The 138128-nt window shown below is 44.4% G+C and overlaps 1 protein-coding gene and 1 long non-coding RNA gene across 4 annotated transcripts; one reads left to right on the top strand and one right to left on the bottom strand.

The window, feature by feature from the left end:
• Positions 1-17857: 17857 nt before the first annotated feature.
• FER1L6 (fer-1 like family member 6) lies at positions 17858-123766 on the top strand. Of its 3 annotated transcripts, none has more exons than XM_048508619.1 (41): positions 17858-17964; positions 42516-42598; positions 43777-43906; positions 45417-45471; positions 46656-46787; positions 47203-47265; positions 48561-48639; positions 50951-51107; positions 53258-53444; positions 57107-57299; positions 58520-58872; positions 59646-59754; positions 67291-67477; positions 68976-69096; positions 72075-72175; positions 74605-74695; positions 75966-76085; positions 78080-78232; positions 80243-80429; positions 81440-81564; positions 82829-82963; positions 84072-84221; positions 86970-87080; positions 89269-89430; positions 90430-90613; positions 93325-93533; positions 98640-98762; positions 100124-100163; positions 103717-103841; positions 104026-104157; positions 106583-106708; positions 107835-107962; positions 108842-109012; positions 110412-110572; positions 111724-111866; positions 112588-112676; positions 115680-115778; positions 117325-117566; positions 118647-118810; positions 120899-120999; positions 122430-123766. In XM_048508619.1, the coding sequence occupies exons 1-41, from the start codon at positions 17948-17950 to the stop codon at positions 122614-122616; spliced, it is 5625 nt and encodes a 1874-aa protein (XP_048364576.1). In that variant the 5' UTR covers positions 17858-17947; the 3' UTR covers positions 122617-123766. The 3 variants fall into 3 exon arrangements, with proteins under 3 accessions (XP_048364576.1, XP_048364575.1, XP_048364574.1); XM_048508618.1 differs by lacking the exon at positions 17858-17964 and adding an exon at positions 37210-37324 and having other exon boundaries at positions 103720-103841; XM_048508617.1 differs by lacking the exon at positions 17858-17964 and adding an exon at positions 37210-37324.
• Positions 123767-124008: 242 nt separating this feature from the next.
• On the bottom strand, positions 124009-131854 carry LOC125439209. The gene is made up of 4 exons (XR_007245498.1): positions 131690-131854; positions 126963-127041; positions 125670-125805; positions 124009-124515 (listed from the first exon to the last, which is right to left on the bottom strand). It is a non-coding gene; the product is annotated as an uncharacterized LOC125439209 (long non-coding RNA).
• Between the last annotated feature and the right edge of the window lie 6274 nt (positions 131855-138128).

Raw genomic sequence — 138128 nt, 5'->3', positions numbered from 1 at the left:
CACCCCCATACACACATCTAGGCTGGCCTGGGCCGCTGGGTTCAATTATTAGCATTAAACCTAAGACCTAGTTTTGGGGAAGCAGTGTAAGTAAGCACTGTTAAACCTCACTGATTTTCATGCGAAAAACTAAAGCATGATCCTTTACCTGGGAGTAAGCTCGGTTGCTGGGAATGGGGCTTGCTTCTGAGTAAACCCTCCTAGGGTTGTGATTCACCTGTTGGAAGAGTTGCACGGTTGCTTCAAAGCAAAGCCACCAACTACCACCAAGCTTACTCCCGAGTAACGCACGCCTTGGAGCCAACCATTTTTTTCTAAACTAAAACCTCAGTATTCAGGTTAAATTGCTGTGTTGGCACTTTGCGATAAATAAGTGGGTTTTGGGTTGCAGTTTGGGCACTCAGTCTCAAAAAGGTTCGCCATCACTGTCCTAGTGTGAAGGGAAGCACTTGAGGGGGGGGGGGGGAGTTGCGGCAAGTGGCTGCTGTCCTTGCGGCAGGTCCTACCCCCTGGGCCAGCTCTAATGTCCTTGCTGGCACCGGCAGAAGACACCACAAAAGTGAGGGGGGCTGGTAGCATTGCCACGGTACCCCTGAGACATGATCACGGCACCCCAGGGTACCACGGAACCCTGGTTGGGAATCACTAATCTAGGTGGTACCTTTCTCCCGGTAATTTATATCCACCATTGCCCATTGTTCTTACCATTTGCAGGGTGGCATCTTCAGACGTGCAAAACTGTTCATGGGCAGAGCCTAGCAGGAGGGGCAGTCCCACAGATGTGATAGTCCAAGGCTAAGTATGCCCTGAGCTCTTTGGGAGAAACGCAGCATCAAAATGCATAGATAAATCACTGGGAGAATGCAGGAATACAGCAGCCAGGCAGAACTTTCAGGTATTAACTCCAGCTCCGGATCTGCAGAACACACAGTTCACGTCCAGTTATGGATAGTGAGAAAGGGGAGTTCAAAATGTTTCCATAAATACAGTTATATATATTGTATAATTATATATAATATATACCATATTTATTATGGTACCGATGACAATGCAGGCTTGCCCTAAGATGGCTCTGCAGACAGCCATTTCCTTAATCACCTTCAGCAGGTGATTTTTTTAAATTGTCTGACGTAGGGCTGGTTCTGTAGACTGCTTAGAAGCATTAGCATAATTAGCCAATTGTGCTGTGTACTGAACTGTGCAGCTCATGAAGAGTTCCACAGGAAACATCTATAGCAAATAGGTTTCGAGTAGACTGCCAGCAGCATGGCATTTCAGACCGAAAAGTATTAAATTATTAAGATTCATAGCCTTTTCAGCTCCCCCAAGAACTCTGAGCAAAGAACAATAAGCTACTTTCCGAAATGCCTGTACGAAATAATCCATAACAATTGTATGCAAATAAAACGTTAAAATTCATGACTTGGAACCAGAGCACTGCAAACGAAATTCCACTCGTGTAGCGGACCTTTCAAAAGCTGCTCAGGAGACCCTATGAAACAGCGACAATTATGGTAAGGTGGTCGTGGGCAGTTTTGTATTTAGGGCTGCCAAGTTTCCTGCTGTAACAGACTCTTATCTTACTTTCTTCAGTGCTATGTTAATACCACAAATATAGCACCTGCTGCTGAGCTCCAGCTGACCCAGTGAACATAAAAGATAAAGAGACACTTGGGGAAAACTTAACTCTCCTGCATAAACCTTCTGCTCACTCAGGAAGAGGTATTGATCCATATCAAAACAGTTCCTCAAACTGATCATAAAGCTTATTCTGTCGGATAAGTTATAATATAATGCTTACCGGTAACCATCTTGGGTCTATCTCCTAAATCAGTGGTTCTCAACCTACATGATGGCAAGGGCTGATGGGAATTGTAGTCCATGAACATCTGGAGAGCCGCAGGTTGCAGACTCCTGCTTCTAATCACTCACCATAAGTCCATTCCTCACCTTCCTAAACTGAACCCCTGGTAAATGATGATTTAAAAAAAAATAGAACCTGTGTTTCCTCTGAACATCCATTTATTCATCTCCATGTGTGCTTTAATTAAAAATAGAACTGTAGTGATAGTTTGGGACCTTACAGTAATCTAATCCATCCTATTGTACCATGAACGATTCTTATACATTTAAATATCCCTGCCTAATCTATCTATAAAAAGATTTTTTTTTTGTCACAGGTAGAGAGCACAGTTTAATTCGACCATGGCTCTGACTGGAAGCATCTTAGCCCCGAGAGTTTTGTGAATGCCATCAGCAAGGCAGTGCTGGAACAATTGAACATGTGCTAGAGACTTGCTGGCATTGGGCAATCAGTGCACAAAAGGAAACACAGTGGTGTAGTGTGCATATTTGCTGAAGTTTTAATTGCTTTTCTCCTCCCAGGTGTGCTTGTAACAAAAAAAGATGAATGTTAAACTGAGACATGCATTCAGATGCTTCCTAAATGGTATAATAGTGATGGCGAACCTTTTCGAGACCGAGTGCCCAAATTGCAACCCCAAACCCATTTATTTATCGCGGCAATTTAACCTGAATACTGAGGTTTTAGTTCAGAAAAAACAGTTGGCTCCGAGGCGTGCGTTACTCGAGAGTAAGCTTGGTGGCTTTGCTTTGAAGCAACCATGCAACTCTTCCAACCAGTGAATCATGACCCTAGGAGGGTTTACTCAGAAGCAAGCCCCATTCCCAGCAACCGAGCTTACTCCCAGGTAAAGGATTGCGCTTTAGTTCTTCGCATGAAAATCAGTGGGGTTTAACAGCGCTTAACAGGGTTACCTCCACTGCATCCTCAAAATTAGGTCTTAGGTTTAATGCTAATCGAGCCCAGCTCAGGCTTGCTGAGCCCAGCGGCCCAGGCCAGCCTAGGTGTGTGTGTGTATGGGGGGGGGGCTCTGTGCGTGCCCACAGAGAGGGCTCTGAGTGCCATCTCTGGCACCTGTGCCATAGGTTCGCCACCACTGTGGTATAAGGAAGGGGGAAAAACCATTGAGGTTTGTTCTACCAGAATACATTAGCATTTCCATCCGAAACTGTCAGAAACTCCAGGACTACAGCCTGAAACTTCATGCGTTATGGCCCCTTCTGCACATGCAGAATAATGCACTTTCAGTACACTTTCACAATTGTTTGAAAGTGGATTTTGCTATTCTGCACAAAAAAAATTCAGCTTCAAAGTGCATTGAAAGTGGGTTGAAAGTGCATTATTCTGGATGTGTAAAGGCTCTATGTGTGCTCAGAATTCAGGGTCTTCGTCAGGCACCGAAAGGAACAGCAGCGTTTAACAATGACCTCTGAGACTAATAAATAATACGAAGCTTCTGCATTTCCTGCGTCTGCTGGGAATGTGTGCCAGGTTTACCAGGAATGTAGACTTCTTGCCTATGAATAGTCATCAAGATAATGTCTTCTGGCTGTGTCAGCTGAAATTCTCTGCTGCAATCCCAGTCCAGCAACAAACAGTAGAGAGGAGTCAGAATGTGCAAGAAAATCCTATGCAGAGATCCAGGTAAAGTCCCAGCAAATGGCATCTGTCATTCAGGGCAGGACTGAACACAGGGAGGAAGCTGAGACTCAGGGTAGGAACATCAGAGCCAAATGTCTGCTGCCTATTCTCCTGCTCAGCATGGCTCCTTGTGTCTGCCAATGCTCCCCCCAGAGTAATTCTCAGATGACCTTGAGTTTCACTGCATTGGTAGGCTGGTTATGGCAGTAGTGAAGAAGTGCCAATTCAGGTAGTAAAAATATTTACTAGAAAATATTTGTAACTGAAAACATGTGAGCATCAACACAACTCTTGCATTTATACTTAACCATGGAGGCACGTGTTGTGACCAGTCTATTTTGATGACCCCATGTTATTATTCCCTTCCCTTATCTGTAAGGTCTTGTTATGATGGCTTACCCCTAGGAATTTTCTTTGCTTCTTAGTCCAGTCTCAGGATCCAGTTGCTGAACAAAAATTGGAAGATGATTCTGTCCTCAGATACAATGGAACAGGAACAATAGAAACCCGACATTTTACTTTCCCATGTATGACAGCAGGAGAGACAAACCCAGGAAAATAAAATGCTTTATTCCCTATTGTTCCTCTTCTGCTATGTCTGGAGATGCAATTGTCTACCAATGTTTGAAGCAAGCTGGTGGCAGCAATTCCCTTCCTGTGGGAAGAAGAAAGGAAGGCTATAGAGAGTGTCTTAACCTACTGCATCTGTGTATGGTTCTCCAGTTGCACAGTGGCAGGTAGGAAGGCGCTCCAAAGGGTGATCACTACTGCACAGAGGATTATCGACTGCCCTCTCCCCTCCTTGGAAGAACTCTATAATTCCCAAAGCCTAAAGAAAGCCCAAAATATTCTGAGAGACCCGTCTCATCCAGAACTCTCTCTTTTTGAACTGTTACCATCCAGCAGACGATACAGGTCTATCAAAACTAGGACAAAGAGGCTTAGAGAGAGCTTCTACTCTAGAGCTGTGGCTATGCTAAACTCCACGGCTTCGTGTTGATGTGTTTGGGGCTGTGTAGGGATGGGTGGAGGAAGGGGAAAGTGAAGATGGGGTATGAGTCTGAAATTGTGTGCATCGAGGAATGCTGCTGTAAATTTCATTGTGCGTGCACAATGACAATAAATGCTTATGCTTTATTAGGAAGTATTTTGCAGAGGACCTTAGTAATGTCACTGGTGTGTGTGGGATCTCTTGTGAGGGAGAAAACCTAGTTAGTGGCTGAGGTCACTGTGATATCCTTTGTAAGACAAGATTGTGCCAAGGAGAAGAAAGGCATTATGTCAAGGAAATTGCAACTGAGAAACTTTGAACAATGATTTAAAAGTGTGCACTGTGCCTGAACAGCTCAAGTTCTCCCCGAATTTCATTATGCCAGTTAACATATTTCAGAGGACATCATGCTGCTAATGAATCTGTCTTGCTATCGGAGTATAGAGCAGTCAGGCTGAGTGTCTCTGCTCCAGCACGCTCTATTATCTTGTCTCCTTTTATTCTGTAAATGGAATGGAATCACGTTTGCCACGTGAGCGGCAGGTGCAGCCTAGTCATAGACTGAAGGCAGAGTGGAGTAGAGAAAGATGCCAACAAAACAGAGGCGGAATGATCATAGCAAAATCTGGAAGTTTTGTAAATGAAATTTCCAGAAACTGTTTTCTTGAAAGATCAGGCATGCCTGAATGGCATTTGGAGTGGGAACTGTAGTGTATACGAAGAGGATGTTTAAGCCTCCTCCCTTGCTGTTTTCCTGACTGGAAACATCCTCAAACAGTCGCCATTTAATCTCCCTCACTTTCTATGGTGGTGCTGATCCAAAGTGGTGTCACATGTAGTAGAGCCCTCAAACTGCTGCTTATTACTTTCCTGTAACATTATGATAGTTTTGGACTGGAGTGTTTAAAGGATGGACTTCCTTCTCTTGTGTGAACTTGGCCACCAGTCAAGATCTGCTTCAGAATCTTGCTGTATGCTCAATTACTGTCTGATCTAAGGTGAGTGAGTACCAGAGACGGAGTCTTTTTGTTATGGCCCCTCGAGTATAAAATTCTCTGCCAGGTGCCAGAAGAAAATATTTTCATTCACCAAGGCAGGCTGTTAATTACCCCCCCCCCTCCTTTTCTCTGTATTTGCTTTTGCAATGTACCATTTGTCCATTTCTATTGCTGATATTTTTGCTGATGTTTTTACTGCTTTCTTGTTGTAGTATTTCTTGTTGGTTTTATGGCTGGTTATGTTATTAATTGTTCTTATTTATCTGTTTTATTAATTCTTGTTTGGAAGATTTTTCATGGAAGCTCCCATGGCTGAGAGTGAGCTATAAACATCTGAAATAAAATCAAATCGTTAAGAAAGAGCAAGAAGGCCAGATTGGCTGATCACAGTACAAATATGTATTATTATGTAAAAAATGAAGAAAATTTAAAAAATAGAGGAAACAAAACTTTGCAATAGATCTGTATCTGTTAGCTGACATTCTCAGCTTTTTCATGGAAATGTTTGAACATTTTAAGGCAATGTAGAATGGTGAACTGGAAGAAATAATATGTAAGGAATTATGTGGTTTGCCAGTCTTCCCTCCTGTGAATTGGATTTTTTCACAATGCTTGGTGCCTTTGAGCAGATGGCTTATGATGTTATTTTCACCCACTGGAATTAAGCTGGGACTTCACAAAAGAGAACATTTTCTTGTTTTGTCTCTGGCTTAGCAATGAGAGCTACCCCCCACCCCCCCGCCAAAAAAGAATATAAAGAAAAAGAGATGTGCCATTTTCCCAGTGGTTGCATAAAGCTCTCCCTTCAAGCAGCAGCATAATGCTGATCTTTTTTCTTTACCTACAAGATCTCACCAGAGCAGGACAAATGTAAGAAATGTGTTGTAAAGCCCCATCAAGTCACATGATACAGTTGGCTGCATGTTGCTGTTTTCAGATTCGATGTCCTTATCTTATGAACAGCTTGGTAACCTTTAAGTACATTTTTCAACCTTCAGGATGCTTGTGAGCCGGCAACTGCAAAGTTTCTAATTTTAGGTCGATGTTTCTTATTTCATTATTATTTCAAATGTTTTCCTGCTGAAGCTTAGTACTTTCAGAGTAATGCCGGGGGGGGGGGGGGCACCTTTCTTGGCTAGTTTTGGAAAGGATCCAGGTGGTGGTGCTGATATCCAGGTTCAAATTTAATTGGGTCATCTTATTTGAAATACAGCGAGAAAGAGAAATTCAGCAAAGGTTCAACCTGTGACTGAGCTTTATCGAATTGATCTGGGTTCAGAATGAGGCTGGGGACTGTTCACCCAGCAGCTATTTCCCCCAGGGAACTTGCTCCTTAATGTCAGTTCCATTAATCTTGTTGATGTCTTTCTCGATCTTGCCGGGGGAAAAAAATGTACATGGAACTGAAACGAAGCCTAGTTATATTGTGAGGGGTTTTTTTTGTGTGCTTCTATTCATCTCTTTTTCCTACCCTGTCTCCTCTCTCTCTTCTTTTTTTGTCATTTGCTCTGTCAAAATTTGTGTTGCAATCTGTTGGAGCAGGGAACCAATCTAGGATTTCCAACTGCATGGAGAAAAGAAAATGTCCTGGCCACTTAACAGACGTTCATTAGGATTTTATGTACCAGGTGATGTTATTGACTTTCAAGCCACTAAAAGCCTCAGCCGCCCGTTTCCATAAACTATTCGTCTATTAAAAGGACAGAAGGTATGTATCAAAGCCAATGGGCAACCCCAGAGCCAGAGGTGAGATCCAACCAACTCTCACCACTTCTCTAGAAGTTGTTACTAATTTTTTCTGAGTGCCGAGAAGGGGTTACTAAAGCAACCTCCCTGCCCAATAGGGACTGGAGGTGCATGTGTGCTGCGGCCCCACTGTTTGAATCCCACCACCATCGGAACCTGTTATTAAAATTTTTGGATCCCACCACTGCCCAGAGCCATGTTTTTACACCATTCTGTACCTTAAAGAAGAAGATGATGACAACAAAAGAAAGAACTCTGACAAAGGGAGCTTTCAAATGCTTAAGCCCTAGAAATCTCATTGTTGTTTCAGGTACTACTGGAGTTGAATTTTGTTCTACCACACTCAGATAATCCTTTCTTCGTCCTTGGTATGCACTTTCTGAAACTTGTTCTTTTTAAGGAAAAGCATGGGCCAAGTACTTTATTACTTGATCCAGCTGGGAGGATGCACATTTCTTTACTTATTTTATAGTTTTGTCACCTGAGAATCAAGGTGGATTATACCATTAGAAACAGGGCAATCAGTACGATATAATATAAACAAAAATTACTCCATAGAAAATTAAAACAAAATTAGAGAAAGTTGCACTGAAAACACTGTGTAATACAGATGGTAAAGAATTCCAATTCAGCGAACCATCACATATCTTTATATTATTGAGCCAGGAGTTTAGCAACCGTATCCAGGCACCTCAGTCTCTATGGAAATATGGTGGCTTTCTGGAGGAGAGGCAGCAACCGGCTTGCTTCTTACTTTGTTGCAGCACCACCTCATCAGATAGCCAAGGGTGGTATTGCAGCTATCAACTCAGTAAGAATTAGGTGATATACCGGACCAATAAAGTTCTACTGGTTGTATAAAGTGCTGATTTTGGTCTTTCTCTTCATCCTGAGCAACTGCTTGTGGATGGTCATGTTGCACCATGTATGTTTGGCAGGAAGGAAGGAAGGAAGGAAGGAAGGAAGGAAGGAAGGAAGGAAGGAAGGAAGGAAGGAAGGAAGGAAGGAACGAACGAACGAACGAACGAACAACGAACGAACGAACGAACGAACGAGTAAACAAACAAACAAACAAACAAACAAACAAACAAACAAACAAACAAACAAACAAACAAACAATGGTGCTGTCAACTTATGACAACCCTGTTGGGTTTTCCAAGCAAGGGATGAACAGAGGTTGTTTGCCATTGCCTGCCTCTGTGTAGCAACTATGGAGTCCCCTGGTGGTCTCCCATCCAAGTACTAACCAGAGTCAGAGCATTGGAAATCTGGTGAGATTGGGTGATCTGGGCCATCCAATTCACAACAACCCTATTTTTACTCCCACTTTACTCACACCCCCAACATTAGTGATCCTGGCTTCTGAGTGCTATCAACCAGAATTACTCAACTGTGATGGGGACTGTTCTCTTCCCCTGCCCCCCAACCTTGATCTTGTCAGGGGACTGAAGTGTGAAAACTGTTTGTATTCACAGTGCTATTTGAGTCTTTCCAGTTTCATACAGAGGCGGCACAATGTATTTTTTTCCCCTTTTCTGTGTATGATCTTTGGTGGAACTGTAACTGAGCATGTGTTTAGTGTGGGAAGATGCTGTAATAAGGGGACAGTTCCTTTCGCAAGCAAGTCGAAATCTTTGAGACGCTGCTTCAGGAAAATATCTGCAGACATGGAAAAGGGCAAGAGGAGGGGCTGAAATTAATGTTGTAAGACTGCTTCATTTAGCCCCCAACTGCCCCCCCCCCCGGTTTTAAGCTCTGCTGCTCTCCAAGTAAGCAGAAAAAGATGCCGAATGGACAACCAACTATGTGTTAGATTTAGTTTAGAGCAGCCATTCTCAACCAGGGTTCCGTGGTACCCTGGGGTGCCATGAGCATGTCCCAAGGGTACCGCGGCAACACTACCACCACCCCTCATTTTTGTGGTGTCTCCCACCGGCGCCAGCAAGGACATGGAGCTGGCCCATGGGGCAGGGCCTGCCACAAGGTCAGCAGCCACTACCACCCCCAGTGCTACCCTTCACCCTGGGAGGGGAAGGTGGGGTGTGTGGCAAGCAGGGGCAATGGGAGGGGGAGGGTGGTGGCAGGGGTACCGTGAGATATGAAGAGTGAGGTCAAGGGTACCCTGGCCTCGAAAAGGTTGGGAAACACTGGTTTAGAGTCATGGATCTGCCCAATAGTGTGTGTGAGTGCAGTTTATAGAAACTTCCCAAGAGATAAAGGTAAAAGGTAAAATTTACATTTATTCAAGCATCTCCAGTTCACAGCTTTGTTCCAGGAAAAAGGTAGACAGAAAGAAACCCTAGTCTAAACAGATTACTTTCCCTACGACAAGTGGGCACAACTAACGCGCCATCACGTGTGTGCGGGTAAGGAGAATGCTACAGTGGGAAAGCCCCACTGTGGCAGGCTGCCATTGACCATGCGCTCAGGTCAAAGGCTAGGACAGAAGTGAAACCAGCATGGGGAAGAAAGGAAGTTAGTGGGTGGTCTCCTGGCCCAGACAAGGAGGGCAAACAAGAGAGGCAACATCACAGTTAGAGTGAGATACACAACACCCCACAGTGTCCAGGCATGCAGAAGTCGCTTATTCCAACACTATGGTGTTCAGACAGGAGGCTACCCTGATTTCATTCTTTGTATTGCTTCAGCAGTGACCTTTATACAGGCAGCTGTGAAGTAATGAAATGGTTTTTTTTTCTGAAAGGGTGAGTTTTGTGCTTAATTCATAGGAAAATATATCAAGCTTTGAGCATAAAGCCATCTCTGGAATGCCTTGTTTTCCATGTACGCTGCTGAGATTACTAGTCCATCTGTTTAAATATTGCTTAATGTAATTCTTAATTTTTTTTCTAAAAAAATTGGCCATGCTGGAAGGGGCTGATGGGAATTGCAGTCCATAACATCTGGAGTGCCAAAGGTTCGCCACCATGGAATTAGGTTATCAAGGACAAGGGGAGAGAGCAAGGGGTGGGCCTGCGGTTCAGTGATGGAGCCTGTGCGGGACATGCAGGAGCTCACAGGTTCAATCTGTACTCTGTCATTAAGCTGGGACTAGTCATTCTTTCTTCGCCTAACCTACATCATAGACTCATTGTGAAGACTAAAAGGAGCACAGGAGAGTCATGTAAGCCTCCATAGAGGAAGTGTTACCCAAAGTCACTTTATTTCAGTACTCTAAATTCTTGTCAATGTCCAAGGTCTAATTTTTCTCTTGCAGATCCGGTTGAATGCTGCTCAGGGCATGCCATAGAATCATCACACAGGTTCAGGAGAACATTGAAATCTACCCTTGCTGGCCTATCATGATTCCACCCTTCATCAGCTCCATGAGTTCAACCACCTTATACAGTCCAGTGGTTTCTCATGGGCAGCCTGGGACAAAACGGGACCAGATACAATTGGAACGAGCTATGGAATTCAGCAAAATCCACTGGCTCCCCTATTCTCCAATAGGTTCTGCCTAGCCCCCATCTCCTGTTAGCTCAATGGAAACAATGGGGGATAGGGTGCCCCCTTTGGGGGTCCATAATTTTGGCCCCTTGAACCTAACTTCACCAAACTTGGGTGGTATCATCAGAACAGTCTCTGGATGATACCCTAAAATTTTGGTGTCACTAGCTTTAAAAATGCACCCCTGACAGGCACCCCAGGACATTGCTCAAGATTCTCTGCTCTGCAGTGCCTTGGCTCCATTGTAGCCAATGGGGAATGTCTGAGTGTGTAAGCAGGCTGCACATTTTTGAAGATAGAGGCACCAGACTTTCAAGGTGGCTCCAGGAGGCCCTCCTGGTAATAGCATTCAGGCTTGGTGAACTTTGCTTCTGGGGGTTCAATTTTATGGGCCCCCAAAAGGCTTATTTCATTTTCCTGTTCCTGCATGTGAAGTCTGCTGGCTGAGTTCTCTCAGAACTCTCTCAACCTGCCCCGCCTCCATCGCCCCCAGAAACAAAGTTCACCAAGCATTTTGATTCGTACTAGGATTTCACATTGCTGCAAACATATATTTGTTGCATCTACATTTTACATTTTTTTGGCGCAGTTCTAAAAACATTTTTATGATATAATGAGTGAAGAGACAGTTGTGGAAAAATGGAGCCCCATTTTTGTTTCCTTTTTTCTGCTGGAAGCAGATCGTTGAGATAATCATATGAGGTACTCAGCTTGGAAGAAAATGGGCATTCCAAAGTAGGTAAGTTGGAATTTTGACCACTTTATTAGTCAATATTACTTTTTGATTTGCATTAATTTATACCCTACTTTTCTGCCCCCGTTGGTAGCGGATTGAAAATATAGGTCATAAAATCGCAACTTAAAATCATTAAAACCATACGAAACACATAAAACCATACGAAACAAGAGACAAAACCACATGCGGAAACATAAAAATGGCAGTTAAAATATAGAGCAGGAAGGAGAGATCAATGCGGGGATATTGGACAGAACAAATATGTCAAATAATCCCAGTTCGGAATGTCTAGCTGAGAGAATAACCTGGCACCAACATGTAAAGTCTTCCTGACCTTCTGACAAAACTTCTTGGCAGCCATGTGAGTATATCCATCCTTGCTAAGTTAGCTACTCTAAATATTATTGGATGTATTTACAGTGAATTTTTCACAGGAACAAGGTTTTCTTCATAGTAATTACATTACGTGCCTTATCTGCTACTTCCTGTTAAGTTCTTTCTCCATGCTTACTGTGTAATATATATCGGCCATCTAATTTTCCATTGTGATTATTGGCAATCATTATTCCTTCAGTAAACATTTGCTTTAGTTGTGGCAGCTGAGTCACTAAAAGAAAGAACAGAAAAATGACAAAATCCTCTCTGATAATCTTTCTCACATTTCATATACAGATCCTTGTAATCAAAGGAAAATATCGTCACACTGAGCATTACTGGGAGCAAATGTTTGTAGAATGAGTCTTAGTGATTAAACTAGGATTTCTTATGTGGGGTTGATGGTCTTTTTTATTATTCGTACGGAATATTTATACTCAGTATTGAGAATCAAGAGAGCTAGCATGATGTAGTAGTTAAAAGCAGTGGACTCTAGTCTGGAGGACCAGGTTCAAATCCCCCCTCCTCTGCACGGAGCCTGCTAGGTGACTTTGGCCAGGTTATTTCAAGAATTCTCTCAGCCCACGAGGAGGCAGGCAATGGTAAACCACCTCAGCTGTCACTTAATGGCTTTCCCACCAATATTAAGAATGAACTTATGGTTGAGTGACATGCCTTCACTCAAAGAGTCCTGGAAATTATAGTTCAAGACATGGGCAGGTAGTTGTCAGAACATGTGTTTAGATGAGCAAAATCTAAATGACAGCTGGACCCTCCTTCTAGCAGGTGCCGTGTGCAGATTAGGACTGAGTGCACAGCTTGTATCGTGTGCAAAACCTGATAAGGTAAGGGCACCTGATTGGTACCACTTTTGTATATAGTTAGCACACACAGCAGTGTGATGTGTGCCTGAAAACACCTGTGGTCTGGCGAAGCACTTTGTCAGTAGATAGCAATAAATAGAACTGCACTGGTGACTGTGTGTCTGTCAGTTCTCGTCTACATTGCGTCCTGCAAGGTGGTCTACTCCAAGTAAATCCGCTGCTTCAACAGTAGTACCTCAGTTGCTGAACTTTGGAGACATTGGGATGGGACTTCTGTCATGAGCTATCTACTCAGAAGGCAAAACAAATATGTTCAATAGCTCATGTTTATTGATTAACCTGGTCAATGCTGCATTATTTTTTAAAAAATGTACAGCACCAGGGTCAATATATTTATATCCCGACTTAAAGGGGACCAAAGGTTCTCCTGCCTCAATTTTATTCTCATACCCTATGAGGCAAGTTAGCCAGGCAGAGAGCAACTGGCCAAAGTCATCCAACCAATTTCAACAGTGGGGTGGGGATTCAAACCTGGGTCTTTCAGATTGCAGTCTGAACTAGTGCCTATTCAACTCATTAGTGCCTATTCAACAAATAGTGTGCCTTTGAGTGTCTGTATCATCATCTGGTCACTGAAAGCATGTAAAGACTACCTTAATGAGTCATTGATGTTGATCATAAATAATCACTGTTTCATGGTGCCATCCCTTGGCCACTCAAAGAAGAAGAAGAAGAGTTTAGATTTATATCCCCCCCTTTCTCTCCTGCAGGAGACTCAAAGGGGCTTACAATCTCCTTGCCCTTCCCCCCTCACAACAAACACCCTGTGAGATAGGTGGGGCTGAGAGAGCTCCGAGAAGCTGTGACTAGCCCAAGGTCACCCAGCTGGCGTGTGTGGGAGCGCACAGGCTAATCTGAATTCCCCAGATAAGCCTCCACAACTCAGGCAGCAGAGCTGGGAATCAAACCCGGTTCCTCCAGATTAGATACACGAGCTCTTAACCTCCTACGCCACTGCTGCTTTTCTCCTTAGTTCATCTGTTTAAGACTCAGTTCATCTGTTTAAGAAAACATCCCTTCAGAAAAATGATGTGGCCAGTTATCCCCAGGTTCTGATCTACCATTTTTGAGCAAAGTACTTGAGGGCTTCACTCATCTGGGCAGAGGATTGTACATGTCAGCGGCTGGCTGCTACCTTGTGGAACGTCCTGGGTGAGGAGTTTGTGAAGGCTACCACATTTCTGGCATTCCACAAATGATGTAAAACAGAATTGGCCATGAGAGCATTATTATAAAGATGATATGGCTGTATCACAACAGAATGGTTCAGGAGAAGTTACAATGAAGAGAATGTTTCTGTGGACTTTACTACTGTGTATGGAATGTGTTATCTGTTGCCAATGCATTATCTTGTTCTCAGTGCATTGTAGTTTTACCTATATAATACCACTTACTGCTTGTTGTGTTTAATACTTATGATTTGTTCAGATTTCTGCAATCCCAGTCCTATTATGATGTCTCCTCTTATTGATCGCATAATCCATCTTGAGTGTCAGTGACAAAAATGGACTATAAATGATGTAAATAAAATAAATAATAGATAGAAAAAAGAAGCATTTTACGAGAGTAATGCATTGATCTAAATCAGTGGTTCTCAACCTTCCTAATGCCGCGACCCTTTAATACAGTTCCTTGTGTTGTGGTGACCCCCAACCCTAACATTTATCCATTTTACGGATGGAGAACACTGATGCAGAGAGTCTTAGGCGACCCCTGTGAAAGGGTCGTTTGACCCCCAAAGGGGTCCGGACCCCCAGGTTGAGAACCACTGATCTAAATGCATCTTTCTTCCCTTCCCCCTCTCTTACATCCTCAGAGTAGGTTGCTATCTCCAGATTGGGAAATACCTAGATATTTGGGGGGTGGAGCCTGAGGAGGGTGGGGTTTGGGTGGGGAGGGACTTCAACGGGGTATAATGCCATCGAGTCCACCTTCCAGAGCGACCTCTTGTGCTAGCAGAAGATTGTGGCACACTTGCTCCATTACACACAAGGCTACTTCTACTTTGCAGCTTCACCAAGGTTACCATCGAATCCTTTGGCTGAATATCTGAGACTGTGATTATTTGATTAAGGTTCTCGATTCTCCCAGCCACTTAGCCCCAATCCTAGCTTTGTTTGTTGTATTTTGGGCTTCGCGTAGAGCCTGTTTTCCTGGAGCTTCACGTCACATGAGATTGCTGGATCTTGGCTCGGAGTTCTGTGCTTTTGTCCGGCTCTAATTCCACGGCTGTTCTGCTTGACTTGTCATTTTACTCCTGTTAGGTCACTTGCCAAGAACTCTTCATTTAGTTTGCTCTGCCGGCTCTGAGGGATTCCGTAACGATCTTGTGATGCCTCCTGGGTCAGGTATAGAGTTCTGGGTTTGCTTAGGTCTTCTTGAGCCCAACCGTGGCACTCGGTTCCAAGAATCCCAGAGTTCATTTTGTCTCTCTCTGCCATTTAAAACACAATGCACTTTCTAACAGGAGGAAGTGAGTCTGCTGTTGGCCATGCGTGCATCTGGGCTCCTTCCAAGTCACCCAGAAGTGCAATAGAATCTGTGTACATATTTCCACTGAAGGAGCGGGGGCTAATTGACATGCTTGTCACCTGTCATCTTAGTATCTCCTGCTGTGTTTGAGTTACAGTTGTTACCCACTGGCATGGTTAGAGTAAACATGGCAAACTCCCTTTTCTCAAAATAAATATCTACTTATGCAGGAAGAATTTTTTTAAAAATTTCTGGTTTAAAGATGAACAATACAAAAAACATGTTTATAATTTCCCCCCATCTGGCATGTATCAGTTGCGTCATTGCTCAGCTTAAGGCCAAGTTTACAGATGAAACTGTATTGTATGGATGAAACTGTGCTGTATGAATGAAACTGTATTTCAGGTAGGTTGTGATTTCCAAAGGAAGTGGGCTTTTTAACCCTTCCCCAATCCCATGTGTTAGAAATATGATAACACCACGGGGTTATCAAGACAAGGGATTATCAGAGATAGTTTGCCATTGCCTGCCTCTGTGAAGTAACCCCGGTGACCTCTGGGACTGCCATCCTCTAGGTCATAGGTGTCAAACTCGCGACCCTCCAGATGTTATGGACTACAGTTCCCATCATCATGCTGGCAGGGGATGATGGGAACTGTAGTCCATAACATCTGGAGGGCTGCGAGTTTGACACCTGTGCTCTAGATGGTGGCTGGAGAACTTCTGGGAATATAACTGATCTTTAAGTGACAGAGATCAAGTCACCTGGAGAAAATGGCCACTTTGGAAGGTGGACTCTTCGGCCATTTGTGCACTGTTTTTTGCTCCACAGTAAGCATACATTACCTTCAGGTCAGATTCTTGGTTGCTCGCATGGTTTCCCCATTCCTGAACTCAAAGCATTGCAAATAAGAGAATCCCTATTTTTTCCATAAGGGAAGAAAGCTGTGGGGAAACCCCATGTGAAGCACACAGCTGTGCAGCAAACAGTGTGTGCACAAAGGGCCAATGGCATCATGCCCTACTGAAGTCAGTCTCCTCCCCAAAACCATGACTTCCTCAAGCTCCTCCCCCAAAACCTCCAGGTATCTCCCAACCCGGAGCTGGCAACCCTAGTAGTCTTCCATGCGAGTACTAACCAGGGCTGATCTTGCGTAGCTGCTAACATCTGATGAGATTGGGCTAGCCTGGGCCACCCTGGTCAGGACCACCACCACCACCCCACCCTGTAGTCATGGTAAAGAATGGATCTTGGCTTATTGTTAGAGCAATTGCTTTGCATGGAGAAGACCGCAGTACTTTCTGTTGCAAGAACTGGGTTGGAGGTGATTTGAAAGATTTTTAACCAAGAAGCTAAAGGCTCCTTCCGCACATGCAGAATAATGTAGTTTCAAACTGCTTTCAATGCTCTTTGAAGCTGTGCGGAATAGCAAAATTCACTTTCAAACAGTTGTGAAAGTGGTTTGAAAACACATTATTCTGCGTGTGCGGAAGGGACCTAAGAGTCGCCACCAGCCAGAATACACAGGAGTGTCATGACAGTCAGTACCCCTGGTCACAAGTTACAACGAACATATATACAACTGCATGTTCTTACATTGCTAACATTCCCTTTCTTAAAGTTTTGCAACTGAAACTAGGAACCAAGTACCTGGAGAATTGTGTATTACTCATTTAGTATAAGAATTACTCAATGCATGTATTTTATATATAAAAAACTGTACATGGACTGTACAAGTGTTCACTGTAACTTGTGAACAAGGCTACATTAAGGCAGCTTCATGCATTCATGAACATGCAGGGATAAAAGAAGCTTAGAAGTATAGTCATTCTGGGGAAATGGTTAAAATCCTCTGCCTAGAAATTGCAGCCCAACTATAAAAGGAAAAAAAGTCTTTTAAAAATGAGCCCATAAAAATAATTAGCATGTTATTTGCCACACAGAAATTATTGTTGTAATAATCAGTCTCGTCTCCCAGGAAACTCTGAAAAATGGGTCTCTCAGAACAGTCTTGTGCTAAAGGTCTCAGAACTCTGCATTAGATTATGATTCTCAGCCATGGGAAACAACGGGGGGTGGGGGGTGGGTCCAAATACTTACCATAAAGCCTTGCACTTCTGGGAGCTGCTCCAGGCCTCGGGAGAACTGGGCCCTCATTGGGGATGTCCCCCCTCCAAAGGATCCATTTTCTCCAGGAGACCCCCCAGGTACCATCTGGAGCAGGGGTCTTCAAACTATGGCCCTCCAGATGTTCATGGACTACAATTCCCATCAGCCCTGCCAGCATGGCCAAGTGATAGGGCTCATGGGAATTGTAGTCTCTGAACATCTGGAGGGCCATAGTTTGAAGACCCCTGATCTGGAGACTGGTGTCCCTGGAGGGGATGTTCTCCTGTGTATACTGACCCACAATTTGTTCTGGAGTAAAACAGGAAGTGGCCCATGGCAAAGACACTGCTTGGGCCAACCCCACGGAATGCTGCTGAGCATCAAAACAGCAAGAAATCTGTCATATGACTCCACCGGAAGAAAATGCCCAACCTGCCGTGTGGTGTTGAATTGCTTTATTGAACTGCATGGTCTGAGGTATTCTTGGACCAAATGAGGAAAGCAATGAATACAATTATGTTTAAACAGTCCCGCCCTGCAGCAGTGGCAGATATCTTGGTAGGTGTACAATAACAGCAGGCAGATCCCATGGCTGAGGGCAGAAGGATGTACTTCTGGATTAGTTGCAGAACATACAACTATTGGACTATCGGCATTTAAGTGCGGCAGAGAAGGATACGATGGAGAAACAGCCTAAGTAAGTTTCCTTTTTCTGGTTTGTGCTGGGAGCTGTGAGAATGCAACAGAGGCCACAAAGAAAGAGAGATATGTGCTTGGAATATGCTTGCCCTTAGCTCTTGAAAGATTCCAATGGTGAAATAAAACTCTACAGTAATATTGAAGATCAAGCTTGTCCATATCCCCTTTCTCCAACTGAGAATTTGTAAGGATCTCCTGGCTACAATAACTGTGCAGATTTACAAGTACTAATTTAAGCCCATTCAGTTGAAGTGGGTTCAGATGTGCTGTAGAAGGGTACTTTGTTGTTGTCTCATTGTGATTAATATCCGGGGTTACAATAATGAATTCTGGGTGGACACTGGAAAGCTGGTAATGCCCTAAATGATGTGGAGCCCTGGAATATTTGAAAGACCACCTGTTCCAATTGAATCCTCTTGGTTCTTTGAGTTTGTCAGAGGCTATCCTCTGGGTATCCTACCACCTAAGGGCCAAACCAGATGAGAAACCTAATTGTTTAGGGTTGCCAACTCCAGTCTGGAAATACCTAGAGGTTTTGGGGGTTGAGGAAGGCAGGGTTTGGGGAGGGGAGGTACTTCTCTGAGTTATAATACCACAGAGTCCACCTTCTAAAGTGGCCATTGAGGCAATCGGTTCTGTTACACAAATGTATTGATCAGTTGTTCAATAGGGTCTCTATGGCTTTTCTTAAGGAAATCCTTCAGCTTATAGATGTGTGTGTGTGTGGTGGGGAACTATATTTCCCCTGCAATCAGACCGTGATGTATATTTTTGTGAGGAGAAAGTAACACAGTAAGCTCCATGAAAAACAGGGGGGGTTGCACCTGGAACTCCCAGATCTTAGCCCAACGCCGTAGCCATTACACCATGCTGACTTTGCTTAAGTCACAGCACAAATGTTCAAATTTTTGTCTTAAAGTCCCAATGAAATGGAGGCCTTCCTAGAGTTTGATTTTAGGCTGGTCAGTATCTCCTCTCATGTGTGCCCCCTGTTGGCAAGTTGGACACCTGCTCTCTCTTCATCACCAGCCTCCAAGTTCACATAACCCAGGCTTCCTATAAAAGCTATCATGAAACCATCTGGCATTTATTATACTGTACTAGCGGGCCCGGCCACGCATTGCTGTGGCTCAGTCTGGTGAAGTGGAAAAGAAAGAAAAGGGGAAGCGAATGGTTCGAAAATGTGTCATTGCACAATGCTTGCAAGGGAGGGAAGGGGCAAGGGGCCCCTTGCTCCCCTCCCTCTCTCCCGTTCCTTTGCATGGCACCCATCCCCGTCCTTCCCTAACATTCCCCTTCCTCTGCTAGGGTGGGTGGGTCATGTCCAGGTGGCGGACCCTGTCTCTTTCACTTCCTTCCCTTGCAGGCGAATTACGTAGCTTAAAACACGCTGGGAGGCATGAGCTACGTTGTGTTCAAATTTCAGAGCGTTTGGTCCAGCAAACCCTCAGACCGTCCCTCCCCTTCCCCTTCCTCCGCTAGGGTGGGTGGGCCATGTCCAGATGGCGGACCCCATCTTTTTCACTCCAGATGACAGTGGTTTTCAAGGAAGGCATGGTTGTTTCCCTTGTATCAGAGGGTGTTGCTTTGACAGCCAGCAGATGGCGCTGTTGCGGAACAGAACTGTGGTTCCAACTGTCACAGGTGTGGCATGTACACAATAACTGGCACAGTTGTGACATGTACACAACAGGAGGTGTGGAAACAGTATGGAAACCTGGCTGCATGAGAATGCGACATTGTGTGAAAATTTCTAGGCAATCGGTCCAGTAGTTTGGGAGATTACTTGTCAGCAGAAAAACGCACTGATAGATTTTTATATATAGAGATGGGGCTGACCTCTGAATTGGAGCTTTCAGAGTTGCACAATTCTGGGTATGCTGTCAAGCTTTTTTGCCTCAGTACTGATGTAAGAACCTTTTCCTAAGGTGGTAGACATTCTTCCCTTCTTCTAAGGCTACAAAACTATATACGAGGTGGGATAAAGTGATGCTAAAGAGCTTAGGTTAGATTGCAAGTTACCTTATTTTGTTCTCCGGTGGAATATATTCTGGAGCCGTGATGCAGATCCAGGAAAATGAATTACAGCCAACTTGAAACAAGTAAAACTAGGTTGCTATGTGCTTCCTGGTTTCTGAGATATATCGGCTTTCTTTCAAGAAAATCCCCTCTTCCTCTCGTTTCAACTAATACTGTTCAGAGAAGTAGGCTTTTCAATCCCACAGGATATAAGATTAAGCTTTAGTGTTCAGAAAAGACTGAACTAAAAGTGTATTACTTATTTTAAAAAAAGAGAATTGTGGTGAAATGTGAATGATATTGCTGAAATTATGTATATAAATTATCAATAACCTTTATGATGTAATACATAATAGGGAAAATATATGGGGAAAGAGGGTAAAAGGGGAACAAATGATTCTGGAGTGTTGTGGGTTTTCTGGGCTGTATGGCCGTGTTCCAGTAGCATTTTCTCCTGACGTTTTGCCTGCATCTGTGGCTGGTGACTTCAGAGGATCCTCTGAAAACGCCAGCCTCAGATGCAGGCAAAAAGTCAGGAGAAAATGCTACTGGAACACGGCCATACAGCCCAGAAAACCCACAACATTCCAGTGATTCTGGCCGTGAAAGCCTTTGGCAAGACAAATGATTAATTATATCATGAAAGATGATAATAATATGCCAGTAAAACTTTTATTTTGTATCATCTGACCTTGGCTGCATTGGATTCAGTGGTGGGATTCAGCCGGTTCGCACCACTTCGACAGAGCCGGTTGTTAAAATGGTGCTTATAAACAACCAGTTGTTAAATTATTTGAATCCCACCACCGGAATCAGTTGTTAAATTATTTGAATCCCGCCACTGATTGGATTCCTTTGTAATCCCACTTTCTGTACTATGCAGGCTATACCTTACAGTTCTAATCTGGAGGAACTGTGTTTGATTCCCCGCTCTGCTGCTTGAGCTGTGGAGGCTTATCTGGGGAATTCACCTGTGCACTCCCACACATGCCAGCTGGGTGACCTCGGGCTAGTCACAGCTTTTCGGAGCTCTCTCAGCCCCACCCAGCTCACACAGGGTGTTTGTTGTTAGGGGGGGAAGGGCAAGGAGATTGTAAGCCCCTTTGAGTCTCCTACGGGAGAGAAAGGGGGGAATATAAATCCAAACTCTTCTTCTTCATGGGGGGCTTACATTGCCATGGAATTTAGTTATCCCAGTCCTGCAGCGTTGTTCATTGGCTGTCTCACAATGTCAGGCTGGATTTCCCCCCTTTGCTCTTTAATCTGCCTTGAGTATCAGTGACTGATGTTCCCTGTTGAATATATACTTTATGGCAGACTCAGGTTCGGCTCTCATTCATGCACATCGTGGTCCTCGTTCTAAAGGTGTATCTCGCAGTCCCACCCTAGATAATTTAGCATAGTACTAATTGACTCACAGCTAGCTTACCTAACCTGGGTAATGAATGGGACATTTGTCCCAGACAGATGCCTGCGCCGCGTAGATCACTGAATAGCCAGCTGCCAGGAATTCTCCCTGTAGGTCTCCAAAAACCCTTATCTGACATTAAGCATCTTATCTGCACAGACTGCCTTTCAAGAGAAATTGTGAATAGCAATGGTTTACCTAAACATAACTACAAGTCTCTTCTGGACTTTTCCAGTTTCTATAATGCTCCACATTCCTTTTCTTTCTACCGGGCTTTTCAGTGGAATCCTGAACAGAGTTACACTCGTGTAAGTCCTTTTAAAGCCAATAGGCTTAGAAGAGCGTATAACTGTGTCTAGGACTATGCTGTCAGCTTTACCTAACAGAGTGCCCAACACGGTTTAATTCTTTGTGCGCTGGGTCTTTTACGTTGTCACAGAAATTAGGTTTCTACAGGAGCTGCGTATCTGAGAAAGAGTGTAAGGATAAATCCACTTCTGCTGTTAGTGGATGAGTATAATTGGCTTGAGAAGGTAAAATAACAGGAATGTAAATCCTCCCACTGGGTTTGTATGCTTCTCAAAGCCACTAGGTGACGATGCAGAGTAATTTTGCAGGCGAACAGAAGAAAAAGGGATTTGTTGTACACTCCTTGTGTGTGACAGAGAGGAAGAGAGAGAGAGAGTCAGAACCATAGATTTTAGTGCCCTTTTTGTACCTATTTATGTACCTGACACAGCAAAATTTCTTGTAAATACAAGCTGTGTACCATTTTAATTCTCCAAGTATAGTTTAGTGGGGTTTGGCATGAAGCCTGAGTCAAATGACTACCCTGCTCACGGTGCAAACCTTTCACCCCCTGTGTTTCCTCCCTACTAGTCTTGAGCAAGTTCTTTGACATCTTTGGGAACCCACCAGTGGTGGGATCCAAAAATTTTAGTAACAGGTTCCCATGGTGGTGGGATTCAAACTGTGGCGTAGCACCAATGGGGCTGGGCAGGCACGACGGGGCGTGGCCGGGCATTCCTGGGCGGGGCTGTGGCAAGGACGCAGCCGCTGCGCCGGTCCTTGAGCGGGAAACGAATGCACGCAGGCGCAGGCTGCCACGCACGCCGGTGCACCTCCTGCTAGACTGCTTCAAGTTCTGTGCGCTACTGCTGAGAGGAGGGGCGTAACTAAGGCAAAAATCACCTGGCAAAATCACCAATTAGTAACCCCCTCTTGGCACACTCAAATAATTAGTAACCTACTCTCGGGAACCGGTGAGAACCTGCTGGATCCCACCTCTGGAACCCACAGTTTCTGCACAGCAATATTCAGCAGCTACGCTTGCCAGCTCCATGTTGGGAAACTCCTGGAGATTGAGCGGACTGAGGAGGGTAGAGTTTGCGGAGGAGAGAGCCCATTAGGTCTATGACACCCTACAGTTCATCTCCCAAAGCTGCCATTTCCCTCAGGGCAACCGAAATCTGTAGCCTAGAAAGCACTGAAATTCTGAGAGATCTCCAGGCTTCACCTGGAGGTTGGCAACCCTATTTTAGCATCCATTAAGGGAGGTTTGCACTGTTGTGTAAAACGGCAGATTTGATTCAGCTGGGGGTGGATGAGTCTGATGTAGGTTTGCCAGTTTCCTGGTCAGGGAAGGAAATTCCCTGCCCACAAGCCCCACTGCCTTGCTGCTGTTCCAGGCAGAAGCAAAAGAATAAAAAAAAAAACCCCACACACAATTTTACCATAGAGTTTTCAACGATTCCTAGAAACTTTCCTAAGCCTCCCTATGTCCTGTCTCCTAAGCATTTTGCCGGTACCTAACTCACGTAGGCAAAACCGCAGCACTTAACACAGTGAATGAATTATAAGTGGTTCGTTGATGGATGAATATTCAATAAACCTATGAAATAATTCAAGCTCCCTTCCCGCCTGAATCCCGTCTCTCTGAAATGGCCTAAGTTCTTGTTTTGTAAATGGACTCTCTCTGTCTCACGTTCAACAGAGATGGTTTTAACCTACTCCCTTTTGCCTGATTCTGAACAGGAGAACCATTTAAAGACCATGGGGCCATTACGTTTTGGACCATATGTAATTCTTCTTCTCAGAGGCAGCCGTATCTCTGTACATTTATGAGGCTTGAGAAAGTAATAAAAATGAATGTTCTGCAGAGTCCTGTGGGTTGGTTTTGTATGACAATTTGATCTTGATGTTATCCAGCAGCTGTAGTCAGCCTGTCTAGTTCAGTATTGTCTACTCTGACTAGAAATGTGTAATATGTAATGAGACCCCTAGGTGGAGCTCTTGCACATCACTTACTACCTGATCCCTTAGGCTGGTGTGCCAGCAGAAGCAATTTCACTGTCACTCAGTCATGGCTTCTCTTGGCTTGGACATACTCATAAAAATTATCCCCTATACTGTTGTTAAGCCAGGTGATGGAAACTGCTATCAAGTCACAGTTGACTTATTGCAGTGGTGGCGAACCTTTGGCACTCCAGATGTTATGGACTACAATTCCCATCAGCCCCTCCCAGCATGGCCAATTGGCCATGCTGGCAGGGGCTGATGGGAATTGTAGTCCATAACATCTGGAGTGCCAAAGGTTTGCCACCATGGAATGGCAATCCTGGATGGCTTTCAGGTTCAAAAGACAAACAACCTTAAATTTCCCTGGTGGTCTCTCATCCAAGCACTAACCAGGGAATGCAGAGCCTCCAAGTGTGGTGGAGTTTCCTTCTTTGGAGGTTTTTTAAAGAGAGGCTGCATGGCCATCTGTCAGGAGTGCTTTGATTGTGTGTTCCTGCATGGCAGGGGGTTGGACTTGATGGCCTTTGAGGTCTCTTCCACCTGTATGAGGTGGCCTTTGAGGTCTCTTCCATCTAGACGAAATCGGGACTCCTGAAGCATGTCTGGACAGGGAGTTAGTAAAGACTAGTATCGACTCAGTGCGGGACAAATTGAAATGTAACAAAATTAGAAGGGGAAAGCTGACGCAACCATACTTCATGTTGGTCCCATAGGTCACTTAAGGTTTATTGCTTTGAGTCTACTGGAAGACTGAAAAGCAGAGGTGGGATCCAACCAGTTCTCATCACTTCTCTAGAAGTGGTTACTAATTTTTTCTGAGTGCCGAGAAGGGGTTACTCAAGCAACCTCCCTGCCCAATAGGGACTGGAGGTGCGTGTGTGGGCGGAGCCACTGTTTGAATCCCACCACTATCAGAACCTGTTATTAAAATCTTTGGATCCCACCACTGCTGAAAAGGTTTTATTTTTCTATAGAAAGATAAAGAATAGGTATGCTCTGAGCTCTGTAGAATGATTTAAACCAGGGGTGTCAAACTCGCGGCCCTCCAGATGTTCATGAACTACAATTCCCATCAGTCCCTCCCAACATGAGCATTGGTTAGACTGGCAAGGGCTGATGGGAATTGTAGTTCATGAACATCTGGAGGGCCGCGAGTTTGGCACCTGTGATTTAAACAATTACATAGTTTTATATAGCTTTACTCAAAGGGGCAGTTGCTTTCACCTGTTCATTCACATTGATTTGTTCTTCTAGCTGGACCTTCTCCTTGTTCCCCAAAGTTCCCAGCCTCATCCACAAAGCTCCACAAAGCTCTGGCATAATGTATTTATCCCCCTCATTTTACAGGTGATCTTCCCAGAAGTGTGCATTTTGTCATGCTGAGTCCAAAAGCTCAACCTACTTTTCAGCTGTCTGGCAACTGACGCTCGACCTTACACAGATTAGTCTCATTTTAGGAATGTGCAAACAGTAAAGCAGCTTGTCTTATCAGTTATTGATTAATTGTCCAGGCTATTGTTGATCATTCTGGATTCTCCTACAGACCACAGTCAAAGTTCATGGATATATTAGAGATGCGCATAAAACTGAGCAGGGGGAAAATAATGTAATGCCTGTTCCGCTCTTCAATACCTCTGAACTGTGCCATCGCAACCTCTTCTTCCTTTTCCTTCATGAAAGCTTCCTAGGAAAACTTGTTTTGTGAAGTCGGATGGATAGAAATGTCACATCTTGAAGCCAAATGTTCTCTACGTTGGGTCATAAGACCGAGTAGGTAAAAGAGATGGCTCTTTCTTGCTTCATTTTGATTTTTCGCCTCTGAAACTAGGTTTTTAGCTTTTTTTGCTGGGAGAGGAAAATCTGTTCCTTCAAAACAGGAAAGATGTCATTAAACCAATTGTAATTTACAGCCATTTGTCATGACAAGGGCTAGAAAGAAACAGAAGCAGGAGAAGACGAGTTCGGATTTATCCCCGCCCCTCCTTCTCTCCTGTAGGAGACTCAAAGGGGCTTACAAACTCCTTCCCTTCCCCACAACCAACACCTAGTAAGGCAGAGGAGACTGAGAGAGTTCTGATAGAACTGTGACTAGCTCAAGATCGCCCAGCAGGAATGTAGGAGCAGGGAAACAAATCTGGCTCCCCAGATAAGACTCCGCTGCTTATGTGGAGGAGTGGGGAATCAAACCAGTTCTCCATATTAGAGTCCGCTTTTAACCACTACACTAGGCTGCCTAAAGTTATGCCTACTTGTTCTTACCTAAAGCTGTGCCTTCCTGTTCCTACCCAAGGGACAGGGCTTAAAGCGATGCCTTTCTGTTCTTATCCAAGGGTCAGGTCTGCATTTGTCAAGAACAATGGATATTGATCACTTCTGTAATGTAAATCATTTGAATCTGTCAATTTTAAAGCCTCTCATTACCTAATATTGGCTCATGCAGAATAATGCACTTTCAAACTGCTTTCAGTTCTCTTTGAAGCTGTGCGGAATGGCAAGATCCACTTGCAAACAGTTGTGAACGTGGTTTGAAAATGCATTATTTTGCGTGTGTGGAAGGAGCCATTGTTTCTGAGAGAAAGCAGTGTTAAATTCTATCTGGTGTCTCCAGTTGAGATATTGTTACTTCCTCCTCCTGAGCCCTACGGCTCCTCTACAGAGTTTATAGTATTAGGCTATGCATGTCTACTCAGAACCAAGTCACATTTCATTCAATGGCGCTTGCTCCACAGGTGTAGCAGGGGAAAATGGTGCCTGGGGCAACACATGCCCCCACAATCCCCCCGTGCCCCACTTACCACGTCTGGAGGCGGAAGAGAAGCCCCCATTAAGCCCCTAGCAGACAGGTTCCCACCGGTCATCCAGCGGCAGCACCCACCCCCGGCAGCAACCCCGCCTTCCTCTCCCCTGGACACCAGAGGCCTTTGACATCTTCAGAGGTGCAGCAGAGGTGCGGTGAGGGTGGGCTTCGGGAGCTCCCTGGCGGGGTGCCTTCTTGGGGGCAGAGGCAGGGCCCCCCACATGCCCCAGCCTGGTGGGGCAGAGCCTGATGGGAAGGGGCTGAGGGGCGCCTGGCAGTGGCCTCCGGTGGGCCTGGTGGGGCGGAGCCTGATGGGAAGGGGCTGAGGGGCGCCTGGCAGTGGCCTCCTGTGGGCCTGATGGGGCGGGGCTGAGGGGCGCCTGGCGACAGCCCAGCCACACTACTCCTTCAGCCAGCAGAGGCTCTGCCCACTGAAGGAGCAGCCTGGTGGGGAGGGGCCGGATCAAAGGGGGAAGGAGAAGGAGTGGGAGGTGGCCGCCCGGGGAGTTTGTCCCCAGAGGTCCCTGTGGAAGCTCCACCTCTGGCTTACTCCCAGGTTGTTACACATGGGATCTACTTCATACATATAGAAAGTAGAATACTGAGATTATAGAATGAACCGTAGAATCACAATGTTTTTTAACAGATACCAGTTTGTAGCCCAATCCTGGAAGCGAAGCAGGGTCAGTACTTGGAAGGGAGACCTCCAAGAAAGACTTTGAAGAGGAAGGTGTTGGCAAACCGCCTCCTTTTTTCATTTGCCCTGAAAGCCCCATACTGGACTCGTGATTGCAACTTGACAGCACAGATGTATATAGAACAAACTGCACCACTTAAAAAAAACACTGCTGGAATATAAGCCCAAATTCCCTAAAAGGTAGCAGAGAGGATGTCCTGATTTTCTTGGTAATACTGTTTTAAAAGGTCAGGGCTGTAAGGAAAAAGATCAATTGCAGTTGTATAGATTTGTATGGATGGCGCACATGTTCATAGCAGGATAGATACTACTTCAGGTATGTGGTTCCCATATTGCGCCCATTTTTAGAAGTAAGAATAAGCACTTGAAGATATTCCAAGAATGTTCATATCAGCTCACTCTAGCCGAGACATTTTGCAGCAGCCAGAGATTTCAGAGAAGGCTGCAGTCCCTGCCGGTTTCAAATCATTGCTGTTCTAACAAACTTTTGTGCATTTTGGAAGCAGAAATACAGAATTAATGTCCCACTACTCTTGAAGCTTGTTTGAGATGGGTGCACAGCTGGGTTCTGGCTAGCTCAGTGGATGTTTGTACTGCACAGGAATGTTATCTGTGTTATGAGGGTCTGTTTTTCAGTTGCCTCCTGGTGAATATTATGTGTGGATGACATCCATCCATCCATCCATCCATCCATCCATCCATCCATCCATCCATCCATCCATCCATCCATCCATCCATCCATCCATCCATCCATCCATCCATCCATCCATCCATCCATCCATCCATCCATCCATCCATCCATCCATCCATCCATCCATCCATCCATCCATCTATCATCAACTGTCTGTCATTGTATGCCTATCTGTCTAGTAAAAACTAGCTATCAAGTAAAACAAATATTCCCTGAAGGGAGATTTTATTCCCCTTTCTCTGGACAGGGTTAACCCAGAAGGTTCAAGGCTGCTCTTTTACACGAAGCATCTTTGCACAGATCCTCCATGAACCAATAAGGAAAGATGGGCCTTTAATAAGATGCTTGTCACATTAAAATAAGCTTTCTTCCCTAATTCGACCTTCAAACCCTAACTAAAAGCCAAATTGAAGCATGGCCAAGCTGGGGGGTGGGGGAGAATATTTTTCACCCCTCTTAAATGAGGCTGGCTCACCCCTCCCATACAATGGAGTTCCACAGGCTCTGATTGGCTGACAATCACTTGGATCTGCATGGAGCCAAAATCATAATGACTGTTTTAGAGCCACAGAAGTGCTCTCCTAGGATTCAAATTGCCCCCAAATTATACTGACTTAACAGGGCCTCTAGCTGCAGAAAATTACTTCTGCTGCACCCTGCCAAGTAAATGTGTCCTTTGTGGGGCACTGGAGAAGTATATTCTACAAACTGGTATCTGTTCAAAAACATCGTTAACTATTTGCTAAACAACATACTTGCAGAAAAGTAATCTGCTCAATGTACCTTGCTTTCCTTCTATTCAAGATATGCCAAGGCTGGCAAGATGCTGAGGGTGGGGACAAGGGCAGGCAAAGAGAGCACCCTCCTTTTGGGGGGGGGGAGACGGTTGCGACCTGGGTGCCCCAAGCATCTGGGGCAAGATCCTTCCTAGTCCCCCTTGCTACGTCCCTGCTGATCTGATCTGATCTGGATTGCCCAAGCTAGCCTAATCTTGTCAAATCTCGGAAGCAAAACAGGGTTGTCAAATTTCCCCTGGTCACCTAGGGGGAGGAGCATAGGGTTCCCAACTCCAGGTTGGAAACTTCTTGAAGATGTAGGGCTGGAGCCTGGGGAGAACAGGGAGCTCAGTGGGGTGCAATGCTGTGGAGGCCAACCTCCAAAGCATCCATTTTCTCTAGGGGAATGGATACCTTTCATTTGGACATGACTGGTAATTAGGGACATCCCCAGGCCCCACCTGGAGGCTGGCATCCATAGGACTCAGCCAGTGGTGGGATCCAAAAAATTTAGTAACAGGTTCCCATGGTGGTAGGATTCAAACTGTGGCGTAGCGCCAATGGGGCGGGGCGGGGCACGACGGGGGCGTGGCTGGGCAATCCAGGGACGGGGCGTTCCTGGGCAGGGCTGTGGCAAGGACGCAGCCGCTGCGCCAGTCCTTGGGCGGGAAACGAATGCACGCAGGCGCAGGCTGCCACGCACGCTGGTGCACCTCCTGCTAGACTGCTTCAAGTTCTGCGCGCTACTGCTGAGAGGAGGGGCGTAACTAAGGTAAAAATCACGTGGCAAAATCACCAATTAGTAACCCCCTCTCGACACACACAAATAATTAGTAACCTACTCTCAGGAACCTGTGAGAACCTGCTGGATCCCACCTCTGGACTCAGCCCTGATTAGTATTTAGATGAGAGACCACTAAGGAAGTTCGGGGTTGCCACAGAAAGGAAGTCAACGGCAAACCGCTTGTGTTCGCCTCTTGCCTTGAAAACCCAACAGGTCTCCAGAAGTCAGCTACACTTTCGTCCATGACCAAAATGATTCTTTTAGTAGAAATATGAAGCAGTCATGGTTAAGCTTATTTTAAAGCAGGCATTTGCATGGATTTGTCCAAGCAATGCTGAAATGACCGCCAGAATGAAAGAAACATGCCTTCCTACTGGTGAGAGGAAAACTAGGCTATCTTTGTGACCGAGGGTAACATAGTGTTGACATTGGAAGACGCCCAACCGAACTTCCTGAATGATATTTAATCAAGACATCAACTGAAGAGAAAATTTCATGGTATATTAAATGGTACATTAAACCCATGACAAGCAAATGCGACCGCCAGGTTTTCTCTGAAAGGAATTGTTTTGGTTGCTTCTTCCCACAATCCTACAAGCATATTAGTTCCACCCTCCCGTGTCACTGCGAGAAGACTCCTTGTGTCAGGCAGAGCTTCAATGTTAATATGTTGGGTAATGGGCCTATTTTTCACACCCATTTTCTTCTATAATACAAAAAAGAAAAATTGCAGAAATGTCAACAGCTGTTCTTTTTGAGCTAGCAGATAACTGTTGGTACTTCGACTGATAAAACAAGGTTAGACTTTCTTATGGTGGTTTCCCCTTGAATTTGGGGCTGAATTGCTGTGTTTTCTTCTCTGAACTTCCTCACAACATTGTTTTCCTTTTATTGTCATTGTACAATTTCTTCATTGGTTTGACAGGGCTGCAGTTTCACCCCCAGATCATGGAAAACCACTGGCAGAATATAATTTTAAGGCTCAGTAGTGCAGTAAGGCTTTAATGTGTTCCAGCTGGATAAATTCTGATACTTTACAAGGTTATTCTGGGATAGATTCCATTTTAGGCTTGAAACAATCCCACCACATCTTTAGGAGCAGCAGTGGCATAGGAGGTTAAGAGCTCGTGTATCTAATCTGGAGGAACCGGGTTTGATTCCCCGCTCTGCTGCCTGAGCTGTGGAGGCTTTTCTGGGGAATTCAGATTAGCCTGTGCACTCCCACACACGCCAGCTGGGTGACCTTGGGCTAGTCACAGCTCTTCGGAGCTCTCTCAGCCCCACCTGCCTCACAGGGTGTTTGTTGTGAGGGGGGAAGGGCAAGGAGATTGTAAGCCCCTTTGAGTCTCCTGCAGGAGAGAAAGGGGGGATATAAATCCAAACTCCTCCTCCTCCTCCTCTTCTTCTTCTAGTATATACTGTGTTTCCCCCAAAATAAGACAGGGCTTTATATAAATTTTTCCTCCAAAAGATGAGTTAGGACTTATTTTCAGGGAATGTCTTTTTTCCCCCATGATTTTGCGCTCCCCCCCCCCACTTGACCAGATCAGATGCGCCAGGGAATCTGTAACTAGGGCTTATTTTTGGGGTAGGGCTTATATTTCAAGCATCCTCCAAAAATCCCGAAAAATCACACTGGGACTTATTTTCGGGGTAGGTTCAATTTTCGAGAAAACACGGTAGTCCAAAGGTAATTATGATTGTGATTTTATTATTCTTATGATTGTTGACTGTACTGAATCTGATGTTGATTGTTATTGTTTAACTATGGGCCACTACCCACTTACCTCACTAAACTGCAACCGCTAAGCACTCGCGTAATGAAAAGCCTCCGCTTCTGACCATCGGAGACATTTGTTCCCCACACGCTTGCAATTCTTGAAATAACGCTGGGCAGCAAAGAGCGGAGTTCCGTTGCAATGAGGGAATGGAGCGCCCCGATTACCGCCGAACGTGTAAAGCGCCATGAGTTACGAGAAAGTGGCGGCCAGCCGAGGGCGGGTCTCCAGTGTGATTGGCTGGGAAGTGGTTGTTTATGATAGGTTCGCACGAAGCGTGAGTGCTTAATCGCCATCAAAGAGGCTTAACAGCCCCTCTATTAAGACGTCGGCACATGCTGACGCCAGCAGTAAATCGCTGGCTGGCGCTTTCTGTGGAGACACGCCATCAGCAGTGTTTGGAAGTGAAAGCAGAAGCCAGCTCGCGACGCGACGCCTCTTGTACTTCCTCATTCGCTCCGGCGCCGACATTTTCCATTTGCTCGGCACGGGCTTTGAACAAGTTGAGACGTGAAGACGTGACTTCGACTGGATGTCGACACGTGTCCACGTCATCACTACGCGCACTTTTAGACGGGGACACCCCCACTTAACAAGATGGCGCTCCCTGTTCCCTGATTGGCCGTGAGCTGCGCGTCACAGCGAATCAGCCGCGCGCAAACAGCCGAGGTTCCCCACAACCCCACGGCACCCGCAGGGTTTTTAAAAAAGTTGCTCTTTTTAGCGGAGCTAATTTGCCGCGCAGCCAGGAGGCGGGAGAGAGGTAAATCCCTGGCAGCCGCGCAGTGAGCGCCGGAGATGTGGGGAGCGTCCAGGACCCCCGTGGCTTTTAAAGAGGTGACCCCGCGGCTTATGGTGAGTGGATAGTGACCCCATGTGTGTAAACCGCCCTGAGTCTGGCCTCTGATTGGGTTAGTGTGGGATAGCTGCTCTCTGGCAGAAGTAATCTCAAAACCGCTTGCTATAAACTTTGAGAACTCCTAGAGAACAGAAGTCCCCATCTTCAAAAAGGGGAAAAAAGAGGACCCAAAAAACTACCGCTCAGATATCAATACAAGGAAAGATTCTAGAGGAGATCATGAAGAAGAAGTAGTAAAAGTAGAAGAAGAAGAAGGGGAGGAGTATGAAAGACCTTGGTATGAAAGAAACCTCTGTATGAAAGAAAAGGAGCAGCAGTGGTGTAGTGGTTAAGGACAGGTGTACTCTAATCCAGAGGAACGGGGTTTGATTTCCCGCTCTGCCGCCTGAGCTATGGAGGCTTATCTGGGGAATTCAGATTAGCCTGTACACTCCCACACACGCCAGCTGGGTGACCTTGGGCTAGTCACAGTTCTTCTGAACTCTCTCAGCCCCACCTCACAGGGTGTTTGTTGTGAGGGGGGGAAGGGAAAGGAGTTTGTAAACCCCTTTAAGTCTCCTTGCAGGAGGGAAAGGGGGGATATAAATTCAACTCTTCTTCTTCTCTAAGTCCAGCACTGGCCACTCCACCATACTAGCTGTATACTGTGCCTCCAAGAATCTTTAGCTTCAATATAATTGTTCCGCTTTCCTTGGACTAGCTGTAATCCATGAGGATTAGCCCTCCATAACAGCAATGAGGAATAAGGATGAACTTGATACTCATGGGCTCCTTGTCCCAATATTGAAAGGTTGAGGGGAGTAATTTTTCAAGCTCAGTGGTGACGCCTTTTCTGGTGTATGCCCTTCAATTTCTCAGCCCTGATAAATGCTGTATGAGTTGTGGTTAGATGCGGTTCCCACCTAAACTTATCGTGATGCTCGAAGAAACACCTTCTTTGTAAACATGGCAGAGTTTCTGTTCAACCTTTGTGTGCATTTAATAAAAAAACAGAAGAAAGAATAAACGAAGGAACAAGTGACCATGCGTAAAGGAGCTACTTTTCTCATTTGTTTTAATTAATTTATTATTTTAAAAATCTACTATATAGATAAAACATTTTAAAAAACCACAATAAAAGCAATTCTAAAATCCATAAAAAGTCATAATTGATTGATTAATGAGGTGGTTGAATGAAGGCTTGTTTGTTTATCGAAGGGAACATAAGGTACTGAGGAAACTCTGTGTCTGTCAACCAACCTAGATAAGATGGCGTCCATTGGTTCGACCTGTGGCCATGCCTTCATTTTGCAGAGCCATAGACTGCCTTTTAACAGCACTGCAGGGCCTGATTTCTGACTGGAAACTTCAGTGGGGGACATTATTTGCCAACCACGCCCCCTGGTGCCATTTCAGGTCAGAAAAATGGCACAGGAGGGGAGTGGCGCCTCTTCCTTCTGCACCGTGGAGGTCCTGACCAGAATTGGGACACAGCCCTTCTCTCAAAAGACGATCCTAGAGCTATACAAGATGGAAGTGTTCTCTAGGACCCACCTGGGGACATTACCTCATCTAGTTTGGCCCTAGGTATCAATGGTCTGAGCAATTCAGCGGTTGGATCCTGTTCTACAGGAGTTGAGGAGTAGTGTCAGATTGTTTAGGCACTATCAAGGGTCTATTTACATATCACAAAGCCCTTATGATGACCCTCATATGCCTTTTCCAGACTGTTCATCAATCAAACTTTTGTGGAAGTTCAGTGCTTGGAACTTAAAAGCTAGGTACACATAGGCCTGGTTTGGATTGAGAGTCTGGCACAGGGAGAGGGACTTAAGTCCCCGCCATCATTTCATTGAAACAGTTCTTCAGAGCTGCTGTTTGCCTATCAATAGCTCATTTGGACACATGCATTTCCCCAATGGGGCAAACGGTGGCTCCCCAGGGCCCTTCCAGATTAGGAAAATAGCATGAGGACAAGTCCTAAATCCCTCTCCCAAAGTGCTGCGATCCCAATCTCAATTATGCCTGTATGCAAATGTGTCATGGCAATTGGGACATCCGGGGTGGCCTGTCCTGGGTGCCGCCATTGCCGATGTGTGTCGGGGGTGGGGCGGGGCGGGGGGGGTGCGAGGGGTGTGAGGGCAACTCATGTCCTGGGCGCAGTTTTCCTTCCCTTTGTCACTGCCTGTATCTATTTGGGAATTAGCATTGGACCATGGAATTCCCAGAGCAGTTCTAATAACCTGACGGGGCAGACATATTGAGAACATGAATGCTTTGTAATGGGTGATTACGAAGGGCCTAGTGAGCACATTTATCTTTCAGTGGAAATCAAGCTGGTTAAATCAGAATAACATTTCTATAGCTCATTTAAAATGTTCAGATGTGATTTACGGTCTTGACTTTAGGATCATATCACCCGTGAGATGGAAGATCCATAACTAATCTCATTCTTTAATATTAAAAAGCAGCCGCTGGGGAGTGAAGAACTAAATCATGGGCAGGATGCTTGGGATGGGGAGAGGTTTAACCATCCCTCCCCTTATGCTATATTTTTCAAAGAAATCATCTCTGAGGAGCAGCAGTGGCGTAGGAGGTTAAGAGCTCGTGTATCTAATCTGGAGGAACCGGGTTTGATTCCCAGCTCTGCCACCTGAGCTGTGGAGGCTTATCTGGGGAATTCAGATTAGTCTGTGCACTCCCACACACACCAGCTGGGTGACCTTGGGCTAGTCACAGTTCTTCTGAGCTCTCTCAGCCCCACCCACCTCACAGGGTGTTTGTTGTGAGTGGGGAAGGGCAAGGAGCTTGTAAGCCCCTTTGAGTCTCCAACAGGAGAGAAACGGGGGGATATAAATCCAAACTCCTCCTCCTCCTCCTCCTCCTCCTCCTCTTCTTCTTCTTCTTCTTCTTCTTCTTCTTCTTCTTCTTCTTCTTCTTCTTCTTCTTCTTCTTCTTCTTCTTCTTCTTCTTCTTCTTCTTCTTCTTCTTCTTCTTCTTCTTCTTCTTCAACATGCTATTAGCCTCACTAGGAATGAAAGTTGGGTAACTGAATTGTACCGATGTTTTTTTCCATAGTAGTTGAGGGGTGTCCATGGCCCTTTCTGCACAAATCGCTGAAAACATTTGGAAAAATTTTCAGCCCCCCCCCCCCCCCCGCCCTTTACCATGATGTCAGTCTGCACTTACGCCCTCGAAATGATTCCTGGCCACCATTACACGATTCCCCCCCTTTTTTTGAGCTAGATGTAAAATCAATACTTCAGTACTTGCTGTGATTCTCTGCACCTCTACTGGAAACTTTGAAAATACCCCCCCCCCCAAACACACACAAACAAACAGAAATGGTGAAAATAAACAGGTGAGGAGAAATGGAGTGAGCTCAGAAAATGGTGCTGAAGAGGAAGTCCGGGGACAGCATGGAGAAACGGGAAACGTCTCAAAAAGATCGCACAGGCAACTGAAGACGTTTTCAAAATGTTTCAGCCAAAGAATTGTTTTAAAGGGATATTCATTTAAAACATTTTGAGGCTGCAAATGAAACATTTGGGGGTAAAAACTCCCAATGCAGAACTCCTGCATGGAAAAACTGTTTCAAAAGGTTTGTGTGATAAGAGCCTATTCTGGAACAGCTGGGCCCAATGCTAATGTCCCCTTCGGTACAGCAACTGTGATCAAAATGACAAAGTCTCCAGCTCCTTTGGAGTGCTTAAAAATATATTGGGAGAGCCTGTTGCAGGTTTTCCATTTGATCTGTCACTGATCTTCTTTAATCTTTAAAAAAGTGCTGTAAGATGGGCTGCAGGTCAGTGGCTGAGGAGGAAAGAGAGTGGTTTGTTTAGTGCCGCCTAATGAGGGACATAAGGTTTGAACTTTTCACTCAATGAGAACTTTTCACTTCCTTAGTATTAATTGTTTTCCACAAAGTTAGCCAATGGGGTGGAACTCAGTCAGGAGGGATTAATATGACTCATACCAGGAAACAGTGAAATGAGGAGCAATACTTTTGTTTTTCATACATCTTGTATACATACCCGGGCATGCCGTCTTCACAGCTGATAACATGAATAAATTGTACTATTATTACACGCCAAGTGATTTAGACTGAGGAAGTTCCTGTGGCACAAAAATGACACCTATTGACCTCCCAACATAGAGTGCTGCATATGGGCCTCTCAGTTTTTGGGAAAGACTTAAAACTATCCTTTTAATGACATCTCCATTTGTTATTAACAAGTTCAGAGCAGAATGGCACACACACACACACACACACACACACAGAAACCCCCCCCCCCACACACGCACTTAAGTTCATGCTCTGGTGTCATTTATATTAAGCATTTCAACAACCCTGCCCGATATTTGACTGCAACAGGCGGGCGGGCGGGCGGGGGTGGGTGGGTGTGTATTCACATCATAATATGCTTTATGTGTTCTGTGTATTTTATTATATTTTGGCTCATTCCGCACATGCAAAATAATGCACTTTCAAACTGCTTTCAGTGCTTTTTGAGGCTGTGCGGAATAGCAAAATCCACTTGCAAACAGTTGTGAAAGTGGTTTGAAAACGCATTATTTTGTGTGTGCGGAATGGGCCTTTGTGTTGTTTACTTGGTAAGCCCTCTTGAATTCTTGTGAGGTAGAAAGGTGGCTAATAAATATTTAAAATAAACAACATTGGAATGCAGCATAAGCTGAACTATGGGGCACTGTAACAGAGAGGAAGGGATCCTTGACGCAAGCCTGTCGTTTTCAGTGGAAACCATATTTTTTTGTTTTGGTGATGTGTTGAATTATCTTGTGAAGTACCACAAGAGGTGAACCATTTTCTCATCTCATCTCAGTTCGTTGTTCTTTCGTTTGTTGTTCATTCGTTGTTCGTTCGTTCGTTCGTTCGTTCGTTCGTTCGTTCGTTCGTTCGTTCGTTCGTTCGTTCGTTCGTTCGTTCTTTCTTTCTTTCTTTCTTTCTTTCTTTCTTTCTTTCTTTCTTTCTTTCTTTCTTTCTTTCTTTCTTTCTTTCTTTCTTTCTCTTCTAATGTTTGAGAAGCAAGAACTTCCAGTACAGTCAAGGCAAGCAAATGTTTGCACAACTGGCTGGTTCTCCATTCTAGAACTGTGTTTGCACATCTGACTAACTCATCACTTAAAAGTAAAGACATCTCAAATACACATGTGAGTTGGACAGTATGCTCAGAATGTGAGAGGCAAGCACTGGAAGGAAAGCATTTGTCATGGAAACGGAATCCACAGAGGGCACTCCACAATCCCAGAGGTAAACCCAAAGACTAGTCAGGGATTAGTTGAAAGACTAACGTGTTTTAAAAACTGTGCTGCCAATTAATATTGCATACCTTTTCTGAGTGACATCGAATCTGCTTGTTTATATTAGTCTTATTTGATTGGGGGTCTAGGTATGGTTTCTCTTCTCTCGATGGACTTTTAGTAGAAACTTATTTTTCTGTAAGGCTTTGAATAAGATGGAGATTTTGGCTTTAGTTTTCATATTTTTGGTTAGTTTTGTACTGTAATTATGTTATGCTGTATTTATTGCAGTTTGTTTTTATTTGGATGTACTTTGTAATTTACATCCAAACTCTCTGTTTTAGTGTTGGGAACCTATGCTACTGCTACTTGATGTTTTATTTTATTTTTTATTTTTGAACTTGGTTTTTGTACTTGTTTTTGGTAATAATTGTCTGTGATTAATTGTTGAATATTGGCGGCTGAGTGGCTGAGTAGCAGTCAGTCACCGGTCTGCTTTTTGCCACTGCTTCTTGACTGGGTAGCAGTCAAGTAGGAAGTAGCTTTTAGACCTCTCAGCTACCGGATGGGTGCCTAGAGCTGGTAACAGGACAGCCCTGATTTTTAATTTTTATTTTTTCCTGATTAGTTGGGATTTTGTTTGTGGGTAGCTTGGAGGTATTGTGGGAAGTTTGGGGATGCTAATTTGGAGGGGGGGTTGATGATCAAATTGGGAATGATATGTGGAACAGGCAAGGATATCAATGTGTGTCGTTGCCCAGATGGGGAATGGGTGTGGTCCGGGATCCCTGTGGTGGTAGGACAGGGTAGATTTGGCGGTAGGCATGGATGGCATTATGGACAGAGGACGAGATGCAGGAATTCTCACTCTCCGTCTAACCTACGACCTATCTCGCATTCAAGTGGCAGAGTGGGACTGGTAGACCCTGCTCCATCACTGATGTTGATAAATGCCAGGTCCACCAATAATAAGACTGCATTCTTAAGAGATTTTCTTGAAGAACTACAGATGGACTTGGCTTGTATCACAGAGACCTGGGTAAGGGAGGGAGAAACAGTCGCTCCCAATGAACTTACCCCATCAGGCTCTGTGGTTATCCATCAGCCTCGGACTCAGGACTGGAAGGGTGGTGTAGCTATGTTGATCCGGGATTCCATCTCCTTTCGGACGTCCCCTGCGGTCACCGGAATAGAGTGTTTGAGCCTCTGTTGGGACTCCTTGGAGAAGCTGGCTGTGCTGCTGGTGTAGCGGTCGCCTAGCGCACCAACAGCCAGCCTGCCGCAGCTCCTGGAGGTCATCTCGGAGTGGGCCTTGAGGTTCCCCAAACTACACCAGCATTGAAGGGGAAAGGTATCCATCAGCTGGATACCTCTGCAAGAAGATTGGGATGGGGGAGACGGGGGAGAAAAGGCAGCTTTCTTCTTGCCCATCCATCCTGAATGAAAGTAGGGAATGGAGCACAGCACAAGGTAGCTTATGTTGGCTCACAGGGACGATGGAGCCATGTTTGCCATAGAGCCATGATGCAATTTTTGATATCTCCAATTAAAAAAGAAGCAGGTAGAAAGTAGGTGATCATCCTGACCTGGACGTCACAAGCTAGCCCAATCTTGTCATATCTTGGAAGCTAAGCAGATTGGGCTTAGAATCATAAAATCACAGAGCTAGAAGAGACCACAAGGGCCATCCAATCCAGCCCTCTGCCATGCAGGGATACACAATCAAAGCATCCTTGACAGATGGCCATCCAGCCTCTGTTTAAAAACCTCCAAAGGAGGAGACTCCACCATTCTCTGAGGCAGCGTATTCCACTGTTGAACAGCCCTTACCATCAGGAAGTTCTTCCTAATGTTTAGGTGATATCTCCTTTCCTGTACCTTGAACCCATTACTCCTTGTCCTAGTATCCAGAGCAGCAGAAAACAAGCTTGCTCCATCTTCAACATGATGTCCCTTCAAATATTGAAACATGGCTATCATTTCACCCCTTAACCTTCTCTTCTCCAGACTAAACATACCTAGCTCCCTAAGCCACTCCTCATAGACCGAGCATACAATCCAGACCTTTTACCATTTTGGTTGTCCTCTTCTGGACCTGTTCCAGCTTGTCCTTGGTTAGTCCTTGGATGAAAGACCACCACAGAAGTCCAGAGTTGCTATGCAGAGGAAGACAATGACAAACCACTTCTGTCCATCTGTTTCTTTGAAAACCCTATATGTAGCCATAAGTCAGTTGTGGCTAACAGCATTTTCCACCACCACCACAAGCTGATGTGAAAGACATTGACCTGAGACCCTGGAGAGCCACTGCCAGTCATAGAAGACCAGACTGACCTTAATAGACAAAGATTGAATTCGATAGAAGACAACTTTATGGGTTCATCCCTATTTGCTGCACTATGGTGACTTTGTTTCATGTCCCTGCGCAGGTAACTGTCTCTGCAGAATGGGCATGCGCGTTCAAGATGTGCAGATGAAAAGATGTGCAGATGAAAAGAAGGGGATTTTTTGCAGGTGGTGGAAATGCTTGCAAAGTGCAACCTATCTTTGCTTCCATTCTCAGCTGAGCTGCAAAGAGAATATTACGTGCAACCGATCTGTTCTGTTAATTCTTTAGAAGATATAGAGATGTACAGTTGTATTACAAAGCAGAAAATTCAACAGGATGAAACATTCAATCTGGTCCAAGTTTCGCTAAGACTGACTTGACCCATTTACCAGCCTTTTAGACAGACCAGACGTATGTTTTTGCAGGCTGGTTTTAACTTGGACTTTCAGTAACATCCATCCAATTAGTGCCAGGCGCTCTCTACAGAGATGTGATTGAAGTAGGATGGCATATAGGAAGGTTAATGTAGATTCTGGAGGGAAATTAGCTCCACAGAAGAGGGAAACGGCCCCCCTGCAGAAATTTCTCCTGGCAAAAACAGCAAAGGAGGAAACCCTGAAATCCCCCTCACAACTCTTCAAAGCCAAACAGAGAATAGAATGCTTTGAAGGTGAGTTTCCCCCAACACATGTGTGACTATAAGGCAGGTTAGGTACCCATGACCTGATCTGTATCACAAATATCCAACATCTAGTCCATAGGTGTCAAACTCGCGGCCCTCCAGATGTTATGGACTACAGTTCCCATCATCCACTGTCAGCATGATGCTGACAGGGGATGATGGGAACTGTAGTCCATAACATCTGGAGGGCCGCGAGTTTGACACCTGTGATCTAGTCTTTGAGTCCAATCCGTTGCTCAGTATCCCAAACAACAGATGTTTAGAACAAGGTAGGCAGCCTTTAATAACTAAAGAGCCCCACAGTGTCAGAATTCAAGGCAAGAGTTCAACAAATATCCAATAAAAGACAGCCCACCTGCATAACTGGAACTTGACAATTTACCATTATTTGTTGATTTATAATCCACAGCTCAAGTACTGATTGTTGCAAGTATTAAGAAGTGGCACTCATGAGGTCTCCCACTAAGTAATAAGTATACATAGCAGCATGCTGGGGATTGTCTTAGTGCACTGGCATACATCTGTACATCATTACCCGTTCTGCAAAATAGGCTTTTAGATCCATAATCAGAGGTCAGAGGTTCATCCCCGTCTGCTCCTCTTTTGGCCTTCTTAGCCATCTTTTGGGCTGCTGCAATTCCACCAGGCATTGCATTCAATTATAATTTTGCAACCAGAAGGACAAAATCCTTCTCTTGAAAGCATGAAAAAAAAGAAAATCCGAGCATGCTGTATGCAATCCAATGTATTGCTTTCCCCTCCACTTGATTATAAGATCATAGAATCACAGAATTTGAAGAGACCTCAAGGGCCATCCAGTCCAACCTCCTGCCATGCAGGAACACACAAGCAAAACACTCCCGACAGATGGCCATCCAGCCTCTGTTTAAATTAGAATTTGCTCATGCTTCTGTTAGCAGAGTTAGGTTTGGTTCATAAAGAACTGCTCTGTGAGCCTAGGTCGGTTAAGTAAGACAAATTATTTATTGGAGATTACACTAACAGATTGATAGAAAGTTCCAGGTTTTGGGCTAAATTCAAGCTATTAATACTTATTTTTCAGGCTCTGTTTATCTTTGGTTTTGGATATTTGAGAGGTTGCTTTCTCCTCTGTATGCATACCCTCAGACACTGAAATCTATAAGTACTTGTTGCAATTACTGAGAGGGCTCTTACTGCTCTAGCTCCAAGATTAGAGTCCCCTCCACAAGAAATCTGCCAGGTTGGAGAACTGGGTCAATAGAAATTTGTCCTTAAAAGCTTTTTTATTGACATTTATTTTTGATTGCCAAATGTGGCATTCGGAGCAGCCATTAACATGTACCCGTGCTGTTGGATGATGTCTATGGATGGTATTATGATTTTTTCATCTGTTACATCAGGATTCCCCAGAATGGTAATTGTGGGTGCCAGGGCACCCACTAGTACTTCCCTTGACATCAACTGAGCTTTTCAGAAAAGGGGGGGGGGTTGTAAGGCAGTGGTTGTTATTGGCTTCCTTTATTCAAATGAAAGAATTTTCCACTTGAAGATGAGAAGGACCGGTAAGCAGAGAAGTTTTCCTTAGTCAGTGTTTGGTTCCATCTTCTCTTCAAGTTCTCCTTCCCTGGAGGTATGAGGAAAATATTTGTTTCCACCTCCTTCGGTAGCCATTTTGGGTTTGGCTCTGCCCCCTGTAAAAGCTGCTTCTGTGATGGCAATTACCACCCCCTCTCGAAGAAGAAGAAGAGGAAGAAGAGGAAGAAGAGGAGTTTGGATTTATACCCCTCTTCTGCTGTAAGGAGACTCAAAGGGGCTTACAATCTCCTTTCCCTTCCCCCCCCCCCACAACAAACACCCTGTGAGGTGGGTGGGGCTGAGACAGCTCCAAAGAGCTGTGACTAGTCCAAGGTCACCCAGCTGGTATGTGCTGGAGTGCACAGGCTAATCTAGTTCCTCAGATAACCCTCCACAGCTAAAGTGGCAGAGCAGGGAATCAATCTCTACATTAGAGCGCACCTGCTCTTAACCACTATGCCACTGCTGCTCCAAATGTGCCTGCAAAATTATATTGTCATTCTTTTTAATATAAAGTGCAGCCTCTGATTGAATAAAATCTGTTCTGTTTTGAATTTAGCGAAAACAATTTGCTATTAATATTTCTGTCTTTTTTTCTTTAAAAAAGGGTGTTTTTTGTTTTCTTTTTTGTAGAAAAGGGCTGTTTGCTGGAATAAAGCTGAAGAAGAAGAAAAAAGGAGACAAAGGGTTAACATTCGCAAACAAAGGAGCCGTAGGTAAGACCTACTAGATCAATATTACAGCAAACAAAAAACAAGTCTGAAATGTCACTGTTCCTAACGTCACAGGGCAATTCCTTCAATGGTGCCTCAGAGCCTGAGGTAACTGATAAAGTGCATTACATAATTGCCCAGATCCGTCCACCTAAAGGAGTATTTCAAGATGGAAGACTTTTTGGTTGTCACATGCGTTTTGTTGGTATACCTCAGATATGCAAGCCATAGAACACAGTAATTGCTCTGTATCCTTCCACTCTGACTAGCAAAAATTGACTCTTTCCTTAATGAAAATGTCCATGGAAAGCTCCTTAGACTGAATGTAGGTTTCAGATGTTGCTGTGGTAGGCACACGAATAATACTGGCAAGTGTTTCTTGGCTATTTAAAGTTTTCAGCCTTGGGCCCAGCGCACAGAAATACAGTACTAGTGATGACAGTGGAATGCCGAGTTATGGCTACTAATAAAACTAAGGATGGCAAATATTGTCTATTTCATTTCTTTTTATATTTGCTCCAGGCAACCAAAAACAAAAAGCAATAACCACAAGATTACCACACAATGAAATTGCAGTACTCTATATTAGATGGGAACATACAAATGCAATTGGCAGAGAATACAAAACACAAAAATCCAGCCACAGTGAGACAATATACAATATACAGCAGTACAAGACAGTGCCTATATTCCAGCATTTAAGGCAGTGTACAATATTAAGAAATCAGTCTGCATTTTCTATGAAGGACTTTTAAAATGTGCATTTGCAGTCTAGGATGATATTGTGCGCAGTCTTAAGTGCCAGAGTATATGAATTGAAGACTACTTCACTAGGTTCTTTGTTTAGAAGAGAAGAATAAGAGTCTGGATTTAAATCCCTCCTTTGTCTCCTGTAAGGAGACTCAAAGGGGCTGATGATCTCCTTTCCCTTTCACCCCTACCCACAACAAACACTGTGTGAGGTGGGTGGGGCTGAGAGAGCTCAGAAGAACTGTGACTAACCCAAGGTCCCCCGGCTAGTGTGTGTTGGAGTGCACAAGCTAATCTAGTTCACCAGATAAGCCTCCACAGCTCAAGTGACAGAGCAGGGAATCAAACCCAATTCTCCAGATTAGAGTGCATCTGCTCTACACCACGCTGGCTTTACAGATAACAAGTTCATTTTTCCTTTCATTAACCAGGTGATCATGATGATACGGACAGCCTGCAGCAAGAGATGCCAGTTGGTCAAGAAGGGGATGAAGGAGAAATTACATACGATGATGCAGCCTCTACCGGTAGCTTTGGTGCCTCAGGGTCTTGGAGGAAGAGGTATTGTTCTACTGAAGCAGAAGATGGCTCCTGCCTGTAGTGTTGTTGTTGATGAAGCCAATGGTAGAAAACCAATATACTTGTAAGAGCTTATCTCTTAGATGTTATTGCTCTTGCCCACTCTGCAGGAGGATGTACTTGTCAGCAGAGTATTGTCAGCAGAGAAAAATCTGCCACCAGAAATACGTCTAGGGTAGGAGAGACTGATGTCAAGAGAACTAGGAATAAGCACTAGTGTGACAAACGGACAGCATGTCACAGTGGGGTGGGGGAGAAGGAAATTAATGGGCTTGGTTCAGACTTCGTGGATGTCAGTGGAAAGGCAGCGGCTGACTTAAATCACTTTTATCGCTGTAGCTGCAAAGTAAACTTAGAGATATATCTGATATACCAGAGGTGGACAATGGTATAAAGTGAAGCTAGACAGACATCTAAATCATAAGCAAAAATTCGCAGCAATTTTTTTGGGGGGGTGGGGGTGGGGGCTAGCTGACACAACACAATCTCGATCCAATTCTCTGAGCTGAGGGTCCTCAACATCATACCTGCCAACACCTTTCCTGGCACCTCACAGTGTCTTTAGAAAGGTGTGTGGGGCTAGGTGTGGTTTATTCCCTGTGGGGCTTCTGATGGGCTATTGTTGATGTGCTGTGCAGATTTTTTTAAACATTGCTTTGACAGCAGTGGCGTAGCGCTAGGGGACGGGGGGCAATGCACCGGGCATGTGCCAGTGCAGGGGCATTCCAGGGGCATGGCAGGGTGTTCCAGGGCGTGGCATGGGCATGGCAGGGGTGCAGGGCGCATGCGTGCCCTGGGCGCAGTTTTCCCTCGCTCCGGCTATGCTGCCACCCCAGCACAGATCCTTTTGGGGACATAACCCAATACCTTTAAACAAGCATTGTAAATCATCTCTTCTTCTGTTAAGTTATGGGCCTTTCACTATATTGTACCTGTTCCTTGGGTGAACTTTGAACTGTGATAGTAGTACTCTACAGTTTTAATTGTTGCTGAGAAATAAGAACATAAGAACATAAGAACTAGCCTGCTGGATCAGACCAGAGTCCATCTAGTCCAGCATTCTGCTACTCGCAGTGGCCCACCAGGTACCTTTGGGAGCTCACGTGCAGGATGTGAAAGCAATGGCCTTCTGCTGCTGCTGCTCCTGAGCACCTGGTCTGCTAAGGCATCTCCAATCTCAGATCAAGGAGGATCAAGATTCTCCTCCATAGATCGACTTCTCCTCCATAGATCTGTCCAAGCCCCTTTTAAAGCTATCCAGGTTAGTGGCCATCACCACCTCCTGTGGCAGCATATTCCAAACACCAATCACACGTTGCGTGAAGAAGTGTTTCCTTTTATTAGTCCTAATTCTTCCCCCCAGCATTTTCAATGAATGCCCCCTGGTTCTAGTATTGTGAGAAAGAGAAAAATGCTAAGCTATGGCATGGTGTAGAAAAGCTACCTCTTCTTAAAGGCTGATGCATGTCCTTGTGTTCTGAACCATAAACAGAGCAAAAGTGGTGTCGAAGATCCACGAAGGAGAGCCCAAATCCCAGAATTATCAGGTACAGTACAAACCAGTGGTCAGTGTTGTATTGGATGGCTATCAAGTCCAATAGGAAACTGCATGGAATATGAGACCATGTGCCGAGTTAGATCTAAACATCACAGTTTAGTGACCACGTCTTCTTCTTGCCTGGGGAACACTTCCATGGCAAGAACGGACACTCCGTTCTTCTGAGGCTAATCTCCTGGCTGCCTCCAGGCCCTTTGGAGATACGTCTGGCCTCAACTAGGGCCAGGGCTTCCATTGCTCTGCCCCCGCCCCCCTTGGTTGAATGCTTTACCATCTGCCACCAGGGCCCTGCGGGACTTGAAAGTGTTCCGCAGATCCTGTAAAACTGAGTTATTTCATCCGGCATTTGGTGGAGGCCGGCTTTCTCCCATTTCCTCTCAGTCTGCCATTATTAATTTGCATATTTAGCAAAGGCTCATGGGTATGCTGTTAAAAATTTTTTAATTCATTTTTATTTTAAGGTTTTATACCCTGCTCATCCCAGAAGGGCTAAGGGCAGCAGCAACATGTTAAATCTACATTACAGTTAAAAATCATAATTTAAAAAATGCTCACTATAACTTAAAAAATAGCTCAAAGGCAGGACCATTCCTGCTTAAAAAACAACAACCTTTGCTAATGTACAGAGACAGTGTGGCTCTGTGTAGCCTGTGCTTCTGAGGCACTTGTGCTTGCCCTGGCATGGTGGGTGTGGCCTTGTGTAAGGCATTTTGTGCTCCTCTGTGACCTATAATGGTGGTGCCTGGGGCAGATGTCCCCGGAAGTCCCATTGTATCTATGTCACTGCTCACAAGGTGTCTGTTGTGGGGAGAAGAAGGGAAAGGAGCTTGTAAACCACTTGAATCTCCTTACAGGAAAGAAAGATGGGGTAGAAATCCAAACTCCTCCTCCTCCTCCTCTTCTTCCTCTTCCTCTTCTTCCTCCTCCTCCTCTTCTTCCTCCTCCTCCTCTTCTATGTTATCTGTTTAGAGTGCTAGTTTTTCTTAACCTTAGGCATCTAAATTGACAGCTTGTTCTTAGATTAATTGCGTTTTCATACTTTTTTTAATGTAATTGGATTTTTATGCCTTTGGACTGATCTTCTGTAAGCTGCCTTGAACTTTAGACATCGGGACAAATAAATGGTCAAGTAAACAACCGGTGAAATAGATGTGCTGTATTTCATCTTAACAGATTGCCATAACCATTATTGAAGCTCGGCAGCTTGTGGGTGAGAACATTGATCCTGTGGTGATCATAGAGATCGGGGATGAAAAGAAGCAGACAACTGTCAAGGAAGGAACTAATTCACCATTTTACAATGAAGTATGTGCTTTTTTACTTCCTGAGATATCCTTATTTTCTGCAGCAAAATTATGGCAACTACAAGACTGATGTACCAGCTCAGTGTGTTTTCTTTTCTAAAACGGCAATAAATTAGATTGTGAAACCATTTCATCCCTTGTTTACTTCTCAGTACTTCTCACCATGGGCTATAACTAGGCTGCAGACTTGGTTTTTATGCCAGTATAACTGCCATAGCCTCCTCTGAAATGTTTCCTGTTGCATTCATTCATGATGCACACTCTTGCTTATTTGTTAAATATTGCTGGGCTGTTTTGAATTTCTTTTGAATATAGCGAATTAGTGTACACATGATAACTTGTTAGTAATTATAAAAATTAAAATAATCACAATATACTAACTGTATATTTCCCCCCTTTTCCTCTCCCTCTCCCAGTATTTTGTGTTTGACTTCCTTGGGCCCCAAGTACATCTGTTTGACAAAATCATCAAAATCTCTGTGAGTACACAAGTCAGCTTATTCATAAATGCCCTGGAGTTAGGGCTGAGTAGTGAGATGGATAGGTTTGCAGATTACATCAAACTATTTAGAGGGGTTAATACAAAAACTGATTGTGAAGAACTCTGAAAGGATCTCTTCAAACTTGGGGAATTGGCAGTATCAAAATGGCAAATCAGATTTAATATGAGCAAGTGTAAAGTCATGCACATTGGGGCAAATAATTCCAGCTTCACAAATACACAGATGGGATTTTCGTCAGCAGTAACAGACCAGGAAAGAGACCTTAGGGTGGTCAAGGATAGCTTATTGAAAATGGTGACCCATTGTTCAGCTGTCTTGAGAAGGCCATATTTTATGCTAGCCATAATTAGACAGGAATCAGTATATATAAAACGCTAGCCACAGTGGTGACGACTCACCTCCAGCCAATCACCACACACACACAGCTTGGGGGCAGGGCTTACACAGAACGACAAATTTGCCCCCACCCCTTTGGATAAGGCTGTTTGTTTTTGTTTTTCCTTTTTGTTTTATTTTTCCCTTGTGCTGCTAAACACCTGAGGAGTCCCACAAGAATAAAGAGACCCTCATCCTAACTGTAGACAATCTGATTTTGATGCTTTTGTGATTGGCATGCAGACTGCCACTTCGGCAAGCAGTTGCGATAAAAAGACAACAATGATTTTAACAGCCCATTACCAGATAGATTTATCTCATTTGGGTTTTGTGTTTTATAGTTCATCATTATACCAGAATTTAAGATCAGACCGTTAATGACAAGCTAATGAAATTAGGACAGATTCTCAGCAAGAGGGGAAATTGACTCCTTGTGAAGTTATTGAGGCTCTGGGATTTGCAGAGTAGCTGTCCTTTGACTGCAGTGCTGAAGTTGCAGTCAACAGAGCTGTTAAAAGAAATGTTAACCTACTGCAGTGATAATAGTCCCTTTTCTGGTAATCAGATTTATTTGAGCTGCCTTACTCCATTGCTTTCAAAATAAAATAAGTCGACAAAATAAAATGAACACAGTGAAAGAAAACAGTGAAGAAAACACTCAGTGAAAATACATTATATTATACCAGGCAGGAATCCTTAGTTTTGTTGCTCTGCAGGTATAGAACAAACAAAGTCCTACAATATTATAGTCTGCTAATAGCCCAGCTATTGGGACATGAAGAATTATAAGATCTCCAGAGTAAAGGACATGGAGAGGTGAAGTAGGCTGAATTTCATATTGGGAAATATGCTTTATGCACTGGTCATATAATCTTTCCTATGTGTTTCTCCAACAGGTTATGCATAACAAATTGATAGGGAGTGTCTTGATTGGCTCCTTTAAAGTCGATTTGGGAACAGTTTACCTCCAACCAGGTAAGATACACTTTTTCCGTGTCTTGTTGAGCAATTTTTTAAAAACACCAGCTGTATCTCAGGGCTTAATCACAGGATCTCTGAGAACATGGCCTGTCCTTTAAAAAAAAAATCTTAGGTGGCAGATTACCCATGATGAACAGGCTGGGTGATCATAACATCAGGGATCCAGTCTAGATAAACCTCTGCAGTGTTAGAAATGCCAATGAATTCAGCTTTTGAGTTCTCTTTTCTGGTGAAAGATGATGATTTGCAGAAGCTTACCTGGTCTGTGAGCCATGTAAAAAAATGAGTCTTCCTTTTTTCTCCTGTCAATAACTTCATATGGTAGCAAGGCCACAGAGCTTGGTTGAATTGACAGTCCAGCTTTGTATTCTGCAGGCAGAAAAATCAACCACCCAGTCATTACAAAAATCTAATAGAATTGTAACTAGTTGCTGCAATTTGCACACTTCTGCTGCTGAAGATGGCAGCTGTGTGTCTGGTTTTTGTCTCCTACATAATATTTAGCCGAAGTCTTGACATTCGCATGTTGGTCTTTTCTGCACAATACAAATAAAATGTGTTGAGGACATTAAAAGAAGCATTTTGGAGAGGCAGTTCACACAGCTTTTCCCCCAAGACATCTGTCAGGGGGATATTATTTAGGTGATAGAGATGCATTCCCAGAACCATGTAACTGCTTAAAGCAATAAACCAATGGTGCTAGAAAGATATATGTATCCACGGCCATCTGTGCATTCTTTACTTGATCTTACTTTATGGCTTCACATGCTTTGTAGACAACTAGGCTTTCCCTGTACCTCTGTCCCATGAGAATTGTACTACATCCATCATCTTGTAAGGCAGGAAATCAGGTAGCTCTCTCTTGCTATCTGTCGTCGCCCTTAGCTCCAAAGACTTTTTTCCACATCCTCTTGGGAAAACGGGAAGGGGGCTTTCAGTGGGGGATAAAGGGGACTGTGAATACCAGCTTTGTCAGAATTGGCTTTGCCAAGTATGGTGCTTCAACACTCTTCAATAAGTGCTACTGATCAATACTTCAGAGTCTGTTTATTGGCTTAAGGTTCCGAGACCTAGCAACATCCACAGGAATTTTTATTTCTGCTCAACCTGGTTTTTTTTTTTGAAAATGCTAAACTAGTGATCTTTTTGCCCCGAGATGGGTTGAAGACATTTCCTGCTTGCTGTGCAAAGATCAGAAAATGTTTTATTTTTTTCCTACCCAAGTTTAAAGCTCTCACTTTCAGTTTCTTCGCAGCTTATGCCTGCCATTTTCTGCTGCTCCAGGGATCCTTCATGCCATCTTACATTTGCTGAAAGGTTTCCCAGGGCTCTTTCCTCTGCTTGCATTGCAACTGACCACTGTTTCAGCTTGTAAAGTATGTGGATAAACTTAGTTTTCCCTGCCAATTATGCATGTGTCATTTTTTCCATTTTTTTTCATTTTCAATGAAACTAATGTCACTGAAAACAAAAAAATGGGGGGGAAAATAACCTTCCGCATCATGTGTCATTATCTGTTTCCATCCCAGAATAATTTATATATTCAGGCCCAATTAAACACACTACCAAACGCAATGTTAAATGGGCGCTACTTACAGTTGCCATTATGAAGAAAGGACTTGTTCGTGCTCTAAGAATCAGCCAGAATCAGTAATACGTGTTTTGCTATACTGCAAGAATCTGAATCGGATAAGATCTATATATATTGAACCATATCTCAAACCGTCTTCCCTATTTTCGGATAATGAGTCAGTTTGCCATCTTCTGTCAGACAACCAGCCAAAAAAATATGGAATGTGGCCAACTTAACTGAAGCCTTGAAAATTTCCAGGATAAAGTCAAATAACAGCCCAGAGTCTTGATTTTAAAGTAGCAGAGCTAATTTTACATTCATATTAATTTTATATTTTAAATTGAAGTTTGAAGTGATTGTTTTAACCCAAATACTTATTTATTTTACTCTTTGACATCTTATAGATTATTGTAGCTCACTGTCTTTGTATGCCATTAAAGGTTTTTGAAATTTGAATTTGAACTTATATATTCCCCAAATGTTCCCACTATATTCAAACTGTAAACTTTTTCTACTGATGGTACTGTAGCATTTGAACTTGTGAATCTGTCTGTGATTTGTTTCATCACTACCTGACAGGTCCTAACAAGAAAAAAATACAATCTTTATTTACTGTCTAGAATTTTCATTATAGCTACTTGCTGAGAACTTGCTGACTGTGGATGTGTTTCTCCTTGAGCTGAGATTTGAAAAACCCTCCTATGTACCATTTTTCCTTGTATATTTTTCCAGGTCATCAGTTTTGTGACAAGTGGGCTCTTCTCACAGACCCTGCTGACATTCGGACGGGAGCTAAGGGATATCTGAAGTGTGATATCAGTGTAGCAGGAAAAGGAGACACGATACAAAACGTTCAGAAAGCAAGTGATGCGGAAGAACAAATAGAGAAGTACTGTCATAACTTTATTAGTTTCTGTTTGGCCAGTGCACTGATTATGTAGACAGATCCACTGCAAAGCAAGGACACACAGGATAGTTTGAGCTGATATTGCTAGAGTGGTATCTTATCTTTTTCTTGACAAATACACCCTACTTTTGTAGACTACCTCCATAGCTATATTTCCCCAGGGTATTCTGGGAATTGTAGTTCTCTGAGAGAATTCAGGGATCTCTAAGAAGAAATTGTCAGCATCCATGACAAACTATAATCAGTGGGATGTTATCAGGGAGCTATGGGTTGGATCCCGTGCAAAATCTCCACTGATGGAAATACTTCCTCTTGGGGGAAAAGAGTGATTATTGACACAGATTTGATGACACCATTTCTGGCACAACCCGGAAGTGACATCATCATGACAAGAAATGATGCTGAACCACTTTATTAGAGTGCCAGAATGTCACCCTGGGCACGACAACATCAGTTCTGGGTTATGCCAGAAGCTGTGTTATGTTGAGGATAACAAGCATGCCCTCCCATTTCATAAGAACATAAGAACTAGCCTGCTGGATCAGACCAGAGTCCATCTAGTCCAGCACTCTGCTACTCGCAGTGGCCCACCAGGTGCCTTTGGGAGCTCACGTGCAGGATGTGAAAGCAATGGCCTTCTGCTGCTGCTGCTCCTGAGCACCTGGTCTGCTAAGGCATTTGCAATCTGAGATCAAGGAGGGTCAAGATTGGTAGACATAGATCGACTTCTCCTCCATAAATCTGTCCAAGCCCTTTTTAAAGCTATTCAGGTTAGTGGCCATAACTACCTCCTGTGGCAGCATATTCCAAACACCAATCACACGTTGCGTGAAGAAGTGTTTCCTTTTATTAGTCCTAATTCTTCCCCCCAGCATTTTCAATGAATGCCCCCTGGTTCTAGTATTGTGAGAAAGAGAGAAAAGTGTCCCTCTGTCAACATTTTCTACCCCATGCATAATTTTATAGACTTCAATCATATTCCCCCTCAGATGTCTCCTCTCCAAACTAAAGAGTCCCAAATGCTGCAGCCTCTCCTCATAAGGAAGGTGCTCCAATCCTTCATTTCATCTGCCAGTTTCCTCCCATTGTCCAGCTGAATGGTAGAGGAAGTGGTGGTGGGAAGGTGGGAAATCTCCTGCGCTATGCAGACTATGGTACCGCCTCCATTGTGGGAGAATCGTCAACAATTACTCCTCTTTCTGTCAGAGACGGTTTTCCACTGGATCTAACACCACAACTGTTAAGTTGGTATAAAACCTAGTTTGAAGTGCAGAAATACTTCCCATTTGCTATTCCTTTGTAAAATATTTGGGTGAAATAATCGAGCCAAACTGCACAATCAGTATCTTTGTTTCTGCTTTCTGTTGCTGGGCAACTTCATTTCAGACTAGTGATCAAAGATCTGAATCCACCCCCCCATGTTTGAAATTCCCCGCAACTAAACAAGTAGTGGGTCTAGGAGAGGGCTCTAACCTCTCCACCTCTTTGCCATGCTAGTTACCCTTTGTCAGGCAGCTGTTTCTATATGGCAGAATGTTCAAAGATTCAGAACATAATTCTATACAGATGTCTTCCACTCTGAGGCCCTTTCTGCACAGGCCATTTACGGTGCCCTGGGGACGGCAAAAACGCCATCCCCAGGGAGCCATTCGCACAGGCGGCTCTGCGAAAACGCAGCAGCGCCGAACTGGCTCCCCTCCCCCTCCCCCAGGGCGGCGTCAAGCCACCTCCAAAAACCTCCCTCCTGGAGGGAGGTTTTTGGAAAACAGCGCATTCCTGGCGGCGCAGTGCGAACGGCACCGTTGGGAACACGCTGTTTTCCCCGTCCCTCTCCCACTCACCTCTATACCCTGGAGGTCAGAGGGCAGCGTGGGCGGGTCTTAGGGGGCCAGCAGGGCGACGAAGGCGACGAGGTGAGTGGGAGAGGGACGGGGAAGAGGTGTCTTGCGCCGGCCTCACCAGGGGCCGCTCGCACGCTCCCGTGCGAATGGCCCCCACCCCTCCACCGGCAGAATTCCTGCCGGTGCAGGGGCGCCCTTTGGCCCGTGCGGAAAGGGCCTGAGTCTAATGTGGATTCCACGCGGCATACTTATAACAAATTGCAATCATTATAAATGATTTTTTTTCTTCAGGAACCTCTTGATTCCCAAAGGATTTCCATCAGAAAGACCTTGGGCCCGATTCTATGTGCGAATCTATAAAGCTGAAGGGCTCCCCAAGATGAACTCTAGCATCATGGCGAATGTCACCAAAGCGTTCATGGGAGATAGCAAAGACCTTGTGGATCCATTTGTGGTGGTCACATTTGCGGGACAAATGGTAAAGATTGTCTGAAATGTAGGCCTTCCCGTTCAACTGATTTCCTGCAATGCTTGTTCTTTATGCTGTCCCTGTCAACCAGAAAGCCTCAGACATTCAAACCACTGCCTTGAATTTTAAGTGAATTGAGGGCTTCAGTCCCTTAGTAATAAGATCTATTTTGGTAAAAATAAATGGTGTGATGTGCCCATCTGCCTTGCCAATATAATAGAAAAGCAAAACAGTAGATAAAAATAGGAGAGTTAACTCTTTAAAGTCAGTCACTCATTACAGCTCACGGGCCATTCAGAAGCAGACTAAAAACAGGTAAAAACACAACTATAAAATTAATTTTATGGAAGTGAAGATAGGTAGGAAGAAGCACATAATCCCCTTCCTGCATGGAAGTGAAGGCATTGCAGATAAACAGAAGGTTATATATCTTTTAAACAGCCAAAACTACGAGCTGTTGGAAGCGGTGGCTAAATTTTTAAATGGTGTTATTTTAACTCATCAGAAGTTGTAAAGGCTGTTACTGTTATTATCTTGCAATGTTAAACTATTTATATGCCATTAAAGGTATTCAATTTTTTTAAAAATTTTATTAAACAATTTAAAGGAATTCTAAACATGCATACTAAGGTCCTGGATATAATTTAAATTTATGTATTTTACAAACATGGATTGGCTTGATACCTTTAACCTTCCTCCAAAGAATCCCAAGAACCAGCTGATTGTTCAGATGGTAGATCTAATGCCTATTTTAGGACTACAGATACCATAAATTCTTATGAGGGGAAAATGATAGTTCAATCAGTTTAATCTTGTAGAGTATGTATATTCTACGAGAAGAATGGCAGCATGGTATAGCCCAATCTCACTAGATCTCAGAAGCTAAGCAGGATCAATACTTGGTTGGAAGACCACCAAGGAAAACTCTGTGATGAAAAGCAGTGGCAAACCATCTCTGCTTCTCAGTTATCTTGGAAGTTCCTTGCTGGATTTGCCATAAGTCAGTTGCAACTTGTTAGCACTTATGAGTAAACTCAAGGAGACTACCCGAAGCCAAAATCAAGTGTTTAGCCATGTACAGTATTTATATAAACCATATCTTAAACAACCCAAGCTGAGGGGATGAGATGAGTCATGGTTTTTAAGGTTCTAATACTGAAGGTTACCTCACACATTATGCAGAATCTAACATCAGCATTTTGAGGGGCATTTTAGGCTGCAGTGGGTGGCAGGGGGAGGAAATATTTCAATCAGTTCTAATTATTGATGGGATCTGAGCCAGGAACTTGCTCCAGTTGCTAAGTAAGATTTGCATGGCTGAGTAGGGATATGAAGTCAAATGTCTTTAGGCTACCTCTTTAGGCCTGTTACATTTACCCCAATCCTGTCTTCTTCGACAACAATCAATGGTTATTAATTACCCCTTAATTTTCTTGAGGTCACAAATCCCAACTTTCTTCTTCTAGACCTCCTTATGTTCTGTATTCAACTTTAATATTTATCGTGGCTTGTTCTTTTGAAAATGATTATTCTTTTTTTGTATTCTTCTGAATTCTCTCCTGTACTCTGTAAACATGGGGCAGGCACGACCGAACACAACTTTATTTCTATAGGTTACTTTTTTGGGGGGAAAACCTCGAAAGAGAAAATGTTGGCATATTTTTTTAATGTGGACAACTTTCAATTCTGTCTTGTGGGAAATGTGGTCATTAGCCAAATGGCTGACATAATAGCTTCACTTGTGGAGAACGAAGGCTACAAGGCTATTTTAATTTTAATGAAGCTGTTTGCTCTTTCCCTCATTGGTTAACTGAAAAGTACAGACATTTTAAAGTGTCTAATTGTATTACCTTAGATAATTGTGTTTCAAAAGGCACTTCTATGCGGAAAATGTGTTTGTTAAACAGAATGTGCTGGAAGAGGAAAATCTCTCAGTGCTGTTGGCGGACATCGGGAGAGGTTTTGATGGGTGTCATGGCATGCAATAGGGCAGTGGTGGCGAACCTTTGGCACTCCAGATGTTATGGACTAAAATTCCCATCAGCCCCTGCCAGCATGGCAATAGGGACTATGCTGGGGGCCCCTGCTGTAGATAGTTAGACTACCTTAATAATTCTGTTTACATAAATCTGATTGCAATTAAATGTGGCAATTATATGTGGCAGTATACCATAATCACATCCCCCAAACACTGCAGCGATAAATTGTGGTTTCACACTCTCCAAAATCATGTCATGTCAATATAGCAAATTAAGACCAACTTCCAACAAAGCTTATTTTTTATATGACAGCAGGTCAATTTAGTAATTATAGCAGTTGTTTACGCTTCTTTAAACCTTTCTGATGTTGGAAGAATGTCTGATTTTCTTTAGTATGCTGCCAAACAAAATGTTGGCGGCTGTAATGAGGTTAATAATTAAATCTAAATCAATTTCCCCAAGAAAAATAAACAGAAGTTCTTGCGACACTTCAAAGATATTTTTTATTTTCGTGCAGCCTTAGAGCCCATCTCACCATATGGACGTGGCGAGTCCTTGTTATGCAGATATTTATATATGAGATTGTGATTTTTAAAAGGCAGGGTGTGCATGTCCACCCCAGAAGGCAGTGCAGCAGCCTCCCACGCACGCGGCCGCAGGAGCGCACTGCCTTCTGGGGTGCTCCCCGGTTTCCCACCCTGTCACAGGGCGGGAAACCAGAAGCGCCCCAAAAGGCAGTGCGGTAGCCTCCCGCGCATGCGGCTGCAGGAGCGCACTGCCTTCTGGGGTGCTCCTGTTTCCCACCCTGTCACAGGGCGGGAAATGGGAGCACCCCAAAAGGCAGTGCGCTCCTACGGCTGCGCGCACGTGCGCACGGCCGCCCACCAACCCCCCCCCCCCCGGATCCCGGTTTACAAAAGTGACAATCTGGTCACCTTAAACAAGGCGCTAGCATGCTGACATCACTTTTGATAAAGACCGAAAGTGACATCTTCAGTGATCTAGTGATGGTGTGATCTTTAGGCAGTCTAGCACATACAAAAACTCTATGGTTTTGCCATAGAATTTTGTAAATGCTAGAGCATACTCTATGTCACTTCTGGTTTTTATCAAATCGAAAGTGATGTCACCATAGGCAGCACGCTGGTGTGATCTTTAGTCAGGCTAGCATACACAAAAACTCTAGAGTTTTACCACAGTTTTTATAAATGCTAGAGCATATACAATGCCACTTATGGTTTTTATCAAAAGTGATGTCAGCATGCTGGTGTGATGTTTAGGCAGTCTAGCATAGAGTTTTACCATAGAGTTTTTGTAAATGCTAGAATGTCCACTATGCCACTGGTTTTTATGAGAAGTTACATCAGCATGCCTGAGTGACACCAGTGTATGCTGCGTTCCAACCATTTCCTCTTCCTACTGTCTCAAGCACTTTCGGGCAAAAAACAGGGATGCTGGGAGGACTCCCACTGAAGTTGTTCCTAATTAGATCCTCCTAAAAAAACCTGGGGTTCTACAGGGGCTTGTGACTGAGCAAGTGGGACTATGTGACTCACCTGAGAATCCTACCCCATGGGTTGAAGACCACTGCAGTAGGGAATGGTGAACAACTGTTTTGTTCACACCGCATCTGAAATGGAAGTGGAATCAGGCTACTGGATGAAGGCAAATGTCTAATTCCTTTCATTTCAGGGGCGGACAACTGTGCAGAAGAACTGTGCTGACCCTGTGTGGCACGAACAGGTTGTCTTCAAGGAAATGTTCCCACCACTGTGTCGAAGGGTCAAAATCCAGGTGTGGGATGAAGGCAGCATGAACGACGTGGCCTTAGCCACTCACTTCATAGACCTGAAGAAAATCTCAAACGAACAGGATGGCGATAAAGGTACAGAGCTGTGCAGGGGCTGGTTTTAACAAAGCTTGAACTATCAGCAATTTTATACTGTAAGGTTGATGGTTCTGAACTACAGGTTAGGAAATTACTGGAGATTTGGGGATAGATTATTGGGAGAATGCAGTTTGGGGAGGAGAAGGAGCTCCATGCAGTATAATGCCATAAAGTCCGCCCTCCAAAGCAGCCATTTTCCCCAGGAAAACTGGAGTCGAAAGATGAGTTGCAATTCTGGGGGACCTGTAGGCCTCCCATAGAAGATGGAAACCCAACTCAGAGGCCTTTGAAAACCCAAGCATTGGAGTCTTTTGGAAGCATTGTGAAAGCTCTCAAGAGGAATTAGGAATTTGTTAAAGAAGTACCAAGGTCCCTGCTGCAACCTGTACAATAACTGCACGTGGCAAGCAACATTGTCCTATAAAATTCAGGATTTAGGCCTTTCCGCACATGCAAAATAATGCACTTTCAATCCACTTTGCATTTTACTGTGCGGAATAGCAAAATCCACTTGCAAGCTGTTGTGAAAGTGCATTATTCTGCATGTGCGGAAGGGGCCTAAATGTCTGTGCCGCATGCTAACCTGCCATTTCCAGTGGTAAGCTGCTGTACTGACTTTCAAGGAAATTGGCTTGCAAGTTGAAAGAAGAAGAGTTTGGATTTATATCCCCCCTTTCTCTCCTGTAGGAGACTCAATGGGGTTTACAATCTCCTTGCCCTTCCCCCCCTCACAACAAATACCCTGTGACGTAGGTGGGGCTGAGAGAGCTCCGAGAAGCTGTGACTAGCCCAAGGTCACTCAGCTGGCGTGTGTGGGAGTGTACAGGCTAATCTGAATTCCCCAGATAAGCCTCCACAGCTCAAGCGGCAGAGCTGGGAATCAAACCCGGTTCCTCCAGATTAGATACACGAGCTCTAACCCTCCTACGCCACTGCTGCAAAGGCAAAGCTTTCATTTCCTGGCCACCTCCAATTCTCTGGCCCCTTATGGCTCAGTGGCAGACCATCTGCTTGGTATACAGAAGATCCCAGATTTAATTGGTGACATCTCTAGTTAAAGAATCCGGCAGTTGGTGGTGTGAAAGCCCTGTTTCTACGACCCTGGAAAGCTTCTGCCAGTCCAGTCTGAGTAGGCAATTGCCAATATTGAGTAGGTGGTACTGACCAGGTTCTGATTCAATATGTCAAGTTCAAGTGATGCATATGTGTTTTTGTAGGGTTCTTGCCTACCTTTGGGCCTGCTTGGATCAATCTCTATGGCTCGCCCAGGAACCACAGCCTGATGGACGATCACCAGGAGCTCAACGAAGGTTATGGAGAAGGTGTCTCTTTTCGGGGACGGCTCCTAATTGAGCTTGCAGTAGAGATCCTCTCCGGAGGCGCACACGAGTCAAAGTTTTCAAGGATCATCAAGGAGATAAAGCCGTCTTCCAAGGAGAAGGATGCCAAAGGCTCTAAAGACAAAGGGAAAGACAAAGACAAGGGAGCAGAAGATGGAAAATCTTCTTCCTCTTCAGATAAAACAAACTCAACTGATGTGGAAGTGGAGCCATTTGATGTGCCACCTGAGGTAAATATTAATGTTTCTAATGCCAAATGTACAATTAATTTAATGAATGCCTGGTTTAGATGCCATATTTTTTCCCTCAGAGAACTCTGGGGATGCTAAATTTGTCAGGGGAGCAGGTTTCTCTGAGTGCTTCCCAGCTCTTACCAAACAACAGTTCTATAAGATGCTGGAGGTCTTGAACATAAATGCTGGAGAGCTAGATTTGCCAACAGCCAGGTGGGTCTTGGAGGTCCTCTGGAATTACAACTGATCTCCAAATGAAAGAGATCTCTTCTCCTGGAGAAAATGGCTGTGCATGTCTGATTGCCACGTCCAAGTTTCCCATTTGGTGTGGAATCGCAGACATGATTTGCAGGGGCCCGATAAAAAGTTTGAATCCTGCATTATGATAGCAAATAATAGTGACTGAAGAGACCGAAGGTCAGAGCCATAACGAGGGGGAACTGTGCCTGGGGCATGTGTGTGCCTTGCACCCTGCCACGCCCACGCCCCGGCACTCGCCCGGTGCAAATGCCCCTTTCTCCCCCTGGGCGCTACGCCACTGTCATAGGTACAATACTTTTCTCACGGCTACTGCAAGCTTTGATGTGCATGTGAGTAAGCTGTTATTCCAAATAATCAACAGATTGCATGTTGCCTAGAAATGTGAGAACCGAGGGCTAAAATTAACATGGCTTCTTTTTCATAAGAAACTTTCAGAAATTACCTGTCATCATAGATTATAGAAAGTACCATAAATCTGTTTTCTTCTCCCCCATCCCATCCCCTGCCAGATCCATGAGGAAACATTTGAGGACTTTCTTGTATTTGGAACATTTTTTGAAGCAACAATGATTGATAGAAAGGTTGGAGATAAACCGATAAGCTTCGAGGTTTCCGTTGGTAAGTGTGCATAATACTTTTACAATCATATGGTTCAATATCTACAAGCTGAGGTTGCTCTTTTCCAGCGTTCTTTGTCAAAAATAGTTAGAGCAAAACCCCTTCTCAACCTGTTCCTCATATTCATTAAGTCTCCTGGACTAATGTAAATATTTTCACTAGCATGGAAAGCGGAATATGGAATCGGTACAAGTGTCACTAGAAGCTACAGTTCATATATTGGCGACATTCATTTTCAGCACACATGCATGACTACCAAGATACTGATCCAAAAGTGTTTTAAGAATGGGAGGGGCTGTGGTTCAGTGACAGACCTTGGACTTTGCATGCAGAGAGTCCCAGATGCAGTCTCTAACATCTGCCTTTGAGAACACTTAGAAAACAGGTCCTGGGAAAGACCTTTTTTGCCCAAGACTCTTTAGGGTCACTTATGGGTAAACAGTCCTCAGCTATGTATTGTCAAACGAAGGCTTACATGACTGGAATCACTGGGGTGTTGTGAGGTTTCCGGGCTGTATGGCCGTGTTCCAGTTGCATTTTCTCCTGACGTTTCACCTGCATGTGCTGCTGGCATCTTCAGAGGATCTACAGGGTCTTTCCTTCCGAAGATGCCAGCCACACATCCAGGCGAAACGTCAGGAAAAAATGCTACTGGAACACGGTCATACAGCCCGGAAATCCCACAACACTCCAGTCTTCAGCTAGGTTAGCTAATGGTCTAACTTGAAAGGATCTTCACATGACATGGCTAGTGAGATTCAATGTGCTACCCTCAGTAATATTATATGGGAGATTCCAGAAAACACCACTTGCAGCTAGATTGTGTCCCAATGGCCAGCGCCACGTAGAATCGGTCATACATGTTTTCTTGTATTGCCCCTTTTACCAGATAATGTGGTCCAAGCTCATCAATCTATTGCTTGTCAAGAAGAACACAAGGTAGCTTTCCTTGTGATTGCTCAGGACACGGACATAATAGAGCTTGTTGCTAAGTTTCCGCAGCAAGCAGTAACTTGGGAATGCCATATATCATTATCTTAACTGTTAAATCTGGGCTCCCGTTGAGCATCTTTTCTTAATACTGGATTTTACTCTTTTGTATGCCAGTAAAGGTCTTGAACTGAATTGAGAAAAGCATAGTATTTTGAGGGTCGCGCTTGCAAAACAAGAGCCAGCATGGTGTGGTGGTTAACAGCATGTGGATTCTAATCTGGAGAACCGGGTTTGATTCCCCATTCCTCCACCTGAGTAGCAGAGGCGTATCTGGTGAACCAGATGTGTTTCCACACTCCTACATTCCTGCTGGGTGACCTTTGGCTAGTCACAGTTCTCTCAGAACTCTCTCCACCCCTCTCCACCCCTCCACCCCTCCACCTCTCTCCACCCCTCCACCTCTCTCACTAGGTGTCTGTTATAGGGAGAGGAAGGGAAAGGAGCTTATAGGAGCAGCAGTGGCGTAGGAGGTTAAGAGCTCATGTATCTAATCTGGAGGAACCGGGTTTGATTCCCAGCTCTGCCGCCTGAGCTGTGGAGGCTTATCTGGGGAATTCAGATTAGCCTGTACACTCCCACACACGCCAGCTGGGTGACCTTGGGCTAGTCACAGCTCTTCTGAGCTCTCTCAGCCCCACCTACGTCACAGGGTGTTTGTTGTGAGGGGGGAAGGGCAAGGAGATTGTAAGCCCCTTTGAGTCTCCTGCAGGAGAGAAAGGGGGGATAAAAATCCAAACTCTTCTTCTTCTTCTTCTAAGCCATCTTGAGTCTCCTTACAGGAGAGAAAGATGGGGTATAAATCCAAACTCCTCCTCCTCCTCCTCCTCCTTCTGAACTCTGAGAAATCAAATGCAGTTATCTACCCACAGTACGTTTTTATACTTGTATGCCAGTTGCTGTCTCTTCAAAGTTTTTGCAATACCAAATTCCTTCTGATTATGCTCTATTCCTGCTACGAAGGGGGCCCTCCAGTGCAGAGTAATGTACAGATGGAAAGTATCTGTATAATTGTTAGGCATGAAATCTACATTGAATGTTCAGCCGGCACAATGATGTAAAAATGTGATATTTTGGCATTCAGTCAACATTAGGCTGGTCTCCCAGATGAAGAAGGCATTGTGATTGAGAACTTCAGGGGAATAAAAATCTAAAGTTTCATTACAAAAGGACGCTTGGAACATTCTTTATGGTTTTGATGCAAAGGAGCAGCTCCACATTAAGATTCTGCGAGTTCATAGAGCTGGCTGGGTGTTACATTTCGAGGATCTGTGTACAGAAGGAAAGGCCCTGTAGACAAACAAAGGCAATGCCTAATATTTATTTAAGCATGGATTTGGGAGAGGCTGAAGTCGTAAGAACCTCATTTGTGTATTTGCAGAATAAAGAGCAAGCTTTGGGTTCTATATATAATACTTCTCCTGGGTGTGGGAAGGATTGAAATGTGGATCCCAAAGGTCATTATCTCTACATAACAGACTTGCCATGCCCCATTTCCTGGATACTTTGGACACTGACTATGAGGCAGAGGCATTGAGGAAGCTTGTTTGGGTGTGTTCAAGTGTGGAATTGAGCTCAGAGTCTTAGTTCCATTTTTGAAGCAAACTTCTATCTCCACTGGGGGCTCTTCCGGTCCTCTGACTCCCCATAGAACCGGCTGACAGAAAACCACATGGTTCCAGTAAGTTTATTAGGCTGGCAACCAGCGGGAAGATTTTGAGGGCAGTGACTAGAATTACCACTCTCCAGGCAGTGGCTTGGGTTCTTCCAGAATTACAAGTGGTCTGCAAACAAGAGAGCTCAGTTCCTCTGAGGAAAAAATAGCTGCTTTGGAAGTTAATTTCTATGGCATTATACCCTGCTGAAGTCCTTCCCCTCCCCAAACCTCACCCTCTGCAGGATCCAGCAACAAAATATCTAAAAATTCCCCACCCCACAGCTGGTAACCCTAGTAGTGACATAGTGTAAGGCACACAATGATCCTTTCCACACAAATCTCCTAAAACGTTTGTAAAATGTTTTCAATCCTTCCCTTTAGTTCACACTAACCCCTCATAATGATTCCTGGCTATCATTATGTGATCTCCCCCCCCCCGTTTAGTTCTATGTTGAACCAGTTCTTCAATGCTGCACTGGTTTGTGCTGCATTCTATATTCCTCGTATCCTCAATCAGAGGTGGGATCCAGCAGGTTCTCACAAGTTCCCGAGAGTAGGTTACTAATTATTTGTGTGTGCCGAGAGGGGGTTACTAATGGGTGATTTTGCCACGTGATTTTTGACTTAGTTACGCCCCTCCTTACGCCATTGCTTTCACATCCTGCATGTGAGCTCCCAAAGGCACCTGGTGGGCCACTGCGAGTAGCAGAGAGCTGGACTAGATGGACTCTGGTCTGATCCAGCTGGCTTGTTCTTTTGTTCTTATGTTCTCCTCTCAGCAGTAGCGCGCAGAACTTGAAGCAGTCTAGCAGGAGGTGCACCGGCGTGCGTGGCAGCCTGCGCCTGCGTGCATTCGTTTCCCACCCAAGGACTGGCGCAGCAGCTGCGTCCTTGCCACAGCCCTGCCCAGGAATGCCCCACCCCCAGAATGCCTGGCCACGCCCCGTCGTGCCCCGCCCAGCCCCATTGGCGCTACGCCACAGTTTGAATCCCACCACCATGGGAACCTGTTACTAAAATTTTTAGATCCCACCACTGTGATGCTTTGGAGATTGCTCTATCTCCCCAAAAATAAAAGAACAAACAGAGAATGCTTCAAATAAACAGGCAAGGGGGCATTGAGTGAGCTCAGAAAATGGAGCCAGGGAGGAAGTTCAGGGAAGCAGAGAAGTGTGGGAAATGTAGTCAATAGATCCCACAGCAACTGAAGATGTTTTCAAAATGTTTCAGCAAGAGAATCTTTTAAAAGGGAATTCATTTAAAAAGTTTTGAGGCTGGAAATAAAATGTTTTGAGGTAAAAATGATGTGGAACTCCATGGGGGAAGCGTTTTATTTCCTGCCTCAAAACATTTTAAATGAATTGTGTGGAAAAGCCCAGTATGAACTGCAATCTTGTGTCACTTCTGGGAAAAACTGAAAGTGAGATAAGGCAGCTCTAGAAATTGCTGGAGACTGTATGTTAAAACCATAGAGTCTATTCCCAGAGGATGTTTTGGAGGTCATTTATCCACAGTTGCAAGCAACATGATGATATTTAACATACACACACAATACACACTGTCACCTCTTCGGTCTTTTTTTTTTCTGGAAGTGACACAATGAATGATTCAGCCAACATCAGACACTGTTTAAAAATTTCCACCACTTGGCACTGGGGTAAGCAATAAAACCTGGGACATTCCCCACCCCAACCTGGGACTGGCAAATCTCGGTTCCACGCATTTTCTGCTCCGGTTGAGCCCCTTTCATGTCTCACTGGCCCCTTCCGCACATGCAAAATAATGCACTTTCAATCCACTTTCACAATTGTTTGCAAGTGGCTTCTGCTATTCCGCACAGCTGCGAAGTGGATTGAAAGTGGAGTGAAAGTGTATTATTCTGCAAGTGCGGAAGGGGCCACTGAGAACTCCATGGCCCTCAGCAGGAATTCAAAAGGAACCATGCCACATACTTTCTGGCAGATTTTCTAGTTATGGTTTTTGGGTTGGATCCAGCAGGTCGGGTCCACTAGCAGAGGTCCTTTCCTCCAGCGGGAGGAGTTTTTTTCCCCCTAATTGATGACACTCAGAAGAGTACGACACAGAAACGTACCTTCTAAAAGGAAAGAGTCTCCACTTTGAGAATGAATCTGCATCCCCCTTTTTCTTTACTAGAGGCCTTTCTGGGCAATCATTTCCTGAGTGATAAATGGGGTATTTTCAGTAGCTATAAGGGGATCCTGAAATCCTTCTCTGCATTCTTCTGTTGTGTGTGTGTGTGTGGGGGGGGGGATCACATTTTTTCCTTCACTAAAACAGCAATATTTATTTGTAGGAAAATGTGATATCGGTCCCCTGTTTCTAAACAATCTGTTTCCATTGTGCCAGTGAGCTGAAGTTAAAATTTCAAATAATTTCCTGTTAAATTACTTTACTCATTTGGTCTCATTACCGCTCTTCTGCAGAGCTTGTTTTTTACAGGGCAATAAACGTGTGCCTAATTTTGTGCAATTAAGTGAGGATGGCTATGAAACAAACATTTGCATCCGCTGGCATTTGCTGTCAGGATGAAAGCTTTATGTCGGCTGCGGTTTTTGCATCAGAGCCAAAACGGTTTAAGGGTTATCTGTGAAGGTGGCCAGTGAAAGCGTTTTTCTTCTCTACTGATGAAAACAGTTGCTGTTCTATTTTATTTTTATTTTATTCATGTAATGTATAATTCACTTTTCTCACTGAGAGACGCAAGGCAGATTACACAGTATGAGTTCATGGAGTCAGTGGCTGGGACATCCAGTAAATAATGCAGTAGGTTTCGATTGCAGATATTTGCAAACAAAAGCAGAAGTCTCACACAGAGTTCAAATGATGCTGAAACAAAGCATAAGCATTTCAATAATACATTAAACAGTGCAAAAATTACATAGTAGGGACATACTTACAGCCAACAGTCCCTCTAACGCGTCCCCAGTGCTACGCAGAACGTTGCAGACACTGAGGCCACTTTTACACATGCAAAATAACACACTTTCAACCCACTTTCAATGCACTTTGAAGCTGTATTTTACTGTATGGAGTAGCAAAATCCACTTTGAAGCAATTGTGAAAGTGGATTGACTGTGCATTATTCTGCATATGCGAAAGGGGCCTGAGTGGAACTGAGCCACCTAGGAGAGTGCCCCCTGCCAGGTGGTCCCTTATCTGTGCAGCACCAGTACTGTGGCCACACAGACACATATCTTACAGGCAGTGGTGGGATCCAAAAAATTTAGTAACAGGTTCCCATGGTGGTGGGATTCAAACTGTGGCGTAGCGCCAATGGGGCTGGGCGGGGCACGACAGGGGCATGGCCGGGCATTCTAGGGGTGGGGCATTCCTGGGCAGGGCTGTGGAAAGGATGCAGCTGCTGCGCCGGTCCTTGGGCGGGAAACAAATGCGCGCAGGCGCAGGCTGCCACGCACGCCGGTGCACCTGCTGCTAGACTGCTTCAAGTTCTGCGCGCTACTGCTGAGAGGAGGGGCGTAACTAAGGCAAAAATAATGTGGCAAAATCACCAATTAGTAACCCCCTCTCGGCACACACAAATAATTAGTAACCTACTCTCGGGAACCTGTGAGAACCTGCTGGATCCCACCTCTGCTTACAGGGATCATTGCTTAGAGTCTCAGACAGTAATATTGTCTGCAATCCCTATCTTTTACTAAAGCATCTTTTTGAAGCATTTCTTTACAATGCAGAACAGTACAGGTCAGGGTGGAATGGCTATTTAATTTACTAGGAAGGTTGCTGGAGTTCCACTGCCCAAGAGAGCTGAGAAAAAATGGAGCCAGACTTATGGTTGCCAGAACCCCCTTGGCCACCAAAGGGAGATGAGGTGGGAGGGTTGCCACAACCAGGTTGGGAAACTCCTAGAGACTTGAGGATGGAGCCTGGGGAGGACACGGACCTCAGCAGGGTACAGTGCTGTAGAGTCCACCTTCCAAAGCCTCTGTGCATGTGTTGTTTTTTGGTTTTTTATTGTTTTGAGGGGGATGTCTGTGAAGCTACAGCACTATGACTAGAGAAGCTGCAATATGTGCACATTTGTGTCGCCATGGCTTCGCAAACATCCCCCTCAAAACAAAACATCCCCCTCAAAACAAAACATCCCCCTCAAAACAAAACAAAAAAAGAAAAATGACATGTGCGGAGGATCACTAGGCAAAACAAACTTTATTCATCTACTTTTTACATTGAAATTGTGCGCGGATAAGCTGTAAGCAGAGAAAATCTTCATGGAAAACCTTCATCAAATAGTGGAGGCACAGAGAATCTCTGCAGCAGCACGCAAAATGACTGGCACATCAGTGAAACTGACCAGAGCTCTATGCAGCAGGCAGGGGAAAAGATCGATTTTGGCTGGCAACTTTGTGTTCAGCAAAATGCCAAAACAGATCCTTTTATAATGTCCTAAAGACGTGATACTTTTGCTGTGGGGAATCAACCACTGCCTGCCTGCAGATATTGCAGAAAGATCATGAATGTCTAAAGCTGATATTTGACACTGCAGCAGCTGCTCTTGGAAACGTTTCCTATTGCTTCGGGAGTTAGGAATGAAGTTGTTTGTGAAAAGCTATTATCTGTCTCCACCTGCAGGCATTTATATCATGGCAACATTCATGCCAAATGGCTGAGTGAGCCCCTCGTATGAGACTGAAGATCCATTTGAATCGGTTCTAAAAAAAAGTAGGCAAGGTTTGGCCTTCAGTGAAGCAAACACTTTAAAACCCAGAACTTTAAAACTGTCACATACTGTCTCTTTGCAACAGGACAGGCACAATTAGAATCCCTCTTTTGCCCTTTACTCTGTTTCACAACATTGTCCCATTCCGTGTCTCCATTCCCATACGCAAGTTTGGTTTTTGTCCATCCAGGGAATTTTGGCAATGTGATTGACGGCGTGTCTCCAGGATCTGGAGGCAAAAAGAAGGGCCACGAAGGAGAAGAGGAAGAAAGTGCTCCGTTGCTGCATGAAGGTTTGGGAGAAGCTTCACACGACGTAGCAATGCCTCTGGTATCTACCACGCACCCCGAGAAGCCACTGGTCACTGAAGGAAACAGGTGGAGTTTCTGGAAATTTATACTCTTTGTTCGACCTCTGGCCTTTGTTCTGCATTTCTAGAACGAGGATTCTATGAAAGATCCTAGTCCAGTGGTGGTGAACCTTTGGCACTCCAGATGTTATGGACTACAATTCCCATCAGCCCCTGCCAGCACGGCCAATTGGCCATGCTGGCAGGCGCTGATGGGAATTGTAGTCCATAACATCTGGAGTGCCAAAGGTTCGTCACCATGGTCCTAGTCTGACTCCACCACATTAGCTTTTAGTAATGTCTCAATGCAGCCAGAAGAGTGATCGTGGTCATCTTCATCATGGTTAAAGAAGAAGTAGAATTTTTTTTGCTGTCATCACAGCTGATTTATAGCAATCCTGAAGGGTTTTCAAGGCAAGAGACTTTGCACCTGAGTTACCATTGCATGCCTCTATGCCATGACCCTGGTGTTCCTTGGAGGTCTCCCATCCAAATATTAGCAGGGTCAGAGCTGAAAGCAGGGGCGTAGCTGCCAGGGGGCTGGGTGGGGCATCTTGCCCTGGACACATGCCGGTGCGTGGGCATGGATGCAGGGCACACACGTGCCCCGATTGCGGTTCCCCCTTGCTACACCCCTGGCTGAAAGTGTGTGACTGACCCAAGGTCACCCAACAAGCTTCCATGATATGGGTGGGGATTTGAACCTGGGTTTCCCAGATCCTAGTCTGACACCTTAACCACTACACCATACTGCCTCTCAATGTAGAATTACCTCATTGTTAAAGAAAACACTGGAACAAAGGGGACAAATCACACAAATCAAGGCAAGGCACAGACGTGTTCCTGATGTCATGTTCCTGATCTCCTAATCCAGGGGTCTGCAACCTGTGGCTCTCCAGATGTTCATGGACTACATGGACTACAGCATGGTCAATTGGCCATGCTGGCAGGGGCTGATGGGAATTGCAGTCCATGAACATCTGGAGAGCCACAGTTTGCAGACCCCCGTTCTAATCGATGTTTGTACTGAGAATGTTGTATTGGCACCGACCTTTCATTTCTACAAGTGAAATTTCATGAAGCACAGCAGTGTTCTTTCTGCTGTCATCCTTTAGGAAATAGCTCAGATCAAATCAATTGTTCGTGAAAATAAAGTGAGAGGAAAACGGCTATCTAACTGGTATGGAAACCGGTCTGCCAAGAAGGTTGTTACTTTCCCTTCTGGCAGAGCTAGAGAATATGGATGCTTGGTTATTAGCCTGCAAATAGCCTGCTGTGGATTTTTTATGTTTTTCTCTAGATAGAAATTCAAGTTTAAAGACCTTCAGTAGAAGAACTGAGGTAGTTTCAGTGGTGGGATTCAGCAGGTTCGCACCACTTCGGCAGAACCGGTTGTTAAAATAGTTCTTGTAAACAATCAGTTGTAAATTATTTGAATTCCCACCACCACTGTGCGCTCAGCCTCCATTCAAAAGCTTGTACCCAGGAATTCCACACTACTGACGGCATCTTACCTTTCTCAACAGAAACTATAGCTATTTGCCCTACGATGAGAAGAAGCCTTGTATCTACATCAAGAGTTCTTGGGGTGACCAGACCTTCAGGCTGTATTTTTCTAACGTCCTTGACAAAATGGCGGATCTGCTGGTAAGTCTGCTGGAATATCGGAGTGGGAGAAACTCATTTCAAATGTGTATTCCAGAAACCAGCCTCATACAACCAGTTGCTAGGCTTTGGGTGGGCATTTAAGAACATAAGAAAGAGACTGCTGGATCAGACCAGATCTAGTTCAGCACTCTGCTACTCGCAGTGGCCCACCAGATGCCTTTGGGAGCTCACACACAGGATGTGAAAGCAATGGCCTTCTGCTGCTGCTGCTCCCGAGCACCTGGTCTGCTAAGGCATTTGCAATCTCAGATCAAGGAGGATCAAGATTGGTAGCCATAGATCGACTTCTCCTCCATAAATCTGTCCAAGCCCCTTTTAAAGCTATCCAGGTTAGTGGCCATCACCACCTCCTGTGGCAGCATATTCCAAACACCAATCACACGTTGCGTGAAGAAATGTTTCCTTTTATTAATCCTAATTCTTCCCCCTAGCATTTTCAATGAATGACCCCTGGTTTTAGTATTGTGAGAAAGAGAGAAATTTTTTATCTCTGTTAACATTTTCTATCCCATGCATAATTTTATAGACTTCAATCAGTTTAGACTTCAGTAATTAGACTTCAATAATTTAAGAGACTTCAATCAATCATTTGCACACCTGAGACTTAAATCAGTGCTCGCTTTAGTCCTTTCTGTAACGTGATGGTATGCTCAGCACTGGCCAGAATTCTCTTTGGCATCACATATGCCTCTCCTTCACTTTCGGTTGAGTATATGAAGTTTATTAAGCTGGTCCCTCTAATGCAGTATTGTCTACTCTGGCCAGCAGCAGCTCTCTGAGGTGCCAGCCAGAGGGGCAGTCTTTCCCAACAGCTCTTATTTAAGATCTCTTTTTAATTGGAGATGTTGGAGACAGAACTTGGGACTTTCTGATTGCCTCCTCCTCTTCCTCTTCTTCATCCTTCTGGGTCTCTTACCATCTATGGGACCCGTTTTCTTCCCCCTTTTGGGAGGGTTTTAATGAGGGTTATTGCGGACATTGTTTGTTACTGATCGCTGCATTTTAAATTGTTTTAATGTATTTAAGGGTTATTGTATATATGTGATTTATGTTGTTCACCGCCCAGAGCCCTTCGGGGGTAGGGCAGTATGCAAAACCCAACAATAAACAAACAAACAAACGAATAAATGAATGAATGAATAAATCAGACACTCTGCCCCTGACTCACAGTTCATGTCCAGTGCAACCCTTGTTAAGTGGTTGGACATATGAAACTGTGTTGGCCATTGATTAATCTAAGGCCCCTTCTGCACATGCAGAATAATGCACTTTTAATCCATTTTCACAATTGTTAGCAAGTGGATTTTGCTATTCCGCACAGTGAAATCCAGCTGCAAAGTGCTTTGAAAGTGGATTGAAAGTTCATGTGTGGAAAGGGCCTAGGTCAATATTGTCTGCTCTGATTGGTGGCACATTCCATGACCTCACATAGATGCCCTTCCTAGCTCTCTTGTATGAGATCCTGTAGTTGGCAAGGAGGAAAATTGAACCTGGGGCCTTCTGTGTACTAAGCAGGCACCGTTAGTAACCTATTGGCTTCCTCTGCAGATAAATATTCTAGAAATTCAATAACCCCACATGTGAATGAAGTACCCTGGCATTCTGCCAATGATTCCTTCCTGCCATTCAGTATTCCCTATTTTGCCTATTAGATTTTTTTATCCCCTCTCCTTTCTCCAAGATGCTGAGGATGTTGTAAATGGTTCATTCTCTTATTTTGCACTCACGACAACCCTGTAAGATAGATTAGGTTGAGAGAAAGAGCAAGAGAGTGTGAGGACATGGCCCAAGGTTACCCAAGAAACTTCCAGGCCCGGGTCCAGCTAATGTATTTATTATTTATTTATTTAGAACATTTTTAATTAACTAGCTTTCTACCTTGCTGGAATTCAAGGACAGTTACAGTGCAACTAACTGCTACAGCACACTGGCTTTTGCTTCTGTGCATTCTTTATTTATTTATCAATAATCAGAATCAATTAATTTGGCCTGATAGGAATTAGTTGCTGACATAATTTACACTGGGGTTCATTTCAGTGACTTCCTTTAAGGGCTTATTTCATCCATGATTTGTATCAATATTGCTGTTCACACTGGGGGAACTAAAGGGCCTTGAACCTTTCATAGGCCCTTTCCGCATGGGCCATAAACAGCGCCCTGGGGACGGCAAAAACGCCATCCCCAGGGAGCTGTTCGCACGGGAGGTACAGCTGCTGCGCAGCCGCACCGCCCTCGCGCCTCCCCAGCGGCGCAAAGCCGCTGTTTTCCGACCTCGCTTCCCCAGCAAGGTTTTTGGGAAACAGCGGCCAATCCCCCTCCCCTTTCCCAAACGCCATACCGTGTCCTCCGGCCTCTGGCGTGTCGCACTGCGACTTCCAGGCTGTCGTGCAGGGCAGGGGGCGTGTCCCCTGGCCTGTGCGACGCGACGGAGGCTGGAGGACATGGTACGGCGTTTGGGGGACGGCGCAGCCTGTGCGGATGCCGCGCCGTCCTCCCTGTCGCAACCAGGACCGTTTGTGCGAATGGTCCCGGGGGGGTTGGGTCGGCGTTATGTACGCCGACCCAACCCCCATCGTGGCCGTGCAGATGGGGAAGCTTGCGTGGAAGTGAACCCAGGGGCAGTGATAGCATGGATAACCTTTCTTGACTCTTACACATTTCAAAATATGATGCCTGTCAAAAATTGGCCAGAAAGGATATAGATTGTTTGCCACTTAGCAGTGAATACTTTCCCCCCTCACAATCTCACACTTAATGAATTGTTTGACTCTACAGTAAGTTGAGGAATCAGTTCATTCCTTAGTTAAAAAATGAATTGTACATGCCATTAGCTGATACCAATTATTGCTTACTGATCCTGTTGATTAGCCTTTTCCCGCTATTAATTGTAGCAATTTCAGGCCTCTCTTTGTTTAGTGGCTTTGGATATCATTTGCATAACTGATCTTTCTCCTTAGGAAGAAGGCTTAGAACACGTGAAAGATCTGATCAAGGTTTCTGAGCTTGCATCGGAGGAGAAAATGAGGTCCACTCTAAATGATTTTATCAACCAAAGCCGGTAAGAATGACATCAGCAAGGCAAGCAGGCAGAAGATTTTGTACTGAGTCAGTTTCAGGTTTTCAGGGGGCCAGGGCGGGAGGCCCATCCTAATATTTGGAAAATACCTGGAGATTTTTGGGGATAACGCATGGGGAGGGCTGGGTTTGGGGAGGGGAAGGACTTCAGTGGGGTATAACCAGAGGCGGGATCCAGCAGGTTCTCACAGGTTCCCAAGAGTAGGTTACTAATTATTTGTGTGTGCTGAGAGGGGGTTACTAATTGGTGATTTTGCCACGTGATTTTTGCCTTAGTTACGCCCCTCCTCTCAGCAGTAGTCCACAGAACTTGAAGCAGTCTAGCAGGAGGTGCACCGGCGTGCGTGGCAGCCTGCACCTGCGTGCATTCGTTTCCCGCCCAAGGACGGCGCAGCGGCTGCGTCCTTGCCACAGCCCCGCCCAGGAATGCCCGGTCACGCCCCCGGAATGCCCCACCACGCCCCCGGAATGCCCCGCCCAGCCCCATTGGCGCTACACCACTGTTTGAATCCCACCACCATGGGAACCTGTTACTAAAATTTTTGGATCCCACCACTGGGTATAACACCATAGACTCAGTGGTGGGATTCAGCCGGTTTGCACCGGTTCAGTAAAACCGGTACCTAATTTTTGAGTTTGGTGAACCACTTGTTAAAAGCGACTTGCCACCTGGCTGCTCTTAGGCGCTAAAAGCCCCACTGTTCCATTTCTCGGTATTGAGGGGGCTTTCAGAGCAGCAGCTGCAAGGCCCTGTTGTCCCCCTTCACCCCCAGAAGAAGTTCCTCCACAGTAGGTAAGTGGCTGGCGGCGGGGAGCGGGTGCATGATGGGAGGGGTGCAAACTGGTTGTTAAATTATTAGAATCCCACTACTGCACAGACTCCACCTTCCAAAGTGGCCATTTTCTCAAGGTGAACTGATCTCTGTTGCCTAAAGAGCAGTGGTGGGATCCAAAAATTTTAGTAACAGGTTCCCATGGTGGTGGGATTCAAACTGTGGTGTAGCGCCAATGGGACTGGGCGGGGCATGACGGGGGCGTGGCCGGGCATTCCGGGGGCGGGGCTGTGGCAAGGATGCAGCCGCTGCGCCGGTCCTTGGGTGGGAAACGAATGCACACAGGCACAGGCTGCCACGCACGCCGGTGCCCCTCTTGCTAGACTGCTTCAAGTTCTGCGCGCCACTGCTGAGAGGAGGGGCGTAACTAAGGCAAAAATCACGTTGCAAAATCACCAATTAGTAACCCCCTCTCGGCACACACAAATACTTAGTGACCTACTCTCAGGAACCTGTGAGAACCTGCTGGATCCCACCTCTGCTAAAGAGTTGTAATTAGCAGGAAATCTGCAGCCACCACCTGGATTCTGACAACCCTAGACCCTGGTAGAAGCTCTGGCCCTGGTAGCTGCCCTACCTCAGGGTATGCTGATGATAGCCCTAGTTTTGTATGTGGGCTACAGGTAGAAACAGTGAATGTGGTGTGAATGGAAGCATCTAAAACTGCAGCTTGCTTCCTTAATGCAGCAGTGGCGTAGTGGCTAAGAGCAGGTGCATTCTGATCTGGAGGAACCGGGTTTGATTCCCAGCTCTGCCGCTTGAGCTGTGGAGGCTTATCTGGGGAATTCAGATTAGCCTGTGCACTCCCACACACGCCAGCTGGGTGACCTTGGGCTAGTCACAGCTTTTCGGAGCTCTCTCAGCCCCACCCACTTCACAGGGTGTTTGTTGTGAGGGGGGAAGGGCAAGGAGATTGTAAGCCCCTTTGAGTCTCCTACAGGAGAGAAAGGGGGGATATAAATCCAAATTCCTCCTCCTCCCACCTCCCTCCTCCTCCTCCTCCTCCTCCTCCTCCTCCTCCTCCTCCTCCTCCTCCTCCTCCTCCTCCTTCTTCTTCTTCTAATGTTTCCTTGGCACTGCAGGAGTTCTGCAGCTTTGAGTGCCGTCTACCACATGGAGTGAAATCATTTCATTTCAGTTTTTATTGCTTGTATTGCAACAATTCATTAGGAGCTTGGTGACTAGGCTGTTGGAATCATCAGACAAACATAATAGACAGTGGAAATAATCAACAACATCTCTTGCAAATATAGTATGGGAAAATTTACAAGGTCACTGGGTTGTATAGAAGCCTTCAGTGGCTTAAATCTCTATTGTGCTCAGAGGATACAATGCAGAATAACCACGTATCTCCCCAAACTAATTAATTTTCAACCGAAACATTATCATACAAATTGCGTTCCTTTGCAACAGTCAAAGACATCTCCATTTTTACACATGATGAATCCAAGCGCTTGGTTATTTTTGTCTCATTCACTGTGCTGTGTAGATTTACTCCTTGCAGTAGAAATATTATCTGTCATTATGAAGATACCATCTCTTCCTGACTGCCAAATTTGCTTCTGTATTTTCATCTCAGGGCCTTCATTGCTAATGCCGAAAAGAAGCCCAAACTGATGAATCGGACGGCACTGGACAAAAAGAGGCTTACGTTATGTAAGCAAGAACTGGTATGTGAAAGATATTCTTTTGAGCTTTGCTAGGGTGCGCTATGAAGGCGCTTTGTCCAGCAAGTCTATTGGGCGATATACACTCATAGCTACTAGAGACTACATATAGAAACATTAGAGGAGAACAGACTATCTGTAAACCAGGGGTAGGGAACCTGCGGCTCAAGAGCCGCATGCGGCTCTTCTGCCCTTACGGCTCCACGAGCTAAGCCGCTGGCCCCATCCTTGCCCACCCTGCAGGCAGCAGGGCGGGCGCACCAACTGCCCGCAGCCGGCTGGGCCGCGCCGGGGGCTTTCCCTCTCGCCTGCCCCATTGGAGCGGGGCGGGTGCTTTCCCGGCGGCCGGTGAGGCCAAGCCGCTGGCCCCATCCTTGCCCACCCTGCAGGCAGCAGGACGGACACATCCATGCGCTTCTCAGAATGGGCGGAGTAAAAGGTAAAAAAACTCCCAATATATGCAGTGTTATCTTTATTTTAAATGTCAAAAATTATTTGCGGCTCCAAGTGTTTTCTTTTCCCATGGAAAACGGGTCCAAATGGCTCTTTGAGTGTTAAAGGTTCCCTGCCCCTGCTGTAAACCTTTAATATAGTTGGTACATTGTGTGGTGCTCTGGTGCTGTCTGAAGGGGATCATTTGAAAATTCCCCACTGTGAGGTTGTCTGCGAGCTTTCCCAAGTATAATATTTTCATGTTCAGTGTCAGCTCTTCCAACATACCCTTCATTTCTTTTATTGTGGACTTTTCCACATTCTCATTTTCCTTGCTTTTAAGTTCCTGTTTCTTTGTAGGAGAGGGAGGAATACAGTTCTGTGCACACTATGCTCTCTCTAGTAGTTGATTAGCTATAACTCAGGTTTAAAACTGTCGCATCTCCCTGCAGATTTAAACTGCAGGTTTTTATGATCGACTTAATCCTGTGTGATATCGAATTGACCACTAGAGGGAGCACAGCATATAAGGAACTGAAAAAAAAACTTTCTGAAGAAACAGGAACTTAGAAGGGAGAAAAATGAGAACGCAGAAAAGCCTCTTGCTTACTTGAATGTTTAACTACTGATAATACGCAGGGAGGAAGATCTTCTGTGAAGAATCTCTTCTTACAAGTTAATCCACACCATTGTAACAGCGGAAGAAGCAACATTTCTAGATTGATTCCGCTGATTGAGTCTCTATATTCTTCTGGCTGGCTCTCCTTGTATGTTTCACTAGACAGCATGAAGTGTGTATGACTTGTAGAAAGTTTTGTTTATTGTCTCTTGGTCACTGCAGGAAGCAATGGCCAAGGATGCCAAAGCGATCATTCAGCAACAAAAGAAGAAGATTGCCCTTGACGAAATGATGCGCGAGACTGAGGGTTTCATTGAAAAGATTCGCTTTTTAGTCGATGAGGTAACTTATTTATTGATTGATTGATTGATTGATTGATTTACTGAATGTATGCCCTGCCTTTCTGCCCTTATCGAGCCACCAAGATGGCTAACAGATTGTCAACATAATAATAATGCACCTTAAAAACCAAACAAAAACACATTTAAACCAAGCTTAAAATTACAAATACATAAAAAAAACACAGAGCAGGAAGGAAAAAACATGGAGGGAACACCTGGTGAAACTTCACCCACTGGCAGAAGATTGTAACAGAGAGGGACTGGTGGGTCTCTTTTTGGAGAGAGCTCCAGAATTCTGGTACTGCAACCAAAAAGGCCCTGTACCAGGTTGCTTCCTGCCCAGTCTCAGAAAACGGAGGCACCCGAAACAGGGTATTGGATGACACTGAACAGTTGTGTCGGTCAGAAACTTTAGCTCCATTTTTGGAATCATCAGTACCTGTTTGGCAAAACTGTCTCAGAGCCAAGACTGTTTTTCTGTTTTTGTGTGTGTTTTAGTTGCTTATTAGAGATAAGGGTTCCTTCCGCACTTGCAAAATAATGCACTTTCAATCCACTTTTACAATTGTTAGCAAGTAGATTTTGCTATTCCGCACAGCTGCAAAGTGCGTTGAAAGTGGATTGAAAGTGCATTATTTTGCATGTGCGGAAGGGGCCAAGGATAAGCTTGTTTATAAGTGTTCATACCGCACAATGTGATGTATTGACATGGTGAACTGAGGATTCTGTGCAAATTGTGTGGGAGAGCTGTGAGATTTAGTTTAGAATTATGGATCTGCCCAGTAGTGTGTGTGAGTGCAGTTTATAGAAACTTCCCAAGAGATAAATGTAAAAGGTAAAACTTACATTTATTCAAGCATCTCCAGTTCACAGCTTTGTTCCAGGAAAAAGGTAGATAGAAAGAAACCCTAATCTAAGGAATACTTTCCCTACGACAAGTGGGCACTCTAACGTGCCATCACGTGTGTGCAGGTGAGAGAATGCTACAGTGGGAAAGCCCCACTGAGGCAGGCAGCCATTGACCATGCGCTCAGGTCAAAAGCCAGGACATAAGTGAGACCAGCATGGGGAAGAAAGGAAGTTTGTGGTCTCCTGGCCCAGTCAAGGAGGGCAAACAAGAGAGGCAACAACACAGAGTGAGATACACAGCACCCCCCAGTGTCCGGGCATGCAGAAGTCGCTTATTCCAACAAGAGCTTCATGACATTTGCCTAAGCTGAGGGTGGAACTAGATCAGGGGTAGGGAACCTGCGGCTCTCCAGATGTTCAGGAACTACAATTCCCATCAGCCCCTACCAGCATGGCCAATTGGCCATGCTGACAGAGGCTGATGGGAATTGTAGTTCCTGAACATCTGGAGAGCCGCAGGTTCCCTACCCCTGAACTAGATGTTACTAAGAATGCAAGTCTGCACTAAAAATGGCAGCCTCATATCGATTTCCTCTCCTTTCAGGCAGCCAATAGGAACACATAAAATGGTATCACTATATGTTCTACCCCAGTGGTGGCGAACCTTTGGCACTCCAGATGTTATGGACTACAATTCCCATCAACCGTTGCCAGCATGGCCAATTGGTCATGCTGGCAGGGGCTGATGGGAATTGTAGTCCATAACATCTGGAGTACCAAAGGTTCGCCACCACGGTTCTACCCCCTTAGGAATAGCAAAAATATGACCCAAGGGGGCAGGACATGATTGCATTCTATGGAGAAAGGAGTCTGAGTGACACAGAGATATCATTTTCAGTGGCAGCCATGCGTCGTCGTGTTTTTTAAATCACATTTAGTCCTCCAAGATACACGATTCAAGCGCTAAATGAACAGTGGATGGTTCCTGCTACTTTCTCTGCCTGGCTTTTTTCTCTCTCGTGCCTTCCTAGCAAAACCGCAGAGCTCTTGTTTGTTCAGGATTCACACACAGACACACAAATGCAGTCGCTTGTTACTAAGAACAGCCACCTGTAACAGTCAAAGCACTTGTCTTCCTTTCTGAAGCCTCAGCATACCGTTCCTGATGTGTTCATCTGGATGCTCAGCAACAACAAAAGAGTTGCGTATGCGAGAATCCCTGCTAAGGATATTCTCTACTCCCCTGTGAACGAGCAGAGAGGCAAACACTGCGGGAAGATTAAAACCCATTTCTTGAAAGTAAGTCGAGGAATCTTGCCACAAGTTTTAGCTACCCGGCATTTTTATCCAAGTTCTTTTTCAGCTGATAGGTGTGGGGAAATTTATGCAGAAGAAAAGAAAGAAGGATTCAGCTATAAATCAGTGGGAGGTTTGTTCCTGGGTTTCCAGAGATCATTAACGAAATGAAGGAACGGTCTTGTCAAGCTATTTTTAAATCCCATGTAAATGCTCGGATAGAAAGTGTGATGGATTTCAGCTGTTTTAAATTGTAAAGAGAGAGTTCACTGATTAAGATGTGAACTCCACGAGTCATTTTCCCACCTAGGTTTACTATATTCTGTCTTGGAAAAAGATGTTAGTGCTGTCAGTTGAGGTGCAGTGCTTGAGAAAATTGTATGCTTCCGCCTTAGAATATAGTCCCAAACGAAAATGAGAATTATCATTCATTTTTTGCACGCTGCCTTTGTCAAAACCATTATTTTATGCGTTATTGAACATGGTACTTTGATACAAAAGCAGGTATAGGTCATTGCCTATCACCACCATTTTCAAATGGATTGGGGGGGGGGGGGAAGCTGGGCACTAGGACCGAGGCAGACAATTTTACAACAAAAAAGGTCCAGCATGTTGAGTTCTGTGGCAGAGGAATATACAACCCTACTAACATCTTGTTCTGAGACAGACTATGGGTGATCACAGGCTCAGAGTAAGAAGAGCTGGGTTCAGGTCCCTTTGTTTGTTCATATTGCCTTCAAGACGCAGCTGAATGATGGCAATTCTATAAGGTTTTCAAGCCGAGACACAAACTGAGGTACTTTTGCCATTGCTTGCTTCTGCATAGCAACCCTGGATTTCCTTAGCGATCTCCCATCCAAGTGCTAACCACGGCTGACCCTGCTTAGTTTCTGAGATGCTATTGGGCTAGGCTGGACCATCCAAGTTAGGCCTTCAATCCCTTTTGGAACAGCAGTGGTGTAGTGGTTAACAGCAGGTGCATTCTAATCTGGAGGAACCGGGTTTGATTCCCCACTCTGCCACTTGAGCTGTGGAGGCTTATCTGGGGAATTCAGATTAGCCTGTGCACTCCCACACAGGGCAGCTGGATGGCCTTGGACTAGTCACAGTTCGTCTGAACTCTCCCAGCCCCACCCACCCCACAGGGTGTTTGTTGTGAGGGTGGAAGGGAAAGGAGATTGTAAGCCCCTTTGAGTCTCCCACAGGAGAGAAAGGGGGGATATAAATCCAAACTCCTCCTCCTCCTCCTCTTCTACTTCTTCTTCTTCTTCTTCTTCTTCTTCTTCTTCTTCTTCTTCTTCTTCTTCTTCTTCTTCTTCTTCTTCTTCTTCTTCTTCTTCTTCTTCTTCTTCTTCTTCTTCTTTTCAGCTGTAAAACTCACTTGGTAGTCCTGCTCAGTTCTCAGTGACATGTATATTCCCCCTGTCCCTGAGAGCAAATCATCTTGGAAATGTCATTTTTGAGGAGTCAAAGAACAGGGAGGGAAAGGGTGAAGCAGCCTGCCCATGGTTGGTTGCCACTAAGAAAAAAAATTGTCAAGAGAAAGCGTCACACAGTTGAGCGTCTGGTCTTGTGTGAGCCTAGGGGGTAGCAAGTGCCATCAAGCCACAGCTGACTTATGGTGAGCGCATAGGGTTTTCAAGGCAAGAGATGTTCAGAGGTGCTTTGCCACTGCTTGCCTTTGTGTCATGATCCTGGTATTCCTAACCCTAACCCTGCCCAGCCCCATTGGCGTTATGCCACAGTTTGAATCCCACCACCATGGGAACCTGTTACTAAAATTTTTGGATCCCACCACTGGTTGACCCTGCTAGACTTCTACAATCTGGTGACACTGGGTTAGCCTGGGTCGGAGTTTTATTTCAGAGACTTCCGTGGGTATAAAAATTGAATATTTGCCCTGCTTGCCACCCCGGAGAAAGGATAGACACAAGTCAAAAGGCTAGCCAAAAATGTTCAGCATGTTTCTTCTCTAACCTCGTTCTTTTTGGTTTGACGTTGTTGTTCCGTCAGTTGCCAGGAAAGCGGCCATCTGGTTGGAACGTCCATGGGAAAGTTGACACTTACCTATGGCTGGGTTCCACAAAATACGCCCATGCTATTTTGGACAATGTACCTACGGGATACGAAACAGAAACACCTTCTGCGGCAAGTTTTGGACACCACGCCACCCCTCCGCCTGCTAGTCTAGTTTATAAAAGTAAGACACATATTCATCTAGATATAACAATACAAGTAAGGTATCTATACCAGTTATGTTTTCTTCTTCAACAAAGCATTGCTGTAAACCAGGGGTCTGCAACCCGTGGCTCCGGAACCGCATGTGGCTCTTTCAGCCTTATACTGCGTGGCCTGGAGGTCGGAGGGTAGCGTGGACGGTCCCTCCAGCCCTCCAGAGCAGAGCTGGAAGGAAAGGTGAGTGGAGGGGCCAAAACTTCTGTGTGGAGCCGCCTCTCCGACTCAGTAGATCTTCGAGGCCGTGGAAAACGTGTCCAAATAGCTCTTTGGGTGGTAAAGGTTGCTGACCCCTGCTGTAAACCATATATCTGGGTCATGTATCAAGGTAGGAATCCTTTGGGTATCAGAGCATGGGACCTGCTATCCCGGGGTTCTTCCCATAACCCTTCATATTTATATTGTAAGCCCCCTTGAATTCTGCAAGGGAGAAACATGGCAAATAAATGTTTCAAATGGATGGATGGATGGATGGATGGATGGATGGATGGATGGATGGATGGATGGATGGATGGATGGATGGATGGATGGATCGATGGATCGATGGATCGATGGATCGATGGATCGATGGATCGATCGATGGATCGATCGATGGATCGATGGATCGATGGATCGATGGATCGATGGATCGATGGATGGATCGATGGATCGATGGATGGATCGATGGATCGATGGATGGATGGATGGATCGATGGATCGATGGATGGATCGATGGATCGATCGATGGATCGATGGATCGATGGATCGATGAGCAAACATTTGAAATATTTGGAAGTCTGGAGACTACCAGGATGACATCAGTTACGTGATTCTTTTCAACCAATTGTTGAGAAGAATCACAATAGTTCACTGTAGAATCACAGAACTAAAAGAGAACTCAATAGCCCTATGTCTGACTACTTTGTATTGTAGCAGAATGGACCACTTGGTGTACCCTCCACTGATAACACGCTTCTCACCACTGTATTTCCCCAGCCAAGAACATGTTCCAACTGAGAGCTCACATGTATCAAGCCAGAGGACTTATAGCAGCTGACACCAGCGGACTTTCGGACCCATTTGCCAAAGTCACCTTTATTTCCCACTGCCAGACCACAAAAGTAAGAATGGAAATCAAGTGGTTTGGGGGTGGAGGTGGGTGGGGGAGGAGGTTGCTTGCGCATTTGTCTGCTAGAACAGGGGTCTGCAACCTGCGGCTCTCCAGATGTTCATGAACTACAATTCCCATCAGCCCCTGCCAGCAAGGCCAATTGGCAGGGGCTGATGGAAATTGTAGTTCATGAACATCTGGAGAGCCGCAGGTTGCAGAACAATGTGCTAGAAGAAAAGTCTCCCTATGTACAGAGGCAGAGCTCTTATGGGAACATGTGGGGTCACATGTCCCTAGGCACATGCCAGCTGGTCACATGTGGGGCGGAGATTGCCCCCCGTCCCCTCAGCCCCAGCCCACCAGGCTGCTCCTTTGGTCGGCAGAGCAGGAGGCGCCGCTGGCTGAAGGAGCAGCCTGGCAGGATGGGGCCGAGGGTCACCTGGCGGTGGCCCAGCCAGGTAAGCGGGGCATGGGGTTGGGGGTGCCCAGAGCAGGTTTTGCCCTGGGCGCCATTTGCTCCCCCCCACGCCTCTGCCTATGTATGTCAAGTATGTATAGGTCAGCACATCTGTAATGCCACATTTCTACGTAGGAATTAGGCTCAAGAAAATCCGTGGACTGTATCCACATGGACACATGTCCATTGGTCCATCAAGATCAATATTGATTCCTTTGATGGGCAGTTGAGGTCTTTCATTCTATCTACTGCCTGGTCTTTTAAACTGGATATTCTGGGGATTGACCCTGGGACTTTCTGTACAGTGCTGGATCTAGGGGAGGGGCAAGGGGGGCAGGTGCCCAGGTGGTGGGTGGGAGAGCACAGTGGCAGAAGGTGGGGAAGGCTCAGTTGCCTGGAAAGATGCATGGCTACATGTAATGATCACAGTGGATCCAATTATTCTACAGCAGGGGGTCCCCAATGGTACCACTGCACCTGCTGATATCTTTTCTGATGCCCACTAAGTCTTTTTAGAAATGGGGGAGGGCCAGGTTAGGCTTTTGCCCAGCAGGTCTTCTGATGGGCTGTGCAGACTTTCAAAAATCTTTATTTGGTAGTATCTACCACTACTGCAAAGATCAGCAGTGTAAATCAAGAAAGTGGGGCAGAGAACAGTGTACCCCTCTTTCCCCTGCACAGCTTTGATCCGTGCTCCCTCCCTGCATCCCGGCAATATGCATAATTTGGTCCTGAGCCTATGAAAAGAGTCCGAACATGTTGTGTATGTTACCGGTATTTGTGTTGCTTCACTCAGTGCGCTGCTTCTCCCCACTAGATCATTCAGCAGACCCTGTCTCCTACCTGGAACCAAATGCTACTGTTTAATAATATCCTGCTTCACGGAGATGGGAAAGAAATTGCCGAATTTCCCCCATTTGTCGTTGTAGAGCTGTATGATGACGATGCAGTGGTAATGATAATTCTTACCTCTTTCTTTAAGAAATGCTTAGCTACCTTCAACAAACAATAACACTGCTGCTGTAATATGTAGTCATGATTATAGTTGCTTATGTGATAAAATAGCATTATCATGGCGGTGATGGTAGAAAATGCCGTCAGGTTACAACCAATTTATAGCAACCCTGTAGGTTTTTCAAGGCAAAAGAGAGGTGTGGTTTGCCATTGCTTTCCTCTGTGTAGCGACCCGTGATTTCCTTCCATCTAAACCAGGGGTCTGCAACCTACGGCTCTCCAGATGTTCATGGACTACAATTCCCATCAGCCCCTGGCCATTCTGGCAGGGGCTGATGGGAATTGTAGTCCATGAACATCTGGAGAGCTGCAGGTTGCAGACCCCTGATCTAAACACTAATCACAGCCATCCCTAATTAGCTTACAAGATAAGGCTAGCCTGATCTATCCCTGTTAGGGCAGCATTGAATGTGCAAAGATCAAAATTAAAAATCTCTTAAGTGTGCAGGACAATTTCTGGTGCTTCTCAATGGACTAATTTTGTTCAATCAATTCAATTCAATAAGCCTTTATTGGCATATACACGATAGTATAAAAATACAGTTCCAGTTAAAAAGTGAATAGTAAAAAACTTCGCGTTTGTCATACATTCAGTTTACAAACTTCTGACAAAAACTTTGCCACTATAAGGCAACAATGAAAATCCTGACAATTTAAAAGCATAACTTTATCTGATTCAGTATAATCAATCATAGAGTCTATGGCTTGGGATAACAGACTGGATCGGAGTTCTTGGTATAATAAGCAGTTCAGGAGAATGTGTGGGATGGAATCCAGCTGTCCTATGCTACAGGTACAGAACCTCTTATTGCTTGGAAGACCTAATTTTGTTAAATTAGGTTGCCTGGATGAAATGTACATATTTATGTGTTTTCTGTACTATGTATTCTATTTCTATCTACAATGTGGAAGTAGCAGATCAGTAATTTTGAATTCAGTTATTGGATCTCCCAGGTTGTAAGAAAATATCAACTATAACCTTGTGCCCTATGCCATTGTAACCCTGTAAGTCCCTGTACAGTAGTGTTTTGTTTTTAAATTTCTAGGGCAAATCAGAATATATTGGTTCTACCGTGGCCTCCCCTGTTGTGACACTGGCTGGAGACAAATATGACCCACCCAAACTTTGTTATCATCCAGTGTACTGTGGAAATCTTTCTGGAGGAGACCTCCTTGCTACATTCGAGCTGCTGCAGGTGAGCTGAGAATCATGGTCTTCCTCTCTTCTTGTGCTGAGTTAAGTGGCAGGCAGCCTTGTTTACTCATGAGAAAGTCCACAAATGTAAACAACTGTTTCTGTCAGAATCTGCGGGTCTCAGATTCCATTAATACAATGAGTTCCTTTCCGTCCATGCTCATGTCGCTCTTTAAAGAAAAAAAACAAACTCAGCAAAACTTCTGTTAGGTCTTAATTTGTGATTGTGGTGGAAAATGTTATCAAGTCACAGCTGACATGTGGAGACCCCATAGATTCAGAGACCTTGGAGCTTTGGGTGAATATATGACCATGACATTTTTATCCCACTCGTTAACCCAGATTCTTAGAGTGGCGTGTCCTCCCCCCAATTTTATCCTCACAACAACTACAAGATGTCTGTTAGGCTGAAAGTGAACGACTGGATTAAGAGCTGTCATCCAGAAAGCAGGAATCTGAACTTGGGTCCCCCTAGTTTTAGTCTTTTGGACCTTAAGAGCCATACAGCTAATGTCCCATACACCCAGTTGGTGTATGTTGGGCTTGTGTTTCTCGAACAGAAGTTCTCTGTGTCAGACGGCAGTCCATTGTTAAAATGATGCATTTATTTATTTATATCATTCTTTTCTCTCTAGTTCTGACTTGAAGCTGCTTTTAGCACTTTGTTCTCCCCTCCTCCATTTTCTCACAGTAACCCTGTGAGGTAGGCCAGGGTGAGAGTGTGTGACAAAGTCACCCTGTGAGGTTCCATGGTAGAATTGAGGATTTGTACCCCAGCTGCCCAGGGTTCTAGTCTACCGCTGTAACTGCTACACCACACTGGCTCTCTAAATGGAATTTTGAATTGGAAAGGACTTATGAAAACAATTTATGATATGCCATAACTGCTGTTGAAAGAAAAGGAGAATCCATACGACATTACTAACTTACCTAACTGCAGCTGCTCGAATAGAATCAGAAGTGATGGAAAACGGCTAAAATTCCCTCCCTGTATGACTGATATGTAAGAATATGGACCTATATTGACTTAGATCATTTAACACTTTCTCTACAGACGAACCACAGATCAGAGAAGACACATGGTTTCTCTTTAAAGATTTCTTTAGGATTAAATTCGATATTGACGCTGATTGATACGTCTACATACTAACTATCATTAATTGATTAATACACTTAATTATTTTCTCTTTTTTCTCTTTTATTCCTAAGGAGGTTAAAAGTGTACAGAAGAAAGAATTATTTTTATTTTATTTAACTTTATTAATTAATTAATTTATTATATATATTGTAATAGTAATTTATTGTAAACGAACCAATATTCCATTTAATTTGAAGGTTGGTGAAGACACCAAATGTTGAAGATTTATATAACTGACAGGCTCATTAAGAAACACAATTTGTGCTATTTGCTCGATATATTAGCAAAGGAAGTTATTGTTATGATTTCTTTCTAAGTTTTTAAAATAAGAAAATTTAAAAAATAAAGGAAGAAAAGAAGTCTGAAATCCCATGGATGTGCCTTAACTTTTAAGACAAATCTAAAACATCTTTTGGGATTTTCACTGCTATATATATATATATCTCCTCAAATCATGATGGTATAATTCCATTGCAAGCAATAAAGATGCATGATTATGTCATTGAAAAAACTATCAGACTTTTGTAATTAACTTTATGATTTGGCAACAACCAAAGAAGCAATTGTAACTGCACTGAGATGGGGTTTTTTTGATGGCTTTCCTGTGTCTAATATGATCTAGTGCCACTTAAACATTGTATTATCAGTGCTCTCCATATTGCCAGAGTACTGTGGTATTTTTAGACAAATCTGCTCTGTGCTCCAGAAAGGCATGAAAGATAGTCTCTCTTTTTCTGAATGCTTGGAAAAGCTCCCATTAGGCTTATATAATGCAGTAAAGAACCAGATGGTATCCATTTGCTGAAAACAAAAATACAAAGTTTATATGTCCCTCAAGAATGCCGTTCAATTCCTCAACCTTTCCTGCAAAGCAATAATTTAACTTTAGACTTTCAAAGCATTTTCCATGCCCTTTCGTTTGTGAGAGGTGAGCCTGTTGTTACTCTGACAGGTGGTCTTTATGTAATCTGAAGGCATTTTATTATCATTCCGTAGTCCCCTTGCTAGATAATCTTCAGCCTCATAATGAATCTGTTTGTTTGTTACCTCTGAACTCAAATCTCTGTCGAGAAAAGCTAATCTGTGGTCTTGGAAGGTTACGCTGACTCATCGGTACTTTCAAGGGTTATCTAGACAGGTTTATTGTTTGATATCCCTACCTATCCTTTGCCTATTCTGTCCATCACTGCTCAGCTGAGCAACGAGGGAAATTGGTGATGTCACTTCCATCAAATATCTGGAAGTGACATCACTGTACCATTGCGACACTCTAGCACAGGGGTCCCCAACAGGATGCCCTTTTCCAGTGCCCACCAAGTGTTTTTAGAACATGGGTGGGGCCAGATAAGATTTTTGCTCAGCAAGGCTTCTGATTGGGTATTGGATATTTGATTGGCTGTGCAGACTTTTAACAATGTTGCTTTGGCAATAAAAAGTAGGCTTGGCAATCGTTTTGTGGCTGCCATTTTCTGACAGCTATTTTGTTGCTGCATTTACTGCAGGGGCGTACCGCCCATGGGAACATGTAGGGGCAAATATTCCTGGGTGGCGCCCAGCTCCCTCCCTTTGTTAAACCTAAATGTAAGGGATGGAAACAATTTCATTTTACAGATTTCTGACTCAGGACCCGAAAACCTGCCACCTGTGGATCCTCCAGATGTCAGTCAGATCTACCCAGTCCCAGCCAGCATCAGACCTGTTCTAAGTAAATATCGTATTGAGGTGAGTAAACAAAGATGATGTGCCCCATTAAGTTCCTCTTTTGTGTACAGTTGTGAATCACGAATGGTGCACGAAAGATCCCAACATATCCATTCACGAATCCTGCTTGTATCTCCCCCTTTCCTTCAGTGAATTGCACACAATGTACACAAAGTTTGTACAAAACAACCCTGCAAGGTAGGCTGGGCTAAGACTGGTTACCAATATCCACGTAGTTGCCGGAGATTTCCTAAGTTACTATCTCCAGGTGACACATCAGTTCACATGGAGAAAATGGCTACTCTAGAAGGTTGACTCAATGGAATTATACCCTACTGAAGTCCCGCCCCCCCCCCAATTCTGTCCTCCCCAGGCTCCACCCCAACATCTCCAGGTATCCCCAGCCCAGATCTGGCAACCCTGGTTGAGACTTGCCCCCAAATCCCTCTTCCCCAGTGAGCTTTCTCTCTGGCCCAGTTCTGTCTCATGTGCTATCATATATTTGTGACAGATGCCAGGGAGTCACAACAGTTGAGAATAATTGCTTGTAAACACGCAACACATCCAGTCGTACTGACACTGGTCATTTTTCATGACTTAGTCCAATTCTCATCCAGAAGGGCTGAAATCGTGCTGGGCATGATACATCTTTGAGAACAGCTCATTAGTCTCTATTGCTTTCAGGCTGTAATTTTTTTTTAGAAGATTCTCTAAGGTGTTATTTGCCACTGCCAGTTATGTTGAAGAACATGTATCATCTCCGTTGGGAATGTGAACTAATTGGTATCTCTCTTGAGGGGATCGTAAAGATGGAAACTTGAATCCAGATTTGTCACTTCCTAATCTGATGCCCTAACCTCTACACCATACTTGACCTTGAAGCATAGATAAATATTTGGGCATTTGAAAGGAAACTGAGTTCAGTAACAGAGTTGCTAGGCATTGTGTTAATAGACATTTATTTGAAACCTGTTCTGAAGCTCCTGCAAAACAACCGGCTGATTAAAGTTCAGAGCGTTTCAGAAGAAGTCAAAATTTGCACAAATCTAACGCAATGACGGAAAGCAAATTTACTCATTCGCTAAATATGTTTTTATCCTGCCCTCCCTTGAAGGAGCCCAGCAGGGAGCACACATTGTTCTTCCTCACAACAATCCTGAGAAGTAGATCCAGTAGAGAGAGCGCTGGTGATCTAGAGGCGTGGTGGCGAACCTGTGGCACTCCGGATGTTCATGGACTACAATTCCCATCAGCCTCTGCCAGCATGGCCAATTGACCATGCTGGCAGGGGCTGATGGGAATTCTAGTCCATGAACATCTGGAGTGCCACAGGTACGCCACCACTGATCTAGAATCTCATAGGGTCCTTTGTAGGGATATAAACTTGGGTCAGCCATGGCCTATTTTGACACTCTTCTTTCTGCATCATGTATTTGTGCATGCAGTTCTGATTAAGGGGTGTATTCCCCCTTTTTAAAATCAGGGAACTCACTGTACAGTCTGAACCTATATCCAGATCAGAGTTTATACGCCTTGCTGGAATGTTAAACCACCATACAAACGTTTGTGGCCATCCGACATCAATCACCACCATGCTTAGGGGAGCGATCCAGCAAATACTGTCCGGTTTGATCCTGTGAACAGGACAAACCTCCGTTTGAAATCTCAACCCAGCCACAAATTCACTGCATGGTTTTGGTGAACGTCTACACTGTGAGCTTATGCGGCTGTCATTAATACGATGAGGGACGTGTTATGAAGTCTACGTGGTAAAACGTTTCTGCTATCTGGGCTGTGGGTTGGATGCGCACCTTGAGTTCTGTGCCGTGAACTTAGTTCCCAGGTGCTCGCAAGCCCAATCTGGATTGGGACCGTAGCACATGAGGAAAAGAGGTTGCAGAGTCCTTTCCTCCATACACATAAAGGGCGTTTCCCCACTCAGCATGATCCCCCCCCTATGCCGTGCGCTGCTCTCAGCGCGCGGCATCCCTGGTGTGCACCCGGGCTCTGCGCAAATAAATAAATAAAAAAATAAAATAGAAGCTCTTTTTCCTCGCAGTCTGTGGTTCTGATCACAATTGGGTCTCTGCAGAACATGTCTGCACAAAGTCCAATGAGACGGACATGCAGACTTGGTAATGTGTGAATTGTAAAACATTTTGAACATTTATAGGTGTGAAGAATCACTACTGTTATATTTTCGCCACAGGTCCTGTTCTGGGGTCTTCGTGAGCTGAAGAAAGTGCAGCTCCTTTCTGTGGATCGTCCACAAGTTCTCATTGAATGTGCAGGCAAAGGAGTAAAATCATGTGTCATTCAGAGCTACAAAAACAATCCAAATTTCAATGTCCAGGCAGACTGGTTTGAAGTGGTATGTGCATTGGGTACTACCATGTTTATCTCTTTTCTTCTTCTGACATCCCCCCCCCCGCCCCCGCAACATGAATTAGGGCAGAGGTTTTGTGGGAAATAAAATTATTGGCTCAATCAGCACCTTAGATGGGCCTCATCTTCCCATAGAAGAGTAAGATATAAGTATAATTTTTTAAAGTCTCAGCAGAAATGTAGAAGGATCGTTCCCCAAAGGGGTTTTGTACGTCTCCTGATTTCCACCAAATTTTGCATAGAAATTTTTTTGAGAATGTGGAGGATGCTTCCGAGGCTAAAATATCTGTAAGAATGTCAAAAGACGTTTAAAACATCTGATTTATGTTATTCATTTAGAAATCTGGCTCCGAAAAGGATCACAGACAGTTTACAACAACATTCTCCACTCCTCCATTTATTCTCACAACAACAACCTTGTGAGGTAGATTAGGTTGAGTGGTGGGATCCAAAAATTTTAGTAACAGGTTCCCAGGGTAGTGGGATTCAAACTGTGGCATAGCGCCAATGGGGCGGGCAGGGCATGATGGGGGCGTGGTCAGGCATTTCGGGGCGAGGCATTCCTGGGTGGGGTTGTGGCAAGGACACAGCCGCTGCCCGGTCCTTGGGCGGGAAACGAATGCACGCAGGCGCAGGTTGCCATGCACACCGGTGCGCCTCCTGCTAGACTGCTTCATGTTCTGCGCGCTACTGCTGAGAAGAGGGGCGTAACTAAGGCAAAAATCACGTGGCAAAATCACCCATTAGTAACCCCCTCTCGGCACACACAAATAATTAGTAACCTACTCTCGGGAACCTGTGAGAACCTGCTGGATCCCACCTCTGGGTTGAGAGAGAGTGACTGACTCGAGGTCACCAAGCGAGCTTGCACAGCAGAGTTGGGACAAATATATTGAGTCTGTCCCATATTAACTGGCATGGCCTCCCCACAAAGAATCATGAGAAATGTAGCTTATTAGGACTCCTGTGTTGTCTTTGCTGCTAGGAACTGCCTGAAAATGAATTGCTGCACCCACCACTGAGCGTCTGTGTTGTTGACTGGAGGGCCTTCGGCCGTAGCACTCTGGTTGGAACACACACCATCAATTGCTTGAAACAGTTTCTATACAAGCCTAAGGAATTGCCTGCTCCATCAGCAAAAGATGTCAACCTTGTAGACACTAGCTCAGGTAAGAGGTCCTGGCTTCCCAAGGAACTTGTGGCCAAGAGCCCTTGTTTTTATACAAGGATTCAGGTCATTCAGAAAATGACCAGATGGGTTGCCCCTGCTTTTTACCCCTATGGGCCCTAATACCATCAAGACTCATTATTTCGCATTAGGAGAGTTTCGTAAGGGCACGGGCGATGTTCTAAGATACTACTGTTGTTTTCATTATATGTATGTTTTTAGCTGATGTTTTATCTGTACACCGCCCTGAGCCCTTCGGGGATAGGGCGGTATACTAAATTTAACAACAACAACAACAACAACAACAACAACAACAATAATAATAATAATAGTTACGGGCTGCCCTATTGAATGTGGGTTGTAGGTCGAATGGGCATCCCACCAGTTTGTTTATTTATTTCATTTATATTTCTCTTTTCTCCCCAACAAGATCCCCAAGTGGCTTAAACCATTCTCCTCTGGCTGAGGGGGAATCACTAGCACAAGGTTACCCAGCAAGCTTTCGTGGGTCCTGCTCGTGGTCTGAAGAGCAGGACTTCCTGTAGCACTGAGTATGACTGAAGCGGTTGCTTATGGAGACATCTGCCATAATTTCATTGCTGACACCGCCTATATTTTTTCTTTATTGTTTGATCCTTCAATGCACAAGAGCTCTTGGCTTGCATGCATGAAGTTCCAAATGTCATCTTTGTTTTCTTCACTTGAACAAAGTTAAGGAGAGCTGAAAGATCTCTTTTCTTGAGACTGTTAGTTGTTGTAGACAGTGGAGGTCTAAGGGCCTTTCCCCACTTACCTTAATCCCCCCTATGCCGTGCACACTGAGGGGGTGCGACAGCGGCAGCGTCGGGGTGGTTGTGCTGTCGCCGCCCCTGTCGTGGGGAGTGCTGGGGGACCCCACGCTACTTGAGGGGAGAAACGTGGGGCTTAATGTAAGTGGGGAAAGGCCCAAGGTGGGTCAGTGGCTGACTTTCAATTAGGGCTGAGCACAAACAATTGTGCTCGGAAAATTTCGGGTTTGGGTTTTTAAAACCTTGAAATTTTCGATAAAGCTAACGAAAGGCGATACTCATCAGCTTAATTCAGCTTTTAACCATCTTTTTTTTGTTTTGAAACATTTCAGTTCTCCCCTGCCACTGCTTCTCAAGATCGCATGGACTTGGGAAGCAGTGGCAGGGAGAACTTCTCCCCCCATGGGCTTGGGAAACAGTGGCTAGGGTGGGGCAGGGAGAGCTTCCACTGAATGGTGGACTCCAGCATTTGGCAGAACTCTGTCAGCTAATACAGCTGAATCACATTCAGCTCCTGAATCATATTGGTTCCCAGGCTATTCAGCTCTGTTGAATAGCTTGGAATTTTTTGGTAATCCCGCCCCTCCCCCAAAAATCCAATAAGAGTTTTTCCGGGTTTTTTTTTGGTGATTCATTTTTATCGAATTACCACCCCTCCGTTTGATAGAATGCTGCCCCTTGTATGATGTGCCACAACTAAGTGGTAAAGCACATAATTGTTACATGTAGAAAGTCTTGTGTTCAGTCCTGGCATCTCCAGGTGGAAGGTGGCAAAGCTGGGAAAGACCTTGGAGAGAGTCAATTCTGGATTAGAATAACCAGCACCATTTGGGCTTCCATACAGGCAGCTTGCATACGTCCATTTCCCTGATGGAGATATTCAGATCCTGAGAAGATGTAGGCAGTGGTGGCGAACCTTTGGCACTCCAGATGTTACGGACTACAATTCCCATCAGCCCCTGCCAGAATGGCCAAGTGGCCATTCTGGCAGGGGCTGATGGGAATTGTAGTCCATAACATCTGGAGTGCCAAAGGTTCGCCACCACGGATGTAGGGGAATAGCCATCTGAAAGAGCAAATTGCTGTTATATCCTGTCCATTCCCTACTTTTAATTACTGCCAACATTGTTTCAAAATAAGGCAGGTCTCTGTGGGCATTCCTATGACATCAACACCGTATAGCACAGGTGTCAAACATGTGGCCCTCCAGATGTTATGGACTACAGTTCCCATCATCCCCTGCCAGCGTGATGCTGGCAGGGGATGATGGGAACTGTAGTCCATAACATCTGGAGGGCCGCAAGTTTGACACCTATACTTATAGATTCTGTGCCATGTTAACTGTCATGGCCTCCCTACAAAGAGTCATGAGCATGAGCCTAAATGGCGACGGGCTATATCACTAGCTCGCTGCAATGTTCCATTTTCGGCTCTTCGACAAGGAAGAAGATTGGGGCTCCCGCACCACGAGAGGAAATGTATTTGTGATCTCGCTTGTGAAGAGACTGTTTGGCATGTCTTATTACAGTGTCCCTTTTATGCGTCTATTGGAGCCAAGTACCTAGCCCCCTTGTTGGTAGACCAAGTTGAGGCAAGTGACGCACAAAAAACTGTAATTTCTCCTCAATAATGAGAACAATATGACGTTGGAGGCTGTAGCAAAATTTCTGTTTGTTGTTATTTCAATACGATCTTAACCACCCCTTCCTACCAGTATTATTGTTCTGTTGCTTCTTATGCCAATAAAGGTTATGAAATGAAATGAAAAAATGAATCCTGAGAAATGTAATTTGGAGAAAGTACCATTCCGTTCGGTCAGAAATCCCCTCCCTGAACTACAGTTCCCAGGATTCCATTGGAAAAGGGACTGTTAAGCTGCACATATTTTCCATCTAACCTAATTTTCTGTGTTCCTGGTTTCAAGGTCCGGTAGAAGCACTTCAGCCTGTTCAGACTGCAGAGGCTCCAACAGATCATATCTACGTTGATGTGGAACATGGTGCCCCTGTGTTAGCCGTCCCTGAGCCCGAGCCGGCAGCACCACCTGCTCAATCGCCACCATCTCTGCCAGCACCTTCTCCAAAACCTGCGTCTCCTTCTATCACTGAACCTGCTAAGGATGGGAAACAGAAAGTAGGTTTCTTGCACTCGCTGGGATACCCATCTGCAAGATCTTTGTGTTTTCCATTGCTCAGTGCTTCCAGTTCCATTATTTATGTTTTATTTATTTATTATTTTATTTATTTATGGGTTTTGTATACCGCCCTACCCCCGGCTGACCCCGTAGGCTTTTTTAGGCAAGAGACACCCATAGGTAGTTTGTGGTGAGACAGTGTTTGTAGCCCATCTGTGTAAAGACAGGTGAGGAATACCTGGCAAGTAAGTGGCCCAATATAGTGATGCACAAGGCAAGTAGTCGGGTTGCTAACCTCCAGGTGGGGCCTGGAGATCTCCCACTTTTACATAAAATCTCCAGACCACAGAGATCAATTCCCCTGGATAAAATGGCTTTTTTAATTTTAAAAAATGCTTTTTATTGATTTTAATAAGTCATTCTATTATTACACATTCATTATGTCAATGCAATATATTTATTTATTCATTTATTCGATTTGATATACATTCGATATACATACAATAAACATTAGACTTGTGTTCGCTAACATTGTAGGGCGGGGGTCTGCAACCTGCAACCAATTGGCCGTGCTGGCAGGGGCTGATGGGAGTTGTAGTCCATGAACATCTGGAGAGCTACAGGGTGCAGACCTCTGTTGTAGGGTAAACTAATCCAATTAATCATGGTTCAGTATACTTAAATGGCTGTTTTGGATGGTGAACTTTATGGCATTGTGCCTTCAGATACCTTGTTTGGGTGCCCCCACCATCTGGCCTTCTCAGTCGCGGCACCAAAACTTTGGAATTCCCTCTCAGGGAGAGTCACCTTTCTCCCTCTAATGTAGTTTTCCACCAGCAGGTGAAGATTTTTTGTTTGGTTGGTTTGGTGTTCCCCCAATAATTGTTATTGGCCTCCTTCCTGATGGTATCGTCACGTGTCTTTTATTTTTCATGTTTTATGGAATGGTTTAAATATTTTATATGCACTTATGTTTTGTGTGCTGTTTAATGTTTTGATGTTTTAATGCTGAAAAGTTCAAATGTTTTGATGTCCTTGGGGATCCTATTTGGGAGGAAAAGGGACAGAGAAATACTTTGAATAAATAAATAAAAGCATATAATTTGATGTGTTGCTTAGATTGGGCTGACCCAGTTCCTCCCATGATCTGTTGGGTACATCTGTGCCCCATCACATCCCTGTTAACTTTTAAAGTATTTGCAGTTGAAGCAACTACACCAGAGAAATAGCTGACCTAATTAGGGGAAGAGGAGGAAATCATATATGTTTGTTGTTAATATAAATAATGCCATGCCACATGACATAATGGGTTATAGACTTAAGAAGAAGAAGAGTTTTGGATTTATATCCCCACCCCTTTCTCTCCTGTAGGAGACTCAAAGGGGCTTACAATCTCCTTGCCCTTCCCCCCTCACAACAAACACCCTGTGAGGTAGGTGGGGCTGAGAGAGCTCCGAGAAGCTGTGACTAGCTCAAGGTCACCCAGCTGGTGTGTGTGGGAGTGCCCAGGCTAATCTGAATTCCCCAGATAAGCCTCCACAGCTCAGGCGGCAGAGCTGGGAATCAAACCCAGTTCCGCCAGATTAGATACATGAGCTCTTAAACCTCCTACGCCACTGCTGCTCCTAATCTACCCTTCATATATTTTCATGAGTGCCCAGCCACAGATTCTTGCCAGTTCTCCTTTCAGCCTCTCTGCAAGGTAGGCCAGAATGTCCGAGAGTGACCAGAGGTCACATCTAGTCAATAAAAGATTTGAAACTGGGTCTCCCCAATTCAAGTCCAGATCTAGAAGCAGCAAAATTGGGTCAGGATTGAGGTGGTCAGACCTCCTGACTTGTGCTTAGTGGGCCAGGATGGTGCAGATCCGGACACTGAGTCTGCCAAGGTGTGTAGGCTGGCAGTGGGCTGCTGGCCTTTGGGAGGAGGTGCACAGAATGGCCGTGCCACTTGTGGATGGCATGAAGAGGTCCAGGGGATTTGGGCAGGAGCACGCCAGGCCCTGGGTCCTGGTATATCCCGTTGTAAATGGGAAGGGAATGGTGCCAGGGCAGAGATTCCATATATGGTTAGTTTCTTGCAAATATCTCCCCCTCTCTGTGAATAAGTGGGAGGCAGGAAATCTGAAGTCACTGACATTTGGAGTTTGTATGCAGTTATTTAACTGTACACTTTTCAGTCATCCCTGTCAGTTAAGAAAAGAAATGCTAGGAGAACAATATTAGCAGATTATTAAAATCCAAGTAAGTATGGACAGAATGATCTCGTTATTTGTTTTTGGTAGAGCAATACTGTTTTATGACTTAAGTTCAAAGATCTGTTCTCAAAAAATAAAGCAGAAGCAATACCCTGTCTCAATATGAAAAATATATTTCACCTAGGCTAGCTCAATCTTGGCAGATCTTGGCAGCTAAACAGGGTTGGCCCTGGTTAATATCTGGATGGGAGAAAGCCAGGAAAGCCCAGGGTTACAACCAGTGGTGGGATCCAAAAATTTTAGTAACAGGTTCCCATGGTGGTGGGATTTAAACTGTGGTGTAGCGCCAATGGGGCTGGGTGGGGGTGTGGCCGGGCATTCTGGGGGTGGGGCATTCCTGGGCGGGGCTGTGGCAAGGACACAGCCGCTGCACCGGTCCTTGGGCGGGAAACGAATGCACACAGGCGTAGACTGCCATGCACGCCAGTGCACCTCCTGCTAGACTGCTTCAAGTTCTGTGGACTACTGCTGAGAGGAGGGCTGTAACTAAGGCAAAAATCACGTGGCAAAATCACCAATTAGTAACCCCCTCTCGGCACACACAAATAATTAGTAACCTACTCTCAGGAACCTGTGAGAACCTGCTGGATCCCACCTCTGGTTACAACATAGAGGCGAGCGATGGCAAACCACCTCTGAATGTCTTTTGCCTTAAAAACCTCATGAGGGGTGGCCATAAACCAGCTGTGACTTGATGGCAAAAAGAGGCAATAAAAAGTATACATTAGACCAGGGGTTCACAGGAGGGCCACATTCATACCAAGCTTTGTGAGAAAGCTGTGATACGATCCTGGGATAAGAAGGTCTCCTAGAAAGATTAATGCTTGTGTTATTAATCTCCCAGGAATGTCATTAAGATTATACAGTGGTTATGTTTGTTCACAGGTGTGAAACTTGTGGCCCTCCAGATGTTCATGAACTACAATTCCCATCAGCCCTTGCCAGTATAGCCAATGCTCATGTTGGGAGGGACTGATGGGAACTGTAGTTCATGAACATCTGGAGGGGCATAAGTTTGACACTCTGACCTAAAAAGTTAGTAAGGAATTGTGTTTCTCGGGTCATGGCGATTGTTAATGGCAATGTAATACCATACTAGAGATGTAGTTTCCTGATAGAGAGTAAACACACACCTGTGTTTTCAGACCATAAATATGAGAGGTGCGCACCATACTGTAGGTGGCAACCAGACCAAGTGTGGATGGCCCACGATAAATCTTTGTCTGGGGCCCATAATGGTGACTGGCAGCCCCTATCAATGGTAGAAATCCATGCAGAAGTCCCCAGGTTGAATCCTTGGCACCCTGTGTAGAAGGAGTTCAAGTGCAGAGGATGGGAAGGAGTAGACCTTGCCTGAAGCCTTGGAAAGAGGCTGCCATTCATTTTTCGTAGGATACAACCAAGTGAGTGCAGCCAACAAAATCCTGCATTGATTTTTTTTAATTTCTAAGGGCTTGACCAATGTGCACAAAAGCATTATGCATGTCTGTCATTTCATGGCATTTTGATTTAAATATGCATTTGCACCAGTGGTGGGATCCAAAAATTTTAGTAACAGGTTTCCATGGTGGTGGGATTCAAACTGTGGCATAGCGCCAATGGGGCTGGGCTGGGCACGACGGGGGTGTGGCCGGGCATTCTGGGGGCGGGGCATTCCTGGGCGGGGCTGTGGCAAGGATGCAGCCACTGCGCCGGTCCTTGGGTGGGAAACGAATGCACGCAGGCGCAGGCTGCCACGCACGCCGGTGCACCTCCTGCTAGACTGCTTCAAGTTCTGCGCGCTACTGCTGAGAGGAGGGGCGTAACTAAGGCAAAAATCATGTGGCAAAATCACCAATTAGTAACCCCCTCTCGGCACACACAAATAATTAGTAACCTACTCTCGGGAACCTGTGAGAACCTGCTGGATCCCACCTCTGATTTGCACCCATACTCAGATGCAGGTGTATGCCACTACCAGATTAGCAGCCTTCTGAAGTTAGAAATAGTACAAATCCATGGAGTGCTGTGTGGTTTCTGGGCTGTATGGCCGTGTTCTAGCAGCATTCTCTCCTGACGTTTCGCCTGCATCTGTGGCTGGCATCTTCAGAGGATCTGATGTAGGAAAGGAAAGCAAGTGGAGTATATATACTGTGAGGTCAATAGGTGAGGCCATCTGAATAGAAGTAGCTTGGCATGTGAGTAACAATGAAGTCTGTAGCATGTGAGTCACAATGAAGATAGCAAGGTCAATAGGTGAATGCCTCTGAATAGAAGTAACCTGGCCTTTGTTCCCTTTGATTGCTATTATCTATTGTTGTCCTATGTTTGTGTGGAGCTGATTAGTCACTGCCTTAATTCTAGTGTTTTTCAACACTGGCAGCCAAATTCTGTTCATTTTCATGGTTTCTTCCTTCCTCTTGAAATTGTCCATGTGCTTGTGGATTTCAGTGGCTTCTCTGTGTAGTCTGACGTAGTGGTTGTCAGAGTGGTCCAGAATTTCTGTGTTTTCAAATAATATTCTGTGTCCAGGTTGGTTTATCATGTGTTCTGCTACTGCTGATTTTTCTGGCTGAAGTAGTCTGCAGTGCCGTTCATGTTCTTTGATTCTTGTCTGAGCGCTGTGTTTGGTGGTTCCTATGTACACTTGTTCACAGCTTCGACAGTACAAATCCACTTTTCTGTTCTGCAGAGAATTCTTACCTGTGGGCAGCTGGATCCTGGTTTCTACATGTGGGTGACAATACAATAGGTTTATTCGTCTTTGTGCACACAGTAGGATTCCATAGAGTATGCATGTGTGCATAGTAGACAGAATGACATGGGGCAGGAGTATAATAATTTTCACCCATGGCCTTTTCCTTCCCAGGACTTGAGAAAATCGTCTCGCCGTTCCACCAAAAGAAAAAAGAGAACCATCGCAGATGAATCTGCTGAAAACGTTATTGACTGGTGGTCAAAATATTATGCTTCTGTGCAAAAAGTGCAAAAAGTAAGAAACCCGAAGCTGTACTCTATAAAAATAGCAGCTTCTTTCTGTATGAAATGTAATTTCTCACTTTTTCCAAGATGTGTTGGAGAACAAAGCTTTTCACACTTGCCATTTCTTTCCAAATAGGAATTTGAAATTGCAGATTTTTCAATTCTAAGGCAAGCAAGCAGCTATGATAGACCTGGATACTAAAACCCACATATGCTGTTTCCTTTGAGGAAGGAACATTTTCTGCGCCCACTGGCAACTCAACATGGATCCTGAGTTGTCAGGAAAAAGGATACTTTATAAAAAAAACACCACAGCATATCATACCAACCCAAAAGTTGGTTGTAGAGTTCAGGGGACTTTTGGGGACAGTTTGGCAAGCTGCAGCCCAAGTGAGGAAATGGATAAATATTGTAAAATCTGCTCATTCCCTGCACGAACAGAAGTTCTTTATTTTATTTTATTGTTTTTGTTCTGAACTTGAAAAATACCAAACATTTAAATGTCCACTATTTTTTTTCAGTTTTTTCCCCCTAGACATTCAGTGAAAATACTGGACTATTCGAGTCAGCTTACACCGTTTACGGTGCTGGGCCTAAGTACGGATCAGCAACATCGGCTGCAGCTGCTTTCTACTTAGGCTTGGCCTATCCTTTTTTAAAAAACCATCTGGCAATGCTGCTTTTCACTGAAATTCCTGTCAGTCATGGAGTGGTGCTTGAGTGAGAATGTATTTATTTAAAACCTCGCTACACCACCTGTTATCCTTGTGGAGGTGGTTGACAACATTTTAAAAATACAGTGTAAACAATAAAATAGGCCAACACTCAGAAGACGAAGAAGAGTTGGATTTATATCCCCCCTTTCTCTCCTGTAAGGAGACTCAAAGGGGCTTCCAAACTCCTGTCCCTCCCTCCTCACAACAAACACCCTATGAGCTGGGTGGGGCTGAGAGAGCTCCAAAGAACTGTGACTAGCCCGAGGTCACTCAGCTGGCATGTGTTGGAGTGCACAAGCTAATCTGGTTCACCAGAGAAGCTTCCACAGCTAAAGTGGCAGAGTAGGGAATCAAACCCAGTTCTCCAGATAAGAGTGCACCTGCTCTTAACCACTACACCACGCTGGCTCTCTTAAATGATCATACCTATCTTATGGACGCATAGCATCAAAATGAGTAGAGAAAAAACCAAAATAATCAACAGCAGGCAGTAAAGAAACCTTAAATATCTCTAAAATATTTTAAAAAGAAGAAACAGCCCAATTACTGATTTTTTATTCAATTAAAGCAAACCTATTAAAGCTGTAATGAATTGCTATATAATGTTCTTTTTATATTTAAGAGTGTAATTGTTCTTTTTGTTATCTTTTGAAAGGCAAAAGTACTCGATTTTGGTGATGGAAAGTCTGGAATTAGTGAGTACTTATTTGTTCTTATTTGTTTTCATGCTTAACGTTGATTTTTAAAATGTTGTTTTATTTAATATCCTGCCCTCCCCAGCCTTAGCCAAGCTAAGGGGGACTAATATACATGGTAAATAATTACATAAAATACATATCACAAACAACAATTAAAAACATATCACAAAAACCCTGATGGCAATTTAAATCTAAATCATTTGCCCATGTAAGTCCCAACTAGGCTTGGTCAATACCCTAAAATTCAGTAAAATTTGGATTTATTCTGGCATAAAATTATCTGTATGCCTGCATAAGACAAATAACATATTCGGATATACCCAAATATTCGGATATGCTCGAAAAATTAGGGTCTGTCTGATTTTTTGGGTATTTTTGGTGTTTTTGTGCATTTGTGCCTGCAGAGGGTGACTTTTTAAAGCTAGCGACACCAAACTTCCAGGGGCATATCTGGAGACTGTCCTAATGATACCAACCAAGTTTGGTTAAGTTTGGTTCAGGGGGTCCAAAGTTATGGACCCCCAAAGTGGGTGTCCCCATCCCTCATTGTTTCCAATGGGAGCTAACAGGAGAAGGGCCATAACTTTGACCTCCCTGAACCAAACTTCACCAAACTTAGGTGGTATCATCAGGACAGTCTCCGGATGAGACCCTGAGATATTGGTACCACTAGCTTTAAAAATGCGCCCCTGACAGGCACCCCAAGAAATTGCCCAAGATTCCCTGAACTTAAGTTCACCAAACTTGGGTGACATCATCAGGACAATCTCTGGATGAAACCCTGAAAGTTTGGTGCTGCTAGCTTTAAAAATGCACCCCCTGCAGACTGAAATGCAAAAAACACCAAAAAATACCCCCTCCCCGAAAGCTCCAAGAAAGTCCAAATACCTTGCATTTGGATTCGTTCATATTCAGGTTAGCTTCTGACTTCAATTTATTGTATTGGAAGGCACATTTTTATAATTGTTTCCTAGAGTGCATCTGTTTGCCCCTTCTTCTGAATCATTTCACTGGCACAGGAAGGAGAGGTTAAAGAGCCATTGACAGAAAAATGAGCAAGATAGGAAGGTAACAGACCGAGGAACCCAAGATCTTTACCTGGGAGAGAATACATATGAATTTGCAGTCCCCAAACCAGTGATTACTACCTATCCTCTGACCCAGCTAGTGTCAGAGTTGCATCTGTCTACTCTAGTACATTGACTCAACCATAAACAGAAAAAAATGTCTACTGAAGGACCCAATGGGGGTGTGTGTGTGCAAAGCTTAGTTCCACCATTTTGAAAGTGAGGCATAGCTTTACTGGCCTCTCCAGATTGGCTGTGAGTAAATCATCCACATGAGCCAGTGGTGGGATCTAAAAATTTTAATAGCAGGTTCCGATGGTGGTGGGATTCAAACAGTGGCGCCGCCACACACACGCACCTCCAGTCCCTATTGGGCAGGGAGGTTGCTTTAGTAACCCCTTCTCGGCATTCAGAAAAAATTAGTATCCACTTCTAGAGAAGTGGTGAGAACTGGTTGGATCCCACCTCTGACGTGAGCCCTGAAGTTCTTCCACTGAATCAATCAAAATAGGTTTTCTTGGATCTGATTTAAAGTACAAAGCCCCTTGGAGTCCTAAGAGCCACGCATGACATTCTGTGGAAGCCCCCTCCCCCTGCCCAAGATGTGGGGGCATGCTGCATTTCATCTGATGGAGGGCATTGAGGAAATTTGTATTGTCAATGGAGTTAGGTGAGAAGAAAGGAGCCAGCAAAATCATTAGGATTAAAGGAAGGCTTAACTAGAGAAGCTGATATTATTTTCACAGCCCCGATCTTTTTTTTCAAGTTCTCTAAAATAAAATCCCTTAATTTAATGAATGCAGCATAGGTATGGCCTACTTTATTTTTAGCCTAAAAGCCTCAGGTGAGAGGAATTTCAATCATGAAAACGCTGGTGCTGCAGCGTTTGCTGGCTATCTAATTATGCAGGCATCTCCACATGAGAGCAAAGCCTTAATACACCAGACACACTTTTCTGATAACTGTGTTCATGTGCAAAGTTACTCTGCTTCCCGCCTGAAATACAGTTCTACAGTGTACTTCCTAAACATCAGTCCTTAATGGTTTTCCATTTCTGACTAAACCCATAGGTAAGGATTAGTGGGGATAAACACTGCCTGATTTTTCCCCCAAATTAAATTTTGCCCAGGCTAGCCTGATTTTGTCAGATCACGGAAGCTAAGCAGGTCAGCTCTGGTTAATATTTGGATGAGAAACTATCAAGGAATACGAGGGTGGTCACACAAAGGCTCATTCCGCACATGCAGAATAATGCACTTTCAAACTGCTTTCAGTGCTCTTTGAAGCTGTGCGGAATAGCAAAAGCCACTTGCAAACAGTTGTGAAAGTGGTTTGAAAACGCATTATTTTGCATGTGCGGAAGGGGCCAGAGGCAAGCAATAGCAAACCACCTCTGAACATCTCTTGCCTTGAAAACCCTACAGCGTTGCCATAAATCTGCAACTTGTCACTAACAAGAAAAGATTGGCAGGTGCAAGGAACACCAATGTTTAGTGCCAATGCTGAAGTCTTTAAAATAGTGTTTCAAACATGACAGAGTGGTATCTAATAATTTGTTGTCAGATTTCAAAGCACTGGAAATTGGTGCCAAGGAAATTGAAATGTTTTTTTCCCCCCAGTGGTTTATCAGACAGTATATAAATAGCATGCTAATTTATTGAGAGCTATTTAAATGAGTGAAATATGGGAAAGCAGAGAAGAAAGAATGCGGTCGGGGACCCCGGAGGTTTTTTGCCTTCCTGTAGGCATAGAGCAGGGGGCCCAGCGGGAGTGGGTAAGGGAAGGTACTTGTGAATTTCCTATGCCGCGCAAGGTGTTGAACTAGATAACCATTGACATCCCTTCCAGCTATATGTTTCTATTAAAAGGACAAATTAACAGCCCCATTCAGAGGTGCCCAGCGGGCAGGGACGGCACCACTCTGACACTGCCCCACCCCCTCCAAAAGTTAAAAAAATCTTAAATCCCTCTTAGGCCAGAAAAAAGATATGCCACGAAAATTGTGGCATATTTCCACTGGCTGCTCAGCTGTTGCACAGGGCCCAGCTAGGCAGTGGAGGGCAACTAAGCTATGCCCCCCGGCTCGGCCCCAGTCATGCCACACAGCATTTTTTGTGGGGGCCTGAGTGACAGTGAGGACTTCCAGGTTGGTCCCTGTGAAGCCACATGGCACCCGGCCGTCCAGGTAAGCTGCCCCTCTACCCACGCATTCGCCTCTTGTGCAGGTAGACTGGGCACCTATGCAGGGGCATGCTGGCGTCAGAGGGGGATTCACACACACCCCGGATTGGGCTGCCCATTATGTAAAATTTACATAGTAGGATCTTATTCTCAGCAAGCTAACATAGTAATACAGGTCACAATCCTTTTGGTTATAAATTAAAAATTGTCACCACTACAAAACTGCAAAATCATGGCAGCCTTGAGAATCATATTTTTGATTTAACTACTATATCTTTGAAACCATCCATTTGTCTTTTCAGCAGCACAGACCAGCGACCATGTAACATTAAACATAGAAGACGAACCAGACAGAAAGAAGAAAGATAAACTGGCCGTTGTCAAGAAGAAAGTGAAAGAAGGATCTCCAAAATTAGCAACACTAGAGGTAGAGTTCATTAAGATCATTTTAGATTTGGGTACTCAGATTTCTCTACTGACTCTGGGAAATCTGTTTTGGAGCATCAACAGAAACGTTTGCATAATCCAGAATGAAGAGAACTAACTGCAGTGCAAAACTAGGCCTTCTGTGACTTTGTAGTGCTGAATCTTTTGACCAATCTTTTCCAAAGATCTATGACGGAGAGCTGGAGAATGAATTTAACAACTTTGAAGACTGGGTGAAAACCTTCGAACTCTTCCGAGGCAAGTCCATCGATGAAGATCATGGTGACTATGACGAAAGGATAATAGGAAAGTTTAAGGTACGTGTAAAGTCTGGCTAGTGAGCATGTGGCGTGTAAGAATCTGTTTGACATGGAAATGTGAGTTCCTCCACAAGATTTTTAGTTTGTGCTTGTGTAGGGGTGCACAGACATGCATGGGTCATAAGTAAACCTAATTGCTCATAGATTGGCAGCTTCAAAGTGACACATGGTGTTTTCCTGGAGCTGAGCTACAGCCCATAGAGATCAGTTTCCCAACAGGATATGGCACATTCATAGGATGGACTCTATAACATTATATCTCTGCAGAGATTGTTCCCCTCCCCAAACGCTGCTTTCCCCAGGCCCCTCCCCAAAATCTCCAGGAATTTCTCAACCCAGAGTTGGCAGGTTGTCAGGCATGACTGTGAGTTAAATCCTCTGTGATTCTACTAAGAACAATAAGACCACCCTTGTGGTCTCTTTCAGCTTGATGATTCTTGGACAAACCTTCTGTCCCTTTGTTGTGGAGGGCAACAGGTATATTTCTATATGATCCTGTTAGCAGACTAACGAGCAGAATGTAGTTTTGTGCGCCACTTTATGATAGGAATAGTTATCTATCTAAAGACCAGCCTTTTTACCTCAGAAATCATTAAACATAAGACAGCTTTACTTAAACTGAGAGAGAAATAGACTACATAGATAAAATATCACCTATATACATCAATACATTCATAGTTCATCATTTGGTTACAATTTCAAGCATAGTCTACAATATTAAACATTTCAGTCAGAGGCTTTTGGTTAACAGAACACATAACAACATGTTTCCTCAGCCAGGGTCAGCCATGTTTCCTCAGCCGTTTCCAACTATCACCTTTAGAATGTTTGTAGAGATCTCCCAGAATTCCCTTCTGCTGCATGCAAGCAAGGCTGTAAATTCCAATAGAGTTGGCAAGCTGTCAGGCATGATTGTGACTTAAATCCTCTGTGATTCTTTGTTGATTGAGAATCCAGATTACCCAGCTACTAAGAACAATAACAAGCCCTTGTGGTCTCTTCCAACTGGATGATTCTTGGACAAACCTTCTGTCACTTTGTTATGTATTCAGAGTCCTTCAACTGATTTATTCCCTTTAAAAAAAAAGGCACCCCGAGATTGTAAATCCAGTATGACATTAAAAATCAAGATTCCTGCTGGCATAAAAGTATGTAGAATTAGACGTATCCACTGAACCAGTAAGAGGGACATGATTCCAGATAAGAAGTCAATATAGCACCCCCAACAAGAAATTGAATGAGGAGTCAGTAGTGGGGAGGATCTCAGTGGACCATGTTTTCTCCAGTATTTAGACAATGATCTTGCTACAGATCTTACGGCCTCACTGGGAAGGCAGGGTAAACTACAAAAACTTTCAACAATTAATTAAAATCCAGAGAAGTTTAGGACCTGGGGACCACATGCAAACTTTCAATCTATGCAGCAGCTTTTAATCCATCCCTTAAGCTTCTTAAGGATTTGTTGGAGGATTGACCCACCAGACTGCAACATCAGTTAGAAGGATAACGTTTCTGAAAAAAACATTCAAAAGTTTGAGGTCTGTGTGGCGTTAAGGGACATTAAGAGAAGCAGAGGGAAAAGGGGTCACATTTGGGCAGAGGCATATCTGGGGGGGGGGACTCAAATTTTGCCCTGGGATCCATTTTCCCTAGATACGGGGGGTGGGGGGGGGAGAGAGCCGTCTGCTGATCTCACAGAGGAGTGCCAGGTTGGTGACGGCGCCCAAGTCTACTGCCCGAAGCCAGCGAGGAACCCAGGTCAACCGCCTGGAGCCGGCAACAGCGCCCTGGTCTACCACCTGGAGCCGGCAAGGTGCCCAGGTCTACCGCCTGAAGCCGGCAAGGCGCCCAGGTCTACCACCAGGTCTACCACCACGTGTCCCTGTGGGCGGTACACCTCTGCATGTGGGCATCCACCCACTTTTAAAGACTGGACAGTGACTCTTTTCGTCTGCTAGTTCTGGATATGCAGTTTTCATAAAGATTCAGATATGGCCCTCAGGGTGAAAAAATGGCTCACCCCTGAAATAGAGTGTGTTTCTTATTTACTAGGTTTATAGGCAGTGATTTTACATAGAACCACCCACTCTGTTGGATGGCTTGATCTAAGATCATAGTGTTGAATTAGAGAACTCCATTGTAGTAAGAAGGAGCATTTCAAATGAGCTAGATTTGAGTGTCAGTGTTCAAGAAAAGCTGAAAAGTTCTAAGCCTGAAAACATTTCTGGGAATGTGTCAGAAATAATAAATGATATAGTCACTTTGCAGGAAGTGAAACAGAAGTCTGGAATAATAATACTGGATTTCACTTTGAATTAAAGGTTGCACACAGTTGAAAAATGCTGATTCTGTTTGTGACCGTATGCCTGCATTTTCTTGGTTTGACCTTAACAAATAGATTTCCATAATTGTTTTCCAACAGGGCTGTTTCTGCATATACAAAAACCCAGATGATTGCTGCTCCGGAGAAGGAGGCCAGCCAAAGATTCTTCAGGGGGTACCACCAAATCACTCGGTGAAAGTTCTCATCAGAGTATATGTTGTAGCAGTAAGTGTCATTTTGCTTACAACCTTAGTCTTAAATAAAGACCAAGCCACACGTGATGCTCAACTTTCACAGTTGGATCTCCAGCTGCATAATGTGGCCCTAAAATCTGCCCAAGGGCTGATCTTGAATTAGGACCTTACTAGTGAGGAAGGGATGCAGTGGTGTAGCTATGGGGGAAAGGGGGTGTCGTGCACCGGGCACGCGCTGATGAGGGCGGAAAATCACACCTTAGTTTAAAAGGAGCCTTTAAAAGCAGCCTGTTGGGAACTACACTTCCCACGAGACCTGGCGAGCCCCCCTCTCTGCAGGAGCCCCACTCTTTTTTTACCTTTTCTTTTTAAAAGTTTCAATAAATATCAACAGAACAGAAAAGAGAAAGAATCAAAACAGTTGTTAGAATTACATCCAAAGACTAAGCAGAAAAGGGATCTGATATTCTACACAATTGTCTAATACTCAATAGACAATTAATACAAAGAGCCATTATTGACAATAGATAATAATATAATAATGGACATGAAATAATACTTATTTTAATGATCTTACAAAAATCATGAAATATGCTAGGCAGTATTTGACAAAGCCAATGATGATATTAGGCAATGCCGTGATAAAAATTCCACAAAACTAAAATAGATAAGAAAATTGATGTAATTATTATTATAAATTTAGAATATTTTCCACGTGTTCAACTGTAAGTCCACATTTTTATTATCATCTATTCATAATAAATGTAAATGTTATATATGACTTCTTCTCTTTTAAACACATTTTCAATATAGCTTTTCATGAGAATTATTAATAGTTGATGTATATCATTCCAACAGTCTCCTTCTCAACTCACCATCTTTTGAGATTAATATAACTGCCTGTCTTGAAATTCTTTAATTGGTGTCTATTCACAAAGTTTAATTAGTTTTGCCATTACTGTACATTCAGCTTGCTTGCTTTCCCAGTTCTCTCGGCTTGGACATTCGTCTGGTTTCTCTTCAGATCATATAAATCTTTTGCTTTTGTTTGCCTTTTCTTGTTCTCAGTAGAAGATAGCTGCACGTGTTACAATGCTACCACCTCATTCTTAATGCCATGGTTTCCTTGTAAGAAAATATTTTCCCTCTTTTTGTAGGCATTTAACCTCAGTCCAGCTGACCCAGATGGTAAATCGGATCCTTATATTGTGCTTAAACTGGGCAACACTGAAATTAAAGACCGAGACAATTACATTCCCAAGCAACTAAACCCAGTGTTTGGAAGGTGAGTTCATTTAGATGCACTTGACGCCTCAGACTTCATGAATCATCTGCAGATATTTCATTTTTCCTGCCACCTCTATTATTGGGAACAAAGTACATTAGCTAATGCATTGATGCATGTCTGTTTGAATGTTTTATAATTTACTGATTAAATTCCTGACAATCAGTGTCCCACTGTCTGATTGCAAATTCGATTTCCATGCAAGTACGGCATCTACCAGAATTAGTTTTTGTTGCTTCATCTCTTTTCATGTAATAACACAAATGGACCTTGTTAATGAAACAATTAGCTAAGCTTATTACAACTGTTCTATAGCTAGAATTCCAGGTTCCAGTTGAATTTCATCTCCTGTGGGGTGGCCCAGAACAGGAAAAGGAAGATGGAAGAACAGATAAAGTGAACAGAAGTCCTTGCTAAAAACAAACAAAAAATAGATATTAGAAACAAACAATTGTGAATTAAACTTAATGCTGCTCTCCAAAGTGAAGATGTCAGGTGGGGAGATCAGGCAACTGGGCAGGAAAAATAAACTGTTTCTGCTCCCGTGATGTTTGCACTGTAGCGGGTTCACTGCGGGATTTTTGAAAAGAATCGGCAAACTGGCAATTTTTGAAAATCCTGGGATGAGGGAAATATCCTGGGACAAACCCACTTTAGGACCGGGAACCCTGTGAACTTCTTGGCCAAACCAGGATATTTCCCTTGCTCAACCTGGAGTATTTGGACAGTGCAGAAATGACCATGGTTCCCCGTTTCTAAGCACCTGTATGTAGATATAAGTTCCACTGATTTTGTTTGAATTCTTTACACAAAGTTTGCTTAGGGTTTCAGCCCTAGGTGGATGATTGACATAATTTTATCAATCTTCTTTTGGACTAGGTCCTTTGAACTTCAGGCAACATTCCCCAAGGAGTCCCTGCTTTCAGTCCTGATCTATGACTACGACTTGATAGGTTCGGATGACCTAATTGGAGAAACAAAAATTGATTTGGAAAATCGTTTCTATAGCAGACATCGAGCTACCTGCGGGTTGCAAAGCCAATACGAAATGTAAGCTTCTCAATCTATTAACAATTGGTTAATGAACAGTTGTCAGAGAAGCTTCTAGCACAAGCTACACACTGCCAAAGATAGGCCCTCTAGGTGGTCCAGGGAGTCCAGAACCTAGGATTGCCTCCAGGAGGGACCTGGAAATTCCCCAGATTTACAAATGTTCATTGCCATGGCTTCTATACAGTCCCATTTGTGCCTGCACAGAGGACCACTAATTGAACAGTTACAGGTAAGCAACATTATTTCCAGACTACAGATAAAATGACTGCTGTGGAGGGCAGGGTGTATGGCATTACACCCGCTGAGCTCACGTCCCTCCCTATACCCCTTTCTCTGCAGCCTCCACCCTCCAGGCACTTTCCAATTTGGCGGTTATACCAGGGCCACTTCCACCTTTTCAGGTTCTTAGCCATAGTTATGATAAATCATGGAAACACACGAAGCACATAAAAACAAAGTGTGAATTTAATGTATCAAATGCCAAAAGGATGACAATTTAAGGATGCTTTTAAGCTTGAGGCCAAGGTTAAATGGGCCTCTCCTCTCCCCTGCTTTGGTGTATCATGGTACTTGAGTTGTATTTCATATTTTGTAGGTTTGCAATCCTAGTCGCTTCGAGCCATGTTTTTGGTATTTTTCCTGTTGAATTTACCTGGGTAAAAAACAGAAGAAAGGAGTTGTGACCACCAGCTTAAGTTGGATTTAATCAGCTCAGAAGTAATTAAGTCAGGGCCTGGAGATTTGCCGTATTTCAGATCTGTTATTAGAAGATTTATCTCTTGGGGAGATACAGGCGGCCAGTGTGGGATGTTTTCTAGATTGATGTCTGCAATCGTTGGTATGGTGCTATCATTGGCAAACCATGTTTCTGGAGGGATACAATGTTGAGGGGCTTGTTTCAACAAGAGGGGTTTATTAACACATCTCCAAAATTGTTTAGGGTCTTTGCAATTCAAGGCCCAAAATAGACGTTCCCATTCATACTCTAGATTTTGTTGTGATTTTATCTTTATAAAATTATTTAGATTGTTTTTCAAGGATATTAAAGCAATCCTAGTCAAAGGTTTGGGAGCGGGGTGAGCCCCAGCTGGCCCTGCTCCTAGCTTGTGGGGCTTGTGGGCAGGGCCAGCCCTACTGGTCATGTTCAAGTGCACCTTTTCCCTGGGGAAGGGGAAGGGACGCAATTGCAGGGGGCATGCAGTGCGCCCCCACATGACCATCAGGAGTGGTGCCCGGGGCTCAAGCCCCCCTCTTTCCCAAGCTATGCCGCTGTCCATGTGCTGCAGCCATTACGTGAGACCCCACATCCGACACAAGTCACACCTGTCGTCTGGTTGAGCCCAGTCATACACAAAAGACTGTGATCTTGTCTAAAACCATTGTCTCTGATTTGCAGAGAAGGATACAATGCTTGGCGAGATGCCACCAAGCCAACTGAGATCCTCACCAAACTGTGCAAAGATAACAGACTGAGTGGACCCTACATGCAGCCTGGGAGGATTCAAGTAGGGGACAAAGTCTTTACAGGGCAGACCGTCTTCCAGGAAGATGAGAATGGTAACTATACTGTTTATGATCTATTATTATCAGGATCACTCTAATAACCACACTGACGACAGAATATACATATACTGAATGCTCTTCGTTAATGTTTTCTGTTAAGGACCATCAACGATAGCAGTAGCTGCATTATGAGTAATTAAGTATAAAAGGAGGAGGAGGAGGAGTTTGGATTTATACCCAGCCTTTCTCTCTTGTAAGGAGACTCAAGGTGACTTACAAGCCTTTTTCCCTTCCTCTCCCCACAACAGACACCTTGTGAGGTGGGGGGGGGGGCTGAGAGAGTTCCCAAGAACTGTGACTAGCCCAGGGTCACCCAGCAGGAATGTAGGAGTGTGGATACGCATCTGGTTCACCAGATAAGCTTCTGTGACTCAGAGGAGGAGTGGGGAATCAAACCCACTTCTCCAAATTGCTCTTAACCACTACACCACGCTGGCTCTCTTGTACACCTGCAAATCTTCAAGTCAATTTCTGATATCTAAATCCAAGCGCCTCCTCCCCCCCCATCCTCCTCCTCTTCCTCTTCTTAATTTATCTGTAATGTCTTGATTTGATGTGATTATTTTGTCCCTAACTTATGATTGGGCTTCTTGTTGCACTGATGCCATCTAGTTTTTAGATTTAATTTTAGTTTTATACTGAGATTTTAATGTATTTATGTATTTAAATTGTGGGTTATTGTTGGAAGCCGCCCTGAGCCCAAGTTGTCGGGAATGGGCGGAATACAAGCCGAGTAAATAATAAATAAACACACACACACACACACACACACACACACACACACACACACACACACACACACACACACACACACACACAATTTATGTCCATTGTTTCCAATCTAGCAAGTAATCCATGAGTAAGAGCATCTTCATAAGACCAGATTGCCTTAGCTCAGCCAAGTCAACTCTTGCTTACAGTGATCCACAATCTCCTAAAGATTAACTGTATTTTCTTATCATTCCGTGGGGTATTCCCAGACACAGGCATGGAACACGCTTTACGCATTTCTCCCCTTGGAGTCTGTTAAAAGCATCTCCATAGCAAATCAAATTTTTAATGAGCACTTTCGCTGACAGAGCCACATTAATCAGTACCTTAAATGTGCAAACTCAGTTTCTCTCACACACCCCTTTCTCCTGCAGAAGAACCTGTGGAATCGTATGAACACCTTGCGCTTAAAGTTTTACGTTCCTGGAATGATATCCCCGGGGTCGGTTGTAAGATGGTGCCCGAACATATCGAGACACGCCCCATCTATCACAGGGACAAGCCTGGGATGGAGCAGGTAAATTCTCCCACGGAGAAAAATGTGAAGATCTTGACTCTTCCTTATCCCTTTGCCCGTCCGGGCTGGAGTTAACAGCATCTTGAAATGTAGAGATGCTGAACGGGCCTTGTGGTTATCAACAGATTTCCTGACTCAGTTCACAGTATTGACACTAGGCAATTGTTTTTATGTCTGCAGTTTTCCAGGTTTGGTTTTGCAGATATTTTTGTTGTGTGCATATTATACACCTATCATGAACAACTGGTAGCCTCCAATGATCCGGGGGCAGAAGAGTTAGGAAGATCCATTTTGTCCTTCCCCACCACACACTCACACTTTATCATCACAGGTCCATAGTGCTGTTAGTCCAGATGGGTCCAGTGACCTCCAGGAAGTAATTTTCCTGGGTTCTTACAAGACTGCTGGAATAAAAAGAACTGTCAATATCAGCACCTTCCACTAATGGACTGCAAAATCCACCTCAGATGCATCTCATTTATTCATAATATCATGCATTACTGAGGCCCGTTCCATACCTGTAAGGGAAGGAAGATCTGCATTAAAACCAGAATATGTTGCTCCCTTCCTGAACTATGTTTTGAAGCATTAGTGACTTGGGTTTTCTCAGGCCGCTGGATGCAGTATTACTGTTGGCTTCTGTTGAGAGTTTATTTGTTTTAAAAAATCCTTAATGAGGCTAGAATTTCATACTGGATATGTTATGTTTTCTCTCTTATAGGGCCGTGTGCAGATGTGGGTAGACATGTTTCCAAAAGATATGCCACTCCCGGGGCCTCCTGTTGATATCTCGCCTAGAAAACCCAAAGGGTAACTTGTTACACATTCCTCTCTGCCTTTGTACCAACATTATTAATATGACATCTTTCTTAGTCTGTTTTGTTGGTGGGTATACATCATTAGCAGAGGTTAGCAGATACCAATAAAGATACTGATGAGCTGCTTTATATAAAAGTTTGCTAGCTAAAAGGGTAGGGTAACATGGAGAAAAGCAATTAACGTTATACTGCGCTTCCCCACCGAACCGACCACAACCCTGTCCATTCCCCCACCCGCCCTCCAACCACTACAAACAGCAAGGCAACCAACACCCTCAAACCACATCCAGTCACCAACCTTCCCCTTCCCCCACCCCCTCCCACCCCCACAAACAACCCCATTCATCCACCCCCTTCCCACCAGCCTTACTGGTGCCCTGGGACCAGAGGATCATCAACAGGTAGGTAGGAAGTGGGCTGGTGGGGGCAGGGATCGGGTAAAATAGCAGTACAGCTTGAAGTTTCCGGAAGATGCTAATGTGTTGGATCCCTTCCAGTTCGGCTTCCACCCTGGTCATGGGACCGAGATGGTCTTGGTTGCTATTGTGGATGAACTCCTGTGCCAGTTACACAAAGGCGGTTCAGTTCCGCTGGTGTTATCAGATCTCACCGCAGCATTCGACTCAGTAGATCAGGGGTCTGCAACCTGTGGCTCTCCAGATGTTCATGGACTACAAATCCCATCAGCCCCTGCCAGTATGGCCAATTGGCTGGTGCTGGCAGGGGCTGATGGGATTTGTGGTCCATGAACATCTGGAGAGCCGCAGGTTGCAGACCCCTGCAGTAGATCATGACCTTTTGGTCCACTGCCTCGTTGATTTCGGGGTACGAGGGACAGCTTTGCACTGGATGAACTCATTTCTTCGGGACCGGGGACAGCAGGTATCGTTGGGGGAGGAGAGTTCCAGGCGACATCCCATTGTATGTGGGGTGCCACAAGGGGCAATCTTTTGAAACAATACAGCCTCCTGGTCAGCCTACTTACCTGAACAAAAGTGAGAGGAGCGCACCATCACCAGCAACAATTTCTCTTTCTGAAAGATGCTGCCTGCTATCACCTGAAATCTGAAAGACATCTCCAGCCTTGATTGAACATCTCCATTTTACTTTGGAAAATTCTTCTTTTATAACTTTCAAAAGTATTTGTACTAGGATTGGGAAACACCTGGAGATTTTGGGGGCGGAGCCAGAGGTGGGATCCAGCAGGTTCTCACAGGTTCCCGAGAGTAGGTTACTAATCATTTGTGTGTGCCGAGAGGGGGTTACTAATTGGTGATTGTGCCACGTGATTTTTGTCTTAGTTACGCCCCCTCCTCTCAGCAGTAGCACGCAGAACTTGAAGCAGTCTAGCAGGGGGTGCACCGGCGTGCATGGCAGCCTGCGCCTGCGTGCATTTGTTTCCCGCCCAAGGACCGGCGCAGTGGCTGCGTCCTTTCCACAGCCCCGCCCAGGAATGCCCTGCCCCCGGAATGCCCGGTCACACCCCGTTGTGCCCCGCCCCGCCCCATTGGCACTACGCCACAGTTTGAATCCCACCACCATGGGAACCTGTTACTAAAATTTTTGGATCCCACCACTGGGCGGAGCCTAGAAAGGGCAGGTTTGGTGGAGGGGAAGCACCTCAGTATGCTACAATGCCATGGAGTCCACCCTCCAACGCACTCATTTTCTTCAGGGGAATTGATCTCTCTCGTCCACAGATTCTAATTCTGGGAGATTTCAAGCCACCCCCTGAAGGTTGGCAACCGTAATTTGCACTCCCTCCTCAAAAAAGAAGAAAGAACCTCAACCAATGTGTTGAATAGGCCAACTGATCAGACAGTGTAATTAAAAAAACTGGTGATGAAAAGCTAAGACACTTGAAGGCCCATTTAATGTGAATTTAATGAGGTCTTTGAAAAGCAGCATTTTAGTCTGGGGTATTTTCATAGAAGTTATTAGTACATTAGTTATGCTACTCTGAAGCTTTCGCTGTTAGGAGAAGGAGACAGAATTAATGAAAGGCTAAAGGCTGAAGAAGCCAGCCCAGAAGTTAATTTTAAGTCATAAGCTTTAAAACCGATTTATTAATTAAGGATTTCTTCTGGCAAGAGAAAGCTATATTTAATATCTATATACTTAATATATCTGTATTTAATAGATGGTAAGAATGTATCTGTAGGCACAAATCTGAGATCATAGTTTTTTAAGCTGTGTGTGAGACAGTTCAAACCCTCAGTGTGTTGTTTCCCGTCATTCATCTGTACCTAGGGCAGCATCAAATGTATTCTGTTCAATGATCAGAGTGCAGGTAGTGGCCATTTTCTTAAGGTGAACTGATCTCTTGTTGCCTGGAGATGAGTTGTACTCCCAGGAGATCTCCAGCTACCACCTGGAGGCTGGCAACCCTACTTTTGTCACTAGCAATTCGGCTGCACCCTTATCCAACATTCATTTCCATGATAGTTTGGGGGAAAGTCATGATAGTTAACACTGGTGTGTGTGTGTGTGTGTATCTCTCTCTCTCTCTCTCTCTCTCTCTCTCTCTCTCTCTCTCTCTCTCTCTCTCTCTCTCTCTCTCTCTCTATCTATCTATCTATCTATCTATCTATCTATCTATATGTGTGTCTACACTACATATATCTGCAGTGTAGACACACTCAAGTCATTCCACTCCATCTTCAGCCTACCATGAGGACAGTTACTCATTCTGGCCCCTTCCGCACATGCAGAATATTGCACTTTCAATCCACTTTCAGTCCACTTTGAAACTAGATTTTGCGGAATAGCAAAGTCCACTTTCAAACAATTGTGAAAGTGGACTGAATATGCATTATTCTGTATGTGCGGAAGGTGCCTCTGTGACTCGACCTTCCTTTTCTTGTGTTGAGATAATGTGATATTAGAATCTCCTCTGAAGTAAGACCACAGTGATTGGCTGCAAATGAACCACTAGTGTTCCCACAGTCTGATTTTTATATTCTGTGTAAGATTTTCCCCCTTTCTTTTCTACCAGTTATGAATTAAGAGTGATCATCTGGAATACAGAGGACGTCATCTTAGAGGATGAGAATATTTTTACTGGGCAGAAGTCTAGTGACATCTATGTGAAAGGGTAGGTGCACTCTGGCATTTCCTGTGAATCTCATTTTGCCATTGACAGTTGAATTAATGTGTGTCCCACGTCATCCATCAAGGAGAACGAGAGTCACAGCTGTATTAGCAAGTTTTGCATATGCATTTCGATGACGCCTCTGTGGCTTTGGCATTTTGACTGCAAAGACTCTCCAGAAATGTCACTTCCAACTAGAAGTAAACAGTCAGAGAATTGACGCAGGGACGAAATGAGGTCCTGACCTTCTAGAAGCAAAATACTGAAGAAAAAAAGATCCAGATTTCCAGTGCGCATAGGGCCTCAATGTGCGGGTTGTAACATGTCGCTGGTTGCAGAAGTCAGCCTTGTAATCAGGCACCCTGTGATGGCCCCATAAGTGCCGCCTTTGTAATGGATTTGAAGGTTGATAGTTGAGGACCAAACTGGACAATACGTGTGACATGAGTCCAGTCACGTAGGTGTCTGTGACATTGAGGAATTAATGTTTCCACGTATGCTGGGCCCAATTTACTTTCAAAGTTCAGTATGGGAAGGAGGGGTTTCAGGTTCCCCTCCTGTGCCATTTTCCCAAGACTAGAAGGGTTATTTTTGCCTCACTTTGTGGGGCTCCACGTGCCACAAGTGGTACAAATACAGCTCCACTGCATTGGAGATTGGTAGAATTTAAGAGTTAGAAAATGGAATTGGGGGGAGGGGGGAGTGTTAAAACCTGCTCCTTATCCATGCCACAGTCCTGTATAAACAACAACATCAAAAGATGTGGAAGGTCAAAACAGCCATATAATTGGTCCCTAGGACAGTAAAGACAGGGTGTGTGAGAGATTTTAGTGTTTTATGGGGAGGGAGAAAGTCGCATCAAGTTACATTGCAAGCGATTCCTGCACAGCACATTAAATTTCGAAGTAGGCCCTGAGTCAAAAATGTACAAAATCACTGACTTAGGACAGTGGTGGCGAACCTATGGCACGGGTGCCAGAGGTGGCACTAAGAGCCCTCTCTGTGGGCACGCACAGAGTCCCCCCCCCCCCCACATCTAGGCTGGCCTGGGCCGCTGGGCTCGATTATTAGTGTTAAACCTAAGACCTAGTTTTGGGGAAGCAGTGTAGGTAACCCTGTTAAGCGCTGTTAAACCCCACTAATTTTCATGCGAAGAACTAAAGCACGATCCTTTACCTGGGAGTAAGCTCGGTAAGCCAAAGGCAATGGGGCTTTCTTCTGAGTAAACCCTCCTAGGGTCTTGAGTCACACGTTGGAAAGTTGCAAGATTGCTTCAAAGCAAAGCCACCGACTACCACCAAGCTTACTCCCAAGTAACGCACACCTCAGAGCCAACCGTTTTTTCTAAACTAAAACCTCAGTATTCAGGTTAAATTGCCGTGTTGGCACTTTGTAATAAATAAGTGGGTTTTGGGTTGCAATTTGGGCACTCGGTCTTGAAAAGGTTTGCCATCACTGACTTAGGACTAGAAGATATCCTCCTGTTTGCTGGATGAATTTATCCAGTGGGGATCTCTCCCTACTCTCTTGGATTCTCTTTCTTTGAAAGGTGGCTGAAAGGCTTGGAAGATGACCGTCAGGAGACTGATGTGCACTACAACTCTTTGACCGGAGAAGGCAACTTCAACTGGCGTTTCGTGTTTCCGTTCCATTATCTCCCGGCTGAGAAGCAGATGGTGGTTTGTAAGAGAGAGAACATATTTTCCTTGGACAAGACCGAGCGCAAAATACCAGCGGAATTGGTGCTTCAGGTCTGGGACTTCGAAAGGCTTTCTTCCGATGATTTCTTGGGTGAGGCCTGGACCGGCAGAATTATTTGAATTTGAATGAAGGTCACAGGAATTGGTACCGTGCTTTTTCTGATGCCAGATTATGCAATGAAAGAATGGTGAATGCTAAGGACAGAGATGAAATGCTGAGGTGGAACTTAAGCCATCTTGAAGAAAGGCAGGGTGTAAATGTTTTAATACAGCTTGTTGTTCTGTCACCTATCCTGCCCAAATTAGTCCTACTGGGTGTTACTTCAAATATGGAGAAGTCAAGTTGCTTCCTCAGTCAATGCTATGTGGTGGTGCGGGCTAAGGTTGGAGACACATGAGTTAGAATCTTCACTGCACCACAAAACATATTGGGTGACTTTAGGCTAGGCTGACCAGACGTCCCACTTTTGGCGGGACAGTCCCGCCTTAAAACAATTTGTCCTGCGTCCTGCGGGTTATTTCAAGTGTCCCGATTTTTGGAAGGCTGCTGCTTTGCCTTCTGGGGCGCAAGGCAGTGCGGCAGCCTTCCCCGCGTGCGGCCGCCCGCCTACCCGCCCGTCCTGGTTCACAAAGGTGACCAGATGGTCCTTTACTTTAGGCCCTTTACTTTAGGCCCATCTCTCTCCCTCAGTCTAACCTACTTTAAAGAGCTGAGGATAAAAGGAGCCATGCACTACCCTGAGCTTCTCAGAAGAAGGGTAGAATTAAAAGTGTTGTTTATTTAATACCTTTTTTATTCTACCTTTCCTTTAAATGGCTCGGGATAACGTAGGGGTTTCCTCCTACCTCCATTTTGTCTCCGCAATAACTCTGTGAGGTAATTTAGACTGAGGGAGTGAATGGCCCAAAGACACCCAGTAAGTTTCATGCAGAAGTACATACTTACAAGGTCATCCTAAATGGGAGCTTGGGTATTGCTGGGCCGTCCTACACTTACCACCTTTGGAACCATTAGAGAAAACAGTACACCAATTATACTTGTTTTAGTAGGAGCTCAACCCTTAGATCTTGTCTAAGTTGGAGGTTGTCCAAGCCAGAAGATATTTCTTGAAAACTGCTTTGTCTATTCGGTCTCTCAATTATGTGGAATTTCTTTTTATTTCCCCCTCAGGCTCCCTCGAAATGAACCTGAATGGCTTCCCCCGAGCTGCCAAGACAGCCAAGCGCTGCGACGTAAGCATGGTAACCGAGACAAGTGAGGAGAACAAGATTTCCATATTTCAGCAGAAGCGCGTCCGAGGCTGGTGGCCGTTCATCAAAGCCGGCGAACTCACGGTAAATCATCGAAGACATCAAAGACTGCTCACTGTGGTTTTAGCCGATGTGATTGATGGATGCTTTTAAAAACAGGAATAATATGAAGGTGCAAATATCTCACAGACCAACTGGAGCTGTTCAGCTTATTATGAATCCAAATTCCATCTCTTTCCCTACAATTCTGGGTCTTTCTTTTCTGCTCCTCTAGCTTGTGGTTGGAGGAGTTGTGTTCCTTTCAGACCTAGTTTTTTTTTCTCACTGAGATGGTGAACCTGTGTTTGAGCTGTACCACTTTGTAATGTGGGGGCTCAGGTGATTTAGTGCTATTCCATTTGAAAAATGGATGGGATCATGTGCAGCTATATATACAGTAGCATTTAAAATATATTAGTGGCTTGAGGATTTGATCCTGGAACTTGCAGACTTGGTTGTGTCCTTAACAAAATGATTTCTGCTTACGCTAGGAGCTGACTTCCTTGAATAACCCCCTATGTTAAGCAGTGACAAGGGCCCATTATGCATGAAGTGCTTACCTCGGGGTTCTTCCCTCGAGGTCTCCTTGCATTTCTCTGTTTGCACATGAGGAGGCAGGCACTCACTATGCAACTTGTCTCTGAACTCTGCTGGGTCTGCTTTTTCTGATTCCATCCATCAACTCACTCTTAAAGGCACAAAGTCGCAAGATTGCTGGCTTTGTAAAAGCCTTTAAATTACTGTTATATTGATATTGCTGCTATAGCAGTTATATTGATATTGTAGCATGGGCATTGTTGAGCCATCCTACACTTACCACCTTTGGAACCATTACAGAAAACAATAAGCAAATTATACTCTTTTAATAGTAGCTCAACCCTTAGAGATGGTGTAAGTTGGCGTTTCCTGCTACATAAGTATTGAATGGATAGGAATCTGTGGTTTCCACTGTCTGTGGTTAGCCTTTTCCTTTGTCGTGCATTTGTTCATATTCATTGGCCTAGTTCTCAGAGTGTCAGACTTTATCTCAGTGACTGGGAAGGGGCTGTTCCTCAGTGGTAGAGCATCTGATTTTCATGCCAAAGGTCTGAGGTTCAATCCTCAGTATCTTCAGTTAAAAGGATCAGAAAATAGGTGGTCAGACTTCCACCTGAAATCCCAGAGAGCTGCTGCCAGTCAGAGCAGATAATCCTGGCGTTTGATAGTCTGATTCAGTATAAGGCAAGTTGATGTGACTTTTATTGGCAACTCTTAAGGCAATAAATATTTGAAGTTTTCTATTCCCATACAAATATTCACATTGGAGAAGATAATTCTGCACCCTTCAGAATGTTGTTGTCTCTGAGAGCCAGTGTGGTGCATGTCAGACTAGATATCTGGAAGAATTGGGTTCAAGTCCCCACTCTGCCATGGAAGTTCAGTGGGTGACCATGGGGTAGTGATACAATCTCAGCCTAACCTATTTTCACAGGGTCGTTGTGAGGATAAAATGGTGGAGAGGAGAACAGGATAAACTGCTAATGGTGGAGTGTAATTGGAGTGAATAAATTAATGCTGTCTTTAATTCCTCAGAGATGGGATACAGATTTAATAAGTAACAGCTAAGTAACAACAACACACAAGCCTTTATTGGCATATAAAACAGGACAAAATTTTAAAACAAAACAAGGTTAAGAAATGCAGTTAAAACTACTAATTTCCAGTATAAAATTTGCAACAGCCAAAAGAGCACATCAGAGCTGTTCAGGAGATTGGGTATCTTATAACACTCATGCCACTGAGAACATTGCAAGAAAATGGAATTCATGTATTTCATGCGTATCTTATTGTATTTAGGGCATAGAAACAAAGAATGGTCAAGTGTTTCAACCGTAGTCATATCACATGAACAAACCCTTTTAGAACCATCCATATTCTTAGATCTTCCCTCCAGCAGAGCTGATGGCAGCACATTACATCTTGCAGTAGCCAAGGCTAACAGCTAAGTAACAATAAATATAAAGCTGAAATTAACCAATAATTATTTAGCCATCTCGCCCACTGGCCCATATTTTAATGAATAATTCATTAGCTAGAGAAGAATGTTTTACATTTGAATACCAGCCACTAAAATGGACTCTCTTCTCAACCTAGGGCAAAGTAGAAGCTGAGTTTCATCTAGTCACAGCAGAAGAGGCCGAGAAGAATCCAGTAGGCAAGGCCCGGAAGGAGCCGGAACCTTTGGAAAAGCCAAAGTAAGTCAGATTGCCATTGTGTCTGGTTTTCCATCTGTATAGTATGAGAATTATAGTAGTATGTTTGCCATCCAGGATTGATTTTCCCAAAACGTAAGAATGACCAAGAAGAAAGAAATCAAGACACTGGCCCTTGTTGCACAAGTCCCTGAAAACGTTTTGCAAAATATTTTCAAAATCCTTCTTGAAAACATCCTGGCTGCCACTTTGTGGTCATTTCGGGGGTTTTACAGATCTGTAAATGCTATGAGGCTTCAAAGTCTTGTGTTGCGATTCTCTAGCGGTCATATCTACGTAGCTATGTAGACACAGCCCTCTGAAATTTGTTAATAAATGACAGTGCAAGATTGCCAGCATGAACTCACAAAATGGCGCCAATGAGGAAGTCCAGAGACTGCAGAGCAGCATGGGAAATGTTTTCAAGAGATCTGCACACACTTCCAGAAAACCATTTTCAAAAAATAATAGCTAGGGAACAGCATCCAAATAAAACTTTTTGAGGCAGGAAATAAAATGTTTTTGTCTAAAAAACTGTGCAGAACTCCATGGAGGAAATGTTTTATTTCCTGTCTCAAAACATTTTATTTAGTTTGTCCAGGAAGAGTCACTGGCTTGTATCTTACTACTTCCCTCAACAAAGTTCAAAATCTTCCTCCAGCTTGCGAAGCCTACCTTCCACAAAAAGTAGTTCTTCCACTGGAGAAAGAGCAACTTCGATTGAAACAGGCTCCTTTGGCTAGAGGAAGGCTTCAAACTTCACTGAGGAAGAGCCTTATGGCCCTTACCATTCCCTCAGTAAGGGCACGGAATACACCTGCCCCACATCCTGTTGGATGGGAGAGTCACATGAACAGCTGTGTCACTGCTGATGAAAACCTGCAAGTGATATAGGACACTCTAGGAATGTCTGGGAATCCTATGGTTTTTACCATGTCTGGGAATTCTATGGTTTTACTATGGTTTTACCATAGAATTGCTGGCGATTCCTAGAGCTACCATATTTCACTTTTGGGCTTTCACTGGAAGTAATGTACATGATATTGTCGAAGGCTTTCACAGCCGGAATCACTGGGGTGCTGTGTAGTTTCCGGGCTGTATGGCCGTGTTCTAGCAACATTCTCTCCTGACGTTTCACCTGCATCTGTGGCATCCTCTGAAGATGCCAGCCACTGATGCAGGCGAAACGTCAGGAGAGAATGCTGCTAGAACACGGCCATACAGCCCGGAAACCACACAGCACCCCGATGTACATGATGTTGTGCACCCCATGACCCCACTCCTGAACCTTCTGTCAGTTGGCAGGCACAGACGAACGACTCCACTGAGTAGTATGATACTGGGGGGAGGGGCGAGATGCGAACCATGTTCCCTGTTTAACTGATGGTATCTTATACAAATGTGCCTTCCCTTTCTCTCCTTTCTTATTCTAGCCGCCCTGACACCTCCTTCTCCTGGTTTGTCAACCCGTTCAAGTGTTTGTACCATCTCATCTGGAGAAATTACAAGAAATACATCATCATTGGACTGATTCTGATTATCCTGATCATATTCCTAGTGCTTTTCATCTACACCCTACCCGGAGCCATCAGCCGTAGGATTGTTGTGGGGTCAAGTTAGAAGATGGTTATCTCTCATGCATGATACTAACAGTTCACTCAGAAAACAAAAAAGATCTGCTTTTTGACCATTCTCTGAATAAGACTTAAAAGGGACAGGAATGTACTGATAATGTATCAGCACTCAATTGTAATGATTAACCATTTGTGAGCCAAACCAGACCCAACAGCAGCAGATTCATGTATTTGAAATCCAGATTTGTCTCAGTTATATCTAAAAGCAAGGTGGGCTCAATTTTAACAGCCAGCATTTGTGATGCAACACAATAGGATAAAGTTTATTGTTTTCACCCAAAGAAAACCACGTCATAAATGATATTAGAACAGTCTGACACAAAATACTAATTGTTAAATACATTAAATGTACTGGGGTGCTGTGTGGTTTCCGGGCTGTATGGCCGTGTTCTAGCAGCATTCTCTCCTGACTTTTCGCCTGCATCTGTGGCTGGCATCTTCAGAGGATCATTAAATGCACTTATTAAATAAAGCTTTTCTTGGCTGCTAAGGCAAAGAGTAACACTCTGTAAGAAACAAATGAATCGACATCTGAAAGGAGAAAGAACAGCTCCTCTGAATCTGAAAAGCGATTTAAGTAATTTAAAAGCCCTTTCAGAAATTTGGTTGTGGGCTCTGTATAAAGGGTAGCCTACATCAAACGTAGCCTAATCAAGCATCCAGGAAGACAGTCAGGTCTGAATTCACAGAGACCTCTGCCCCAAAGTCCATGAAAAATCAGTGTGGCCAGACTTAAAAATTCAGTGCCACAGTATAAGTCCTTTCAGCAGCCTAGATAACCCAGTCTAGCCTGATCTTGTCAGAGCTCAGAAGTAGGGCTAACCATGCTTAGTTCTTGGATGGAGTCTGGGGGCCCTATGCAAAAGAAGGCAGTGTCAAATGCATACATATGTATGTGATGTTGGGGATCCCATAACTTGATAACCTATGAGCTAATTCATGCACATCCAAGTTAAAGAATGCCATGTGCTGAACTTTGTATTATGCTGATGCTGACTGCATTATGGATATTACATTTCAATGTAAATAATGGGCTACCAGCATGGTGTAGTGGTTAAGAGCAGTGGACTCTAATCTGGAGAAACAGGTTTGATTCCCCATTCCTCCACATGAGTGGCTGATTCTTATCCGATGAACTGGATTTGTTTCCCTGCCGTTCCACCTGAAGCCTGCTGGGTGACCTTGGGCAAGTCACAGTTCTCTCAGAATTCTCTCAGCCCCACCTACCTCACAAGGTGTCTGTTGTGGGCAGAGGAAGGGAAGGAATTGTAACCCCCTTTGAGGCTTACAGTTGAGAAACGCGGGGCATAAATCCAAACCTTTTCTATGATATGTGTGATTATAAAATAACAATGAATGTAAGAAGATTATCTGTGTTTAAGGAATTTTGTTCATGTTCAAAGATGGCTGGGGGTTTTGTTGTTTCTTCATCATTTTACTCTTGATTGTTGTAACAGTGTATCTGCAGTATAATTTTTGTTAAAAATGAAAAGCTAACAAGTATTTAAAATGGGGAAAGCTCCATTCAGTTCAAGAAAGTGAATTATTTCCAGAAATCCAATATACTACTTGTTCACAAGTGATAAATGAGGAAAAATGGAAGGGCAGACAAAAATGATCTTCACAGAGGGATTGAAGACAGATAGGAAATTAATAAAGAGGGAAGGGCACAGACAAGGTATACAGAGAGCTGAAAGATGGCTCAACAGAACTTATCAGAAAAGTCACATAAATGGTTCTGATTGGCATATCAACTAAGGAGGAGATTATTTCAAATGTCTGCAGCTCAGATTCCCTGTTTCATTGTTGCTTCTCTCCTGAGCAAATCAAATTGATGGTTCTTTATTTTCGTACCACTTTCTGTTTCCTCACATGAATTTTGGCCCTGTAAACAGAATGTATTTTTCAGTGTTATTTGTGCATCACTAATTTAGCACTGAGGATGTGGAATTGTATGATATAGCCTGCTTTTGTCAGACTGCAGAAGCTAGGCAATGTCAGTCAGAGGCGTAGCAGGGCAAACTGGTACCCGGGGCAAAATGGCACCCCTGGTAGCTACAAATCCCCTTCCTGCCCCCCCACGCCCACCCTGCCCCCCATGGTAGCTACACCCCCCCTCTCAGCCCCCATGGCCCGGGGTAGCTATGCACCCCCGCACTCACCAGAAGTGTGGGGACTATTTTCCGCCCCCACATGACTCACCAGGGGGCGCCCGGGACGTTTGTCCCCGGATGTTCCCATTATAGCTACATGACTGGGGTGAGTACTTGGATGGGAGACAGTCAAGGAAGACTCTGTAGGGGTAATTAATTGCAAACCACCTCTGCTTCTCCTTGGCCTTTCAAGCCCCTTGCTGAAGTTGCCATAAGTCAGTTGCAATTTGATGGCACATATATGCATAATTTAGCATTACTCTGATTGGATGGACCCAGCTAGGTCAATCATATCAGATCTCAGAAGCTAAGCGGGGCCAGCCCTGGTGAGTGCTTGAATGGGAGACCACTAAGGAAGTCCATGGTTGTTATACAGAGGCAGGTAATGGCAAGCAACTTCTGTTCATCTCTTGCCTTCAAAACTTCACAACAGTGGTTCTCAACCTTCCTAATGCCATGACCCTTTAATACAGTTCCTCATGTTGTGGTGAACCCCAACCCTAACATTTATCCATTTTACAGATGGAGAACACTGATGCAGAGAGTCTTAGGCGACCCCTGTGAAAGGGTCGTTCAACCCCCAAAGGGGTCCCGACCCCCAGGTTGAGAACCACTGCCTTACAGGGTCACCTTACTTGCCTCTTGATGGCACCTTCCACCAGTTTAACATTAAACAGGGCACATTATAAGTATCATCATTATTAACTAGAGTTGCGAGCTTAATGATCAACTCAATGCCAAATGTTTGCAATCCTCATTGCTTCCCAAAAACACAATCAGCGGTTTCCATACTTTAGTCGTACTAAAGTTGCACATTCCATATTTTCTCACTTTGTGCTTTCTGCCACAGATGTCAGCCTTCCTAGGCCATTTATTAGATACTCACCTATCCATCTCCCCATTTCCTTCGTTCTCACGGAGCACATTTCCGGAGCTCTGCCAGACGCTCTCCATCTTCTCCCCTCACCTGTCAACAGTCATGTCAACAGTTTCACAATAAATGTGAAGAGGTATCGTCGTTTCTGTTTTTAAATGACAAAGAGGGGATGATGGGAAGTCAGAACCTGAGCCAGAAGCCCTTGTGAGGATGTGGACACATTTAACTAAGCCTGCAAATGTGGAGATAATAAAATTGCCATTTAGTTCTAGAGCAGTTAGCTTTAAAAGGGGCTTGGACAGATATATGGGGGAGAAGTCAATCTATGGCAGGGGTCTGCAACCCATGGCTCCGGAGCCGCATGCGGCTCTTTCAACCTTATACTGCGGCTCCACATGGCCTGGAGGTTGGAGGGTAGCGTGGGCAGCACTGGAAGGAAAGGGGAGTGGAGGGGCCGAACCGGAGGCAGCTCCGTGTGGAGTCGCCTCTCCGGCTCGGTAGATCTTAAGGCCCATGGAAAACTGGTCCAAATGGCTCTTTGGGTGGTAAAGGTTGCCGACCCCTGATCTATGGCTACCAATCTTGATCCTCCTTGATCTCAGATTGCAAATGCCTTAGCAGACCAGGTGCTCGGGAGCAGCAGCAGCAGCAGAAGGCCATTGCTTTCACCTCCTGCATGTGAGCTCCCAAAGGCACCTGGTGGGCCACTGCGAGTAGCAGAGTGCTGGACTGAATGGACTCTGGTCTGATCCAGCAGGCTCGTTCTTAGGTTCTTAGTTGATGAAGCCCCATCTCTCTGAGCAGGTAATAAATAAGCAGAGAGTGACATTTTTTGACATCCCATTTGTGATCTTCCATCCATAGGTCAGGGGCATCACATCCTGTAGGGTTCCCATGTTTTTTGTTGGCCTTTGAAATCTCCTGCTGTTAAAGTGTAGAAACCAATCCAAGCCTTCTACCTACCTTTGAGACTGATGGTTGCCGGCCTCCAGCAGCTGATCAGCAGGCTACAGAGATCAGATCCCTTGGAGGAAATGGGTGCTCTATAGGGTAGGCTCTATGATACCACATTCCTGTTGAGCTCCCTCCCCTACTAAGACTCTGCTTTCCCCAGGTTTCACTCCCATACCTTCTGGAATTTCCCCAGCCAGATTTGATATGGGATATACTCCATCACTCCTGCTTCTCTTTACAGGCAAGTGTAACCCAAGTTAATTCCAAGAAGGATTTTATTCTCAATTGAAACTAAAAGAGTTCACTTTCTGACAGTGTGACCCTCATCTTGTGACAGTAAACACTTACACAAAATTACAGCGAACCATTTTCCAACTTGTTTTTTCTTTTCTCTTTCTTCCTCTCACAAGGAACAACGTGCAGAACTCTAAATCAAATATAGAAAACTATAATTAACATATAATGGTTCAGGTATGTTGTGCTCAAACAGATTAGCAGAATCTTAGCTTTTGCCAAGCTGTCTTTTCTTCTCTTCAAGGGTTCCAGTATAGCCCCGGAAGATCAATATATAGTTCATTAAAAAATTGGAGCCCTTCTGAGGTGAACTATCTACAGCAGCGGTTCTCAACCTATGGGTCGCAACCCCTTTGGGGGTCGAACAACCCTTTCACAGAGGTCACCTAACACTCTCTGCATCAGTCTTCTCCGTCTGTAAACTGGATAAATGTTAGGGTTGGGGGGTCACCACAACATGAGGAACTGTATTAAAAGGTCACGGCATTAGGAAGGTTGAGAACCACTGATCTACAGCTTCAGGGTCTCCAATAAATCTGAGAGAATTGCACCTTTTCTTCCTTATATGGGAATATCCCACCTCACAAGGTGTCTGTTGTGGGGAGAGGAAGGGAAAGGAGCTTGTAAGTCACCTTGAGTCTCCTTACAGGAGACAAAAGTGGGATATAAATCCAAACTCTTCTTCTTTTTAGCTCCCCTTGTGGACTCTGGGTTACACACGTATATTGAAAAAGATAAATATGAATTATCAATGCTGAACAAATGGATTACCTCCCAGGTAATGTGGTGTAAGTAGCACCTCCGCCAGCAGGTGGTGCTGTCTCTTCAGCTTTTAACAAACAGGTTAGTGTCCCTGTCCAGACATTACTTGGAAATTAGTGTAGTCCACAACTTCTTAAGACTTCAGCAGCTTGAGAACCCCCATTCCAGTTTATAAAAATCTAGGGACTCTCCCAAGTTTTCTGCTCCTTTCTCACTGGCATATGCAGTGGATAACCACGCCCACCCACCCACCCCCCCTACAGGGTAAGCTCTGTATGCCCTGTAGGGTCTTCCATCCTCTCACAGTCTCAAAACAATACAGTGAGATAAGGGTTGCCAGATCAAGGTTGGGAAATACCAAGAGCTTTGTGGGGTGGATCCTGCAGAGGTTGGGGTTTGGGGAAGGATCTCAGCCCGATATAGTGCCATAGAGTCCTCTCTCTAAAGCAGTCATTTTCTCCAGTGACTGTGATTAGTGGTAATTGCAAGAGATCTCTCGTCAGCACCTGGAGGCTGGCAACCCTACCCATTGGACTCTCCTTCATTATGCCCCTCAACATGACATACTAGTGGACTCTGGGTTACACTAGACCAGTGGTGGCGAACCTATGGCACGGGTGCCAGAGGTGGCACTCAGAGCCTTCTCTGTGGGCACGCGCAAACAGAATTGCCCCCCCCACACACACACACATCTAGGCTGGCCTGGGTTGCTGGGCTCGATTATTAGCATTAAACGTAAGACCTGGTTTTGGGGAAGCAGTATAGGTAACCCTGTTAAGCGCTGTTAAACCCCACTGATTTTCATGCGAAGTACTAAAGCGCAATCCTTTACCTAGGAGTAAGCTCGGTTGCTGGCTATGATGCTTGCTTCTGAGTAAATCCTCCCAGGGTCGCGATTCACCCGTTGGAAGAGTTGCACGGTTGCTTCAAAGCAAAGCCACTGACTACCACTGAGCTTACTCCTGAGTAACGCACGCCTCAGAGACAACCGTTTTTTCTAAACTAAAACCTCAGTATATAGGTTAAATTGCCATGTTGGCACTTTGGGATAAATAAGTGGGTTTTGGGTTGCAATTTGGGCACTCGGGCTTGAAAAGGTTCGCCATCACTGCACTAGACCAAAGGAGAACACCATACTAAACCTAAAACCTAAAGTTAGCAAACTGTGCCTAACAACCAGCAGGAGAGTTTGAGGAGGGAGCACACGGGGTGTGACTTCAGCTATGCTGCTGCCACACTTCTTGGAAGAGCCCAGAAGTGATATAGGGTAGAGTTTCTGGTGATTCATGTTGGTAGTGTCTCTGGTAAGAGATACCTTTGCATTATAAGCAGAGAGCACGGAGGCACAGCAGAGCAGAGCACCCCCAGGCATGTGTGTGTGCGCTGGCACAAAGAAAACTCAGTCATTTCGTAGTTCCTAACTCAGTGTTTCCAACCTTTTCAACGTCACAGTATCCTTGACCTCGCTCTTCTTATCTCAGGGTACCCTTGAGATTCATTTGATTTTTTTGCATTTTTAAACGGTTTTTCCCGTTTTTGGCCTGTAGGTGGGGAAAGGGGCAAGCGGGGGAGGGGAGGGGAGGGGAGGGAAAGCAGCGTTGACAGCCGCGTTGTTTGTTTGCCTAAATTCGGCATGGATTGGGGGGATTTAAAGGGAGAGCTCCCTTTAAATCTACCCCCCCCAATCCACACCGAATTTAGGCAAATAAAACAATGGGGTGCTGTGTGGTTTCCGAGCTGTATGGCCAGGTTCTAGCAGCATTCTCTCCTGACGTTTTGCCTGCATCTGTGGCTGGCATCTTCAGAGGATCTGAATCTCTGAAGATGCCAGCCACAGATGCAGGCGAAATGTCAGGAGAGAATGCTGCTAGAACCCGGCCATACAGCCCAGAAACCACACAGCACCCCAGTGATTCCGGCCGTGAAAGCCTGCGACAAAATAAAACAATGCTGTTTTTCAATGTTGTTTAAAGGGAGCCCATGAGGCTTCGAACCCGCCCCCTCTTCAAAATCCATTTGATTCTGGTGGGGGCAGGCAGGCGGTAGCATTGTCATGGTATCCCTGGGACATGCTCATGGTACCCCAGGGCACCTGGTTGGGAATCACTGTCCTAACTAATAAGATGAGTCTTTATTAGTGAACTCCATTGTGGATAGAAAAATGAAGAGAGAGGTTCTCTATTCTAATCTATATGGCTAGATGGTGGGAGATGCAGTTTGCCTTTCTCCACACACACGATGCAAGATGGAAGGTGCGTGTAAGAAGAGTGGTGAGAGGAGAAGCAGCAGGAAGGAAGTCCCTAACATTAGCAATCTACACATCAAAGGGATAGTGTCAAGAGTGGTAGAGAAAGGTGTCCAGCGTCTTGACCCTCTCTAGCTATCTGACTCACTGGTAAGTCCCCTTCTGTCTCTGAGGTAGGAAACAGTATACAGTCCTTCACTTCCAACAATCCGGAGTTCCGGATTGTCCTTCACTTCCAACAAACTGGAGTTCCGGATTGTCTTTACGGCCTGGGGCTCTCATACCTGCGGGACCGCCTTACCCCATATGTCCCGAGTCGACCTCTCCGTTTGGCAGAGGCGAATTTACTGGTGGTCCCTTGTCCCTCCATGATGTGGCTGGCCTCCACTCGGGCCAGGGCTTTTACGGCCCTGGCCCCTGCCTGGTGGAACGCTCTTCCTCCATCTGTTAGGGCCCTGCGGGACCTCGGGGAGTTCTGCAGGGCTTGTAAAACCTAGTTGTTCCACTGGGCCTTTGGTGAGGCTGGCCGCTGAGTCCGCCCTTCTTCGTTGCTCCTTACAGCTTTGTCATCTGCTGACTGAATATTGGCCAGTCCCCTCCCGGGGAGTTAATGCCGGACATCAGCTACTTATTTTAATTGTGGAAGATCACTGCTGTTAGTGTTTTAATGTTTAATTTATTTATTGTTTTAACTGAAACTATTTGTTGTATTCAAATGTTGATTGTTTTGTGAACCACCCTGAGCCCTTCGGGGGTAGGGGGGGTCTATTAAATTTAACTAACTAATTAAATTCAATTAACTAATCGATCAATTAATTAATTTAATTAATTAATTTAACTAATTAGTTAGATTAATTAGATTAATAATAATAATATTGATATTAATATTGCTATTGATATTAATATTGCTATTGATATTAATAATAGTAATAATAGTAATAATAGGAAGAAGAAGAAGAAGAAGAAGAAGAAGAAGAAGAAGAAGAAGAAGAAGAAGAAGAAGAAGAAGAAGAAGAAGAAGAAGAAGAAGAAGAAGAAGAAGAAGAAGAAGAAGAAGAAGAAGAAGAAGAAGAAGAAGAAGAGTAATCCCACTAGTAGTCGGTGCTCTAGGAGGAATCCCAAGAAATCTTGAAAAACATCTGGAAAGCCTAAACTTGGACAGAACATCAGTCCACATGCTGCAGAAAGCAGCACTTCTAGGAACTGCACATATTCTACGCAAATACTTCTAATAACCTAGGTCCTTGGGAAGGACTCGATATTCAGAGATGAATTCCAGACACTTGTGCTGTGCTGTTATGTGTATTATTATTATTATTATTATTATTATTATTATTATTATTATTATTATTATTATTATTATTATTATTATTATTATTATTAATAATAATAATAATAATAATAATAATAATAATAATAATAATAATAATAATAATAATAATAATAATAATAATAATAATAATAATAATAATAATAATAAAATTCGTAGAGTTACTGTATGTCATGCTCAGATTTTCCTTGGAAGTGATGTAGCGGCATAGCTGATGTCATTGGCTTTTTAATCTTTTATCTCAGGCAGCCTCTTGGGGCAGCAGCAGGCAATTAGCGGTGCCAGTTAGAGGCCTTCTGCTGGTAACCCCGAGACCCCTTCAGGCTGCTGAATTACATAATGATACGAGTTTGACTGTGTGGAGGAATCCACAACGGTGATCATTCATGCTTGCTCTTTTCCAAGCAGCAAGGAGCACAGAAGCGGCCACCTGTTCCTACTTACGTTTCTCCGAGAAGCTGAGTACCAAAATGCATAATAGTGCAGAGGAAGTCAGCAATTTGTTCTGGCCTTCTTTGTAGGCAGTCAGCATCTGCTTCATAGCCCCACTTCATTTCAAAGAGTGCGGGCGGAGAGTCATTTGCATTCCCCTCCTGCCAGAGGCCAAGCCACAAACACACCAGATTTTGCAAACTGCAAAGGACTGGGCTCTAAACAGCTCAGAGGCTATTTGAATTGCATGTTGCTTTCCAAGCTTTTTGCTGCCCCCCAGAGATTTGGAGCTCACTGACAGTTTATTGAAAGGCGAAAAATTCCTGATCAGTCTTCTGTTTGGTCTGCTGCCCTGTAAAATGTTTGCAAAGAAACTTGGGTGTTTGTGTAACCCCCATGCCCAGAATGGGTTGAACCAGTAAGGGGGTGGAGACTCAGAGCAGCAGAAAGGCTGCAGAGCTCTTTGGAGAAGACAAGGCTACCAGACTCGGACCTTGGTTGTATAAGCCCTTGACACCTTGTTAAGGGTTTCTTTTTGTGTTTATAATGGGTGAGAGTTCTCCTGGAAACCTTCATCATGTTGCATCCTGTTCATCAAGCCCTTGGAGTCTTCAGGAGCCAACCCACTTGCAAAGAAGAATTGGACTCGGCAGTATCAGTAGACTGTAACTAGAAGGACTTGAAATGCAACCTGAACAGGACCTTGAATTGTAATGTTAAATGTTGATGTTTAATGTTATTTGTAAAGAGAAGTAAACTGTTTTGTTTAAATTTGGTTCTTTGCAACTCCTTCCAAGTACTGCCCCACAGAACCCACAAGCTGAGGTTACATTTGCACTGTGCTAAACAGTGCCCCTCCCAGGACAATTTCAGGTTGTGAAAAAAGAATAAGAGGCCAGATGGTAGCTCCTCCTCTACATGCACCACAACTGTGATCTGAACTGGCCACCAGCATGTGGCAATTAAGGGGATCTGGCCACACACATCCTACTATTACACGAGACACAGGGTGGGGACTCCCTACCCAACTTGTGTAGAAAGGCATTTAACAGCTGTTGATAGACCTATCATTCAAGAATCTGTCTAATCCAACACGGCATCTGTGAGCCACTGGGCACCTACCAAATGTGTTTAGGAGATGAATGGGGACAGGTGGAGCTATAGCCCTGCAGGCCTTCTGATTGGCCACTAAAGATCTGAATTCAAATAATGGGGTTTGGGCAGCAGCTGTCACCACTGTGTTTGCTTTTATTTTCTTCTCTCCTCTTTCCTGGTGTTTTTTTTTAAAGATTACCCTTTTTCTCCACTGTGTTTGGCCCTGCCTCCTGCAGCAGCCATTTTGAGGTTGCTTTCCTCACCCTGTGTCAGAATTCCAAAGGTGCTCACAGGGTCAAAAAGGTTCAGTACCCATGGTCTAATCCCCTTTCAAAAGCCATTGAAGCCCATGTTTGGCAACGCTGCAACTTCGATTAGCTAATTATGTGTTGTGTGGGCTGATCTAATCCATTTCCCTGGATGAACCCAGCACCTATTGTGATGAAAGAGGGAGAAAAATTTCTTTCCCGCTTCTGCTGCCCTGTGTAATTTAACAAGCCTCTAATGTCTCCCCTTTGGGTCATTTTTTCCTATGCTAAAAAGCCCAGATTCTTTAGCCTTATAGGGATTGTATACAGTCTGAATTGCTTTTGTTGTGCATCTTATGGATTGTAATTACCTTATTTGTTGTCTTTATTTACTGCCTGACTTGCTGAGAGTCAAGGTGGGTTACACAGGATGAAACGATGCACTCAAGTAAGATGAGACAAGGACCAGACAGAGAAATTGGACTAGAATGGCAGGAATCAGAAATAATGCAAACAAAAAAAGGAGTCATATATGATTTGCCATAAGCAGTGAAAAAGGTAACAAAATGCGGGATAATGAGAACACTGCAGCAAGAGTCGGATAATACTCATAATAAACTGTGCAATAGACTTCAGTCGTGTTCCCTTTTAAAAGCACTCTCCTGAATCATTTCATTCCAGTACAGCTCTATTCTCATAAAAATAAAGTTCACCTGTATGAAATAATTCAGAACTTCCCCCTAGCTTTATCCTCTGTGGAATGAAACCACCAGGTCTGAATTTTGTTTTTCACTAATGTTTTCAGTTCGGTTGGTTTGATTTGTTTAAATTATCAAAACTACTTTTTTTGTTGTTTCTGTTTTTTAAAAAACCTATTTCTGTAGGAAAAATCCAATGAATATTAGCATAGTAGTACAAAAAAGACTGATGCACAGTTGCTTTTATATAAATAAGTTTACTAACTAATTAGGGAGGGTTACACGGAGAAAAATAACACATCCTTTCTTTCTATAGTACTATACTTGGTTACATCTTGCTGTCTATGGTCACATCATGGAGTTCCTGTCTATCTCATTAGATGCACTGATACACAACTATAACGCAAGAGCAAAATGTTCGAACCCATCCATATGTGTTGTATATCTCACTGCAATAGCAATATACATGCAATAAATTCTCAATTATTAGAAATGATCGCAGGAAACATTGTCAACCTCCAGGTGGCGACTCCTGGGATTATAACTGACTGCCAGGCAGAGGCAGAGCAAGGAGAAACTGCACGAGTGCCCTGCTCCCCTGCCACAGCACCGCCCACCCCTGCCCCAGAATGCCCCCGGAATGTCCCTGCCACGCCCCCACACCCTGGCCATGCCTCCATCATGGCTCCACCCGGGGCATCACACACCCTGTCCCATGGGCGCTACACCACTGTTGCCAGGTATTCAGAGATCAGTTTGAATCTCCTGCAGGAGAGAAAGGGGGGATATAAATCCAAACTCTTCGTCTTCTTCTTCCATCCCCAATCCAGGTATTTCCCATCCTGGGATTGGCAATCTGCCTGATTCCAGGAATCCTGTCAGTATAACCTCAGGCAGCAAACTGGATTTTCCAAGGTTATCATCAGCATCAACAGAGTTTGCACAACAAATGTGATTTCCCCGATCTGCCATCCTCATAAATCCCCTTTCAAACAGAATGTTATAAAACTTACAGTCCCCGCAGTAATGAACCCAGTTTTTAGTAACAAGTTGCATGCGCTCCAACCATTTTACATCTTCATTCTGCAAAAACTCTTTGATGTAGGCACTTCATCTCTTGATACTTCTTGTTGGATCATGTTCATCAGTTACTCACCCACACCAAAGGTGATTCAGATATGGGTGCCTGCCCAATAAAACTTTCCAGCAAATTCAGCTTGATTCCCCAAGTTGCTCCTCCACTAGTCCTTTCGCAATCTGATCATCTTGCCACCCAGCTGACTGGTTGGTTTGCAGATGTGTCGTATTTTTAACAAATAGGTTTATCTGAATTTTTTAAATTCCAATTTTCTATCCTGGCATGTTGTACAGAACTTGGCAATCTATGTTCCAGATCCTGGCCTGTTTTGGAGTACTCACTCTGCTGATTAGCAGCTGCTGCAGAGTTCTGCCGGAACTGCTCCCGTTCTGTCAAGCTGGACCTTTGAAGACTGTTTTTTAGAAACCATTATCTTCCACAGCGGGTGTTCATTAACTGGTCCCTTACTGCTTAATTGAACTGCTGGGTAGTGGTCCTATTGTTAGAAAAAGGTAGCTTGCTGCCTGCAAGAGGAACTCTTTTCCTACAGGATGTGTTTCTATGCTGCATAAAAGTGGGCTCGCATCCTACTGCTTTGGTATGATGGAATACTGAAGAACGCTGCTCAGAAATAATGAAGGTAGTCGCAAGTTTTTTAAGTTTTCTGATAGACAAACTCTAGACAACGCAGAGCTGTTCCGCCAGGCTTTTGGCTGAGGCCAAAAATTGGAAACTGAAGTCAACATTGTAATTGTTCTCAGTTGCATTTGTTGCTTGCTCAGATCTTAATTCCCCGTCTGCTTTAAATGGCATCTGTTGCCAGTCTTATTTTAACCCTGATCTGAAATTAGCTTTTACTCAATTTTACTTTAAATGTATTTTAATTAGATTAGATTGGATTTTAATTATTATAACTGTTTAACTCTGTTTTAACTGTTTTGACTGTTTTAATTGTTTACTCGTTTATTTTAACCGATTTTTATGTGTTGTTTATTGCTGTAAGCTGCTCTGAGCCTTTGTGGAGAGAGTGATATATAAATCAAAATAAATAAATAAATAATAGTGAGGTTTAATTGTTTCATTTGGCCTGTGACTGAGAGATTCATGCATCGTGACCCTCTGCAAATTAATCAGTTTGAATTATAACTTAAGCAGCGCCAGGAATTTCTGACTTGGATGTTGTGGGTACGCCCCAGAACAAACTCAGACAGTGGAAGATCAGACTTTGCAAAATGCAGAATCTTTTACTCTCACAAAGTAAAAGGGGAAGTGTGTCCCATCTGCCGAACCACTGGAGTGACTAGCATCGCTACCCAGAGTGGGAGGTTTGGGGAAGCGTAGCCTATCCTTATACACTCAGTGTAAGGGCTTACAGGAACTCTCCCATCTAGTCAGGCCTGCTTATCATTAGCAAAGCTGCCTTATACTGATCTGGACCAGTGATTTACAGAGGCGCATAAGGGGGAAATAGTGCCTGGGGACAACACCTCATCCGGGAGCCCACTGCCCCCACCCCCACCCCTCACTCAGGGGAAGCTTGGGCGACTTGGACAGGCATTGCAGTGGCAGGTTCCCAGCCCCCCTCCTCCATTGGAGGCGCACACCTGCTGTGTGGCCTCCGATAAAGGTGGGAACGCGGCAGCACATGGCTCAGGCCAGGAGCTTGCTGGGCACACACCCCACCTCCATCGGAGGCTCACATCTGCCCTCGGAGGGGTGGGAGCCAGCCTGAGGCCGCGGTAAAAATCTCAACCAGTGAGCAGCGCATGCCATTCTGTCACATAGAGGGGCACCACCCGACGCCCCCCACATGACAGAATGGCATGCACCAGGAGACATGGGATACACCTGTCCCATAGACGGTACGCCACTGGTGGTCCATCAAGGCGATTACTGCTTATTCAGAATGGCATTGGCTCTCCAGGGTCTCCAACAATGGTCTTTCACATCACCGACTTCCAGATTCTTTCAACTGGAGATGCCGGGGATTGGTGTGCAAAACAGGGGCTCTATCACTGAGCCACATTCCCTGTCCCCATGTGTCTTCGTATCCCCGCATTTCCTGGAATTGAGGTAACGCTCGTGCACTTGCTGGTTTTGCCGGAGTTTCTATCTATAAAGGCGAAACTTGCACAGTCGTTCAATTACAGTGGCCAGCATTTTAAATCTTATCTGGGCAGTCACATCAGAGAGCCCAGTTATGTTTGACACTCCAGTATCCTTCTTAGGCACTAGGAATTGGCAGCTCCGACCCAGTTTTCTAAGGGTCACTAACGCAGCTTATGCTCATCTAGATGAAGAGAAGAATTATCCAGGAAATCCCATTAGCGTTAATGGAACAGTACAGATAAGTCCATTATTCTGTGAGAATGGAAAAGAAGCTTCAATAATAGATCAGGGAATAGGGGGAAAAAAAGGTCCTGAGATTTATCAAGGCGATTTTGATTTTGATTTCATTGGGGGGAGGGGTTCCTTCTTCCCCTCCTCTGACCTCATCTACAAAGCTATAAATACAACATCCTCTTTGATCTTATCTATTATTCCCATTTACAAAGGTTAATGAAGGACAAGACTTGATGACATGCATAGAGATTTCAAGAAATATTTAATAATTTTCCATTCTGGTAGAAGTTCATAATCAAACTGTGCTTTATGTCAGATGTGAATAGTTTATAATTGCTAGGGAAGAAAATGGTTAACATGTATTGAGTTAACAAAGATATAATTGTTGGTGAAATGCAGCACTTCACGCATTGCGATATGATTCAGGAGCATTTAAGACAGTAGTTTACAAAACATGGCATTTGTATGCTGTGATCTCAAAGCACTTGTTTTGAATAATTTGGACAGTGGGAATGCATGGGAAAATATATGTTTACATAAATACAAGTTTGATTCATATCTGTTCACATTGCAGCTCTAGCACATAATATGCAGCCAATGGGCTTTGCTGCTAGTAGTTGTAATAAAACAGAACTTTTCTGTTCATAGTAGTTAAAGGCAAGCATTGCTTATAAGGACATCGTAGCACAATTTGTTCAGGCATGATTGTCATAGGCAGACAGAACCTTAGTAGTTATCTTTTTTTGTTTCAAAGAATCTTCTGTGCCTTGATCTACAGAAATGTTTCACAAATTCATAGTAAACAATTCATAACCTTTTACATCGGACCACATTTAAAAAGCATACCTCAAGAACTTATATGTTTAACGAGACCAAAAATCACCCTTCTTTCCCCTTTTTTATTTGTAGAGCTGGCTTCTAGGGACACTCTGTGCATTAATGTGCTTAAAATGGCATCCTAGATCCAACTTACAATGTCTGACAATGCA

This window comes from Sphaerodactylus townsendi, linkage group LG09 (genome assembly GCF_021028975.2).
Source record: "Sphaerodactylus townsendi isolate TG3544 linkage group LG09, MPM_Stown_v2.3, whole genome shotgun sequence".
Classification (NCBI taxonomy): Eukaryota; Metazoa; Chordata; class Lepidosauria; order Squamata; family Sphaerodactylidae; genus Sphaerodactylus; species Sphaerodactylus townsendi.
Note: the sequence above shows the minus strand (reverse complement) of the source record. Positions and strands in the feature narration are given on the sequence as shown.

What these genes read in the sequence shown, in the direction of transcription:
- FER1L6 (XM_048508617.1), top strand. Translation starts at nt 37,284, where the DNA reads ATGGAAACGGAATCCACAGAGGGCACTCCACAATCCCAGAG. An exon ending in ATTCACCATTTTACAATGAA is followed by an intron (nt 46,788 to 47,202) that starts GTATGTGCTTTT and finishes TCCCTCTCCCAG; the next exon opens with TATTTTGTGTTTGACTTCCT. An exon ending in CTGGTCACTGAAGGAAACAG is followed by an intron (nt 67,478 to 68,975) that starts GTGGAGTTTCTG and finishes CTTTCTCAACAG; the next exon opens with AAACTATAGCTATTTGCCCT.